Below are 135,349 nucleotides of genomic sequence, written 5' to 3'. Positions count from 1 at the left end.
AAAGCAGAAGTGCTCACTATCACACATTTAGGCAGATTTGTGAACAACATTAAGAGAAATGGTAATATTGTTTATCTTGAATGAATTTTAGATCTTTGAGTCCATCTCATGAAAATGGGAGCAAAAAAAACAGCGTTGCGTTTTTTTTTTCGTTGAGTGTAGATATCCAGTTATTGTTTCATGTATGTGTGTATACATACTTTTTTACTCTCTAAAAGCCTCCATTGTATTTGACTGCAGTTCTAGCTTTTTTACCACCAGATGTCATTCTCACTGAAGCTTTGAAGCTTCAAACCATTTTGAACCGATTGATTCAAGTGGTTCAGTGGTTCATGAAAGCTTAATTTTTCCATCACGAGTATTTACACAGCAGCTCTCAAGCACTTACTCAGGCAGCTATCCACGGTGTCACTGGGCCAAGCACCTCTCCTGAATGAGCAGAGCTTCCCTTATATACTCCCTTAGCCCCTCCCATGGCAAACCAAATAATAATTTCCAGGGGTTTAAGGCACGACTTAGTATTTTACAGCTGGAAATTAATAAATCAGGAAACAATTTTATCATAACAAAATGAGAAACCAAAATGCCCCTCATATGCCTGTTAATTCATTCATATAATCTAAATAAATTTTAAAAAAGACGAAAACCAACTCATAATGGTGCAGTCCATGGTCACATGGTTCTTTCAAGCGACACCAAGGGTGCTTCTCAAAGCTCCAAAGTTCCATCCACGCCTCCTCCACTTGCGTCTTCGTCCCGCCCACCAGAGATGCATGCCAGAGACGCGAGGAAACGAAGAGAGGAGAGAGGAGACGAGGAGGTTCATTTTATGAGCATTGAGATGTCCTCTCCTCCGGAGCGTCACATGAAGCGACGTATTTTAGTGATGACGGCGTCACAGCTGGATAAACCGGTCTGAACGCACGGGAGAAACTACATTAAGGAAAATAATGTAAACAACGACCGCGGAAAATTCATATTCACTTTTAGATCAGTTTAACATGAATATGTTCATGAATGAAAAAGAAAAATGTCACATTTTCCCAGGCCCAGATTGATAGTTTTTAATTCTTATGTTGGGGCCACTTTGTGTTCATAAATAATGTGTTTATTCTGCTGTAAGCACTGCTTAGCGCACTGGTGGGACAGGAGGAGAGAGAAGCGGAGCTGTCTGCAGCGGTGCCTTTCATCCATTACGCACACACAGAGGTGAAACTGTTACTGTATCAGCCAATAATGGCATGATCTCACACCGATCACTGATAAAACAACAGTTTGCTACTGTATGAAAATGGCGTGGTTATGTGTTATTTTTAAAGGCATTATTGAACTGGCTGGAGTGGGCCAGTGGAGCGCGCAGTCAGCTGACCCGGAGCCTTTCAGTTTCACTTTAAGCCTGCGTTTGTTGTCAGCTGTCCGGTCTCTGGGGCTCTTTCTAATTCTCTGTTGTCATCCTCAGTGAGAATGAATGTTGTAATCATCCAGATAAATATCAAACATGTTTGAAAATTATCGGGGCGGCTCCGACGAGTCTGTGAGACGATCGTGGGGCTAAAGATTCATCTGTCAACCGCTCACACAGCTTAGCTCTGCGGGAACGATGAAACATGCTCTGCTCCGCGCTCTCCCGGCCCCACGCTCTGCGGCCAGGAGAGAGATGTGAACTGAGTTGGGAAGAGGAGCGTTCAGAAACGCTCCTTCACACTCACCAGAGCAGGAAACATAAGTATATCGCCAAATACATGGCCTCAAATGAATACTAAATGAGGACATGTTATTGCGGGACAGCAGTGGTGAATGCTGCGTGTTTGGAGTCAAAGGTCAGCACCAAACTGTTTAACATGGACTCCATAATGATTGCTAATTACAAAACTGGAGGCATCCTCATTAAATGTTCTAAAACTCTAGGCCATGTTTTTAAATTTCCAGTTGTTGTTTTTTTCCAGTTGAACAGTTCTGTTTAAATTCAGACAGCCCAAGCTCTTTCTGAAAAGGTTTTACTCTGTGCATACTGTATCATCACCCATCTTGCAAAACGTGACTGTTTGGAAAGAAGGCGCTATCAGGACCATAAAAGTTTAATAGTTTGGGACCTCTGTGTCCCTTTTGCAGACCTGTGCATGGCTCTAATTCAATCATCAGGAAAGAGGTAGATCGTCTGAATAGTGCAACGAGAACTGACTGTTGTATGTGACACCTTTGATGTCTTGATGATTGCACTTGTCTCTATTTATTTAGCTTTTGTGAAGCACTTTGTGACTTTGAGATGGGAAAAGTGTTACAGTATCTCACAAAAGTACACCCCTCACATTTCTGCAGATATCTATTTATATCTTTTCATGAGACAACACTGGAGAAGTGACACTTTGACAGACAAATAGATAGTGTACAGCTTATATAACAGAGTAATTTTATTGTTCCCTCAAATGTATAGCCATTAATGTGTCAGGAGAACAGAGGAAGACCCAAATGCAGATTAACAAACAAAAGCTTTATATCTAAACTCAAAATCCAAAAATCAAACAAAAGAAACAAAATCAAAAGTACTAAGAAACTCACACAAAAGAAACCAAGAGGCACAAGAGACATGGGCCGAGAAGCACATACAGAGACAGCTATAGTCAACCAACAGAGAACAAATAAACAGAGACTTTATACACAGGGGAGTGATCAACACAGGTGTGAACCAAGACACAGGTGAAACACATGAGGAGCAATCAACAAGGAGGGAAACACAAGGAGAACCAAACCAAACAGGGAAAGTCAAGATAGATAGTGTGTCCCAAATCGCATACTTCCATACTGTGTACTCAAAATTTTCAAATTGAGTGTACTAAGCATACTACATACTCACTGGCTTAGTGCGCAAATTTTGAGGGTGTAGTGCTGTCCCAAATCGCATACTGCCGAGCGCTGTACTTACCGGACATGTTGACATGATGTCGACCTCTTCTTCTACCTCTAATTGTGACCGGCTTCCAGTGCGTTTCCGCCAAATACCGCCACTATTTGCCAGCAAATTTTCAAAGCCTTTTCAGTAGTATATTAAACACAGCTAATAACACGATCAGCGGTGTAGAGTTTATTAATGGGGGTCGGTGCAGCTGACTGAAGCTACCAAGAGAGCTACGCGGGGCACTGTGGCAGTTAAAATACATCCACAAATTAAATGTCTGAGTGGTGCTTCTGGTCATGTACTCACTGTGCAGGGTCTAACCCGCTTGTTATTATATTTACCTGGTTCACCGGGTAATGCTAGGGCCTCGGTAACTGTTAGCCCAATGAGCTTTGGCATTTGAGATAGCTGTTAGCTCAACTAGCATTAGCATAGCCCAGTGTTTCTCAATCCTGGTCTTGGGGACCCCCTGCCCTGCATGTTTTAGATGTTACCTCACTCCAGCACACCTGATTCAAATGAATGGCTCATTATCAGGCTCGAGCAGAGCTTGATGACGAGCTGATCATTTGAATCAGGTGTGTTGGAGTCGGGTAACATCTAAAACATGCAGGGCAGGGGGCCCCAGGACCAGATTTGAGAAACACTGGCATAGCCTATCATTCGCACAACAAAACAAAAACAAGTTACACCGCATACACAATGTCAACAGCTGATGGTGCTTGGTGGAAACAACATGTGTAAAAAACAATATCAATAAGTTACATTTATACATTGCTGCCAGAGGATGAAATGAGTGCGTTAAGTGTCCACAGCTGCATACTCAAAATCCGGGCCGATTTGAGTACATCATCCTGGTACTTTTGCACACTCATTTTTCGCATACTATGCATACTGTTTTTCATTTTGACGCAGTATACTCAAAATTTTGAGTATTTGAGTATGGAAGTATGCGATTTGGGACGCACTAAGAGACTTAGTACATCAAAGACACTCAAGAATAACTCAAATTAAAACCGGTGACACAGAAACACAGGACAAGCACAGAATTACAAAGAAACACAAGAAGACTAAAACACAAAAAACGTTAGGTTATTTACATAACCCTGGTCTGAGTAATATTTCGCTTGATGTCTCACTATGAGATGCACGCCCCTGCTGCAGCCCTCAGAAGCATTAATCTTATTATGCCAATCCTGATTGGCTGGTGAAACGTGTCCATCCGCCATAGGTAGTCTCACCTTCCTTAAATTAAAATTGAATTAAATTCTTCATGCGCACTGCACCACGTCATTCAAGATAAGCACCTCTTCTCACTCGCCCAAGCAAGAAGGGTTGTCTGGTCTCACTCATATTACTCAGAGAACTGGGGTTATGTAAATAACCTGAAGTTCTCTTTCATGATATTTCGCTCAATGTCTCACGATGGGATATGGTTGCTCCTGTATTGCCTGATAAGCTTATCTAGCGTCCACCAACCTACAGGGGAAATTACCCTGTTCAAATTAGGACAGGAAAACTGCTCGTGCAATTCAGGGAGCAGAGACATCAAGCATATAGAAACGAACAAAAGTGAGAGGCGAGGACCAACTCGCCGCAGCACAAATGTCCTGAACAGAGACCCCTCTGAATAAGGCCCAGGATGTAGCCATGCTCCGAGTCGAGTGTGCTCGCAGGCCCACAGGACGCTGCAAACCCTGACCTGTATAAGCCAAAGCAATCGCCTCCACCATCCAGTGGGATAGACTCTGCTTTGTGACAGGCTTTCCCTTGAGAGGATTGGCCCAGGAGTTGAACAGCTGATCGCTTCTCCTGACACTCCTTGTCCTATCCATATAAGTGCGCACCGCACCGACCGGACATGAAGCATGTGACCACTGCCCACCTGGTGAGGCAGTAAAAGCCACAAGGTCAATAGGGGAACATGAGCCCACCACCTTAGGCACAAAAGCCGAGTTGGGCTTCAAAATCATCCTCACATCCCCCGGGAAGAGCTGAGCGCATGAGGGATGAACTGAAAGCACATGAATGTCGCCAACTCGTTTAGCCGAAGCCAGAGCCAGCAACAACACTGTCTTGAGAAATATATGTTTCAGACTAGCTCCCTCCAGTGGCTCAAAAGGAGGGCCCTTGAGCCCCTCCAGAACCACAGCCAGATCCCATGATGGCACCAGCGGTCTGGACATGGGGAGAAGCCTGCGCGCTCCCTTCATAGAGCGGCAAACCAGCAGGTGCTGGCTCGCTGTTTGCTTCCCAAACCCCACGTGACAGGAAGCGATAGCTGCCAAATACACTTTAATCGTGCAGAAAGCTTTTCGTTTGTCAATCAGGCCCAGCAGGAGTGATAATATCACCCCACAGGACACTGAACAGGGATGTGGACGTTTCTGTAACACCACCCCTCAAACACTTTCCACTTACAGTCATATAGGCCCTCATTTATCAAACATACGTACGCCTGAAAAATGGGTGTACGCTCCTTTCCACACACAGATCAGCATTTATCAATCTGAACGTGGGCGTCGGGTACGCTCAAATCCCCCAGGTCTGAGTTCGTGTCCACATTTTCATGTCAGTGGAGAGCGGGGTGCAGCGAGAGAAATCTGTCTGTGAAGGAGAATGATTAGATCATATGAGCACAAAACATTTTCAGAAATAAAAACTGATGTTCTTAGATGAATATTTAGATCCTTGAATTAGATATGACATCAAGAATGCTTTTAACATTTCACTGTTATTCCGCCAATCTATAAAATACTTCACTATGAAAGAGCAGCTTGAGCGGTCAGCTGATTTCTACGTTTAATTTTTTTTTTCCCTATATCGGTTTACCTAAAATGTTTGTAAATAGAAAGGCTGTTATCAGTTTTTAAAACACTCCCATGTTCATGACAAAGTCTCCGCAGAGAACATTCAGAGGACGCTGGATCAAACTCTTAGAATGGATTTTATTTTTAAAGGAAGCTGTATATTAATCCCAATATTGTCTGAACGTGAACTGTGTGCGAAAACGTTTTATTTCAATTTCATAACAAAGGACGTTCATTTACATGAGATCACAACCTATGAGCTCATCTCGTGGTAAGAATTATCATTAAACTCCGGTCTACCCGTGTGTGATTGTGCACAATCGACACACTTCAGCTCCACTACTTCCTCAGTCTGTGACAGGTTCAGGCTGGAGTCTGCAGCTTCTTTCAGAGCTCAAACACATCTTTAAAAGACAATGTTCCACGTTTTTGGGCCTGAACAGAAACAATTAATAATACTGTGGCTTCTAATAGTCAGACATCACGGATGAATTAATCAAGGTGTAAACAAAGGCTGTGTAAATTAAATGTTTAACGCTCTGCTGTATTTTAGTTTGTCACAGCCACGCTGCTGACAGCTGCAGTGATTTCCTTGCAGGTGAGTTTTATCTGACTCGCTCTGACGCCACTTTTCCGACTGCTGAAAAACGGCGTATCATTTCTTCTCTACCTGTTGCTATGGCGCTGTCGATTACCAGCATGGAGAAGTTCCCTTTTTCCCGTAATGCGTCCCTCCATGTTGTAAATTCCGTGGGTACAGCCAGCTGAACCTTGCATATCTAGGGGCGTCTTATGTAAATTACGATCCTTTTCAGCCGCCGCATTTATCAACAGCTGATCAGGCGTACGCCGTGATTGGCCCTGATACTCATGTTTCATAAATTGCACGCTAACGTTGCCGTAAACTGTTTTTTACACCCAGATCTGCTCCGATTCCCATGCAAGATTGATAAATTAGGGCCATAAAGACCCTGTGGTGGGGGCCTGAGCACTTCGTATGGCGGAAATAGCCCGCTGTGAAAGACCCACAGCTGACAGATTTAGCCACTCAGGGGCCAGGCCCACAGTGCCAGACGCTCAAGGTGTGGAGACACAGGTCGGTGATGACCGATAATTCCTCCCAGCCCATGGGGTCCTGTGTTTCCACAAAATCCTCACCTAACTCTGCCTGATAAGCCGTGAGCAGGGAGAGGACAGTGAGCGCTCTGGCTGAGAGCGCTGTCGCTCTGTACACCTTCTCAGTCAGGTCTGACTGGCAACGGTCAGATTTGGACGGCAGGCTTGGGGCTCTTGGAGGATAATGCTGACAGATGCGGGTGGAGGTGCGCTGCAATGAGTGGCTCCATCGGAGGCGTACGGAGCAGACCCCGGCTCTCCATTGCTTCACAGGGAAGAGGCCCCGGGAATTGGGCTCCTGCTGCTGTAAAGGCCGTCTTTCCACGAGCGCACTATCTCATCCAGCAGCTCTGGGAAGACAGGGACAAGCTGCTTCATCAGGCTCTTGGCTGAGGGCAATTTCTTCCCTTCGTAGCTGGATCTGGAGGTCTCAGCTACAACAGAGGGCAAGGGGATGGCCAGCCGGGCCGGAGTGATGAAGATGTCGTCCTCTTCTTCCTCTGCAATGAGGCATTCCGAGGTGTCACCTACTTTGTCCCCATAGTCCAGTAACAGGACGTCTTCCTCCTGCGGGGGGTCTGCGGCTAGGTCGAGTTGGGAGCTCCAGCTGGTGCTAGCCTCCAGTGCCGACACCGCAACGGCCCCTTTCCTCTTCGTTTCTGTCGGCAGCGCCGTCAGAAGGGAGATAGGGGTCATTTCCAGATAGGCTAGCCTGGCAGGCTAGCCGTCTGCGGGGACTCTTGATCGTGAACACCGCACAGTGTTGACACGAGCCAGGGACATCGATAGCCAGCCAGGCTTGTTCCAGCCCTAGGCAGCTCGAGCAGACCTGGTGTGGATCCATGCTCGATATCTTATTCCCACAGCGACAGGGACAAGCCCCAGTCTCCTTGTCCTCTGGTGTGAGGGTTTTTAGCCTCCATTCCTCGCGAGCTGGTGTGCAGGCAGGGAGTCGAGGGAGTTAGCTGGTGTGCTAACGGTATAATGCAGTGGGGAACCTTCAGGGACTTCTAGGCCTTCAGAGAAGGCCTTAAAAAAATCTGGACCAAAAAATATACGTATCATATATTTATATATATATATATGTATATATATATATATATATATATATATATATATATATATATATATATATATATATATATATATATATATATATTCTCATTTAGTTGAATAAAATACATTTAATACATCATGTAAGTTTTAAAATTAAGTGTACTGCAAAGTTCACTTCAGTAATGAAAGGGTTACTGTCTTGAAACATGTTATCTCTGTCAGAGCCTGGTTTGCTGGCTCGTCAAGTGGTTAGGACTTCACGAAGGCCAGGCTGTGTGTTTTGGTTTGGAGAGAGACAGAAAAATTGACCAATCACGATTTGATTTTTTGGGGGGTGGGACAAAAACAGAGAAGCATAGGCCTTCGTGAAATCCGAACAGCGGGCAGAGTGGTGAGAGCGGTGGAAGGAATGGCAGAAGACGAGAGCGAAGTTGTGGCTAGCTTGTTAGCAATTTTTTCAGCGTGTGTGAGTAAAAATTTCATCTGGTCACGCTCGTGGGAGTGCTTATGTCTTAATACTTCATCTATCACGGGCACTGTGTAAGACATTGTGGATTGAATTCTCCCTCTCTTCCACTGGCTCAGTCAGTCTCCTCCACCTGAACTCTCCCCTGTTCTAAAGACAGAGCGCTGTCGCGTACACACGCAGCGCGTGTGTGCATCACACACCGAAGACAGACAGACAGAACAATGACACACGTTTCACTATTCCAGAGTCAGCCTTCTGACTATATGATTCACGCTGCTCTAAACTCTCCTGTTTGAAGAGGATGCTGCGTAAGAGCAGAGCTACATTAGTTTAACTCACGACATGTCAACACCAAAAAAGAAAGATAGAAAACAGCTAATGCTCTGATAAACTCTTTATCAACCAGTGCAGCACAGTTACCTGTCTCTGTCTCTGAGGTCTCCTGCAGCGTCTTTGGATCAAACCAACTAAGAGAGAGGGGGTCGATGGTTTTTAAGTTTTCGATATAACGTCCAAGTAGAGGACTTGATTCACTTTTCAAAATATATTATCGATCACAGGAGCATACTTAAAGTTGGGGGACAATCAGGAGAAATCACAAGCCAGTAGAACAGCCAGAGAAAGGGTTTAAAAAATGGGAGACTCCCTCCATATTCAGGAGTGTTAGCAGCCTGCCAGTACTCTCCATGGGTAAAAGTAACGAGTTTATGTTTGACACAGATTGACAAAGATAAAAACTAAAGATATTTTCTTCATCATTTAAGGTTATTTTAGTAAGTTTTGTAAACTCACTTAATAATGTTAGTCATTGTTTTATGTAAAGCCTCTTTTTTATTTTTATTTTTATTATTCAATGAAAATGTTTTTTTTGTTGACTACTTTTTCCCGCGATGATTTCTTTTCTGGGCTGTGAGGGCTGAGGTGAAGGCCCAGCTGCAGTACTCACGGTTCGCCACTGGTATAATGGGATATTAGCTGGTGTGCTAACCATAAACAGAGAGATTAGCTGGCGTGCTAATGCTCAGAACTCTGGGGCGTAGAGGAAAAAGTGCTAGCCAAGCCGTGGAGAGGCGAGAAAAGCTCAAAAATCGATCTGGTGTGACCGACGAATAGAGCAAGGTTGCGCACAGTGACTAAAACTAAATAAGATCCGTCTGTGGACAGTTAAGCTAGCTAGCCCAGGATGCGAGATATGCTCCGAGTGAGAAGAGGTGTTTGTATGATGTGGTGCAGTCTGCATGAAGTATTTAAGGCAGGTGAGACTACCTATGGCGGACGGACATGTTTCACCAGCCAATCAGGATAGGTGTAATGAGATTAATGCTTCTGAGAGCTGCAGTAGGGGCGTGCATCCCATAGTGAGACATGGAGCGAAATATTATGAAAGAGAACCCAGAAATACACAAACCAAAAACCCAAACCATGACATAATGTCTAAATCACTGGCAACAAAAGTGAGTGCACCCCTGAGTGAAAATGCCCCAACTGAGTTAGTCATTTCCCTCCCCAGTTTCATGTGACTTGTTAGTGTTACAAGTAGGGCTGTCATTTTAACGCGTTAATTAGATTAATTAATTACACCGCAAATTAACGCGTCATAAAAATTAAGGCAGATCAATCTGGATCCCAAACCCAAGAGGCGTTCAAAGTAAACAAAAGTCGTAAACAAAGTCTTCGTCAGTTCAGAGGTCAGTACAGCCACACAGCGCTGTCTGGAGTGACACAGACTGCAGCAGAGGACTATCTCGGAGCCGACCATGATGGAATATTGGTGAAAAACACGAGTTTTTGGACGATTAATGCCGTTTTAAGGAGCGGCACTGTTTATGCCCCGTTGGATCCCATCATACGGACGTCCGCTGCACGATTTTGGATCTAAATATCTCCCGAAGCACTGCTTGGATCAGGAAAACCTTCTTGGTGAGTATTTTGTTCTACTTCATTCTATAAACAATGTAAAAGCTGTATAAACCAATCCTCTAAGGGGACTGCCATCCACATCTCGTTTATTCACACGTCCTTTTTGAAAATCTACATAAAATCAACCGTTTGCTCTAACTCAATCCTGTAAAAAACAGGTAATTTTACACTCTCTACTGCATCAAACAAGCCCTGAATGATCGATATTTGTCCTGTATTTAAATCTAAAGAATTCTTTGAAAATTTCCTTCCATCTTCCTGGTGTCATGTTTCAGCTTGGGGCTGCTCTGCACCAATGAACAACAGTTTGTGTGTTCAAAGCGTGTTAAACTGAGAATACTTCACTTTTCTTTGATCCAATACTTGAAAAAAGTGTTTTGTACATAGTTCCTCACAGTTTTTAGCCTTTAGCCCTGGTTCTCCTGACCTCATAGAAGTATAGAAGTTCATATTGCAGTGAAAATTGAGTCCACATTGAGTAAAAATGTGAACAGAAGCAAAAAAACGTCCTGAAAATCAAATCAGCTCATCTTGGGTGCTGGACTGTGTAGATTTTGTAAAGATAGAACCATAAAACTTTTTTCATGTGTTCCTTATGCCACAGGGTACCTAAAAATGTGTTGTATATATTCCCACCTTATTTTAAAATGTCTTTTAATGTAATTTTAATGTCCTGGAATTCAAATTCTTTATTTTGGGACCTTAAGCAGATATGACATTAAAATGGGATTAATTAGATTAATTAATTCCAAATACTGTAATTAATTAGATTAATTTTTTTAATCGCCTGACAGCACTAGTTACAAGGTCTCAGGTATGTAACAAAGGTCAGGCTTTGGCCTGATCTCTCAGCTTTAACCCCCCTCCAAAAAAAAAAGGAAGGAGAGGTAAATCAAAGCAAGTTGTCCAAACATCAAGATTTTGCTAAAGTGGTTCCTCCCGAAGTTTGCCTCATCCCTTCCTCTGATGTTTGCGAAATCATAAAACATCGAGACATCGCTGTAACTTCAAAGACTTTTAGTTGACACCTAGCGGACATGTGAAATTGTATAGACATCCTTCTTTCTGGGAGAGTCTGTGGTTCCTGACATCCTGTATCTAGCATCCCGTGATCCTCGATCTTTCACTCTGGGAACCAGAGAGAAGGAATGCCAGTCAGTAGGACTCAGTAATGTGAAGCTCCACTGTTCTTGTTAATTACCTCAAAAATTCCTTTGGGCATGCTTGATGTGAGTGTTTCCAGGAAGCTTTTGGGAGCATTGCTCCAAGTGGTGAAGATAGCTTCACGAAGGGCATCAACTGTCTTGAACTTATGGGCATATTTATAAACCTCCCTTGCCAGCCGTCCCCAAATGTTCTCTCTTGGATTTAAATCAGGGGAACACGAGGGATGGTCCAAAGAGTGATGTTATTGTCTCTGAAGATTGCAACTCACAGACACCAGTTACACTGATATGGAAGTTCTTATTGAGTCAACAACTGGGAGAAGTTTGCTGAAAACATGCGGTTTACTAGGTTGCATATGTGTAAATTATAATTTTGAGTCAGCTGAATTAGAAGACATTTGTTCTCTCATAGTTGCTAATTAACATTTTTTACAGTGCACTGATTACGGGGATTACAGTAATGCTGCCTTTAGTATGTTAAGACTGAAAAAAGAAAGAGCAACATAAAGAAAAACTGTGTGCCCACTCATCACAGTGTTATAATCTTTAAATGTGTGATCTATGTGTCAGGAATGTTCAATGTTAATCCCTCACATGCAGCTGCAGAGCTTGTGGTTACTGAAGGTGTCTGGAGCTATTGGACTGTGTCTGCTTCTGATGGAGTATACAGGAAGTCTTGCATACAGTGAGATGAAGCAGAACACGTTCAGAGCTCAGCTAACTGTCAACACAGCACAGTCAAATTTTGAAATATAAAGCTTTTGTTGGTTTGCAAGCAGCCTGTCTGAGCCACTGTATGGCTGCAGGTTTCTAATCTTCTTTCTTAAAAAAAATAAATAAATAAAATAAATAAATACATAAATTAAATATTGAAAAACACAGAGCAAGTGATGGATACAGAATTATTATCCAATGGGATTTAAGACTGAGAAATTCATGATATGAATGAAATGACATGTCTTCTTACAGCAGCACGTCTTCTTTCTCATCTTGTAATCTGACAGATGACAACTTTGAGAGCAGACTCCACTTGAAATCTTAATGCGCATACCGTCAGTGCTTCAAGTGTTGATCAGAGATGAGGGACTGAAAGGTGTGCATTCAAAGATTATCCAATTATCAGAGCAGTACCTCTGCGTTGTTGCTCTCATGTCGTCCAGTTATTTATTAAAAAGTGACAATATGTAGCCTTAACATAGACTGTACAATTAATGGACTTAGTCTATGCAGGGCCACCTGTCTGTTTCTGAAATGGATTTTGAGGAAAATCAGCTGCACTGTAAAACACATGATTAACTTTAGCAAAAATATATAAATAAATATTAATAATATTAAGTGAACCTAATTCTCTTTTCATCAAAATGTTGTTAGCACTCATTTTAAACAAGTAATGGTAACTAGAAGTTGAAAGTTTGAGAAACTTAGTTTATCTGAGTTGGGGCAACATAAAAAAATAAAATTATCAGCAAGATGTTTGTTTGTTTGATCAATCCGCACACGCGCAATAAGCCCTGATCTTCCTGCTGCTTTGTTCACTTCTAGAAAATCAGTGGGCAAGTCTACATAAACTGAAACAAAAACAACCTACACGAAAAAACAGTTCAAGTTTTTTCAAATAACTATTTAAAGCTGGACTAACAAAAATAGAGAGAAGTCATGTGCTTAGTAATTCAGTTCATTAAAAAAAAAAAAAAAAACACCTTGTAATAATCCAACTCAAATAGTCAAACTAACCTAAAGTTTACATACTTTTCCATGCAATATTCTCTGTGACCAAACTTAAAAAACTGCTTCTTTATATTTTAAGAAAATGGTTTTAGCAAAGCAATTTTTTTTAATGTAATCACGTTTTATAAGCATGAATGAGGAGGGAACGGTGTGGACATAAGACCCAGCTGAACTTAAAAATGTTTTTTAACTTAGTTTTTCAGATCTGCTTCAGTTTTTTTTTTTTTCTTAATTAATGAGGCAAATATAAATGATTTCACAGCCCTACTCAGTAAAATGTTACACAGATTAAAGTGAAAATTGAGGTATCACGAAGCATGACCAAAAGAAAAAAAGAAAGCAAGGTTTTGCCAACTCAAACTAATCTGTGCTTGTTGCTCTTTTTTTTCTTCTTTTTTTGAGCTTACAAGTTTCCTGTCTTTTTTTTTGTGAGGTCAACTTATCATGTTTTTCAGTGTTTTTCAGTGTAGGGTGGCCATACTGGAAGTGACGCAGGCTTTGAGTCTCCACACCAACAGCGCCCATCAGTCATGAAAGCTAAACTGTGCCTCTGATTGGGCACTTAAATGAACTTAAATGAGACCCGGGGTCTGTCACTAATACAATCCTGCTTCATATAAGAGCCTGGTACCCTCTGTGGTAAAAGCATTTCAAAGAACTGTGTATTTCTAGGGAATCTTGGAATAGTTACAACCTTCTACCTTCACGTTGGCATTTGACCGTTTATGTTTAGCCACAGTTAAAAACAGACTCTTCCTTTTGAAATGTGGCACCGTAATGGATTGGTGTTCTTCAAAGACCTCTTTATAAATGGCACATTTGCTTCTTTTGATCTACTGCAAAAAGACAATAATATTCCTAAAAACCACTTCTTCAGATACCTGCAGGTACACAGTTTTGCCTAAAAACACTTCCCATGTCCTCATTTACCCCCCCGAGAACGATTTAGGTAATATGTTTGAGCTAGACCCAAAAGCAAAGAGAAAGGTAGTTAAGATTTATCAAATATTACAGGATATTAACCCACCATCGTGGGAAAATACACGGTTGGCATGGGAAAAAGACTTAAATATTACACTAACAGAGGAGACATGGCAGAAAAGTTTAAAACGCATACTCACCACTTCTCTCTGCATTCATCATGGTCTCATCCAATTCAAAGTAGTACACAGACTGCACTATTCAAATGAGAAACTAGCCAAAATATACCCAACATTGATCCTGAATGCCCAAGATGCAGCCATAATCCAGCAACAGTGGGTCACATGTTTTGGTCATGTAGATGTCTGAACAGCTGCTGGACAAAGGTTTTTGAAGGTATATCTTACATTCAAGGTGTTACAGTAGATCCTGATCCAGTAATAGCCATCTTTGGGATAGCACCCTCAGAAGAACATTTGACCACCATACAGATGAATGCTGTAGCGTTCCTAACACTGACTGCACGGTGATTGATTCTTATGCAGTGGAAATCAGTGAAACCCCCATCATTCAGACACTGGGTTAAGGAGGTCTTCTCCATGATTCCCTCGGAGAAGTTGAGATACAGTCGAAAATGTAGCAAAGACAGATTTATCAAAACCTGGGCTCACTTTATTGAGTTTGTTGAGAACCTATCTTTCACCTGACGTTGCTTTGGCGAGTCAGCCATTGCACATATAGAATGACCAGCTGGACTTTGCAATGGATTAAGGCGACCCCCTCATTTCATTGACACAGGTCTGGAAGGATTTATGATGTTTGCACACATAACACATGAATATAAATGAATCTATCTATCTATCTATCTATCTATCTATCTATCTATCTATCTATCTATCTATCTATCTATATCTATGTATGTATATATATATATATATATATATATATATATATATATATATATATATATATATATATATATATATATATATATACACACACACTTTATATATATATATATATATATATATATATATATATATACACACTTTATATATATATATATATATATAAATATATATATATATATATATATATATACACACTTTATATATATATATATATATATATATATATATATATATATATATATATATATATATATATACACACTTTACATGGTTATTTATTCGTTTATAGTATATTTATTTTCTTTGTTGGCCTTGTGTGAGAGGGTGGGTGGGGTTTATATGTTCAATATGTTTTGTACTTTTTACTGTGAAAAAGCTCATAAATAAAGTGCAGAAAAAAAAAAAAGACAACAAAAAACAGACTCTTCTAGAATCCATTTTCGATGCTCTCTTGCTCTCTTACAGCCCACATGCAGTACCTTCACAGCTCACTAGGGGGCCATCCATGCCCCACATTGAGGACCCACTGCGGCGGATGTTTGATGACAAATTTGGCAACCTCCATGTTTATTCCACTTCAAAAATCCAGGAGGCAAAGGACAATCTCAGCTTGTAGTAGTGTGTTCATCCTATCAGAGGTCAGTAAATTTGTTCTGATGCCTGATTGAAGGAACGGCACGTCAATCATCTGGTGTGCAGCTTACTTGAAATGACATCTGTCCAAAACAGATGTTTAATAAGCATTAGCAGAGCACACTGAGAGTGTGGCTCTGTGGAAAAAAAGAAAACAAGCAGGTTGAGTCCATCATATGAAGCTCAGTCTTCAGATTTCTTTTTGGAATTTGAGGGAATTTTCCTTTCGATCAAGGATAAACCAAAGTGTTTCTGCTGCTTCATCCGTCTGAGTTTCACAGAGGTGACTTCAGCCCTGTCACACGGTGTTGTGTGTGAGTACAGCAGAATAAACTGTGCGATGTGGAGTTGTAATCTCTGCCGGCTGATTCGCTGCTGCACTGAGGTTGAGGACGGGATCAGGTGGTTCAACTACAACCTCAATACCAGCCCTTTCCTGATGACATCCAGGCTCTATATGACTACAGTCTTACGTAATCACTGAGCACACAGGACAACAATCCGGACTGCAGATGCATGCATCAGTGAAATATCTGTAAACACATTATTCACAGACATTCTTCTGCGTATAACTTAATGCTTGTTCTGCAGGCTCCATGGATGCATTTTGTCTGAAATGCAGGCGAGTGATTCGCTGCAAGTGCAGGCTTGTGATTCGTTGCAAGTGCAGCGCAAGCAAGTGCATTTGGGTTTTTAATGAATGAATGAGTGCATGTCAGCTTCTGGGAGGTTGTCTAATCCTGTGTAATCCCTGCCTGATGAAACCAGATAGAGTGGGAATATTGGCAAAAGAGAGAGATTAGTGAGCATAGAGTCTGGCAAAACATGTGAACGCAGCACGAGCACATACTTTACTCACACATATGAAGCTCTGGGCTGGCACACAGGGACACACGCCACAGCGCAGGCTCCATTCATGCTTCTTTACCATGTTATGTAAAGGAATAGGAGCAGAGTGCGTCTTTTTGTGCTAAAACAAGGGCTGCGACAGAAAACCATGAATTCAACTCCAACTCAAGTCCTGTGGGAGAAACACAGAGCAAGGACAGAGAGGGTGGGGCGTGGAAATGATTAACTGGATGTGTGTGACCTGGCTGCAGCACACATGTACTCGTCCTGAGGACACGCTGTGAAGGACGAAGCGACCTAAATCACGCAAGCTTTGGGAAAACGCAAGATTAGATGTCCTCTCTGGCCGATATACATAAATTAAATAATCTGTGCATCAGACATAAACAGTTCAGAGCATGCTGGAAATGGAAAATGGTGCATAGGTGCAGCATCCCTGCAAAAGTGCTGCAAAGGGAGAGCTGCAGCCCTCCCTGAAAGCAGATACCAGCTTATAAAAGAATATATTATTTGTTGTTTGATATATTTTATATAGCCATAGAACATATTTTCCTCTTTAATCCCAATAGTATAATAAAATCTTTTAGGCAGAAGCATTTCCTCTGCTAGGGAACATATCTACGGATTTTGAAATCTCTTTTTTCTTTGATTTGTCCAACTGGAAACTTTGGTGCACATGTCAAAAGCTAACCAACTAAACAAAGGGTTTTTAACCTGCAGCTCTGGGGCCTCATGCACCTCTTTGACTCCTTTGCAGTGGCTCTTTGTAGCTTTGAAAAATATTATTGAAATAAAGACTTTTCATACTTCTTACAGAGGGTGTTGATGATTAAAGACATCGACCATAAATAAAATCTGTGTTTGTTGAACTGAATATTCATCACATCTGTCAATAAAGCCTGCCACCGCTCTACTTCACCTCCTGCATCAACAGCCCACCAACTTTTCATGCACCTGTGGCTAACCTTAAGTTTTACAGCCCTGGTAAGATTACTAAATCTACAAAAATGTGATATTTCATTTTACTTGTTGCAATGACAAATAAAGTTCTATTCTATTCTATTCTATTCTATTCTATTCTTAAAAGACAAATCCAGAAGGAAATACAGATTTTAATTCTGTGTGGATAGATTAATTTAAGTGCCAGAGTGCCAGCTAAATATACATGCCTGATACGAGGTGAGACAATATCAAGAAAAACAGATAATGATGTGTAGAGCAATATTATCAAGATATGGTATCAAATTAAAGAATTCTTAAAAAAAAAAAAAAAGCTTCTTTTTTTTCTGTCTTTCTTTCTTACTTTTTTTTTTTTTGCAATTTTTTTGCAATTTTTTAAATGTATTTATTTCTTTTGTGATTTTTGCATTTTTTTTATTTTAATCATTTTTTAAAAAGTAGAAATGCTTTGAAATTATTGCAACCTTAAAAAAAATCAATGTTTTGCACTTTTTAAAATTTAAACTTTAAAAAAGTTAAAATTTTTGCAATTTTTTTAAAGTCATAAACTATCGCATTACATGTAGAATTGCACAAATTCAGAAAACTTCTTGTTTAGATAATTATTCACTAAATTTTAACTAGTATAGAATTATATACACGTTATAGTCTTTGTTGTGAAGATGAAGTAAATTTTTCTGACTCTGGAATGACTTTAATCCAGCAGAATATTGTCAGCAGGTTTGCCTGTATTTAACTGTTATTTTACAGTATAAATGTTTACAGTGCTGTATTTAAACATAACAGGAAGGTGATTATGTAGGCATGTTTTATTCCCACTCCCACTCAGGTAGCTTCATTGTCAGGTTGACATGCATTTCTAAATTTATGTGGACATAGACTTTTTAAGGTCCCATATTCTGCTCCTTTTCTGCAGTTTAATATGGATCATTAATGTCTTCATGAAATGGTAGTAACATGTTTTGGTCCAAAAAGCCAATAAATCAAGCACAGCAGCATTGTTTCCAGGCTCTCATAGCCCCTCTGTTCAGAACGCTCTGTGGAGGTATCAACTGCGCTGATACCCCCACGCTCTTTCGCATCACTGATAGCGGCGCCACGAGCTCTGAGTGCACAACGTTTAGAAAACAGCAACGCTCGTTTATCGTAACAGGCTAAAACAACAGGCTAACTGCAGCTACATTTAGTATCCTGAAGCTAACACAGAAACAGGGGGGACACTGAGGAAAAGCTCTTCCATCTGCTCCACATCACACAGCATTTAAAATACTCACATTTCCAGGGTTCGAGGTTTGTTGGAGGATGGTTGGTAATGCACCTGGATTCAGGACCAGTCTATTCGCTGCCCTCTGTTGAACAGTTTTACTGAGTGTAGCTGGCACATTTCCTTCATAAATGAACTCTAGACACTTATGGCTCTAATTACGTAGACCAGGCGCAGGCGCACCTGCCCTGCACAGCTTCGCTGTGCGCACAGGGCGTGACCGGCGCACTTTGCAAGTTGCCTGCAGTGCCAAGAGAGGCACAGTCAAGGCGCAGAGGAGCGCAGAGCTGCGCGTCCACGCCTCCCTCCGCGCAAATGGCAGAGAGGGAGGAGAAAAGCCGTGAGTGGGTTTAACACAGCCGAGAGCTGTTTTCACCAATCAAATGAGCGCCTCTCTTCGCCTTTAAATGCCCTGCGGCTGAGGCGCAGCATCTGATTGGTCTGAGTGATCTCCAGCACCGCGGAAACAGTGCTGGTAGCGGAGACGGTCAGAGCCGCTGTCCCTGCAGCAGGAGAATGGATGGCGGGGCGCATCAGAGGACATGAAGCGCATCACCGTGTGGGCCAGCTCCCGGGACAGATGTAATCTGTTCCTTTGTCATTAATAGGAGAACAAAATGAAGAGACAGTTACACAGCTGGCTTATCCATTCAGAATACTTTTGATCCACCTGCACTCCTGGTTTGTCATCACCAAATAACAGAACCTTAGGTAATATATACTGTATACTCTCCTGGTGTCTCCGCCTCATCCTCCTTACAATAATGTACTCCATCTTTTTAGATCACATTAAAAATAAAGACTAAAACAGAGAAATATGGGAAATCACGGGTAAATCCTGAGTGACAAACACTTGTTTTGTCTCTTTTTTTTTCGTCTTTTCTCTCCCTCTTTTCTTTGAATTAAATGAAATGAGAGAACCAGATATATACTCAGTATCAGATGTTCAGGCTGTTTATTGTTTAATTGTAAGATGTGCATCAAACTTCCAGCTGCCGTCAGGTTCACTTTCCATTATGATAAACGGCTTTAATCTGACATCAGATGTGACGGGAAAATTAATATAGATATTAATGTATATGCTGGTTCAGACGGTTACATTAAATAGTGATTGCTGTGATTGTTTATTGCATTAAAATCTGCCTGACACTCTGGAAACCTGCCTCTGAGGCTTTGATGACATGTGCGCACATGTGCGCCTGTCACCAAATTACAGCCGCCGTGGGGTGCGCTCCGCCTTGCGCCAAGGATAGACCAGGTTGGAGCTGGCGAGTTTTCAGTGCACTTTTTTGGCACGAAATTGTCACTGTGCCAACATGAATCTTCTGACACCTCCCCCTGGTGCGCCGTCAACTCCCCCTGGCATGCAGTCACACCCATCTCTGCGCAGACGGTCTACCAAATTGTCAAATTGGCAGCGCACGGTGGTGCGCTGCACGGAATTAACACTGGGCAGGCTGCGCCAGGCTTGCGCCCCCTGCGCTGCGCCACGAAATTAGAGCCCAAAGTCTTGTCTTCTTCTAAGTTGGGAAGCTTGAGCATGGAACTATGTGCTTGTTTACAGCCAAAAACAGCGCAGCTCTGCAGCTTTGGCATTCTGAACAGCAGACTTAATAAAAGACTTAATAAAGTGATTTTTGCAATATGGGACCTTTAAGTTGAAACATATTTTGTAGATGAGATGATGCCAATTTATAATTATGAGTTATCACAACAACTTTATTAATCCTTTGTCATACTGACTTAAAATAATGTGCTAGAACAACAAATGTGCAAAATCACTTTCTAAAATCACTTTCAATATATGTTGCATAATTAGGTCTTTCAGCCATTGATGGATTTATGTCTTTTTGGCCAGTTGAGAGACAACCTAGTTCACCTTCTTGGAGGCTGTTTCTCTTCTTGTCTTTTTTTATGTGCCTTGGTCCCCTAGTTGTACACTAGAGGTTACTAGATACAAAATGCTACCTCTTAGCTTCCTGATCGAGTTGAGCAGGATTGATTTAAAGCTTGGATAAGTCTCTATGACAACCCAACCACAGTAGGGCAGAAGAAAGATAAACAGGAGAGTGACAAAGCATGAGCTCAATGCTAACACAGGGGCTAAACTGTTTGTGCTAATGTCTATTCCAACCCACAGTCGGCAGTTATTCTGCAGTGGTCTGTTCAAACTTGAGAGTCTATCAGTAAAATGAAGAGTGAGGTTACGTCAGCTCTCCTTGGTAGATGACTGGTAGAACATAAACAGGGAAACACGTACACAGGAGTGATTTGGTTCCTCCAAGGGCAAAAACTAAGCAATCAATCACAGATAAACAAAAATGAGTTGACCCTTTTCCTCCTATCTGTTACAACCAAATGGCCTGATAGTTAGATCACTTGTGTTTACATGTTAATAGTTTATGACTACTAGTGAGATGAGTGAGCAGCTGTTTGTTTCTGTTTGCTGGATTGATTATGTTCTCACTGCAAATGAACGGCTCCAGGGTTTAATGAAAACAGACCACCTCAGCTCGCTTATTTTGTCCTGCTTTGGGGTGTGATTGTTCACATAGGTCCAAGCCACGAGGGAGGCATCCTCTGTTTTGGAAAGTTCACTCTGAGAAATCGTCTCATATTGTTGTATGCTTATTAAACCCTGTTTTTATTAAGTGTAATAAAGTGAGTCGGAATTTGAAATCCCCCATTAATCCAGCCCTGCGTCCGGTCACAGTCACCTAGAGGACGACAGCTGTGTCAACAAATGAGAAAAATTGTCATGGATCTCACGTGACAGGCCTGGCTACTGTGCATCTACATGTTAAATGCATTTATACTAATCCCCCAGCTATTCAGAATGCATTATACATACATTACTGAATGAAATCCATCTGAACTGTAAAGCCCTGTGGCACGCCATTTCCCAGCATGCAGCAGAGGGATGTGGTCCCTGAAACTGTGATTGTTATTGGACTTAATCAGTTTCCTGCCTGCTGCAGTTCTTATAAATAAAAATTGTTTAGCGAGAGGGGGCCCTGTTCTCTCTGAGATAGAGCTCCTTACAGACCAAAAAACATAGTGACTCATTTAACTGCTTTTCTTGAACAGCAGTGATTAACTGGTTCCAATTTCTCTCCATGCCAGACGATAATTACCAAATCTATAGTCAGTGATAAACACTTGTTCACTCTGCTTCTGTTTTCATTCTACAGGTTTCTTAGTGTTCCTTATTTCTTTTTAACCAGAACTTTTTGCATATGCATCTAGAAATGGGAAATGGACCCAGAAATGCATATTGTTGCATATGCTGCCCTCTGTAATTCATGTTATATGTCCTGTTTTATGCTGTAGTTAAATTCATGCCTTTCACTGTAAACATTACTTCAGCTACAACATATTCATTACAAACACTGCCTCCCCACCCAGCATTAGCTTTAATAGCTGCCATAATGTTTATTTAAAGTCATTAACAACCATGTATTGATACTATGATACACTCAACAGACACTTCATGAGGTACACCCGGTAGTTCAGCTGCTTGTTAATACAAATATTAGATCAGCCAATCCCATGGCTTCAGTTCTGCAGCATTTGTTCATGGAGAAATGGTGAAGACAGGCTGCTAAGGTTCAAACTGAGCATCAGGATAAAGAAGAAAGGTGATTTAAGAAACTATGGAAACCACATAATTGTTGGTCTGAGTGTTTGACAAACAGCTGATCTACTGGGGTTTTAACCCACAACCATCTCCAGGGGTTTACAGAAAATAGCCCCAAAAATATGAAATATCCAGTGAGCAGCAGTCCTCGAGGATTAAATGTCTTGTTGATGCCAGAGGTAGTGATTAGAAAAGCAGTTCCCTTCAGTGTACTGAATCAGTATATTCAGTGAAGTGAAGTGATCCATTCAAAAGATTTGTTCAAGGAATTGTTCAGTACTTCTTCCCTTGCAAATCAGAATTTATCAAGCTGAAACATGGCAGAACCTGTAGTTCTGTGCCCCATCACACTAAGATAGTGGAATACAACTACAGTTTGAAAACTGAAAGCTGCTAAAGTAAGGATGGAACAGTTCACAAAATCCACGGTTCTGGTTCTTATCACAGTTTTGTGGTCACAGTATGCGGTTCGGTCCGGTGTACAATATTGTTATTTTTTACACCCCAGATTACCGTATATACTAATAATCCACTATTAACAGATTGTTTTTAACCAATTCTGTCATGTTAGGTCATGAAAAGCCTGAAAGAATGAGGCTGAATGTCCTCTCAGACAGATTTTCTCAGTGACACCCATTTTTTTTTTTACAATCTTTGTTCTGAACACAACACATCATACCTTGAGGCAGATAGACTACAGCCGGTGAAGTCCACACTGGGTGACACTTCTGTCAGCAGGCACCATTTGACACTAAGGGTGTGCTGCAAATTTGCCAATTTGGTGGTGCACCAGGGGGAGTTGACGGCGCACCAGGCGGAGGTGTCGGCACATTCATGTTGGCGCAGTGACAATTTTGTGACACAAACAGTGCTGAAAGTGCGCTGAAAGCTCGCCAGCTCCAACCTGGTCTATTCTCGGTGCAAGGCGGAGCACACCCTCCGCAGCTGTAATTTGGTGACAAGTGTACATGTGCGCGCATGTCAACAAAGCCTCAGAGGCAGGTTTCCAGAGTGTCAGGCACATTTTAATGCAATAAACAATCACAACAATCACTATTTAATGTAACTGTCTGAACCAGCATATACATTTATATCTATATTAACTGTCCTGTCACATCTGATGTCAGATTAAAGCTGTTTGTCATAATGGAAAGTTAACCTGACTGCAGCTGGAAGTTTGATGCACATCTTACAATTAAACAATAAACAGCCTTAACATCTGATACTGAGTATATATCTGGCTTCTCTCATTTAATTTGATTCAAAGAAAAGAGGGAGAGAAAAGAAGAAGAAAAAAGAGACAAAATAAATGTGTGTCACTCAGGATTTACCCGTGATTTCCCATATTTCTCTGTTTTAGTCTTTATTTTTAACGTGACACCGGGAGAGTATACAGTATATCACCAAAGGTTCTGCTATTTGGCGATGCTAAACCAGGAGTGCTGGTGGATCAAAAGTATTCTGAATGGATAAGCCAGCTGTGTAACTGTCTCTTCATTTTGTACTCCTATTAATGACAAAGGAACAGATTAAATCTGTCCCGGGAGCTGGCCCACACGGTGACGCTTCGTGTCCTCTGATGCGCCCCGCTGTCCGTTCTCCTGAAGCAGGGACAGCGGATCTGACCGTCTCCACTACCAGGTCTTTCCAGCACACTTTCCGCGGTGACGGGGATCACTCAGACCAATCAGACGCTGCACCTTGGCCGCAGGGCATTTAAAGGCAAGGAGAGGCGTTCATTTGATTGGTGAAAACAGCGCTTGGCTGTGTTAAACTCACTCACGGCTTTTCTGCTCCCTCTCTACTATTTGCGTGGAGGGAGGCGTGGATGTGCACCCCTGCGCTCCTCTGCACATTGACTGCGCCTCTCTTGGCACTGCAGGAAACTTGCAACTTGCCCTGTCTACGCGGTGCAGGGCAGGTGTGCCTGCGCTTGCACCTGGTCTACGAAATTAGAGCCCAAAGAATTGAGCCCCGTTACAGCCTTGGTTCAGTTTGATTCGTCTTGGCACGGCACACAGTTTATGGCATTTCCACTGACTAATCCCGGGGCACATCTCAAAATAACTGATGCGAGCCGTCCAACTTTTGGGATCCCCAGGGGTGCCAGACTAAACCAATCCCATCACAGGAGGTGGAGCTAAAACTCTGCTGACCGTTGACTGGTCAAAAGAAATGGAAGAAAGAATCATTCATTGTGTTATAAAACAGCGGCGCTCGCCGCTTAGTGTATCAGTCCACGCGCGTGGCGTGCCAGATATAAACAAACGCAGGTAGTCTGCCAAGACGAAGAGACACGTTGAGAACTAGAGCCTTTTTTAGCGGTGTTTTTGTGTGAAAGTAACGCGCTGAAAATTCTCTAAATAAAGTGTGAATGCAGACTGATATCAGATTTTTTTGGTGGGAGTCCGTTTATTTGTGTTTTTGGTCAAGTAAAATATGGCCCAGTCTGAGTGCAGAGGAAACCTGCAGAGGAGCAGGGAGGGGGTGTTTGGTGTGAGCGCCCTGGGCTTCTGCTGCACAAAAACACTGCTGTAGGGGAAATTTCTGCTCTAAACCTTGTGATTAGGGATGGGTACCTTTCACATCTGAAACGTTACAGGTACTGAAACCGATTGCCAGGTACCGGGCATCGGTACCGGTACTCAACGGTACCAAGTTTCGGTACTTTTTTGTGTATATGTGGTAAAATAAATCAATTTGTTTAATATTGAAATATAAAAAAAATTCAATTTAACAAATTTATTCTTCAATATATAACCTTGCTGTGTTCAGGTCCAGCATGGAAAATCACCTACTCTTCCACTCCCTTGCTGTCACAAGGATGCATTTAGGTACCTAAACATGGTACCTTTTGGTTTTACATGAATCGATACTTTTGACAGAATTCGGTCGGTACCTAAAAAGTACCTAATTCTGTACCCATCCCTACTTGTGATAGGACCCAACTTGTTCCATCCCGGAGTATCACTTTAAAAAGTGGCCAATAAGAGTACATATTCTATTATTTTGGCCTCACAATGTTTAAGGTGACCCATGCATAGACATCAAATGTACTTATTACAAATACACAGCCTAAACCCATAAATTCTCCAGAAATTATCAGGTGAAGGTAAGCAAAGCATATTTTTTGTCAAAGTCAACTTCAGAAAGAAAAGAGGTGTTCTAAAAGAAATCTTCATGATCTGTCTTTATCTCCTGTCCCCTACTCACACCCTCAAATCACACCCTCACATCTTTAATATTCTTGGGGGTCTGGCTCTGATGTGATGCTCAGAGTATCAATGATGAGAAAAACAGCGGTTCGTTGGTTATTTACCTCCACAGGAAGCAGATGAGGCTGATACAAGGTCAGTGCATTTGCATTATTTTGATGTTTGTATGCATTTTAAATGTTCTGTATGGTTTCCTCCCCTGGTTGGGATGTGTTTCATAAAAGCTGCAGAAACTGTAAATATGAGTTCAAAGCAGTAGTCGAAGCCCCCGTAGTTTAACCACACAGAAACAGTTTGAATACCAAAAGGCGGGGGATTGAACGTCGAGTGAAAATGACACAACAGTGAAACACTTATCTCTGTGTGTGACTGAAGCCTTTAACAGTGTTTGAAGTTAAGTCTGTGTAGGGCTCTCACATACTTTGGAGACATCAGCTGGATAGAAAGGCAGTAGAAAGTTATTGTTTGGAAACATCCATTCCTTTTATCTCTTTCCCAGCTGGTGCCATTCTTTAACAAAATGACTGTGAGCATATTTCACAAAAAGGGACAATGTCTCACGATACGCTCCATCATTTGTTGGTGCCTGGACTGAAAAATAAGACTGAGTTTTCAGAACTTTCGGGTCTGGGGTTGCAAACAGAAGGGAAAAGATTTAATAGCTTTAGGATTTTTTTGACCATAGAGGCGAAAGGACAACCTTTGAATGTTACTTTGCTCAGTGGGAGGGTACTTCCCATAAACATATAAACATTGTGGGCTCTAATTTCGTGGACCAGGCGCAAACGCAGGCACACCTGCCTTGCGCCGGCCTTCGCCACTTGGACAGGGTGTGACCGGCACACTTTGCAAGTTTCCTGCAGTGCCAAGAGAGGCGCACTGAAGGCGCAGAGAGGTGCAGATAAGCGCAGAGGAGCACGTCTACGCCTCCCTCCGTGCAAATGGCAGAGAGGGAGGAGAAAAGCCGTGAGTGGGTTTAACACAGCCAAGCGCTGTTTTCACCATTCGAATCAGCACCTCTCCTCACCTTTAAATGCCCTGCCCCGCAGAGGCGCAGCGTGTGATTGGTCTGACTGATCCCCAGCACCGCGGAAAGTGTGCTGGAAGACCCGGTAGCGGAGACGATCAGAGCTGCTGTCCCTGCAGCAGGAGAATGGACAGCGGGGCGCATCGGAGGACATGAAGCACGTCACCATGTGGGCCAGCTCCTGGGACAGATGTAATCTTTTCCTTTGTCATTAATAGGAGAACAAAATGAAGAGACAGTTACACAGCTGGCTTATCCATTCAGAATACTTTTGATCCACCTGCACTCCTGGTTTGTCATCACCAAATAGCAGAGCCTTTGGTGATATATTGTATACTCTCCCAGTGTCTCCACCTCATCCTCCTTACAATAATGTACTCCATCTTTTTAGATCACATTAAAAATAAAGACTAAAACAGAGAAATATGGGAAATCACGGGTAAATCCTGAGTGTCACACATTTATTTTGTCCCTTTTTTTTACGTCTTTTCTCTCCCTCTTTTCTTTGAATTAAATGAAATGAGAGAACCAGATATATACTCAGTATCAGATGTTAAGGCTGTTTATTGTTTAATTGTAAGATGTGCATCAAACTTCCAGCTGCTGTCAGGTTAACTTTCCATTATGACAAACGGCTTTAATCTGACATCAGATGTGACGGGACAGTTAATATAGATACAAATGTATATGCTGGTTCAGACGGTTACATTAAATAGTGATTGCTGTGATTGTTTATTGCATTAAAATGTGCCTGACACTCTGGAAACCTGCCTCTGAGGCTTTGTTGACCTGGTCTATTCCCGGCGCAAAGTGCCGAGAACAGACCAGTTTGGAGCTGGCGAGCTTCCAGTGCACTTTCTGCACTGTTTTTGGCACGAAATTGTCACTGCGCCAACATGAATCAGCCGACACCTCCCCCTGGTGCGCCGTCAACTCCCCCTGGCGGCAGTCACACCCATCTCTGCGCAGACGGTCTACCAAATTGTCAAGCTGGCAGCACATGGTGGTGCACCGCACAAAATTAACATTACGTGGGGTGCGCCAGGCTTGCGCCCCCTGCGCTGCGCCACGAAATTAGAGCCCTGTTTCTTATTTCTAGAGTTTCTGTTCGGCCTTATACTGCCAACTTCTACACACTGCACCTTTTAGAAGAATTTCTCTGGCTGAATGAAAGAAGACACGTCTTTGTTTGTCACTTGTAAGTATCCAAACCTTATGAGTGAGATATGAGACATTACACCTCTTAGTTACCTTTCAGTAAAGATGCTGTGAGGAAGATCTGTTTTAAATGGACTGCCTCACCACCTCCTGGCCCGGAGTCTCACACACACTGTCATAAAAATGTAACTTTTGACAAGGAATGTGTTTGTTTTGGAACAAATTTTCTTTGTTCAAGACACATTTATACTGGACACAACACAACAATGTACAGTCTTTTAAGAACAGTTACGTGGCGCTGTTGTAAGTTTGCACCATATGTCAGTAGCTGGCTCTATGTAGCACTAGCAGCCTGGTGCTACAACATACCAGTGGCCTAACGTGACAATAAGCAAACTGCCAGTTCATACTGTAGTTTAGTAGCAGTCCAGCGCTACTGGCAGCCTGGAGCTCTGAGACATGCCTGTAACCATTAGCATTAGTGAATCCTGGTTGTTTCCTACCAGTGCTCATCTACCACTCCGAGCTAACGTAACCTCACTCTTTATTTTATTGATAGACTCTCAAGTTTGAACAGACCACTGCTGAATAACTGCTGACTGTGGGTTGGAATGAACATTAGCACAAACAGTTAAGCGCCTGTATTTTAGCCTTTAGCTCGTGCTCTATCTCTCTCCTGTTTATCTTTCTTCAGCTCTTCTGTCCTTTTTCTGTCTGACAGTTAGGCTCCATTGTCCACCATCACTGCGAAATTACCAAATTGACCGGTGGAAGGGGGGGGGGGGGTTGTCTTATAATTGGGGTCTTCCTATATTCGGGTCGAGACAGTAATAATTAACCAAAATAATAATAATAAAAAAATTAGCAGAGAAAAACACAGATCGCACTAAGAAACTCTATCAGCTGGCGTGGTGTTGTCATGGAGACTTTGAGGTGCCGTAGATCAATCCCTGATCAGGAAACTAAGAAGCAGCATTTAGGAATAACCTTTAGTGGTACTTTAATCTTATTGTAAAGTGTGGATTAGGATCAGGCATAGGGAGACTTTTTTTAACATAATTTAGAAACTCCTGCCTCTTTAATGACTGTATTTTGGCTATTATAATAATAAGAGGAAGAACATTTACTTTCACTAACAAGTGCAACATGTTCAAAGGGGTTGAACATGTAATGAAGAAAACAATTCTTCAAGTATGAACTGTTACCTGACGTGTATGGATCAGCTTAGATTGTTTAAAATTTGCACATTAAAGGAAACGTTAACACATGCTCTGATTGAGCACACACACACACACACACACACACACAAAGAGAAAAAAAGAAAGAGCACATGTCGGGACACAATCCACCAGAGTCCAGCGATGAAGTACAGTGTTTCTGCACGGAGCACCCAGATTAAAGTTGTGATGAATGACAGATTGTTTTTCCATGCAAAAAAGATTTGGGTTTTAAAATTCAAATAAGCTGCTTTATTTTAGGGAAGAGCGAAGGCCGTTTGTGATCCGCAGGACAAGGGAAGTATATGAAACACAAAGACAACATACGGGTTGATACTTTGCTGCACTAACAGGATTGGGGATGTTTAACCTCCGGGCACGCGGCTGCCAGCTGTTCCACCCCCATGGCGGTGGGTCAGCACACACAGGGCGGCTGATGGGTGGAGCTGGATGGGAGGGGATGCCTGGAAAGTGAGAGGATCCTCTTGGCTTAGTGCAGATTGGCGCAGCGAGAGGACGAGGGGGATGCTGTGCCTGCAGGAGCTTTAAATCACTGCTGTGGATTTTATATTTTACACAGCGTCCCACCCAGCCCTGGAGTTTCTCCTCCTCCACTCTTTTTGGCTTTGGTTCTCATCCCCACACCTGGATTTGAGGCGGCAGATTGGCTTCCTTTATGGGTTGCTGGTAGGACGAAGGACAGGTGACCCAGGATGGCTGTGGCTTTGGACGCAGTGTGGGTGAGGGTGAAGAACGTCTGCAAGCAGAATGGACTCCTCATCATGTCGGTGCTGGCTGTGGTCATTGGGTGTCTTCTGGGGTTCTTCTTGAGGACGCGACGCCTCACAGAGCAGGTCAGTCCCTCTCCTTCCTGTGATGTCACAAGAGCAGAGGATGGATACTAGGAAGAAATGCCAGACATCTATGTGGCGTCACAATCTCCAATCCCCTTATCTGCCTTCCTACTTTTCTGCACGATCCCAGAGTTTTGCAGAGATTCTCTTGAGCTTTCTGAAACATTTACTCTATAGCTCTATGTGAGGTTCTTTACTTTAAAATTTATGGCTATCTTTACATTAATACCATATGACAGTTAAATTTAATTTTTTTTCAGCTTCTTCTTATCAGTACAAAATTAAAGCTCAAAGTCAAGTTCAAAAACCCATAGAGAGCAAAAAACCAATATGGCAGAATGATCCTTCCAGTAAATCAATCAATCTTTATTTCTATATAAAGAAACTGCAGACTCTGCTCCATCACCATCACAGCATGGTGTATCCTCGGCCTTCAGTGGTGTGCTGCTGTTCTACCCACAGGCTGAATGGTGTGAGCCTCCTCGTCGTCTCAGCCTGTAAATGCTTCACGGCTGCCTATTTTGAGCGAGCTTTTGTCCGTCTCTGAGGAGTCTGTCGTTGTGGCAACCTGCTGCACTTCTCTGTCTCGTTACTTTTCTCCATTTCTGTGTTTGACTTTGAACCTTTAACATGTGTTGGGTGTTGACAGGTTTTGGTCTGGCTCTCTGTGTTGTTGTCATTCTCATTCTGGATGGTCACCTGTTGGTTGTCATGGCTACTGTCAGTGATGGGCAGTAGCGCACTACAAGTAGCGGCGCTAGTAGCTTTAATTACATTTTTCTGTAGCGAGGCAGCAGCGCCGCTCCATTTGAGTCAAGTAGCTCTTTCTGTAACGAAGCTACTTTTAGAGCCAGCAGCGACGGAAGCTACACGTTACTGTCTTGTCGAGTGTCCAGAAGAAGTCGGCTGAATAAAGTTTTGTGTGGGGGGGGATTGTTTTTTTTACGGTGATTGGTTTGTTTGCATATGACGACTATGTCGACTCACAGTTGGGTAAGGTTACCCAATCAGAGGCAAGATAAGGCGGGTCATGCCACTCCAACCAAGAAGCTGAGTCCTACACCCATACCAAACGCACATGTGAAATGACGACGAGTAAAGGCAAAACAAGCAAAAGGGAGGGACGGAAGAACGACCGGATAATGACAGAGGCAGAAAGTAGTTATGAAGAAGATAACGCCCGAGGAGAGGTCAACAACAATTCTTCTCCATGGCTGTATCTTGACAAATTTATGACGAGAACAAACACAAATGATAAAATCTACGTCTTCACGTGTTTACTGTGTAAACCAAAAAAAACAAACAGCTCTCAACATCAAAGACTTTAAATACAAACCTGATAACGCACATTAAGGTGAGTTGATGAAAAGGAAAGTAGCTGCACTCTTACCTTGGAGCCATTAAATGGGCCTAAAACCACTTGTTTCAAATGCCTTTATCCTGCTATTATGTTTACTCTTAAATCAAATTCTTATAAAACTGCGATTGCCCCACACCTTAGAAAGGACTCTGGGAAAGTATAATTTACTGCCTTTTAAATGTATAGTCTTCAGAATTAAAAAAAAAAAAAAAGTGAGAGATTTTGTGTATTCAACAGAATCATGTGCAAAAAAATGAACAACATTGTGGGGGTAGTCAGGGAAAGAAACGGCAAACTGTGTATGTATGTAATTTCTCTGGGCTATGTATGAATATTATTTGCTTGAGAACCAAATCCCTAGAAAAAAGGAAAGACATCTAAGTCTAAATTATTACTTTTGCCTGAAATATGTAGAGATGATTTCATTCCTCAAGATCAGTGTTACCCAACCCTGGTCCTGGAGGACCCCCTGCCCTGCATGTTTTGGATGTTACCCCACTCCAGCACACCTGATTCAAATGAATGGCACATTATCAGGCTCGAGCAGAGCTTGATGACAAGCTGATCATTTGATAAACAATCAAACTGTATATTTTTTAACTGCCTATTTGTTTGGTTGTAAAAAAAAAAAAAAAGTAGTGGGACTGTAGCCAGCTACTTCTTCACAGTAGCTTGTAGCTTAACTTGCTACATTTCTCTGGGTTAGCTTTTGCTGTAGTGAAGCTATAGTTTATCAAAATGAACTTGTGGCTTAACTTGCTACATTTTCCCAGTAGCTTGCCCATCACTGGCTACTGTATTTTTTAACATGATGCCTTTGCACCCTGGAAAAAAATGCAGATGGCGAGGAAATTATGCTCCTCCTTTTTAATAAACACAAAAGCCCTCCATGGTCTGGTCAGGGATGTGTGGTGTGCTAAAGCTGATAGAGGTCAGATAGAAAATATGATGAAGCAGTCCAGCCTTTAGTGCAGCTGTAAGATGCTCCGTACAGCTCTCTCTGCTGTACGCTTTTTTTCATTTACCTGTTTTTTTTTTTTTTTTATAGCACTAGGACTTCAATAAAAACAGGTACACTGTAACAAATTACTGTAGATTTATGAGGAAATGTCAACAGTAAAATCCTGTTATGTTTAAATAGAGCGCTGTAGAAAATGTCACGGTAAAATTCTGGCTAGCCTGCTGCCAGTGCTTTACTGTCATTTCACAGCAAAGTTATTTTTGTTGTGACAGCGTTTTGTAACCATGACTGAAGAGGAAACACAGTGGATATGAGCACTCCACATGGCATGGGACATGTACCCAATGATTTTAACAGTGTGTTGGCCAATTCTAAAGTGGAGTAAAAGATAAACTGAGTTTTGGTTTGTTATTTTTTTTTTTTCAGTTGACTTAAAAATATCACTACTGGGACAGTAGTTTAATTGGACCACAGCCTGTGCCTTGCTGTAATTTGAGCAACAGCTCAAAGTACAGCAAGGCAAAGGGCACCCTGCTATAGGACAGCAGGGTCTTATATCCACTGTGTTCTCTCCTCACTCACTTTTACAAAACACCATCACAACAAAAATAACAGCTGTCACCAGGGTTGCCAGTAGTTCACCTTAATTTCACACTCATATACTGTAATCCAATACACAGTACACACTAAAAGCTCTTGGGTTAACAATAAGTCAGTTTAGGCTGTTTTATAACCCAACCACTGGGTCATTGTAGCAGCGGCTCAGCAGTAGGTAATCTCACCCAGCAGGATGGGTTGGTCTGTTTTAACCCAACAGGTGAGTTAAATATTCTACCCAAAATCTGGGTCAAATCACAATTAATTACAGTTCTGGGTTGTTTCAACTAGATGTATTTGAACTGTAATGTGACATACAGCAGGGTCTCATATCCACTGTGCTCCTCAGTCACTCAGAACGCCGTCACAACAAAAATTACTTTTCTAAAGTCGATGGTTTAAAATGTGAGGGCAGTTATTCTAATGAAAAGGCAGTTGTTTGATGTTTGGTTACATAGTAATATCATGTCAGTCTTATGCATACTCCTTCAAACAAAGTGTTACTGTTATTTTTAATGTCTGTAAACACTTTTAGGTACCACTCACTGTGAGGAATCATTTTCTTTTACTTCTTTCCATAAATTGATCTCTCTTCAAGCACCAATTCAGAACCAATACTGTTTCAAAGCAGATCTGTGCCATAATGTTTGTCATGTTATTCACAAAAACTCTACCCCTGAAAGAAAAAGCTTTAGCAAGTTACATTGGTGTAGAAAAAATAAGCAGCCAGTCTGGATTGATGTGAGTTTAGTCTGGGTCATAGCAGGACCTCCAGACAGCTGGAGTCACAGACCAAGGAGTTCCTGCACTTCCCACCCCGATAATCTCTTTGTTCATGTTGGGCTGTAAAACCTCAAACCTGTTGACTCTTGGTCTGGCTCCGCTCATATTGTCAGATTGTTGTAGTGTTTAAGCTAAATATGATCTTGAGTTATGACGGTCTATTTTTCTCTTTTTCTTATTTTTGGAAGTCATTGGAGGTTTTAATGTTGTTTCAGGACCTGACTTCCTGTCCCACTTGATCCGCTTCGTGCAGATCGAGTGGTGCGTTGTTATTGGGGATCTGGCAGATTAACAAGTCCTGCATATCTGACGGCCAAAACACAGGGATGTGTCACTGGTGTCATGTCTACTGGTTTTGTTTTCATTCATCCTTGTGTCTCTTGTCTTGTGCTTTTGTTACTTACTTTGTGTGTCGTTTCAGGTCACCTCCTCCTGTCTGTCTCCCGTGTCTGTGATTACCTCATCTGTTTCACCTGTGCCTTTTGTCTCCCTTTCCCTGGTGTATTTAGTCCTCCCCAGTTCCTTTCTTTCTTTGTCAGTTTGTCTTTTTGCCTATGTGCTCGCTAACTCCTGCGGCGTGAATAAGCCTTTTCAGTGTTTGATCCCATTTTGCTCCAAGTCCCAGTTTTGCCTACTGTTCTTTGGATTCTTCTGCCTGGGTTTTGAACAAGCAGGACAGGAAGTTGCACATGAAAAACACCTAAAAATGCCCATTGACTTTCAATACAAAACAAGCAGCATCAAAACCCGATGTTATTAATCTTGACTACAACAATAAATGGGCATATTGAGTGGAGCTAGACCAACAGATTTGAGGTTTTACAGCACAACATGTTAGAAGATAGGATCATTGTTAGGGTGGGAAGTGAAGGAACTTTTATTGCTTGGCAGTTCTGCTTTGTACTGGACAGAACACGCTGACAGATGTGAGAGAGAACGCAGTCAACTCGCAGCGTGGACTGGAGTGGATAAGAACAGGATAGATAGACAACATCAGTTTGCACACTTACTGCAGCACCTAACATCCACTTTTTTTGTGTTTCCATGACAGATTCAGGTTCTATTGACATTAGCAGAGTAACAGAGGGTTCGTTAAAAGTATTGTGTCTTTTTATTATAACAGTCAATTAAAAATTGAGAGGAACAAACTTAAATATACAGTTTGATTTTTCTTATTTTCAGTTGGGAATAAGAACTAAATTGTTTTCACTTCTTTCTTTCCCTGAAAAAAAATCCAAAAAAACAAACAAACAAACAAAAAAAGCAAGAACTTTTCTTTTTCAAAAACACCTGGTATGGTATTAGATAAAATTGCAGAGCAGTCCCCCTGAATCAATTTGCACTTACAGGCAACAGTAGAACACCCATTCTATAAAAGCAGTAACAATTTTATATTTAGAGTTCAGTACAAACCCCTGCTGGCTGACTTTATCTCACTAACCCAGCCCGCACAGAGCCATGCCATGAGTCCAAGAGGAGCAAAACCTGCAGGTGGCTGAAGCTGTAGTCACTGTCAGAACCCAAAGAAAAGAGCTTTTTCTCAGTTGGTGGATCCATTCATGGAACATGATGGATGGTTTCTCCCTCTGCTTTTTCATTATCACAGCCATCTCACATCAGAAGCCCTCACATAGATGAAGCTCCCAGTTCCAGATCATCATTCATGGGGATATTTTGACACACATACGTACATAAAACTAAACTAGGATGACTTCCCCAGAACTTCCTCTGTGTTTAAAGGGGACTTATCATGCTGATCCCTGATTTGATACTTACATATAATATAATAAATTTGAAAACAAGACCTTACACCCCCTGAATTTTCAAAAAATGAGATATTGTATTTTTTCTGATATCCTAGAACGAGATTTGATGCCTCTGAAAATAAGTCATTGCCATTTGGCCGCGAGATTTCAACCTTCGTGACAACACAAGGTACCTTTCTTTTTATTGGAGTAATCTGATAAAGCAGCTCCTCCTCTGTGATGTCAGTTAGTCACACAACCGCCACCAAGGGATACACCCACCAAGAGCCGACTGACTGAGTGCTGGATGCAGGGACTCTGCTCTGCTGAGCAGCTTGGCTTTACATGGTGAATTAGCAGTTAAAACACTGTAGTTTTAGCAGACGTCGTAATACTTGTGAGACTGTGATATTTGCATGCTTGTTCTGACATGCACTGTGAACCTGGACCACAATAATGCTGTGGTAATAACATAGTGAGGAACTGACGGTAGAGGTGATCTTTAGACTACACTTTCAGCATGATGGATAAAACAGACAGAGAAAAGTGAAGGAGCAGGATGGAGCCCTGTTATAGAAATAGTTTATTGGTGAAGTCTGCCTATATTTCCACGTATAAACTATACATGTTATAGTACCGCTTTGACTCACCACACTGAAGCGTCCTGAGATGATCTGTGTCCAGGTGGATTTTCTTCCTCCTGAGCTGCAGAACTGTCTGGGTCTGACTCGGGGTCCAATATAAAAGGACGTATCCTACACTCTGCCATTTTATTAGTGCTATCAATGCCTTACGGTGAAGTTTTGGCAAACAGCAAACTCGCTCGGTCTGCCCCATCCAATATGGCGATTTTGTAAATACTGCCATGCTGCAAAAACCGCCCCCTGGCTCTACCCCCTCCACCCCTCTGATAGAACTGACCAATCAGAGCACAAAGGGCTGTGACGTTGCGAGGTTACTGGAGGTCATTCTCCAAACGGAGCGTTTCAACGAGATCTTCAGAATGGCCTAAACTGAGGATATTGAGAACGCTATTGTGGGGCAATGAAGGAACTAAAGGACTTGTACTGAGGGCAGAAATGCTTTACAGGCATCCTAGTCTGGCATAGTGAAAAGGAGAAACAGGCATGTCCCCCTTGAACCAGATGTTGTAAACTAGATATCCACTGATGTGTTCAGCTGAAGGTCTCCAGTTTACAGAGTCACTCTTTAACCTGGAACATCGGGGGTTGAAAGAAACACATTCATCATATCAGGCAAGAGAAGACCATTGTTTAGGACAGATATGGACAGATATGGCCTTTTCTTTTCTGCTCTCCATGGAGGAGGATGCTTTTCTTTTAGCTCCCTCCTCCCTATCTGCCCTGCTTGCTTGTGGTCTGTCTAGACTATCAGAGCCTCTCAATACAACTGTGTTGCTTTTATTTTGGAAAAATGTGGCGCTTGCATTCAGTTTCCCATAAGGGGGGTGGTATATAGTTGTTAGTATTTATTACAATATTGCCTACTTACAAGCTAAAAATAAAATTAAACACAATTGCAATAATGATTTTTGTTTTTTTACTGTTTATTATTTCTATATGAGTATTTTCCCATTTGACCTACACCACAGTTTCACATATTTATAGAGTATCCTTAGTCAGAGTTGGGGGAAGTTACTCCAAAAAAGTAATTAGTTACTTATCACTCATTACTTCTGAAAAATGTAATGAAATTACTTTACTCATTACTTTATTTGAAAAGTAACTTCACTACTTATTTCTTTACTTTCCTGGTTTTCAACATACATCAGACATATGCACAAACTTCATAGCGCCATAATTTGGTGTTTATTGAATGAATGTATACAAAATGGCATCTAACACCATGGGAAAGAACAGTACCTTAAATGATCTACTAAAAGGGATGAAGGAAGCTATGGTGAGGTCACTCAGTTTCAAAATACATAGTTTATCAATACAAAAATCTTGATGAAAAAATAAATAAATAATAAAGCTCACTTTACCTCATAGACTTTAAAAAGGAATGCACTTTAACTCATGAATAGAATGCAAAAAGAAAAAAAAAAAAAAAAAAGCAATTACATAAACAGCAAAGTGACATTGTGCATTTACCAGTGGTGTCCCCTGTCACAAATTCGTGAACATATTAATGATATACTGTGTGTTGCAGCTAATCAAAAGGCAGAAATGCAACAAAAGTGCAACAGTGAAAAGTGCAATAAGAACTTTTCAAAAATGCTCTCTTTACTCTTCAAATGATCATTGTACTACATGTAAAATACCAAAAAAAAAAAAACTTTAGCCCAGGAATGTACTGACGCTCATAAGGTAACAATAAATGCAATTAAATAAACAAAAATGTCACACTGTGCTGCCAGTGATGTCCCCTGTCACAACTTCTTAAACATATTTATACTGATATACTGTGTTGCAATTAATCACAATGCAGTGCAAAAAGCTAGTCTTCAAAATATTGATTGTACTGCATTAGCAAAAGCCTTTCAAATCTTTCATCAGATAACCTGTTCCTCCTTGGGGTCAAAACAATGCTGCCCAGGCTGAAAAGCCTTTCGACGGGTGCACTTGACGGGATTGGAGTATTGTACTGATTTGACATCTCCTTAATCCTGGGCAACCTGGAGATAACTTCCCAGTGAGACCCGGGCAGTGCTAAGTACTTCATAAGTTCAGTCTCTGCTGTCTAGGAAAGCTACTCTTCAAAATCTTAAAAGCCATTGTGACTGGAGGTGGCGGTAGGGCCGTGGACTGCTGGTCTCATCAGTGGCGAGGGGTCTTGAGGAGTCCGGGCACGACACTCAGTAACGAGTAGGGCTTTGACCTCATCTCCCCCCCTCATCTTTGATCCAGTGAAGCTTGAATTTGGGCATTGTGGAAGCAGCCATCAGAGCATCCTTGCTGTCCAAGACAGGTGCAAATCTGTCTTTGATTGCCTATGAAATGTAGATGAAACAGGAGGCTACATTAGCCCTTTCATGCATGAATTATTAATAAACAAAGGTATACTTATTTAAATATTTGTTTTTACTTTCAAACAAGTTAAAAATCATGGTCATGTTTTTTGGTGTTTGACTTTGGGGGAGGTTTGCATCTGTTTCACCTTAATAAAGATCCACAAACACATGACTTTGACAAACATTTTTTAAGAGCAAATAAAAGGAAAGAAAACTAAAGTATATGTATTATTGCTGTTAAATCAAACTTTTCAATTGGGAATTCCACCAAAATTTAAAACAAAAAAATCAGAATTAAAGGGGACATATCATGCTTGTTTCTCCTTTTCACTATGCCAGATTAGGATGCCTGTAAAGCATTTCTGCCCTCAGTACAAGTCATTTAGTTCCTTCATTGCCCCACAATAGTGTTCTCAATATCCTCATTTTAGGCCATTCTGGAGATCTCGTTGAAACGCTTCGTTTGGAGAATGATCTCCAGTAACCTCGCAACATCACAGCCCTTTGTGCTCTGATTGGTTAGTTCTATCAGAAGGGCGGAGGGGGTAGAGCCAGGGGGTGGTTTTTGCAGCATGGCAGTATTTACAAAATCGCCACATTGGATGGGGCAGACCGAGTGAGTTTGCTGTTTGTCAAAATGTCACTGTAAGACATTGATAGCACTAATAAAATAGCAGAGTGTAGGATACGTCCTTTTATTGGACCCTGAGTCAGACCCAGACGGTTCTGCAGCTCAGGAGGAAGAAAATCCACCTGGACACAGATCATCTCAGGACGCTTCAGTGTGGTGAGTCAAAGCAGTACTGTAACATGTATAGTTTATACGTGGAAATATAGGCAGACTTCACCAATAAACTATTTCTATAACAGGGCTCCATCCTGCTCCTTCACTTTTCTCTGTCTGTTTTATCCATCATGCTGAAAGAGTAGTCTAAAGATCGCCTCTACCGTCAGTTCGTCACTATGTTATTACCGCAGCATTATTGTGGTCCAGGTTCACAGTGCATGTCAGAACAAGCATGCAAATATCACAGTCTCACAAGTATTACGACGTCTGCTAAAACTACAGTGTTTTAACTGCTAATTCACCATGTAAAGCCAAGCTGCTCAGCAGAGCAGAGTCCCTGCATCCAGCACTCAGTCAAGTTAGCCAGAGCCAGTAGGGAGCTGTATTTATACTCGGCTCTTGGTGGGTGTATCCCTCGGTGGCGGTTGTGTGACTAACTGACATCACAGAGGAGGAGCTGCTTTATCAGATTACTCCAGTAAAAAGAAAGGATCCTCGTGTCGTTACGAAGGTCAAAGTCAAAGTCTCGCGGCCAAATGGCAATGACCTATTTTCAGAGGCATCAAATCTCGTTCTAGGATATCAGAAAAAAATACAATATCTCACTTTTGAAAATTCAGGGGGTGAAAGGTCTTGTTTTCAAATTTATTATTTATATATATATATATATATATATATATATATATATATATATATATATATATATATATATATATATATATATATATATATATATATATATATATATTTATTTATTTATTTATTTATTTTTTTTGGAAAAAATGTGCAAAGACAATATTTTTATGAAACTTAAAATAAAGTTTTGGGGTAGTTTGACATGTTACTGCAGTGTACAGGGTTTAAAATCTATTCCAAATACCTGTCTACTGTAGCAGACACCATGCATGAAAGGGTAAGACAAACAGTTCAAAATAACAACATTTACAGCATCATAAATCTGGGCAAATTCAACCATATTAAATAGAAGGCTTATACTATTTACATAGAAAGGGGTAGAGCCTCTTCACTTTATCATTCAATGTGTTTACCTGTACAATAGCGTCAGGCATGCCAGCTGTCATCTGGGAAAGGCCATCCTTCAATGCAAGCAACTTTGACATGAGAATCTCCAAGGTTGGCAGGAGGGTGCCGTAGTAACAATCATCTTCTCCTTGGACATACTAGTCCAATAATGAGCTTTCTTTTCAGTATATCTTCAACCTGGTCTGAAGCCACAGTGGAGGGACCAGTTTTTGTTCAGAGAGCTGTACACTTAGTGAGAGAACTTCTGTAAACTGTTTTACAGTCACCGTTCCTGGTCAGCCATTTCTCCAGGTCATTTTTGGAGATGAGGTTCAGGGTATGTGATGTGCAGCGCAGATGAGGTGGAAGTGAAAATGTCTCGTCTGATCCTGCGGCTAGCGCTTCGGCAACATCTGTAAAAATTACCTCCTCATCATCAGATGGCTCGTCAGAGTCAGACTCGAGATCAGAGTGCGACTCAAACATTCTGAAGGCTTTTACAAAGTTGCTGCCATTATCAGTGACACACGTTGTTACCTCGTGTGACACCCCAAAGGATGAACGGATCTTGTCTATTTCACACGGTATTAAATCGTATGTGTGTCTTCCTCGCACCCTCTTACAAGCCAGAGCAGCCTTCTTACGCTTAAAAGTTACATTGTCTATCCAGTGCACTGTCATGCCGAGGTAACTTGTGTTATTGGCAGACCAAATGTCCACGGTGGTGGACACATAATCCAGTGACTCAAAAGTCCTTTTAAGATTCAGCTCCATGTCTGCGTAACATTTGTCCAAATATTCAGAAAATGTTTTGGGATCAGAGGTTGCCTTGCGAGTCATGGGTATTTTTTCAATTATCTTCCTAAACCTGGGTGATTCTATTGTGGACAGTGGAATCATTTCTTCAACGATGAACCCTGCAGCCAGTCTTGTTATTTCTTTATGTGTTATCTGCTTCTGTGCTCCGATGGTTGAGAAAAGCTTGGCTTGTTTGGGGGGGGGGTTGGCTGCTGCTCAACTTCTTCGGTTTGACGAAGAGCAGGCCACAAGTTTTGTACTGGCATGAACGTTTGTCAAATGTTTGTTGAGGTTGCTCACAGACTTTGCAGAAGTTGAAAGCTGTCTGTCGCCAGGACATATGGTGCATTTTACTCTAATATTTTTGTCGTTACTAGCAACAAATTCAAAATAGTGACTAAATGACCACTGAGCAAAGCTCCTCTCACTCTCCGTGCCCGTCTCCATTTTCCCTCTTCCCGCGCAGGCGCGCACCACCACCAGCTGCACCACACAACTCGATAACTATGGCAACGCTCTGGTGTTACACACACAGGCAGGCAGCCCATCCACATGCAGGCACCACTGACAGATCAAAGCGATTCACATTGGCAAACAGAGCTTGGGTAACGCAGGAAATCGCGTTCCTCTGGTCTAGTAAAGTAGTGTAGTTACTGATATTTTTAATGTAACGCCCTACTTTACTTAGTTACCCAAAAAAGTAATATCGTTATGCAATCTCAATTAATACAATTAATATTGAGTAGAGTTAAGTTCATGTTATTGCTGGTTCAGCCCTCAGACACAATTCAGGTTTCTCATGTGGCCCCTTGGTTGGTTTAGGAGGGACTAAACCAAGTCCATCACAGCTGGGGGTCAGCTTATTGTGGGCAGAGGTAGAGGAGATTAAGGCCCCGTTTACACGGAGACTCCCGCAACGATTCTTCCTTTGCGTTTTCAAAAGCCGCCCGCGTTTACATGAGGACGGCATGAAAACGATCCGCGTTCATACGACTCCAGGAGGAGAAGTCTCCTCTTCTGTTCTTTCTTTTTCTGCCGTTTTGTTGTGTGAGACGGTCGGCAATCCAACCATAACGCGCATTACTGCCAACTACTGGCTCAACTGGAAATGTGGCTGAGCGCGGAGCCTTCACATTAAACTGCGAGTGCGCATGCGGTGACGTCAGCGTTTCACCCTGAGACGCTCCGCTCTGTGTTTACACGAAGCTGGATGGAGGAGCGGATTCAGATCTTTCCACTCTGGGGAGCGTTTTCAAAAGTTTGCGTTTTCACTGAAAACGCAACGCGGTCTCGTCTAAACGGAAGGCCAAAACGCAACGAAATGTTTGGGGAATCGACCGTTTTCGGCGTCGTGTAAATGGGGCCTAAAACACTGTGGCTGCTCCACCAATCAGAAACATTCAGTGTGCAGGTCCCTGCAAACCATTACAGATATGAGTTGACTGACTAAAGTGAGTTCAGAAGACCCTTTGCAGATCCCCAAGTTTGTATTAAAAAGCATGAAATGTACAGTGTAGAGTAAAATACTCTTGAAGGGAAATGCTATGAGGACTAAAAAAATGGGTTTAGTACTATCAGCCTTGGATGAAAGGATGAATAAGATGAATCAAGTGAGCATATTTCAAAAACACATTTTTTTTCAGGAAAAAGAAATCCTCCTCTTTGTGTTTCTGTCCCTGAATGTCAGCCTGTTAAATCAACGAGAGAGAGTTTTATACGACTGGACCTTAACTTTTTCAGCTCTCCCCTAATGTGATTTATTGACTTTCTGTGGACTCTCTGCGGCTTCAGACACATGTTCAAACACAGATTTCTTCCCTTATCACTTGGATACAGGAGGAGGACGTCTTCATGGCAAATGTCAGAAATGATCACTGCCATAAAAAAAAAAAAAATAAAGAAAGAAAGAAAAGAAAAAAAACAGCTTAAGTATTCAAAAAGACTTGTTGGTACACTTTCATTTTTGCTTTGGGAAAAATGAAGCAGACTCTCATCGCTGCATGGGCCAAATAGTCCTGGATTAAGAATTTTCATTCTCAGTCCATAGAGGCCATGGCGGTGGAGTGCATTGCCTATTGTTTTCTCTGTAAAAATTGTACCTGCTGCCTCCAAGTCTTCTTCTAACTATCTTTCTGACTCCCTGGTCAGAAATCAATGCAAGGAGCTCCTGTGCGTGGCCTGTTGATGGTAAGGTGGTGCTTCTTCCACTTGTGAATAATGGCCCCAACGGTGCTGACTGGAATATTCAGGTGCTAAATCTGTAACCAGTTCCATTCTGATGCTGAGCAACAATCAGGTTGTGAATGTCTTCAGAGAGCTCTTTGCCTTTACCCATCATGAGGTGTGTGGTATTTAACTGCTTGGTGAAAAAACACCTTTTTTATAGGACCATCAATTTGCTCTAGCCCAGCTGATGTTGGTTTGCACTAATTAGAAGTTCAAGTAATAATTATTGACAGATTTCAGGTGGTATGGTGCATTGCTACTGATTTGTTTCTTTGTTGCATTGAAGTTTGTATGTAGAGGTTGTGTGGTGTTGATATATTACAGGATTCATCGGTGTTTCTCCAAACTACAAACGAAACAGTCTAGAAGCAATCATATGTCATGGCTTAAGTAAATTGCACCATTCACATCTCCTTGTACAAAATGCATCCTTTGTCCCATCATCCACCTGACTACAGCTCAGTCATATTCTAAAATAGACCTAAATATAGCTGTAATGCCCCAACTCCCACAATAGAGGATTACAATCCAATCAGGCAAATGCTTTTTCCTCCATGTGCATCAATGAGAGTGCCTGTGAGGGTGCTGCTGATGAAGTACACAGGAGGCACAGACCTTTATGTTTTCAGATGATTACAGAGGCACAGATTGCTCTTTGAGGGTTGGGAGCAGAAGGACGTGAGTGACAGTCATCTGGGGAGCAGAGACAGAGAGCAATGCACTGGGTTAAAACTTGAGCAGAATGCTTAGGGCTCACTCAGAGATAGATTTCACATCACCGGACTTTGGTGTGTTCCCCTTTGTCAGTGATCGAGAAAAAAAACCACCATTCACCCACTTCTAAGGGAGTTCATTTTTCAACTCTGCTTTTTTCTCCTGCTTATGGGCCATTTGATTGGCATCCTGGGACTGTGAAAATGTTTTTTTTTTCCATTTAAGTGTTTGTATTCTTCTCAAGGGATAAAAAAAACGTTTTTTTTTTCTTATTATTATTTTTTTAATTATTATTATTTATTTATTTATTTTTAAATATTTAATTTTTACAATAAAGTTACAGACATGCCCACTCCAGTGGACTGCATGGGGCTGAACAGTTAACATTCAACAGTTTGAACTTAGGGCAAAAAGTTTAATTGAGTCATATTTCATTACTGGATACTTATTCATTGCTAAGCTTTTCAGAAAATTTGAAAAAATTTCCACATATTTTAAAGTCCCTGTGAGGAGTTCCGAAGTGATCTTTAAAAAATCTCTTGTGCACCTAAAGTGCCGTGCTGCGCCGTGCGGCATAAGCTAAAAGTTAAAACATGGGCTAAAGGTTTAAACACAAGCTAAAGGCTAAAACACAGGTTAAAGGCTAACACACAGGATAAATTGTTTGTGATAATGTCCAACCCACAGTCAGCAGTTATTCTGCAGTGGACTGTTCAAACTTGAGAGTCTATCAATAAAATGAAGAGTGAGGTTACGTTAGCTCTGATTGGTAGATGACTGGCAGGACATAACCAGGATTTACTAATGTTACATGTTACAGACATACAGCTGGCAACATACAGTAGCCAGCTACTTTAGTAGGTACAAACTGACAAAGTTTGCTTGTTGTCCCATTTCCAAGTTTTGCACTACCTGACTGTTATTCCGTGGTTGGGATTAGTAAAAAATTGTCTTGAGCTAAGAAAAGTGGTGTTAAAAAGAAGATCTGATCTCCATTCATGTCCAAAACAAACAGGTCTTGTTGAGAATCATGTCTTTATGAGTGTATGTGTGTGACTCCAGCCAAAAGGATAGTTCTCACGATCCCTGTAACTTTGTTTATTTTATAGTTGATACGTTTTTCAACCTCTTGTGCATGAGTGTAACTTTCTGAAATAAATTAGATATCAAGAAAAAAAAGAAGAAAGAAAGAAAAGAAACGTTTCTTTTTTTCCTTCCTCTAAGTAGAATTTTAAAATGACTAAAGAATAGCTGACCACTGCAGGGACTACTCTGCGTCAGAGGGTTAAAATACAATTCAGACAAATAGGAGTTGGGATCAGGAAAAGTTAAAAACTTTTAAAGTCAGAGAATTTGCAGTTGAGAATCTCCTGTTAAGTAGCAGCTTCATATTGAACCAGGGAAACACACATATCAACCCCTTAAAAACATCACTACAGGTTTTTTTTTCTAACCACGTCACCAATCACATAGCCCTTTCCTCTGGGATTTACTCTCCCTCAGCTTGGCAGCTGAACAGCACAGTGTCTGTGGCCTGATCCACATATGCAGGTGTTATTAAAGAAGAACAAGGTTGCTGAGAGAGAAAGCCCTGTTGCTGCTCACTCTCTGATAACCCACAGCCTTTATTAGTATTAACCCAGTGTGATTGTGCGTGCACACACCCACGCACACACACACACAAACACACACACAGCTTACTAACAGCTGATCCTGCTGCTAACATCTGTCACTTTTAATGGCAGTGAGGAGAAAAAGCATCATCTCTTCTTTTTTGAAACACATCATCGTTCTTCTGACTTGTTTTCTGTTCATGTTCATTGTCTGCAGAAAAGACGCAAGACAAAGAAATGTAGTGCAATTACAGAGAACTGAGCTACACCAACACGATGTTTTTTTTAATCAAAACTCCAAAACACATTCACGATGTGTTTTTAAAATTAATCACTGCATAACCTTAGAATCCCCTGAAAACCACAGAGGGGCTTGTGAAGTGAAATATTCCTCCAGCAGAATCTATAGATCATTGCTGCAGAGATTATATCATTTCCAGACAGCATTCATGTTTCTAACAATGCTGAAGCCATTCTACAAAAAAGGTACGTGGTCTTCTAAAAAAAACCATACACTGCAGAAGTATAATAAGTCTTAGAAAAATAATAATTGAAAAAACATGGAGCTCTGTGAGAGATGTCTGAGAAAGAGAAGAATAGAAGCAACATCATAAAAAACACTGCAACCTGTGGTTGGTTTCAGATAAGATAATTATCCATCATAATCCTTGCCACATTTAAAGTGCAATATATTTTTTATGAGGTAGCTACTTTTACAAAGGCAAGCAGTTTACCAGTGCAAAAAAGTGCAAACAGCACAGAACAGGAGCTTAAAATAAACACAACTTGAAATAAATGGCCATCCATTTTAGGCATGTCAAAGTAGTGCCTCTATTACATACAGGACATTCACAGATTGTTGCATTTGAGAAACAAAAGGTTTGAGAGGGTGCTGCTCTTCATCCGAGAACGATGTGGTCTCAAAATGATGCCACCGTGGCTAAAGACTCTCTCGACTCGCGCAGTAGTTGCGGGCACTGCAAGTGCTCTAATGGCAATCTTATCAAGTGCAGGGAGGGAGTTTTTAATGTGCCTCCCAAAATGTGAGACAATTATGATCAGTATCAAGGCTAAGGTACTTATTCAGCTGAGCCTCTGGCGTCATTGTGTCTCTAGAGTCTCAGGTGTCTGGTCAGCTGGCAGCACCTCCCATAGGATCAGTTCTAATGGACAACAAATTATAACTTAACACAGTGTTTCTCAACCCTGGTCCTGGAGGACCCCCTGCCCTGCATGTTTTTTATGTTCCCGACCCCAGCACACCTGATTCAAATGATCAGCTCGTCATCAAGCTCTGCTGGAGCCTGATAACGAGCCATTCATTTGAATCAGGTGTGCTGGAGTGGGGTAACATCTAAAACATGCAGGGCAGGGGTCCTCCAGGACCAGGATTGGGAAACACTGACTTAACATAGCATAAAATATTCTTTACACTTGACTGATATTTGTAGTTTTGTGATTATAATTTGATCACCAGCACAGAAAAAAACACTGTGAACTATGTTTGTTTGAGAAGTGAATGAGTGGTGTGAGTTTATTTATAAAGTGTCATACTTGTGGTGTGGATTCCAGCACTTTATTGAAACAGATGTACATTCACTGACCTTTCACCATGTCACACACCTCCTTCCTGACGTCATCGTTGACAAGGACGTCTTGTTTCAGCCACATTATAGAGTATTCTGGGTCCAGGACAGCTGCTCTAATATACAGGGGGTCCGCAAAAGATAGAGGCTGTGGTTCGTCTGGCAGTTTCCATTTTCACATTGACAAGATTCCATGAAATCTTGTTTTGAGAGAGATCTGACCATGCCTCCCTGGAAGCAAACCTGATCAAATAAATCAATTAGTGTTTGTGTGGGTGTGTGTGTGTGTGTGTTTGTGTGTGTGTGTGTGTGTGTGTGTGTGTGTGTGTGTGTGTGTGTGGGTGGGTGGGTGGGGGGGGGGGGGGGGGGGGGGGGGGGGGTGTATGTGTGTGTAACAACAACCAACCTTCTGCTTGAGTTTCTCCAGGTGGTTGTTTAGGGACAACACTCTGGGAAGAACGGCGCTGATAACTGCACACTTCTCACCCTGTGTGAGATCAGTGGCTTCTGAAAAGGGCTTGAGGATATCACACAGTTCTTTTAGCAGATTCCAATTTCTGGTGGAGAAGATCAGCTCCTTGTGACCTAGAGAGAGAGAGAAAGAGAAAGAGCGAGAGAGAGACAGAGAGAAAGAAAGAAATGGGAATACAAAGGGAGATAAAGCATTTTCTTTATCAAAGTATTCTAAGGCTGGTCAGGATGCGCCAAAATGCCCTGTGTGTTTGATGACACAGGAATAGAATGTACACCTGTGATCAGACAACAGCAATTACAGCCAAGCACTAACCTGTGTCCTGCATAACCTCGCTCAGCTCCTGTTGGTCAAATGAGAGCACTGCTTTCAGTTGGCGGTAGGTTGAACCCCGTCGGGTGTTCACAGCAGCAGGGATCCCTTTCTCGCCAAACTTATTTTCAAATGCCTCTTGGAAGGAGGTAGATGAGTGCAGAAGAGAACTGAGTTTGCAGCATTTTGCCATAGCACCTCTTGCAACCTTAGCTTCCTTAGGGCCATCACCAATAGCCAACTGTAAGGTATGAGCAAAGCACTGTAGGCGTTTGGAGCTTCCTCTGGTTAGCAGTGGTGTGCGGTCAGGGGAGGCAGGGGAAGCAGTGCTGGTTAGTTTCTTTTCCTCCACTTAGTAATATGCTTAAATTCGGCGGGTGGTCTCGTCTGAGCTGAGGTTGTGGTCGAAAAAAAGCGGAAAGGGGGGACAAGAAAAGGCTAACAAGAAAAAAAAAAAAAAAAAAAAAAAAAAATATATATATATATATATATATATATATATATATATATATATATATATATATATATATATGTATTTTTCTGTTGTTCGTATGTTACGGTCCCCAAAACAGCTCGTATCAAGGAGACACAAACATAATTAAAACAGTCAAGAATTACCAAGTTACTTTTTTTATTAGCAAGACAAAAAAACAGGTTAGGTGACCAAATCAAATCTAAATAAACACCATAACTATTTCCCAGCCAAATACCCAAAAACAAAAACTAACAAAATACTGGTGGACCAGCTAAAATAAACAAAAGAAAGGGAGCCATCACTGTCCAGCCCATGTGAGGGCAGGCGGAACAGGATTCCCCCTTCTACCTGAAAGAAAACCCCTAAACACTTAACCAATAGAAATAAAACCGAAAACCAGACCACTGGACCCACCAGAAATAAAAGAAGAAAAGAAAACTACTTAAGGTCACACAGAACCGACTTCTGCTCTTTCAGCCGCTCCTGCAGCTGCTGCTGTGTTGGATGAATGGGATCAAGTCACCAGAGCTGCAGTAGCTTCCCCCTCTTCACAGCTACTAATTACTGCTCAGCCACACCTGTGTAGAAGGGCAGAGTAAGTGAGGCTGATCAGCCAGAGAGTAAAGGGGGAGAGCATGTAACAGTATAAAATTTGTCATAACTGAAAAATAAAAAAAGGTAATTGCTGATTTGTCAACAAGAGGGAGGCTAACAGAGGGGACGGACAGCGTTTTGCGCTGGCTTCATGCTTGTAATGTGCGTTGGAGGCAGAGACTCCGAGAGAGAGAGAGACCGTTTACTTGAAATCACAACGTTTTGCAGGTTGGTGCATGCGTACTAAGGTCTAACGCTGATTAACGTGGGCATCGATGAGGCACAGCGCTTCTCTGCCTCCGCAGGTTGTAATACTGCACCCTCTTTAAGGTCTCGCGATAGTTTGTTAGTTTGTTTGTTGTAAACCGGAGGTGCCTGGCCTGTGTTCTTGTGTTGTTGAGATATGGGTTAGTTTTGTTCGTATTTTGCTCTTGCTCCTGTGATGTAAATCCTGTAGAAATGCAGGTGAACGTATGTTTCGGGTTTTAATTGGCATTTCGTCATGTTAACTCCGGGACTTCAGTCTGTCTCTGAACCGTAGATGGGAAAGCTGATTAACATTTATTTACTTGGCTCGTTGCTGGTAACCGGTGTCTAGGAGTCCAGGCCAAAGTGAGGGAAAAGACTAAAGAGGAGGATAAAAAGGTGCACCCTGTGCACAACCACACATTTATTGAGGAAACAAAGACCAAAATAATGTGCTCCCGCCCCACACACACCATGCATGCACTCAGACCGCACTCTCTCCTTCTATGTCACACGCGTGCACACACACAGCACAGACTGTCACCGCGTTAAAGGGGCAGAGCTGGCCAGTAACAGTTTGTATTAGCAAATGTGAGCAGTGCACCGTATATATAACACACACATAGAAATTCCAACTTTAGCTGCCTGCCTCCCTCATCATGGACCTCACCGCACGTTACTGCTGGTTAGTGCCTGTTGAATTCAAACAATTCAATTTAGTTTAGTTTTTTTCATGTATCAGTATTGTCAGAGCACAAGACACAACTAGATGATGAGAAAACAAAGCTGACATTGAGATTACAAAACAGAAAATGTAACTACTAATACCACTTATTCATCTTGGTCGTTTGCACATAGAGCTTCCCACATATCTGGGTCGTCCAGGCTCTCTTCATCATCTACTTGGTCCTCTTCCTCTTGGGGGAAGCAGATGGAGAAGGCCGTTTTCATGTTGGCTGCGCAGCCACAGAGCACACAGTCAAATTTGTGTCTGATGTCATATTCATCACAGATAGCTTCAATCAGCAATCCTCTCCCCTGTATGTGATCCTCGGTACTAGTGTTGTGCTAATCATGAACAAATCGTTCAATACCCGAGAATCACTTTACTAACTCAAGAATCATGATTCTTCGCCCTAAATGACTCATTTACTGACTCAGTACAAAGCTCACGGTAGCCCAGCCCCTCACTCACATCACGGGAGAATGGCTGGTACGTAGAATGGCTCAACTCACAGTGTATACGGGTCATTAACTCACCCACAGTACAAACGGATCACTAACTCACTCACAGTATGATTCAAAGCACATACGAGTCACTCGCCAGCTCGAACATACGTAGCATGGCTCGACTCTTAGCACATACGGGTCACTCTTTTTTTCAAATTGGAGTGTATTAATTGTCCTTTTCAGTCATTTGGCTGGTATGAATCTCTCTGAATCATAGATTTCTATGCACTTTCTGGGTAACTGACTCGAGTGACTTAAATGACTCAAAAACACGATTCACTTTGGTGAGTGACTCATTTAAACTTGATTCAGTAAAACGAATCGAGTCACTACTCAGAACCTACTGCAGGCCAGCTAATAGGAATTAAGACACAGCTGTTTGTTTGTAGTCAGGACATGAGCAGTGACACCTAAGAAGCCCTGCATCCTATGATCTGACCAGATGTCTACAGTCAGAGAAACATGTTCTGCTTCTGCAAGGATCTCTTTGACCTTTGTACGGGTCACTGTAACAGAGGATTCTACTGTCTTGATGATACAGAGCCAGTGGTCTTGTACTTGAGGTCTGCTATGGAGAGAAACTTGCTGAACTTTTTGTTTTCTGTTATAGTCAGGGGAAGGTTGCACCCGACTATTAGGTCTGTAATGATGGACTCGGTCATTGCCCTCTGTTTCGAGTGATTCTGGCAGTAAAACTCTGGGAGAGAAAAGTAGAGAACTGTCCAATTCCTGGCTGCCTGGCATCAGGGACTGACTGCTGCTTGCATCTCTGATACTCTGCTTATCTGTGAAACAGAAGAACAAGAAAGGTTTTACAATTGTGTGGTATTTCTGTGTAGCAGAAATAACTGCATGCATGCACAGGACATACACACCATAAATGTAATGTCTAGTGCCTACTACAGGCCAATCGCTTTTAAAAAGAAAAAAAAAGAAAAGAAAATAATCTTGATGTACGGAAGCGTATTGCATTCACTTGAAGAAAAAAAAACACAACTCAGGTTTTTCAGTGTAATTTATTCTTTGGTTTGTTTTTTGTGGTAATTAATTTTGTTTTTCTGATTAATTTTTTTATTGGTTTGTTTTTTGTTATAATTATTTCTGTTTTTATGAGTAATTTTTTGTGGTAATTAATTTTGTTTTTTTTATTAATTTTTTTTAATTGGTATGTTTTTTTTTTTTCAAAAATAAATGACTCGGAAAAACCTGAGTTGTTTTTTTTTTTTCTTCAAGTGAATGCAATACGCTTCCGTATTGACATGCATGTTTTTATATTTGAGATTTTTACATGTCATTTATCATCAGGCACAAATTTAGCTGCCTATAGTGCCTGACCATGTGCATTTGTTCTGCTGGCATAGGGTCCTTTATCCCCGTTCTTAAAGAATAACAGTATGGACTTAATGCAGCTAAAGCTTGAGAAAAAACTTATAGGGCGCTAAATGAGAAGGAATGAAACTTTAGCGTGGGAGTTATTTTCTTTGCTGATGAGTCACCACTGGATGTTTGTTATGAAGAGTGATGAAGTGTTGGATGACAGAGGCTTTTTTCATGGATGGAGATTATTGATGTAGTCACACTGGCTACAGTAGCCCATATCAATGTTCGTAACAGTGATGAGTGTAATAGTTTATCTTATTATTAACATCAATGTTCAAAACACGATCAACAAACATATCACTGACACACACACACACACACACATACACACACTTTTAATAGTGTTTGCTTGGTTTCACTTACTTGGCTTCATGTGCAGTCTTTGAATGGCGTATAAAATTGGAGGTTGTTCCCTCTTTTTAATTTTAGCATTGCATATCCTGCTTTGCACGCTCCGTCTTTTTCCATTTGAGTGGAAGTTTTTAAATGCAAACTGCACTACTTTTGGAGCAACAGAAAACGCAACAGGCTCGCGGGTAGTTGCCATTTTTTGGTGTGTTTAATTTTTACTCGGGTGTCCCCAGAAGGGATGTCCAAGTTTAGGGGTAAACAGTAGTTAAGCTCCTGTAAGATTCTTTTTAATTTAGAATATATGACCAACGTTTGTCGCAATAAATCAGCTACATGCTACAAGTCGTCCAAGTCAGCTGGTCTCAAGTCCAGGCGAGTCTGAAGTCATTGTCTTTCAAGTCAAGTCGAGTCTCAAGTTTTTTACCCTCAAGTCAAGTTGCGAGTCCGACCCGAGTCGAGTCTTTATGACTCGAGTCCAATTGTCTAGTGTTTTTTTGGTGCCTATTTTGAGTTAGCGAGATCACAGCTGGCAGTTTGACCTGTGAATAAAAACACTAATGCTCATGAATTGTGGACAGACGTTACATCTTACTTTACTCAAGTTGTGCGTATTTTGTGAAAAGGTGTAATGGAAACACACAGAGGGAGAGGATAAGCTACGAGCTTTAATACTTATAAAGATGGCACATGTTCTGACCTGACACTGTATTCTTAACAATTCTTGAATTACCTTAGCCCGTGGGTCATGTCTGGCAAATTTCTTGGATTTACATTATTAGCGTCTTTAGCATCCCGGGTGTCCTCATGCTTTCAAAAGTCTGTCGACAGTTTTGTTTCAGGTGACTGATTAGGTTTAAAGTAGCTGCTCCCTTTTCCTCCTCATGGAACTTTCCTGGAATAACTGTTTTCTTCAGAAACTTTAAAGAAGTCCCACACAGTGGACTCCATGTTTTCTGTTTTGAAGTGTCAACATGCTGCGCTGTGTGATGCGTTTAGGGTGTGGCGGAAAATCCCACGTTTGCTAGTCCTTCTTTCGGCCTTTCTGAGTTTATATTTGTATTTTTTATGTGTAATGTGAAAAAAATACTGTAGATGCCAATTCAAGTTTGTAACTACCACAATATGACCGAGTTAACGAGTCTTTTCCGACGTGAGGGGGGACCTCTAGAATTTTCCTAGTAAGGAAGTGTTTTATTCCGGCGCCACTTGAACGCATCACTCACTGCATTCTGTTCATGTCTCACGGTGGGAGTGGGGCTATGCCCCGCTGACAAAGATACACATGTTATCGGGGCTAGCTGCTGTAATATCGAACCGATAGGAATGACATAATAATTTCCCGTTATTGGTTCGATAGCTATCAGTTCGATAGTTATCATGCACCCCTACCTAGGTAATGAGTGGTTATTTGAGTTACTGTTGCCTTTCTACCAGGTCGAACTAGTCTGGCCATTCTCCTCTGTCCCCTGGCATCAACAAGATATTTTCACCCACCGAACTGCCGCTCTCTGACCATTCTCTGTTAACCCTAGAGATGGTTGTGCATGGAAATCCTCAGTAGATCAGCAGTTTCTGAAATACTCAGACCAGCCCGTCTGGCACCAACAACCATGCAACGTTCAAACTTACCTAAATCACCTTTCCTTCCCATTCTGATGCTCGGTTTGAACTACAGCAGATTGTTTTGACCATGTCTACATGCCTAAATGCCTAAATGCATTGGGTTGCTGCTATGTGATTGGCTGATTAGAAATTTGCATCAGAGAGCAGTTGGAGAGGTGTGCCTAACAAAGCGGCCAGTGAGTGTTGTTCAGTCCCCCTTCTGAGTCTCTGCCATGGACAGCTTCATACTATGCTACATACGGCTGTTGTGTTTTCGCTGAAGAGTGGTGTGGTTTGTATCGTGTGCAGGTGCAATAGATTGCTTACAAACCAAAAGTGCATTGGAATGGTATTACATTTATACATCTCATCCATCCACAATCTAATTCACTCTTTCCAGATTGTGCAATTTCATAGATTTTAGGAAAACTTTTTACTTTATTTGTTGTTTGTCTTTTTGTACGATGACAAGCTGGAACAAAACAGGAGTAGCGAGGCTATTTTTAAAATGGAATGAGTAGAACAGTGTTACCCAATCCTGGTCCTGGGAGACCCCTGCCCTGCATGTTTTAGATGTGACCCCACTCCAGCACACCTGATTCAAATGAATGATGAATTACAGAATTAGGCATGTCAAATTACAGAATTAGGCATTCCTAGGATTCATTCATGAGAGATTCTTGAGACAGGGTTGATAATTTTGTGCTGCTATTGTGTGAAAAAGAAGAAGCTACGTAAGAGTTATGTTGAGTCACTGGCACCTCGGCTCATTCCTTTTCATAGTCAGTGGAGGTTCCCTTTTAGAGATAATAGAGATAATGCACATTTTTTTCCATGTGTGTCACCTTTCGGACCAAAAGCTAAGCCCACTTCTCCTGTACTACCACTCTGATCCACTCAGCCCTGACAGCTGAAGCGGCCCATCTGGCTGCCACAAGAAGACTGTTAATTACTGTGATATTTCTACCTTCAGTCTGCACTGGGGTCACATTTATTGTTCCTGCCTTTATGTATAACTTTAAAAGTCATGCTGAAGCTATCATAAAATGTGGCAGTCTGAAGCCTTAGACTTGGAAATGTTTAGATATTTAAATGTTTAAGAGGAAAGTGGGGAACAGCAGATCTAACAGTGACATGGTGCTGTGCTCTTTGCTGTGCAGTCTGGGAAGGGTGGAGTGTGTCTGAGGTTAGTAAACACAACTTACATAAGCAGTAACATCAGTATTAATGTTCTGACCTCCGAAAGAAATACACCATCGTCATCTGAGAGTAACACAAGTTTAAAAAGACAGAGAGAAGTAAGAACAATCTCTGTCTTTCTGTTTCAAAAGAATTCATGCCAATTTAATGAAATACTGTTAAATTCAGCGGATCCACAGGTTTGACGGGCTAAACCCCAGTTTTTCTTATATGAGCAGAAACAATTATCACCTGTGGTTTGATGACCAGAATAAGGCACAGGCCAAACTCTGAGGTAACCAGTCTGCTTTTTTTAGTTTTATTCTCTACTGTGTTGGCTTTCGTATGGCATCAGCTGATTTTCATTCTGTGACTTTAGTGAGGTTCTTGGTTTGATGTGGGGTTTGCATGTCCTCCATGTGCATGCTTGGATTCTCTCCTAACTCTTAAATTGTACAAAGGTGTGAATGTTTGTCAGTCTCTATCATGTACTGTGTAAAATATGGATGTCGTTTTTGTGATGTCACCCATCCGGTCCTGATACAGAGTAATGAAGCAGATCATCGGAGGGGGCAATATTGGAAATACTGACGCAAGGGGCTTTGAGCCTCCCAAGTAACAGCTAAAGGGTGCCCGTCAGTCACGTGAGCTAAGCTCATATGTGTGCCAATAGCAAATAAAGTGTTTCAGACCCAAGCCGTTTCTTGAACCAGACTGTAAACATGGTTTATGTTTTATATTTTTAATGCCGTCAAAGACTGTTTTTTTGGCTTGGTGTGTATGTGGTTTCTGGTCTTTCTGCTGCTAGTCTCAAGTGGAAACTTGGTGAGCTTTTGTAGTCCTGCATAGGCTTTATTGTTTTTAAAATCAGATGTTGGTCTCTACAAATTAGCCTTGGAGACCTTTCTGGGGTGAACCTTCACCTTGCTCCAAATGACAGCAGGGATAGGCTCCAGCACCTTGGACCCAACAAAAGAAAAACAGTTAAGAAAATGGACAGATTATTGAGCCTGTGTCTCTGCATCGGTAAGATTAAGAAATGGAAAAATGTGATTATCAGGATTCATCACATGTTATGAAAATGATTTAAGAGGGGGGAACCTCAAAAATATAGAAAAAAAACTTCCATTCTTCCTGTTAACTCTTTCACTGCCAGCCGTTTTAGTGCATTTTGACCTATCTTTCAAGACCCACAGAACATTGAGTTCTATGACTCTGTAAACGCAGAAACTACCGAAATAAGAGTAGACTCTCTTCTTTCATCAAAAAAAAAAGATTGTCTCTACCTTTTTCTGTTCTTTAGCGGGCAACATTCCGCACTGAAATGACGTCTATATACGTCAATGGCGGGGAAAGAGTTCACCATGACATGAATACAATTTTTTTAGGTCTTGGCATGGTGAATAGTCAACTCAGCCCTCCTTTCTGGCCATGCCCATTGAGTTATGAAAAAACTTTTAATAACTTTTCATTGTCAATGTGTTTAGTATACACAAGCCAAATCTAAAGTTGATCCAACAAAAACCAGAGACGAGTTTGTTCAAATATGTCATCTGTGAATTGTCAAAATATGACTTTTGACTCAACATTTCCTGGCGCGGACACCCCAAACGCGCGAATGCCCAGAACGCGCGGATGCCCCAAACGCGCGAATGCCCCAAACGCGCGGATGCCCAGAACGCGTGGACGCCCCAAACGCATCCAACGTGCCGTCCGGGGCGAATCGGCGTCCAAATGCGCCTTTGCATTGACTTTGTTTGTAACCTCATTGCAAATTCACTTTCAGTGTGGGGCATTTTTTGCTCCCGTCTGCTCACAAACTTTAGGGAAGTGCTGATTTAATTTTCCAGCAGGCCTCTGCTCCTGCCCACAGCGCCAAAACTACCAGATGCTTTCATGACCATGATGTTAATAAGCTTGATTGGCCAGCCATCTGGCCAAATTTTAACATTAACAGGTCTAGACCAATTAATGATTTTGTTAAGTGTCTTGAGATAAAGTTTGTTATGATTTGGCGCTATACAAATAAAGATTGATTGATTGATTGATTGATTGATTGATTGATTGATATTGAATATTTGCCAGAGGGGAACAAGATATATCTGACTTGTATTACCTCCAGTGATAAAAGCCTAGCATACTTCTCAGAAGTCAAGCACTTCTGTGCTTTAAATCCTTTTGAATTGGTTTTAGGAAATATTCTGTGAAAATTTAGGATCGTGGATTTGTTGTTTCACTTGTGGTGGGCAGTGGAAACAGTAGAACAGCAGTTGAAGTGGATGAGAGGGAAAGAATTAGCATAAAACACAGATGATGAGCAGAGCAGAGGCAGACCTCCTCTGCTGGCTGTGTGAGAGCTGATCCTGCTCTTATACAGCAAACTAAGCTCTTTCTGCTTAATGCCCAGCAGAAAAGCTCTTTAGCTGTCATTATGCAGCCGCCTCAATCCACCGTCCTGCCATCTCTGCTGATCTCCTCAACCTCACACTCACTGCATCCATACAGCACACACTTTGTTGATATTTGTTTATGGATGCTGTATCAGCCAAGCAGCCATGGTCAGTCTGTCTCCACCTGTCTCATCAATGAAGGTTTCTAAGATACCTGGATTTTGTGATCATTAAAACTCTTTATTTTGCTTTTATTAGATTTAAGATGCAAAACACTCCATCCCCTAAGGTTAAATCTAGTAGGTTTCTTGTGTGTCATTATATAGCATCTGTGAAGTCTTGGTGGCAGTTTTAATGGCTAAAAAAAAAATCAACTTGGACAGTACAGTCTCCCAGAAGAAGAGGGGAAAAATGTGTTTTTGCAGCACATTTTCTCTACAAAGGCTACTTCAGTACAAAAACAGAACCCAGGCAGGAACTATTCCAAAGGCACTCTGAGTGAGTGGTCTCTGTTTTTTTAAATAGTGTCTTTATTCCACTGATGCCTTTTCATGACCTACAAAAATAACTGAGGTTATCAGCCACAAAATTGGTCTTTAAACTGGATCTGAGTTCCTGTGTTGGGGTCAGATTTTCAGCTGAGTTCACATTAAACTCTCACCTTATAGGGGCTATATTTAGAGCTCTGCTGGCAGTAACAAGGCAGTTAGCAAGCTAAAGGGATTCATAGCTGATGCTGAAGCAATGTTCGCTGAAAGACCTCTATTTTTAAGTGTTCTTTAAAACAGAAGAACTCATCACCCCATATCCATGCAAAACTGATTTTGTATCAAGAGAAGAAAATTATAACACTAGGTTGGTGTTGTGTTTATTTGCTTACTCAGCAAATGCACAAGTGAGGGATGGGTTGGAGTCGAGTCATGAGAAGGGAATGCAGCATCCATGAAACCATACTGTACATTGATATGTTACATTGCAGGCACATTGCAAGCATGACAAACACACGCACACACACACACACACACACACACACACACACACACACACACACACACACACACACACAAAAAACTGTCTTTGCGCCGCATGACACAAAACAGCTGCCAGTGCTCCTACTGACATGACCTGGTTGTCTGTGCTCCACATGACACAAAACAGCTGTCTGTGCTCCGCATGGTACACAAAACACCTATTTGTGCTTCACATTACACAAAAACAGCTGTCTGTGCTCCACATGACATAAAAGAGCTATTAGTGCTCAACATGACATGAAACAGCTGTCTGTGCTCCACATGATACAAAACAGCTATCTGTGCCTCACATTACCCAAAACAGCTGTCTGCGCTCCACATGACAAAAAAAGCTGTCTGTGCTCCACATGACACAAAACAGCTGTCTGTGCCTTACATGACACAAAACAGCTGTCTGTGCTCCACATGACACACACTGGTTGTCTGTGCTCCACATGGCAAGAAATAGCTCTTGATGGGATACTGGAGCCAGGTCCAGGTGAGACTGACGTGGCTGCTGTCCCTTCAGACAACTGCAGCTTCACCGGCAGCAGCAGCCTCTAGCCTGGCTCCCAGTCACAGATGTAAGCAAGGATTTGTCAGAGATTCAGCCTGAGATTCGACCCGACGGACACCTGAGCTGAGCAAAGTAGCTAGGTCTTGCTTTTCTGACTCTAGATCAGTAGATAGACCTCTGATATACCTCTCTGATATGCTGAACACAGCATTAGGCCACACATCACTAGCTAACAATGCTCACTCATCGGGACAACCGCTTCGTTCTCCTCTGGTTCTCCTCACACCACAACCTCTGTTCCCAGTCTCCATCTTTCCTAACAGGCTCATAATTATAACCATAAGGACCATCATATGTGTAGGAATACAGATTTTCTTCCTCTTCACTGACAGGAGTGACTGTTTGACCCATCTTTATAAAACAGTTTGTTAAAAAGGGCAGAAGCAGCAGGACTCCCCTCTGTGACGTCACCTTCAAATGACAGTTTTTAATGAGGAAATAAAAATAAACTTATTGAAATGTCTCCAGGAGACTCGGTGGGTTATTAATTTAGGAACTTCTTTGAAAATATGACTTCAAGATTATTTTACTATGAATTAACTTAATTAATTACTCAATCAATTGACTTAACTGTTGTCTTTAGCCTGCTATATAGACAACAGTTGAAACAAAGAGTTTCAGACAGAGGCTGAAATAAGTGTTTTCTAAAACAACAAGAAGAGAAAAAACAGGGATTTTTATGAGCTGTGAATCACAGAAAGCTACTAGAGGTGTGTCAAAAGGGCAATAAAAAAGCCTAGAAAAATTCTTATTTCCATGTATCATCAGTTACCCTAAGTTTTTCTTCGGTACATCAGCCCCAGTGCATCTTTAAGATCAGCTTCAAAGCACCACAGACATCGATTCTTGATGCTCACATGTTCTTTACACGTGGAACTCCTGGGAGATATTCCTTCTTTTGATGTTCAGGGATGATTTTGAAGAGCTATGTCAGAAACAAAGATCAAAGAAGTCTCTCTGCGGTGTTTAGTTGGGTTGACAGGAGCCGTAGCTCAGATCACCCAGGAGAAGTACCCCTTACAAATCCAGATGTCCCAAATTGTGGCCAAAGAAAAGTCTGACACCATGATGAGAGTTTTTGCTGTTGTATGAATGCCACAGGTAGCTTATGTATTCACAGTATCAAAAAATGAGTGGGGAAAAACATTCTAGATGGCAGAAAAGAAGCGTGAAATGGTGTCATTTTCTACACTGAGACTGCAGTGATTGTGCACAGGTTGCATGATACCAATGTGATCACCCACTGGCTCGTGGTGGCTTCTCAAAGCTTTATCCAAACTTTACAGCTACAGTGTTAGCTTACATCATGAACTATTCAAGGGCAACTCAGAGGGGTTTCACAGGCTTGGAGGTGGAATGGTGGGTCAGTCATTATACTACTGAGCTGAGCTGAGCTAGCAATGGAGGAAGAGACATAAGTGAAGATGTAAAAAGGTAACTAACATCCACAGTTTGTGCTATCTGGAGCCACGTTGCGCAGCAGTTTACACACCTGATCAAGATTTTAAAGGGGACATATCATGCTTGTTTCTCCTTTTCATTATGTCAGACTAGGATGCCTGTAAAGCATTTCTGCCTTCAGTACAAGTCATTTAGGCAGAGGGGGTAGAGCCAGGGGGCGGTTTTTGCAGCATGCCAGTATTTACAAAATTGCCATATTGGATGGAGCAGACCGAGCGAGTTTGCTGTTTGCCAAAACTTCACCGTAAGGCATTGATAGCACTAATAAAATGGCAGAGTGTAGGATACGTCCTTTTGTATTGGACCCCGAGTCAGACCCGGACGGTTCTGCAGCTCAGGAGGAAGAAAATCCACCTCGGCACAGATCATCTCAGGACGCTTCAGTGTGGTGAGTCAAAGCGGTACTGTAACATGTATAGTTTATACGTGGAAATATAGGCAGACTTCACCAATAAACTATTTCTATAACAGGGCTCCATCCTGCTCCTTCACTTTTCTCTGTCTGTTTTATCCATCATGCTGAAAGTGTAGTCTAAAGATCGCCTCTACCATCAGTTCCTCACTATGTTATTACCGCAGCATTATTGTGGTCCAGGTTCACAGTGCATGTCAGAACAAGCATGCAAATATCACGGTCTCACAAGTATTACGACGTCTGCTATAACTACAGTGTTTTAACTGCTAATTCACCATGTAAAGCCAAGCTGCTCAGCAGAGCAGAGTCTCTGCATCCAGCACTCAGTCAAGTTAGCCAAAGCTGGTAGGGAGCTGTATTTATACTCTGCTCTTGGTGGGTGTATCCCTCAGTGGCGGTTGTGTGACTAACTGACACCACAGAGGAGGAGCTGCTTTATCAGATTACTCCAATAAAAAGAAAGGATCCTCGTGTCGTCACGAAGGTCGAAATCTCAAAGCCAAATGGCAGTGACCTCTTTTCAGAGGCATCAAATCTCGTTCTAGGATATCAGAAAAAATACAATATCTCATTTTTTGAAAATTCAGGGGGTGAAAGGTCTTGTTTTCAAATTTATTATATTATTTGTAAGTATTAAATCAGGCATCAGCATCATATGCCCCCTTTAAGACCAGAAAAATTACAAGAATTAAAATTTGCTGAATCTAAATCACATTGTTCTCATTGTGATTTAGATCAGGGGAACACTCAGGATGGTCCAAGAGAGTGAGTTTATTCCTCTGGAAGAAGTCTTTTGTCAGGCGCCCATTGAGAGCTGCAGCGTTGTTCTCTAACCCTCAGGATCTTTGAAGATCTCCGTCCAACCTCGGCAAAGATGGTGGGTTGTGAGAGGCCTTGCTGATGCAGCTTATCAGCACTCTTAACATGTAAAGTTATAATTACAGCATTTTAATACAAACGATCATGATATAAAGTGGGCCGGTCTGAGGTATGAAATTCCAGGGCTGAAAATGAGTCCCACTCAGTCTCTGCCTCGGAGCTTGTGGCAAAATCCAGGATCCAGATCTCTATGGGATCTGGACTCTTAAACACTGACTTCTGTGGCAGATATCCTACCCCACGGTGACCACAGAGATAACTTGAGAGGAAAGAAGCTTTTTCAAACTCTTGGTACGCGGCCAAGTTCATTTTGATGGAGTGAGGATACGAGGCCAGGCTGAATGTAACAGCCGGGCAGATAGGGAACAGCTGTCCCCTGCTGCTTTGGACGAGGGCCAGGGTTAAACCCAGGGAACACTGAAACAAACACACGTAAATCCTGTGAGATCTGCAGATCCCTGCCAAACTGTCAGCCAAAACTCCTGAGCCTTTGAAACGTGTCACTGTGTTTATTCTGTGATATTCTGTGGCTTTCCTCTCAGTCTTCTAAAACAGTGTTTCGCTTTTACACACATTTCTGCTGTCTCTGGCCTACTCTGAAAGCCATGCAGGATGACAGGACTGCTCTTTTGCTTAGACTGACAGGTGAATCACTTTAACCAGCAGCTGAACTGTAACAAATACTCAGCCTTTTAAAGCATCAAATGTTCTACTTTACTGTATTGACCATTAAACAGATCACATTCCATTAAAATAAATACAGGATCATGTTTCATGCTCCTGGGTGTATTTTCCTGTTATCTGAAGTTTTAACAGTTGCTGACCTGCCATCATTTTTGGCCAACCCATTTTCACAGCAGTTCATGAGATGAACATAAAAAAAACATAAGCCCCTCTGCACATACAATCCTCTCCTCAAAACACCCTCATATTGTCCTAGTGTGCTGCATGAGAAGGTAAACTGCAGATTTTGTTCACCCTGATTTTATCCAAATTTTTGTCTTTCATATAATTTTCCTGTTGGATGGCGACTGATGACACCAGGTGTGTCTACAGTCTATCTCCGCTACATCACAGCAACGGGTCAAATAGGTTTTCATTCAAGTCAGTCTGTCAACTTACACTGGATCTGTTCTGTTGTAGTCCATCTGCGTGGCTTCAATTAAAGATAAGCACAATTTGCATGCACATATTTTGGGAGCGAGCATGGAGTGAGTGTGAAATAGAGACTCAGGCTGTTTTCGAATTCGCCTACTACATACTGCTTATTAAAGTAGTATGTAGTAGGCACTGCCTACTACATACTACTTTCATAATCAGTATGTAGTAAGACTGTTCAGTTGGGTTAATTTTTGTAGTATGCTACAATGGTCTTCAGTTCGAAAAAAATGGAAGTTGGCTACGGCTGACTTTTTTTCCCAACAAAACTTTATTGAAAATGTAGAAAATAAACAAACCACGAGTAACTTATCTGCAAATATATTGCCAGAGAGAGCATTTTATATGAACTTTCAGTGGTGGAGATGATGAGGATTTAAAGATAAAAAAGAAATGGCTCTTATATTTATATTCCTCTGCTACTCCGGTTGTTGTTACTCCGCTCTCTGCCATTTTCACTTCTGATATGGGACCAGGCGCGTTGCATTGTGGGTAACAGTAAGCGAAGCAGACTGGTCAGATGCATACTGTGGATTTTTCCCGATTCAGTACGTCATCCGGGTGTTTTTCTCATACTACAACTCTGACATTTGTTCGCATACTGCATTTTGGTCGAATCAGTAGGCACTGCTAGTATAGTATGCGAATTCGAAAACAGCCACAGTCTCGGTTGAGCACTGAGCAGTATTGGGCGGAGCTGCATGGTGGGACTGTGAGCAGTGAGGAAAGGAGGCGGGCACCTCAGGTACCAAGGAGTGGAAATCTTGCTGCTCCACTCTGCTCACATGCCCTGGCAGCCATCCTATATCTGCCAGACATACGTAGCAGGACCTGAACCACAGGGCTATATCTCAAAATCATTCAGTGCTTTGGATAGAATTGCTTATAAGCAGGGCTTGACATTAACACCGGCCAACCCGACAAATGCGGGTGAATTTCCTCTATGGCTGGTAACACCACCACTCCTACCGGACACTTTGGCGGGTTGAACTATTTAATTTTAGTTTTCTGGAACGGCATCTGAAATACTTAACCCATTGCAATACGACACTACATCTCCCATGAGCCCTGCCTGTACGCAGTGTTTGCTTATTGGTCCATTCACAAAGTCTTTTGCTGACCTAACTGCTGACAGGCGCTCTGACTTTCATCTACAGCCCCGGCTCGCATACCGTGACAGCTCCCGGTGTTCAGTGCACCTGACATGATTTAGAAGTTCACTTGCTTCTTTTTTCCTCTCTGTTGTAAACAGATTCAGGGATCTAAGTCACAAACTAGCCCCAAAACTCCCATAGCTTTTTAAAAGTGAGGACATTTATTGGACGGAGCTCATTTAAGCTCACACTGCACTGATCTCACCAGCAACACTCCCCTAGAGCAGAGAAGAGGAGCGCACATAGAGAAGAGAAACTGGTCACAGATATGAGGAGCTGAAGGAACAATATTTAAAGCTCCTAATGTACAAACATTTATCAAAGTTATATTATATATTATATGTAAAAAGTTCACTCTGGAAATACTGTAAACAAACCAAATCATTCTAAATAAATACCACTTATGGTCCAGTGTGCATTATATATGTTGTTTTCCTCTTCATGATGCATTTTTTGACTGATATGATTTAAAAAAAAATGCATGATCATACTACAGAGTGAGTTATAGTCCAGAGAGTATGGTACTTACTTTATTACTGGAAAAATGACTCTTGTAAATTAATAATAATTATTTTTTCTGTTTAGTTTTTATCTTTTCAATTAATCTTTAACCTTTACAACTTTCTTTAAATGCAATAATAAACTCTTTCATTTATTACTTTGTCTCAATGGACATCATATTTTCATATTAAAGGAGCACAACCTTCCACACATCAGTTTCAAAACTAAATACCTGATGATTACCTGCCGTGTCAAACATTTATGTAGTCTTGATTTGAGTGTGTACAGGGGTCATTTACATTTCAAAAGATTGCAAATCCAGTTGAAGTACACTTTAGCATGTCATCGTCAGCTTTAATCATATTAAACATAATCATCCAACAGCAAAATTGTGGCTAGTAAAAATGCTGAGTGGCTAGTAACTCTGTGAAACCACTAGCCACAGTGGCTGGTGGGCAAAAAAGTTTATGTCAAGCCCTGATCATAAGAGGTCAGGTGCTGTCCCCTACCCATCTGATGAGACTAATAAAAAGAGGGAACCATTTGGGCCTATGGATCAGTGGTTTGTCTAAGGACAACATTCAAAAGAAGACCCTGCAAATTATGAAGCCTGGTGGTGTCTTTTGTGATGCTCTAGGGCTGCTCTGCTTCTTTCAGAAATGTTCAGGTTGTGGAAAGACTGAGTCGATCAAGTAAGACAGAACAGCAGCAGAGTTACAAGCAGCAAGGTGAATGGAAACTGTTGCATACAAAAATGAAAGTCAACATTCGGACAATCAGCTTTCTCTTTCAAAGGCTCTAAACTCTGGAATTCATTACCAACTGAAATCAAATAAATCACAGACTTAAAACTCTTCTCTACAAAGATCAAGTGCTGGCTAAAAGCAAATCAGAACTGTGATCATTCTTAGTTTGCCACTTTTTTTATTTATTTATCTATTTATTTTTATGTATTTTGAACTGGTTTGTGTAATTACTTGTTTTGATGTGAACGTGTATTTTAGTGTTGTTTTTTAAACCTTTTTATTATTTTATGCTGTTATATATTGTACATTTTCTGACTTTTAAAGGCCCAACTAGGGACAAGAGCTGGAAATTAGCATTTGCTATAAACTCTCTGTGCAGCACATCAGATTCATACTTAGTGATGGAACTATGTTAAACTGCATCGTCCCTATGAAGTAAATAAATTCAATTCAATTCAAATACAAGAACACATTAGAAAATCTTAGATGAAACCGAGAAACCAAAGGTTATTAGTGAATTGGAGGCCATTGTCCATGAGGAATGGACTCAGATTCCAAAGGAAGGCTGCTAGAATCTGCTTTCTGGCTTTGTGTCACATTTGCAGCAGTTCACAAAAGCAGAGGGGCGCTCTTTCTTCTTCTTCCCTTTTATAAAAGTTTGGAAAAACACTTGCATTTGTTCTCATTTGATGAGTTTTTTATTGCAACGGCTGAAGGTTTGCATATGGGTTGAATAATTTGGAGTGCAGCTATAGTGTACTTAAAATATTAGGTAAAATTATTTTAATTTCACAGTAATACGACTCCCTGTATCATAACATTTATCTTTGCATATCCACAGAAAGTGAGACTGTGGATGTCACAGGTGTAGAAGTCAGATCTGATCTGTGGTACATCGCAGTGACACTGGGAGCAGATGCAGTTAGTGACTCATTCAACATGCTACAGGAGCATTGAAAGCTGATAAGGCATGTTTTAAATACTTCCTGTCATTTAAACACCTTTCATGATATTTTTATTGCAGCTAACTGTCATGGTTAGTTAGCTTACAAAAGGCAGGGGTTAGGCTGGGTAAGGTTTGGGTTCACCAGGCACATCACTGCTAACACAAATTAGGACTAATACAGGAGTCGCGTTCATTTTCAGTGGCACTAACAACAACTAACTAACAGCGTTACTTTTTTCCAGTAACAGGTACTATCAATGTCTAACATAAAGTAACTCTGAAAGTTCACATCACATATTGATTGGGATGTGTTCTCAGAACCCTGCAGTGAAACACACAGCTGTTTGAACTCAAAATCTGTTCTATTTGTAAAAAACTCAGCACACTGGGAAAAGACCCCAATAACAGAGTATTTTGGTGCCATCGGTGAGTGATATACACACCCTTAAGCGCATACTGAAGGGGCACATACATGGCCTTTTACACTTAAGTATGAACCAGTCTAAGAATATGAGACTATGCTGAAAGTGCTAAAATCTGCTGTTTCTCTGGTGTCTGCTAAGGGCTGGTTCCTGGAGTAGCCAGCCAAAAAACACTGTTTTCCCAGTAGAAATAAACACATTTACAGCCTGGTTCAAAAAATGTCTCTTGTCTGAATCACTAAATTCACTGTCAGCACAAACTGTGTCACTGGGGGTGAAGTTTTACTAACTTCAAGTTAAGAAGATATTAAGATTGCCCAATCAGAGGCACGCCTCAGCTCATGTGACTGACAGGCGCCCTATAGCTGTTAGTGTAGAAGCTCAAAGCCTGCCCCACTTCCACTATGGCCGCCCCAGCCAACTTGTTTCAAAAACCTGTTTCAAAAACAGATGGGTGACGTCAGGGAGACTACGTCCATTTATTATACAGTCTGTAGTATAAATCAGACTTACAAGTTGTGTCTCATGTCCATCAACAAAAGTAATCTGTCAACTGGGATGTAGTGAAGGTTGAGAATACGTGTGTACAGTAGCAGTCTGTGCACCTGTGTGTGTGTGTGTGTGTGTGTGTGTGTGTATGAATAAATAAATAAATAAATAAATAAATAAATATATATATATATATATATATATATATATATATATATATATATATATATATATATATATATATATATATATATATATATTATAATGATTTTTACTGTGTAGTATTATAATCATGTATTTATTTATTAATTAATTACTATATTTTTTTAATGCCATTATAAATATAATTTCAGACCCATTTCACATCAACACTGGCAAAGAAGACAGAGGGCATGAAAGATACAGAGCAGGGATTGAAACTATGAGATTCTTTCTGAACATTTTAAACAGCTTTTCCCAGCTTTAGACCAGAAATAAGAGGTTTCAACAACATTCATCAGCTATTTTTTTTTTTTTTTTTCCGTCTTTTAATCTGACATTTAAATGCACTGGGAATTGGAAAGACAGCAGCATCATTATTATTGTTATGAATAAAATAATTAATTTTATTATTATTTAATTTTATTTTATCTATTGTGTTTACTCCTGTACTTTAATTATTCCATTATCTTTTTTAAATTAACTAAAAATTAAATTCATAAATTTATTCGTTGTATTTTTTATTTTATCTTTATTCTAAGAATCATATTTATTTATTTATGTATTTATGTTTTTATTTATTTATTCATTTATTTATTTTATTTATTTGACACACATCTGCTTGATGCACAGCTGCTTTAATTAGCACTATTTAAACTTTTTTACATCAAATCACTTATGAATTAAAGAATCCATTTATCTATTTATTTATTATTATTATTAATAATAATTATTATCATTCATTTTTTCCTTTCCTGAAACATGTTTGAGACCTCTGAGTATGAATTGTTTTGCTGTAAAATACTTTGAATTGCCCTGCTGCTAAAATGTGCTAAAATAAACTTGCCTTGCCTTCCATGTTTCAGTCACGTTAAGTGTTCTTTAAATCGAAACATTTATAAGTCAAACTGAAGTACATGCTTTGTTTGGATAAAGACAATGTAATAAATTTCAGCCCTTTAGAATTGGTATTCAGGCATTTCATGAGATTAAGAGGATTTAAGACATTTTAGACCTTAAACTGAAAATATTGGATTTTATGATTAAAGGCTTTAATACCTTGCAGATACTCTAGATTGAATTTCTGAATGTACATAACATCTTGGCTAAAAATATTGTGGTGTTTAAAGAGAGAGCCACCATAGGTGAGAATGATGTCTGATATCATGGCAAAGTGAGTAACAAATTCTGCATCGTGGATACACTTTGCATATTGGTTTTAAAACGCCTAAAGCCTCATAGATTCTGCCATGGTAAAATTTTACAGACTCGGATCACTATTCTTAAGAACCCACAGAATTTTATGCTATGCACAAATCTTTGGTCTGCAATTTCAGAACCACACAACAGAATCCTTAACAAAATAATGTAAAAGCCTGTCAAAATAAGAGCAGAGTTAATGAGAATATTAAATGATTAAGCAATTACATCTTCTACAATCCCCTATGTCTGCCCTGATAGGATAATAAATATATAAATAAATAAAAATGCATTATATAAGTAAGGAATAATTACAACACAGGCAGGGGTGTTGGCTCAGGGGCTTTGACCTGCATCCCTTTAAACAACAGCCCTGTTGCAGACTTTTAACTTAATCCGTTATGTAGGGAATTAAAGGCACAACGAGATTACCTGCAGGAATTATTCCTAAAAGAATCAGGAATAGCGGCAGCAGGGAGCAGAGATCAAAAGACAAGGCAGGGGCAGGAACTGCAGTTCCCAGGAACCTTTGGGGCTTGATGTCAGTGGGGAAGACCAGGGCAGGTACAGCAGATGCAGAAGAGCTTTAGCTTTTAACTAATCCCATATTTTTATCTGTTATTATTTATTTTTTATTTTATTTATTTATATAATCTCGCCTTTTTACTTGTTACTCTTATTCTATTACTATTTATTTCATTTACTAGTGTTTTATTTATTTATTTATTTTATTCATTGTATGATTCTTAGCATATGTAGTTTTATGTTTCTACTCCATATCTCCAGTGTTTCCTCAGTAGGGGGCTGCCTGCACTGGGGGCCGCTATTGGCTCTGGCTGGGATGTCTCTGTCTGTGGTGGGCATCATCTTGGCCAGGTGGGGGTCTGCAGCAGCGTTTTGCTGCAGTGGGCCCCTCGCTGGTCCTGTAGTGAGGCATGCCCGGATGGAGGCATCCTGGCTTTAGACTGTGGACGCCGCCCAGTGCAGTCGGCCACCTGGCGTTTCCTGACCTGGCTCCTCTGTACTCAGCCACACGATTTTAACATCACACATTTAAATTATGTATTGTGTGTGTATATGTATGTGTGTGTGTGTGTGTGTGTGTGTGTGTGTGTGTGTGTGTGTGTATGTGTGTGTGTGTGTGTGTGTGGGTGGGTGGGTGGGTGGTGCTTTGGGGTGGAGTTTGAATGGGGGGATGGGGACTGTTTTTAACATGTATAGCAATTTGTGCTGCATTTCTTTTTAATGTATGAAAAATGCTTTATAAATAAACTTGATTTGATTTGATTTGATTTGAGAAGAGCCAAGGGGCAACCTCCGGTCTAAGAATATGAGACAATGCTGAAGTGCTAAAATCTGCTGTTTCTGGAGTGTTTGCTTGAGGCTGGCTCCGGAAGTAGCGGAAGTCCCATACACACCAAGCAAAGAAAAGCCATTTTTAAAGCTGAAATTAACCTATTTACAGCCTGGTTCAAAAAATGTCTCCTGTCTGAGTCGCTGACTTTACTATCAGCACACACTGTATGTGGGGTGAATTTTTTTCTAACTCTGCTGTTCAGAGGATATTAAGATCGTGAGCTTGCCCAATCAGAGGCACAGCTCAGGGTCACATGACAGACAGGGGCCCTATAGCCGTGCGAGAAGCCCTTGCCACTACCAATATGGCCGTGATAGCCGATATGCTTCATTTTTTGTTTCAGAAACAGACAAGTGATGTTGGGGAGACTACGTCCATGTTTTGTACAGTCGATGGAAAGCCCAGGTAGCTCATGTCTGTTTATTCATGTGATGCAGTTCATCCTGGTGGTGTCTGTTTCCTGTGAGTTTGCTGCCCTAATCTGACATCAGTTTATCATCACTTTGTAAAAATGTGTTCGCTTTGGAAGAGAAGAAACAGTCTCTGCCTCCGACAGACAGCGAGCGTCTAGTGGTGATGATGTAGCGGGAATCAAGTGGTGTCTGGTTTCTTAGTGATGTATTTTTTAGCCTTCTCCTTGGCCTTCAAAACAGAGGTCTAAGGGAAAGCGACATGAATGACAAGTAAGATTGGCCTTAAGTTCTTATTTATTCCATCGAGAATCTCCTAGATCTTTCTGGTGCGGTAGAAGTCTCCATTTTTTCTCCATTTCAGAATCTCACAGTGCTACACCTGTTCACTGATAAGTGGCACTGATGCTTTCTTATCATGTGAAAAATGAAGGTCCTTTTATGTGTCATTTTTTGTATTTGGTGTTGTCCTCTCATGTTTTACTATGAAGCACTTTGTGACCTCTGCTCTTGGAAAATAGGATTTGTACTTTTATGTATTATTTGTCTCACAACCTGCGGACTGACCTGAAGGCAACCACTGATGACCATCATGGTCCCTGATTGCTCACAGCCAAAGATGATTAGTGAATAGCATGAGGAGCTAATGGGCTTCATTTAGCTCCATGTGAAAAGAAGAGTTGCAGTTTCATCAACACTCCAGAGTTTCAGAGTTTTTCCTTTTTAGTGCTGCATTTCCTGTCCTCACTGGATGGCAAAATGCAGGTAATATGAAGAAGTTTGGAGAAACAATTTATCTTTTGTTGTTGTTGTTGTTGCACATTTAGGCACATAGTGAGCTCAACATGTAGAATCAGACTGAACTGTGTGACAATGTACCAGGACTCAGAGTACAGGCAAGAGAGCAGAGTCCATCTAGTGAAAACAAGGTTTGATGCGGAGGTATCAAAAAAAGAAAACAAAATAAGGCAGAGATAAAGTCAAAAAACAACTAGAAGATCAAAAACAGGAGGGAACAAAGGCTCGATCACTGAGCAGGAAGCACAAGACAAACGGAAATACACACTGGGAGGGTTTATAATGGGGCACAGGTGAAAAACATAAGAGTAAAGTGAAGAGGAATCAGTAAATAAACCTTCTGCTTTTCCAGGACTACTCAGTGCTTTTGTCAAAATGTAGTGAGTAGTAAGTACACAAAAGCAGAACCTACAGTGTGCCACAAAATACCTGGATTTTGTATAAACTGGGAGAGTTCTCAGTAAGTAGCAGACCAGTGCTATGCACCCATCTAGGGGTGTAGGTTGTAACATTAAGAAAAAAAAGGAAAATACCTGAAATTAGTTACTTCTTTGGTCCCCAAACCAACAACAAAACTTAACCTGCAATTAAAACAACTATTTAATTAACCACACAATTTCAAACAATTATCAAACAAGAGACCATCTCTGAACCAACTCTCTACAAAGCCTTAACAGACCTAAAAAAAAATGAGCACAAAAGAAAATGGTGAATTAAGGGGACATATCATGCTGATCCCTGATTTAATACTTACATGTAATATAATAAATTTAAAAACAAGACCTTACACCCCCTGAATTTTCAAAAAATGAGAGATTGTATTTTTTCTGATATCCTAGAACGAGATTTGATGCCTCTGAAAATAGGTCATTGACATTTGGCAGCGAGATTTCAAACGTCGTGACGACACGAGGATCCTTTCTTTTTTTTGAGTAATCTGATAAAGCAGCTCCTCCTCTGTGATGTCAGTTAGTCACACAACCGCCACCGAGGGATACACCCACCAAGAGACGAGTATAAACATATAAACTATACATGTTACAGTACCGCTTTGACTCACCACACTGAAGCCTCCTGAGATGATCTGTGTCCAGGTGGATTTTCTTCCTCCTGAGCTGCAGAACCGTCCGGGTCTGACTCGGGGTCCAATACAAAAGGACGGATCCTACACTCTGCCATTTTATTACTGCTATCAATGCCTTACGGTGAAGTTTTGGTAAACAGCAAACTCGCTCAGTCTGCCCCATTCAATATGTTGATTTTGTAAATACTGCCATGCTGCAAAAACCACCCCCTGGCTCTACCCCCTCCGCCCCTCTGATAGAACTGACCAATCAGAGCACAAAGGGCTGTGATGTTGCAAGGTTACTGGAGGTCGTTCTCCAAACGGAGCGTTTCAACGAGATCTTCAGAATGGCCTAAAATGAGGATATTGAGAATGCTATTGTGGGGCAATGAAGGAACTAAATGACTTGTATTGAGGGCAGAAATGTTTTACAGGCATCCTAGTCTGGCATAGTGAAAAGGAGAAACAAGCATGATATGTCCCCTTTAACTGCCTCTCAGACACAAGACTTACTCAACAGGAAAAAACAAAATTTTCAAAAATAACAAACCGCTAATATTCAAAGTTTTTTATGCAATCTAGTAAAGATGGAGGCTAAGAGAGAAAATGTTCTTCTGCAGTCATTAAATGCTCACTGCCTTTGCTTCGCGCCTGCTTGGTCCCTGACACAGACCAATGATAGCATCCCCCTACAGCTGATCAGCTCCAGTCAATCCTTAATCTTCAACTGCAGCAACATCAAAGATCCTCACAGGCTCACAGACACACGTACACACAGATGTCTCACTCTTACACACCACACAGAAGACAAAGACAACACAGCCAAGGCTGCAACAGCAGTTTACCTAAACCAGTGTTTCTCAATCCTGGTCCTGGAGGACCCCTGCCCTGCATGTTTCAGATGTTACCCCACTCCAGCACACCTGATTCAAATGAATGGCTCGTTATCAGACTGGAGCAGAGCTTGATGACGAGCTGATCATTTGAATCAGGTGTGCTGGAGTCGGGAACATAAAAAACATGCAGGGCAGGGGGTCCCCAGGACCAGGATTGAGAAACACTGACCTAAACATCTCTTTTATGTGACTTACAAACCTGACTTTGAATGTAGTTGACTGCTCTGTTGGATCAATTTTATAGCTTTGCTGGTTTCTGGTTTTGGAAAATTAATGCAAAAAAAAAAAAAAAAAAGATTCTGAACCATAAACTTATGGTTTGAGCAAGCTAATTAGTGGTTTATACGGACTTAATATTGAAGTGAACAGTTAACTAGGAGATTGGTATCACCTGTGTACCGACTGCAGGCTGTATGCAGTCATAACACAAGTGGGAGACTCGTCTCTCAATCAGAAGGTCAAAAGTTTCATCCCAGCACCTGCAGACACATGCAGAAATTGTGTGGATGTGTATAAATGTGTTAAAGTGATGGACTCACTTCCATGCATCTCTGGTGGGAGGGACTAAGACGCAAGTGAACGACGCAAGTGAAGGAAGAAAGGATGGAACTTTGGAGCTTTAAAATGTACCCTCTGTTCCTCCCACCAGAGATGAAGGAGAGAAGTGAGGAAATGAAGAGAGGAGAGAGGATGGAGTAGATTCCTTTTTAGAGCAATGGGACATTCTCTCCTCCTGAGCGTCACATGAAGCGACGCGTTTCAGTGATGAGGCATCAGCTAATCGCCTCTGGATCATCTGTCAGTCAGCTCTAACAGCTGTTTGTTTGTCTGCACATGTGTGCTGTAATAACTGATCAAACACAAACAGTGACAGAGATTTGTCTGTTCCTTTAACCTGTTTATTAAACACGTTACAATAAAGAAAACCTGCTCTCTGTTCATTCTGTGTACTGTTTAGAAGCTCATTGATCACTTTACTGGTAAAATGCGTAATTTTAGATTATTTATGAATTATTTAGCTTTTTATCTAGAGCGCATCTGATCGTGAACTCTTAAACGTATTAATATAACCCAGTTAATTGTGTTTCAGGAAGATATTTCCTGATAGATTTCAGTTTTCAGTATTGATCCTCCGTTATATTGATTTTATGATGGCTGTGTTCAGTATTTTGTGCTTTAAACTTACAACAAACACTTTGTTACCAGTGAAAAGACTTCCTCAAAAGCAGCTCTTGTGTTTCCTCGATCACAGCTCCTCCGATCAGTCTCCTCCATCCTCTCTCCTCTCACCTCCGAGCACAATTATTGCTTTGGGACAGTCTTCAAAATGGCAACTGAGCAAGTACTTCTGGTAACGCGGAGGAGATAGGACAGAGGAGGCATGAAATTATTGCTTTGAGATGCACCCAGTACATGAGGCGTGGTGACCTGTTGCATACTGAGAATTCACCCACTACATTTGACCACATCAGCATGTACTGCCAGTGTAGCCGTTAAATCCCAGCCACATTGTTGGGATGAAAAGTCCTCTTGTTGTTGTTCCTCTAGTTCCTTTAATGTTTGTTGGAATTCAGTTGAGATGCATTATTGCCACCTACAGCAGGGGTTGTTATGGCCCCAGCTGTATAGGTTTTGTTGGCCTTCAGCTGTGGGCTGTCTTTAGAGACTGTTTCGGCTGAAAGAGTGGTTCATTGTTGGCCTTAGAATTCAGGACTTTTCTTGTTTATTGTATTTCATTTGAGATTGGTTCTGAGGTTTGGCCTCTATTATGTTACTGGTTCTACTTTAAATAAAAGTTTGTTTTAGGTTGAACTTTTTTTTTTGTAAATAAATCCTTCAGTGGACACTGATCCTCACTAGCATTGGGCTCTACCTTGTACCTCTCCACAGTGTTGTCTACCAGTGTCTCCTCATCAGACTCTGACTCTGATGGCAGGAGTAGCAGGGCTGTTTTCTTCTTAGGTGGCTAAGGGTTCTCTTTAGAAGGTTCTTCTCCCTTCACCAACTCCCTCAGCTTTGCCCACACTGGCTCTCTCTCTGCTTTAGGAAGGGACCTGAGGTCCTTAAATCATGGATCCAGAGCAGTTGCCACCTGATAAATGAAAATAATAAAAATAATAATAATAATAATTGATGTAGATTTATTTTCCAAATTTCTTCACAACTTTATCTATCCATTGACCCTTTGGTTATCCTCAGGTCAGTAAAACATACCTTCAGCCTTTCCAGGTTTGTCTTCTCCCTCCGCTGATTGAGGCCCTTGGTGAAGGCAGCCTTTACTTTCACAATATAGGCAGGATCATCATCTGAGATTTTCATAGCTTGCTGGAGGTGGCACAGGGCAGGTAGAACCACAGAGCAGGACACATACTTCTCCCCACCAAGGAGCTCAGTGACACACACACACACACACACACACACACACACACACACACACACACACACACACACACACACACACACACACAGACACACACAAACACACAGAGCATTATTAAATATTAATATATTAATAGCCAATTCATTTAACTCACATAACAGCTATTTTCAAGGGCATACGTTTTTTAAATACAAAGTGGCTTTTAAAAGAACTAATGCAATCCATCACCACTATCTTAGGCTAAATACTTGCATGGCTGTAGCAGTGTTTCCAGTTTTGCCAACTTACTTACTCAGCATCAGTTGGGAGAGCCAGATTATGCTTCTGCTTTGCTAGAGTGGCGTGCAGTGGTTCTCTGTTGCGCCTCATGCACTTAACCATCTTGAGGGTCAAGTTCCATCGTGTGGAGACATCTTGCTCGACTGACTCTTGGTTGAGATTAAACGAGGCTTGCTGGGCATTCAGCTCATTTGAGTTTGCTGGGCTGCGCTTGAAATGTTCAACCACTTTACAGGGTTCCTCAAGAGACCATCAAAATTCAAAACCACCATCCCGAAGTAACATTACAACAGCTCTCGGTACAAGATGTACAACACAGGGCATATGCTCGAATGGAAGAATCCTCCCTGCAACAATCACGTTGGGAGCGCTGTCTGTTCCTATAGTTGTGATTTTATTTACTATATTCCACTGACTTGGGACATTGAGGAACTGCTTGGTGCATGCATCTGCAAAGTGGCGCTCCTCCGTTTTGATCACACCTACAGGACAAAGTAGAGCAGAATAAGTTCGCTATAGTAACAGCAGGGCTCTCAAGTTTTGAATGCAGACTAGAGTGACACCCCTACCCTCCTCCTGCAGGTTATAGGAATGGGGGTCTTTCATAACTTTTCGCCTCAATCCACTGCTATTTTAGGATGTGACCGCCTTTGAATGCTACATAATAATAAAAAGAAACTCAGTAAATCTTCATGATCAACATTTTGCCTTGAAAAAGACGAATTTTCAGGTTAATATTTCAATAGCTTTCTTATTTTGAAATTTGTGTTGATTCTAAATCACCTCTCATGTGTTCTGGACATCCTCTCACAACTTTCACAGCTTTTAGTTAGTTTATAAAAGATCATTAAAAACACTGAGACCCTAATCAGGAGCCAGTCAATGAAAATGTGATTTTTTTTCAGGTTATAACTTCAACAGCTTTGTCATTTTTTAATTCATTGACATCAAATCATCCTTGTGTGTCCTGGACACCCTCTCACAACTTTCACAGAAAAAAGGCGAACGTTAAAAATGAAACTGTTTTCATCCTGGTATAAACAATACGTGATGCAGGATACTTCAGGTTGAATTTATCATTTCAGTGACTGACTAAAAACAGCAGCTTGGAGATGAAGTTTTCTGTCTTCGTCTTTACTCTCACCAGCAGAGGGCGCTGCCCCCAAAGACGCCGAACATTTCGGGAGGTATTTAGGTCAGATATTCACACGTACATCGGCTGCACTGTAAAGTGACATTACTGTCAGACAACAACAGTAACAGCCACAGTTTAAGTGGAAGATATCGAGCCTATAGTCCACAGAGCGGATTGTGGTGGCATCAGATATACTAATGTGCGGGACCGCCAGACATGCGCATCATATCTATGATGCGTCATATCTCATCAGATGTTTCAGAGTTTCCCTGATGTTTAGGCGCCAGGAAAAGAGAGATAATAACAATTGTTCACGAGTCCAAGACAAGTCTGAAGTCTCTCTGTGGACATTTTTTAATATACAATCAATGTGTGGCGGGAGTGCGTGACAAAAGACCAAAAAAGAGTGACTGTCATGCTCAATTCCTATCAGGCAACGACAGTAAGAAATCAATCAGTAAGCCATCATTATGGCAATCTGATGCAATCCCTAATAATAGCGTTAGCCAAAAGCAGTGGGTGTGATAGGCTACATTTGCTAAACTAAAAAAGCACTCAGTGAGTGCAGACCTCTGCCAGTGCCACAGTCCTGAGCCGTATTGTGATTTTGACCATAAATATTAGTCCTACCTTTATTTCATCTAAATATTTAGATTCTTTGACCATGAAAAGCTACCATTAGTGACTGGATTCATAATGATATCTATTTTAGTTCAGTAGTTATTCACAGAAATCACTTTTTTCACCATGGCGGCCAGACGCTGATCCAGATCAATGCCAAAGTCAAAGTAGTTTTTTCTTTTTCCCTGAGCATTTCCTGAAAATTTCATCAAAATCCATCCATCACTTTTGGAGTTATTTTGTTCACAGGCAGATGGACAGACAGACAAACAAACTCAAAAACATAACCTTCTTGGCGGAGGTTATTAGCCTATATCACTTCCCTAAAGCAATCGAGTGAAGTTCCCAACTGGCATCATTCAGGTGTACAGTAACGCTGAGGTAGTTTCCATTGGTGAGAGATGTCCAATGATCCCCAGTTAGTGCTACATGGTCATCTTCTCTTCTTACATGGCTTTCTCTGCGGCATGTTGGTCCACGATTCTCCTAGTGATAGTTCACCTGCAAGGCAGTTTGCCTGGAGAAGATGCTAAAGCCCCTCGTCTTCAACCACGCTGATAGGCTGACAGTTGATGGCAATCCAACAAGCTAGGAGGCTAGTTAGCTTTGCTGAGGGAGCCTTGTTGACCACCATTGATGGCCCAGCTATAATAAATAAATAAATAAATATATATATATATATATATATATATATATATATATATATATATATATATATATATATATATATATATATATATATATATATATATATATATATTAGTACTGTCAGGCAATTAAAAAAAAATCAATCTAATTAATTACAGGATTTGTAATTAATTAATCTAATTAATTGCATTTAATCTCATATTTGCTTAAGGTCCCAAAATAAAGAATTTGAATTCCAGGACATTAAAATTACATTAAAAGACATTTAAAAACATTTAAAAACAAGGTGAGAATATATACAATACATTTTTAGGTACCCTGAGGCATAAGGAACACATGAAAAAGTTGTATGGTTCTATCTTTACAAAATCTATACATTCTTGCACCCAAGATAAGCTGATTTGATTTTTAGGAGGGTTTTTGCTTCTGTCAAATTTTTACTCAATGTGGACTCAATTTTCACTGCAATATGAACTTCTATACTTCTATGAGGTCAGGAGAACCAGGGCTAAAGGCTAAATACTGTGAGGAACTTTGTACAATACACTTAATTTAAGTCTTGGATCAAAGAAAAGTGAAGTATTCTCAGTTTAACATGCTCTGAACACACAAACTGTTGCTCATTGATGCAGAGCAGCCCCAAGCTGAAACATGACACCAGGAAGATGGAAGGAAATTTTTAAAGAATTCTTTAGCTTTAAATACGAGACATATGTCGATCATTCAGGGCTTAATTAAAGCAGTACAGAGTGTAGAATTATCTGTTTTTAACAGAATTGAGCTAGAGCAAATGGTTGATTTTCTGCAGATTTTCAATAAGGACTAAATAAATAAATAAACGAGATGTGGACGGCAGTCCCCCAAAAATAATCTCTCGCTTCCCCCCCGGTTTAAAGCATGTTGGTCATGTGTGATATATTCAGGGACCATCGTAAATTTGAAAATCTGACAAAATCACAGCTTTTTCCAAGTAGGACAAATTGTTTGTAAATGCCAGACATTTTAAAATAGGTGCGTCTTTGAACGCCCCGTGGGTTTGGGATCCAGATTAATCAGGGTTAATTTTTATAACGCGTTAATTTGTGGTGTAATTAGTGAAAATCTAATTAACGTGTTAAAATGACAGCCCTAATATATATATATATATATACTTATATATATATATATATATATATATATATATATATATATATATATATATATATATATATATATATATATATTTATATAAACTGTAATGCAAGTGTAAAAAACTACACTTCCCCAAAGCCGTAAACCAAAAAGAATGAGGAGAAAATCAAATTCAATCGATGGCCTAAAAACAAAAAGAAGGGATAAAAATGGGAGTGGTACATGAGTGGGAGTCATTTTACTGGGAGTGCGATGGGACAGAGTTTTTTCCCTTCAGAGTGGGATGGGACAGGAGTGAAAATCCACTTCTGTGTCACTCTCTAATCCAGACAACAGGTGTACGAACAGAGGGATGTCCTGAAATGTCACATTTTGGACACAAATAAAACACAGAGATGAATATTTTGTTTTGAGGAACAGGACAGGATTAAAGTCCCACTGCATTTAAAGAAAACATTTTCTCTGCAAAGTGAAAAAAAAGTGGAAGAAAAGGTGATATTTTAAAATCAATCAATTTCCTCTTTTGTCTCTGCAGGAAGTGAAGTACTTCCAGTTTCCTGGAGAGCTGCTGATGAGGATGCTGAAGATGCTGATTCTGCCGCTCGTCGTGTCCAGGTATAGATTTCTGTCCTTTGCTCTTCCCTTCGACTTTTTCATAACATAACACTAATACCGCTTCCAAGCCAACAGCCTTTGTGTGTTCTTTGTTTAAGGGGAGTTTTGCACTATTTATGTCTTTGTGGATCATTTCCAGCTTGTGTTAGTCGTGTCTCCCGCCGTGCTGTCTCCGAGCAGACAAATGTTTTACCAACTGTGAACCTTTGACATTGACTTAGAAGCAGTGGCTGTAATCTAAAATACCACATAAAGAAGATCAATCTTGTTGCTGAAAGTCTTGTTTGCTTTTATAGGCCACACACACAGAAACCAGTATTAATTCTACACTGACCAGCCGCTTTATCAGGTCCACCTTGCTAATCGCAGGTTGGACTCTTTTCGCCTGCAGCCGTGTCTTAACTCTTGGTGCCATAGATACATGGAAATCTTCCTCAGAGATTTTGCTTCATATTGTCATGATAGCATCAAACAGCTGCTGCAGGTTTGTGGCTGAACATCCATGATGAGAATCTCCTGTTCCTCTAAATCCCAGAGGAGCTCTATTGGACTAAGATCTGGGGACTGTGGAGGCTGTAGGAGTCCAGGAAATTCATCCTTATGTTGAAGAAAGCAGTTTGAGATGATTTCAGCTTTGTGACATGGAGCATTATCCTTCGGGGTCTCCATCAGAAGATAAATACATTGGCCCTCATTTATCAAATGTGCGTACGCCCGAAAAATGGGTGTATGCGCTTTTCTACGCACAGATCCGCATTTATCAATCTGAACGTGGGCAATCTGAAATCCCACACCAGGTCTGAGTCACATGTCAGTGGGCAGCGCAGTGCAGTAAGGGAAATAAGTCTGTGGAGGAGAATTATTTGATCATGTGAGCACAAAACATTTTCAGACAGAAACAATGATGTTCTTAGATTAATATTAAGATTGCTAAATTAGATGTGACACAATAAATTGTTTCTAACATTTCACTCCTCTTCCACCAAACTATAAAATAGGTTGCTATGAAAGAGCAGCAGAGTGAGCTGTCAGCTGATTTCTCCGTATCAAAAAGAATTGTTTCCTTCCTTCATTCATTCATTCATTCATTTATTCATTCATTCATTTTCTGAACCACTTATCCTGTTCAGGGTTGCGGGTGGCTGGAGCATATCACAGCTGTGATTGGGCGAGAGGCGGGGTACACCCTGGACTGGTCACCTGTCAATCACAGGGCTGGCCATAGACTGTATATAGAGTGGACAGCGTGGTTTCGCCATTTATCATTGTACGGTTTTGAAGCCAAAATACCGCCGTCTCAGGCGCCACCATTGTAGCAGTTTGCAGCCAGAGTCTGCGCAGTAGAGACGATGCAGGATTCTGGGAGAATCTGAGTGGAGCCCGGTGACAAAAATAATATATATATATATTTTTTTTTTCAAGAGTCTAATCACCTCTTGACTCTACCTCCCGACATATTTTACAACCCTCGAAAAAAATACATGAGAATGGCATCACTGTTAAACGTTACGTAAAACCTTGTGTTTAACCTTGTATAACTAAAGAAAACGAAACTTTTCAGAACTCAAGACTTGATACAAGACAGCCAAATAATATCTTCAAATCACCACAACAATCGGATGTGAGAAACATTTCTACCAGGTGTAATAATTTTTTAAAGTTCGACCACAGCCCATCTGGAATGACTGGAAAGCCAGATTTTTTAACTTATACTGCAGCCAGTCACTAGGGGGAGCCGTTTTTGTGGTGACCTCACTTCACCACAAAGCCGAGCAAGTGGACATCCATTTTTTTTTTACAGTCTATGGGGCTGACACATAGACCTTCATCAGTTTACTTAAAAAAAAAAGACGGCTCCAAAATAAGAGCCCAATTTACAGAAGCGTTAAAGAACTTAAAGGAGATAATAAAAGATGCTTTTATTAAGAAAACAGGAAGTTTGCCAGTGGCTGATTTTTAGTTAAACACCGGTCTCAAGAGGAGCAAAACAGTCGCATAATTAAAGTGGTAATTTGAAGCCGGCACTCCTCATGTAGTTATGAGCAAGAATATGCAAACTGTTTCAATTGTAGCTAAAGGGCTGGAAGAGGTAGTTGCTGTTTCTTCTGTATGAAAAGCGAGCTGCTGTGACTAGCTGCTAGCAGGCAGTAGCACGTTGTGAGTCGTCTGACAAATTTAAGACGTTGGTCAGAAATCGCCTATTTCTCAAATCAGTGGGTGATAAGGACGACTATTTAACCACATAAACTTAGAAAACACCAGGTACTTACATTTAAATCTTCCCTCCAGAGTTTGGCTGGGCCCAGCAATCACTTTCATTTTCGCTTGCAATGCATTATGGGGTGTTTCAGTGCGACTAGTAGCCCACCTCCCATACTTACAATTTTTTCCGGCAGAGTATACACCCGGGTATTTCTCGCACACACAGTCTTTTCATACTATCTGATGTGAACGCACTACATACTCATTTTGACGTCACACTTAGTTTGAGTAGTATGCAAGTATGCCATTCCGGACACAGCCTCTGTCTTTTTCAGAGCCATCTAAAACTCCTAACAGGAGCTGTGATGCTGCTGTTAGTTCACTGCAGACTGAATTTCAATTACAGGCCAACACTTCAAGCAAAGGGATGACAAATGTGATTTTCAAAAAGTAAACTTTGAATTTTACCTCCCACTATAATCCAATTCCACTGTGAGTCACCGCCTGCTAAAGGTTACCCGACAGATGCAGAATGTTTTTCTGGAGGAAGGTTTTTTAACTGAACAGTTTTTGTCAGGGCTGCATTCTTTGCACGTCAGACAGACTCAAACATAATTTGCACAGATTGTCACCTTTAAACTTCAAACAAAGAAGATATCACAACCTTTTCATCTTTCTATGACTGAGAAGTCAAATAAGCAAAGACAACTTTCAGGGTTTGATTATTTCTCTTTGGTCTCTGTGATGACTGTCAGTGCTGTCAGTGGACCATGTCCATGTCCAAGGTTTGCAAATGTCCCATTTAAAAATGATCCCAGAGAAATTATTCATTAACAGCATCAGACCTCTTTAATACTTTTTAGTATCAACCAAACTCAGCGGGAGTGTTCAAAGTCTTTGGAAGAGGAGCTGAATTCAGAGGCTTATGAGACTCCTAACTATCAGTGCTCTCCTTTGGGTTCATTAAAGTACAGGAAATTTAAAGAGCAGTGATTGTGAACCAAGGGCTGCACAGTGACGCAATGGTTAGTGCTGCAGCCTCACAACAAGAAGGTCACTAGTATGATTCCCAGCTTGGCCGGTGGGCCTTTCTGTTTGGAGTATGCATGTTCTCCCTGTGCATGCGCCGGTTCTCTGCGGTACTCCCGCTTTCTCACATAGTCCAAAAACATGCTCATCAGGTTGATTGAACGCTCTAAATTGTCTGTAGGTGTGAGTGTGTGAGTGAATGGTTGTCTGTCTCTGTATCAGCCCTGTGATTGGCTGGTGACCAGTCCAGGGTGTACCCCTCCTCTCACCCAATGACAGCTGGGATAGGCTCCAGCCACCAACGACCCTGAACAGGATAAGCAGTATAGAAAATGAATCTGTTGAATGATTGTGAACCAGAGCTGTGACTCTGACACAGACACACAATGTTGAGTGTTGCATGCTTGTGAGATGTAAACATGAAAGTAACCATCTGTACTACTCTGAGTCGGACTCTGCTTACATATTTCTGGACTATGGGACAACTTGTGGAGCTGAATCGTGTCTGTTGATAGCTGGCAGAGGATAGACTTTAGAGATGCTGCATGTAAAGAGCAACATACACTTTGTGTTTTGCCTCAAGGATTAAACCTGACTGTGCTGAAGGGTTAATAACAGAGCTGGATGTAAATGAATGCCTCTCACTGAGAGAAAACGTTCTTTGGTCCCAGAGAAACAAGATGTGTAGATTCAACATCACTCTCTTTGTTAACCCAACCATTACTCTTCAGACCAGGGGTCCCCAAACTTTTTCCCGTCAGGACCAAACAACTTTTCCTTCTTTGATGGGGGGCCAGGGTCAGTTTGTAAAAAAACGTGTGACGATCACGGAGGTGTCCAAATGTAAATATTTGTTTCCCAGAAAGCCATGTATAACCAAATATTAATAACCCTTTCTGGGATCTTGACAATCAGAAAATAAATAATAACACTGTTAATGAAATATTTAACACTATTTATGAAATAACTAATCAATAAATAACCCTTTTTAGGTTTTTCAGAGAAAAAAAGACCATGGAGACACCACTGTTTGCAGCTCTCTCTCATTAACTTCACAGTGAAAACCAGAAAGCAAGCAGGCTAAGAAACCAAACTAAGTGATACAACACCTACCAGCACAACACATTTCACTACCAGTATGGTTGTATAACAGGATTTTTTTTTTTTTTAAGGGAGGAGTTTCAGATAGGGCATAAAGTGCAGAACGGTGGAATAGAAAGTTACATTCTATGCATGTGTAAGTCTCAATCACGTGACCAGACTGAAAAAAAACAACAACACACAACTTGCCTCTGGTATTGTTCAGGGGACCAGACAAAATGTGGAGACGGGCCGTATCCGGCCCCCGGGCCATAGTTTGGGGACCACTGCTTTAGACCAACATGGTTTAATCTAATTAGACTGTTTAAAGGAATCATGCTGAAACAACCTATTACTTTCAAGTTGCTATTGCTCCTAAGAGTTGTTTAATTTTATTGTAATTTCAATTACAATGTCCAGGATGTTTCCAGCACTTCTTTTATGTCTCTGCTATAAAAGTGAGGAATGTAGAGTATTCATTCATTCATTCATTTATCTTCTACCACTTATCCTGTCCAGGGTCATGGGTGGCTGGGGCCTGTTGCAGCTGTCTTTGGGTGAGAGACGGGCTACACACTGAACTTTTCAATAAAATATTCTCTGTAACCAAGCTTCAAATAGCTGCTCCTTTAAATTTTGTTTTGTTGCCATGAGTGAGGAGGCAACGCAGTGGGTATGAGAACCTGATGTACATTGTGATGTTGTGCACAGGCACAGGCCGGCTATGCAGTTGTAGCACAGACCTGTTGTCTGTACTCCACATGACATGGACCTGCTGTTTGTGCTTCACATAGTATGGACTGTAAGAGCTGCAGGGGAAATACAAACATTTGACCACAAGAACCTTGAAGATAAGCTCCTGTAACCTAAAGTTCTTTTTACTTCTGGTTCAAATGTTCTTCAAACTGATAAAATTCTGAACTCAACTCATTTGAATGAAATTTCTCCCTGATATTGGTTCATTTCGAGGTTCTTCATTTCACATAAAGCAATTAGTCCAGTGGATCAATCAATATAATGGCAACATGAGGGGCCAAAGGTCGTGTTCAGGTCACATAGTTAATGCGCAGAGTGACAGACCACACAAGACTCTTTCATTTGTTCTAGTTTGAAGCTTTAGTCATCAACTTGAAACGAGAAGAAAGTCACAGAAGCGTCAGGTGGAAATTAAAGTGGCTTCTTTTACCAAAAGGCAATTCAAAGTACAGCCATTGTGTTTTTAAAAACAGCAAACAGTGAGAGTTGCACAGTGTGTTCAGTTTAAAGGTAGGACCAGAGGTCACCTGCCACCTGTTTGTTCACAGAAGTGCAAATGAACTCACAGAAAGCTGATAAAAACAAACTAACTCCTCTGAAGAAATGCAATTTTCACAGTTTGTGAGGTCAGTTTTGATGTTTGTGTTCCTCTGTTTGACCTCAGACCTCTGACTTAATGAAGTCCAGAGAAACAAATGAAGACACAAACACATTAACCTGAAAAACAAAACAAAATGAGGAAAAACAAAAACTTTTTCGTATGAAAATGGACAAAGAGTTGATAAACAACACAAAGAAGTCAAAGTAGCATTTTAGATTAGATCCTGGGGTATTGACTTTCTCTTTCAGCCTGACTTGTCTTTCATTTGTTGGGCAACTCTGAAATGTCATTGGCAACGGCAACTTGAATCAGCTTGGTTTGGTGATCTTCTTAAAACTCCCAATTTGAAAAATTTATTATGGTATTATGACAATATTAAATTGCCTGTTGTAAAAGTGTGAGCTTATTTTGCTGTTTGCAGGTGTTACGTGTTCAGGTAATGATTTCACTGAATACCCAGGTGTCTGACTCCTCACTCTGCTCAGAATAAATGCAGCTTCTTGATGAGTGTGATGAGAAGCAGGTGTAGGGGAAAGGGTGTGTGACAGAGCGCCGCCCAAAGCCCTGCAGGGGAGACTGAGGACCAGTGCTGGACAAATGACACTAAAAAAATAAATAGTTATAGTAACCTGTTACTTTCCGTAAAAAAGTCTCATTTCTAACTGTATTTAGTTACTAGGCAAAGTAATAATTGTGTTACTTTTTTAATAAACCTTAAATTTTGCTTAAGAATTTAGCTTTTGAGCAGGTTTTTCTGGGACATAATGTTCATGTCTGTTCTTGTCTTTTCCATCTGTGTCATTGAAGTAGTGTCTGCTTACTTCCATCCAAAGAATGACATAAATGTAGAGCCTGTAGGCCTACTCCCATCCTGAAAACACCCGTTCTAACCCACAGACTGCTCGGCACTCGCACATATTAAACCTGCAGCTCCTGTCCTGCGTCTGGCTGAGGGAGCCATATCAGATAGACCTTCAAATTCTCCTGATTTAGGAGGAATTCTCCTGCTTTTTAACCGTCTCTTGCTCCACTCCCAACTTCCACTATCTATGAACACTATCCGGCATTACTAAAAGTGTGGTTCGTTGCTCTGAAAATGGATCCGAATACTGAAATAGAGGATTTGAAGCGGGCCAGTCACCGAGTCTGCTGTGCTCACTTCTCTCATGAGGACTTTATTCGCACAAAGCCAAAGAAGAAGGTCCAGGAACCACCGCGTCAGAACCTGAAAAGAAGTGACGTCCCGATTGTTTCAGAGGGGGCAACAAAAATATAGCCGAAATGAGCGATTTTGCAGTGATAATGTCCCACGCAAGCTCCCTTTCCGCTAAGTGCGGCTAAAATGGGTTGGATCTTAATAACTTCTGAAGGACTCTGAGCTGCACGATGTTTGTCTGAGTGAGTATATGAGCATGCACACACCTTTAAATAAGGTCCAGGTGTCAAAAAAACAGAGTTGCCCTTTAAGTCAAAACAAGTCGTCTACTTGTGCCTTACATTCAAACCTGGAAAAGCATCCCCCCCTCTCCCTGGAGTTGGTTAGATCCAAAGACGCTGCAGGAGATCCTCTCTGACTGCAGGTTACACAGACACACACAGGTAGCTGTGTGATATTTGTTGATGAAAAGTTGGCTGAAGCAACAGCTCCTTTTTAAAGACTTCTCAACATGATTGTTCTCATCATTTCTTGTATGTCTGCCTTTTTTCCCCCATATTTTATTTGCAGCTCCTCTCTTGTTCCTGGCTGAACGAGCGACCTCATTGCACTGTCAGTAACTAGGTTATAATCAGGGCTTGACATTAACACCGGCCAGCCCGCCAAATGCGGGTGAATTCCAGCTGTGGCGGGTAACACCGTCACTCGTACTAGCCACTTTGGCGGGTTGAATTATTTAATTGTAGTTTTCTGAAACAGCATCTGAAATACAAAACCCATTGCAATATGAGACTACGGCACTACAACTCCCATGAGCACTGCCTGCACACAGTGTTTGCTAACTGGACGCGCTCGTCTCGAGCCTCTGTCTGGGACAGCCTGACCGCTCCTGGTGTTAAGCTCCTGATAACGTGATTTAAAACTTCACTCACGTCTTTTTGGCTCGCTATTGTAAACAGATTCTGGGGTTTAAGTCACAAACTAGCGCCAAAACTCCTGTAACTTTTTAAAAGTGAGGACATTTATTGGATGGAGCTCATTTAAACTCACACTGCACCAATCTCACCAGCAACACTCACCTAGAGCAGAGGAGGAGAGGAGAAGAGAGGAGCACACGTAGAGAAGAGAAACTGGTCACAGATACGAGGAGCTGAAGGAACAATATTTAAAGCTCCTAATAAACAAACATTTATCACAGTTATATGTAAAAAGTTTACTCTCGAAATACTGAAAACAAACCAAATCATTCTAAATAAATGAAACTTATGGTCCAGTGTGACTTATAGCCTATCTGCTGTTTTCGTCTTCATGACGCATTTTTTTCTTTTGATCAATACGACTTTAAAAAAATGTATAATTATACTACGAAGTGACATAGTCCAGAAAGTATGGTACTTAGTTTATTACTGAAAAATTACTGTTGTAAAAAAAATCTAAGCAGACTTTTTTTCTTGCTTTTCAGTTTAGTTTTTATCTTTTCAACTAACCTTCAAGCATAACAAATTTCATTTAATGCAATAATAAACTTCTCCTTTAATTACTTTGTCTTAATTGTCTGCATATTTTCATATTAAAGGAGCACAACTGTTTTAGAACTGAATACCTTATAATGGGGTGAAACATTTATGTAGTCTTGATTTAAGTGTAAACAGAGGTCATTTACATTTAAAAAGGTTGTAAATCTAGTTCAAGTAAACTTTAGCATGTTTTTGTCTGCTTTAATGATATTTAACATAATTTTCCAACAACAAAACTGTGGCTAGTGAAAATGCTGAGTGGCTAGTAACTTTGGAAAACCACTAGCCACAGTGGCTGGTGACCAAAAATGTTAATGTCAAGCCCTGGTTATAATGTTTGAAATAGTAATTAGATTACCCATTAGGGTTAGGGTTAGGGTTAACAGGGTTAGTAACGCTGTTAGTTTTGATGCCATTATTCCCATTACTGCTGGGTACACAGGCAAAACACAGATCATCACACTAAGATGAATAAAAACATTTATGGAGAAAAATCTTGACACAGGCTTTTATTTTTCATGCATCAACAGGTGAAAACATGGGTCTGAAAAACAGCTGATTTGCTGAAAAAACGATCATTTCGGTGAATCTGTTATGCTCCGTTTAGTTGCCATAAACTCAGACTCAGAGTATCCACAGCCTGCAGACTGCAGCAGTTTCCTGATTTGTCTTAGAGATTATTACAGAGACATGCATGAGATCCACACAGAGCTGAAACACTCTGTTTGCAGAAAGAGCCCAAATCAGCAACATTCATTTTAAATTGCTCCTCATCATTTCAGAGTCATTAAAATCTCCAGCAGTTAAATGTGTGGAGCTTTACACCAAGGCTGCGTGTGTTCCTCAGTTTCTGGTTCTTTGTGTTGTTTTCTTCACATAACTGATGTCTTCTCGTGCACAAGAGAGGGGAATCACATTAGAGTTATTATTTTATTTCTTGTAAGTGTTAACTCAGAAAGGAAGGCAGAGCATTGCCTGAGGAAGCAGTGGGAAGCTGGTAACTGTCAGGTGCTTTTAGAGTCACACAGAAGCGTCAGTCATCGCTCAGGACTGTTTCACAACCAAGAGAAGAAAAACACGGAGGAGGTTTAACTGTTGGCTCAACAGGAAACTATCATTCATTCAGAACAGCTGCTTTAAGAATGTTCAGTATTCATCAGCCTGTGTGCGTGTGTGTGTGTGTGTGTGTGTGTGTGTGAGAGAGAGAGAGAGAGAGAGAGAGAGAGAGAGAGAGAGAGAGACATTGTGACCTGAATGGAAGCCATGGGGGGATTAAGCATTGATCCTTACATTCACAAGAGCGAAAGCTAACACCACTAACAGCGCTAACACTGCTGTTCCAGCTTGACTGTGATTAAAAAGCTGCTCTGGTGGTGACCGTAGATCCGCTGGTCCTGATTGATGGTTGATGAATGAATTTAACTCAGAGAAATAATTCAACTCTTCATTTATCATTCTTCTAATCTGCCCAACATGTTTCGGGTCAAGATCTAAAATCAAGAAATACAGAAGTTATGATGAGGCAGCAGCAGCAGTGTATAGTTTCATGAACGTCTGTACATACAGTCTACTGATTTCCATTCTACAGCAGCACAAAATTAAATCATTACCAGAGACAGAACAATGAAATCAGACAGGTCACATGCAAACAGTGGGTGTTCAGAGATTGGAGAATTTGTTGTAATGAAGTGAAAGCTCTAAGACACTTGGACATAGCTCAAATTTTAGTTTTAAAATAAACTGAATAAAAAAAGTTTAAAGGTCAGTCATATTAGATAGCTCAGAGTTTTCTGACTGGGGGATGTGTGATTGATTTTTGGCAAAGAAAAGTGTGATGGCCGAATAACTAATAATGTCGATACTAGATTCAGTAAAACCATGAAATACCTTTTATTGAGCTATAAATAAAAGCTCATTGAGCCACTAAGCAGTCTGATATGGATCAGTGCATTTTGGTATGGGTTGGATCAGTTAAGCTTGATCCTGTTTGCATTTCCACAGCCAACCGTGCCTGCTCTTAGTAGACAGGGGGCCTGTACTATGAAGCTGGATTAGCTCTAAGAGAGATAACTTCCAGGATAAGTTTCAGGTTTTCCGCACTAAGAATGTGGATCTCTTTTTATCCAGACACGTTGCCCCGGTAACTGATGCTGAACGCCAAACCTGGTCCGGAGCAGGTTAAGTTCCAGGATAAGAGCTCACAGGGTGTGACAGATCGCCCGCTGACCAATCAGTTCTCTTGGGCGGGCACAGTCACCAATTTGCTCAGCCGGAACGAAGTCGCCCTGTCATTTTGGCCCAACATTTTTTCTTATGGGCTGTGAACAAACAATATCTTACTGATCATCATAACTGAGACATCATCAGGGAAAAGTAGAAATGTGTGCAAATGGAATCTTTCATACTGACCACTTTGAAGGATGTTCTTATATTTATTTTTTATTTGCTCCAACGTCCTTTTTCCCCCACTGCTATTGCATCTGCAACACAAACTGCCTATGATGAGAGTTTTCCTTGGGATTTGTAGGAGAGTGGACTCTTTCTAATTATGAGGTCGGATATGATTCTGATCACACACACACTGACTGACAACATGAATGAATAAGGACCTAACTGCCCGCGTCGTCACATGATGAGATAGGTCTATTCATATCAGCATTTTGGAACAGCAGATCTGGATGGCGGAGATCCTGTGAAGTTCAGCGAGATGTTGCAGAGTTATCCTGGATGACTTAATCCAGCTTCGTAGCATAGGCCCAGGGTGTAAGCTGGGTGCCTATGGCCATGTCAGCTACACAGCACCACAAAACAGTGTACCCCGCTAATAAATCCAACAAAGGAGAAAGATGCAACACAGTAAACAAAGAGCAGCAATGGAAGACATCCAGCAATTTGTCTTCTTTGTGATTTTCATTTGGCTCTTTGCTACAAAGAACAATCAAACTTTATTTCAAAGAAGGCTGTGTGCCGCCAAGAGACATACAGCAGCTGCTGTCACACAGGAAGTGACTATTCTTTTGACCAATCAATAGTGTTGTAGCTCCACCTTCTGAGATTGGTTTAGTCTGGCACCCCAACAGAAAGAGTCCAAAAAAGTGGGACAGTTTGTCTTGTTTATTTGGGGTCCCAGGGTTAGTCAAAAGACAACCACAAAATGTGTGCCAAACCATGACGAACCAAACTGAACCACTTGGTGGGAACGGAGCTTTAGACAGACTGTGATGGGGTTAGAGAGCGCAATGATGATGATGATGATGGTTGTGGTGGTGAGACTGTTAATGCTCCTAGCAGTTGAAGTCTGGCAGGTTCACAGCAGCAACAGATCAAACAAAGGAATGTAGCAGACAAGAGAGCTCAGAGACTTCCAGAAAGATTCATGGTTAATGAATTTATGGGGCTTTAACATTAGAAGTTAGACTGACAGACAGAGAGAGAGAAACAGACACCCTTTGTGTCAGTCTTATTCTTTTTCTTCCTTGGCTTGGCACTGAAATAAAGAAAAGTCTAAAATCTCCTGATATGCTCTTCTTGAATCAAGCCACAGTTCTTAGGAACTGCCCTTGATTTAATGATAAACTACCTGGTTGGTGTAAAATCAGTCCTTTAGTAAAGTTAGGCTGTCAAAGAGTGAGTCTTTGTCTTATTTTATGAGGCTTAAAAAAGTTTTGTGCTGAAACACCACACTCTGTTCAAGATCGTTAAACTTTCTCTGATTTTACCTGATTGACTCACAGATAGCAGCTGTTCGTCTATGTGTATTCTTAAAACGTAATCTCTATTTCTCTGGCTAAAACATGTTTTCTTTATCATTTCTCAGTCACACTGTTACCACTCGCCAGGTTTACTGCTGTAATAACTGGAGGGCATGTGCAGTTTGAATTTTTGGATAGGGTTTTCCAGGGGTTCCCTTAAATTATGACATAATCTGCACCTGCATCTCTTTCAAGGTGTAATTAGTTAACTGGCCGATTATTTGCAGTCATGCATGCGGCTAACGCTGAAGCCAAATGGGCTGTTCCACAACAGAACATTAGGACTAATGGTCTCGTTTGTTTAATGACTTGTTGGACCCGGTTCTTTGATATTGGTACCCCTTAAAAGAAAACTGGAGAATCTTCAGGTCTTAGCTTAATCATTTATTGATCATCACATGCAAAAGATCAGCGCAGGATTCTCTCTGGCAGAAGCTCACTCTGGAGTCCCCGGACAGAAAGAGGGGTCAACAAAGATCAGGCTTCACACTTGTACTTTTGGGATACACACTCAATATCTAATACACACAGTGTTTGTCTTTTACACAACCGTCTACTATTGGCCAAAATAATGAACATGTGAGTGCCAACCTTCTCACATGTTCCCTCCCAGGTGTGTGGTAATATATGTGTTTGTTCGTGTATATGTGTCAGATGCGTACCTAAATTATCAGATGAGAAGGGAAAGGAGGATAGAGGGAAGGGGGGGGGGGGGGGGGGTCTGAGCTCATGGGTGATAAGGTCACCCACAGCTGTGAGGAGTGTTGCACTTCTGATCAGTGTGCTGGCCTTGACAACCCAGAGAAAGGCTTACACACATGGCTTTATAAGAAACTACTGTTCAACTCTTGTGAAGCTAATAAAGTATAAGATACATTATGCAAACTTTAAATCCATCATGATTACACAAAAACATTCAATATATAATGCAATATACCAAAAAATCTAGAAATCTAACAGACTGAATGTGCATACAAGCCCAGGGAGTTAAATTTTGCCATTTCAAATTTGCAGTAAACCGTAACTGAGGAGAGAACAACATTTACAGACTACCTTATGTTTCAGAAGCATTTCAAAGACAGGGTTTGTCCGTTCACATTTCTTATGTGAATTGTTGAAGAGAAAAAATAAAAGTTCTCAGTATCACTTCAATCTGTTTTTTGGGTGATTGTCATAGTGGTACCGATGGAAGAACAATGTACACCAGCTTAGAGTTAATTTGACACTATTGTGGTGTTATTTTACATTGTGAGAGTTGACTGGGTGACACTGTTATAGTGGTAAAGTCTTAACACTTTGAAAAGTGTTCATTCAACACTTTTTCAGAGATTTCCATGTAAACACCAGAACAGTGTTAAATTCAACACTAAGGGAGTTAAATATATCCTCTCAGATTTGCAGTGTACATAAAAACACAATTAAGTTACATCAACTTATAGCCATGGTTGTCCTGAATCTACAGAGGTGCTGCACTTCACTTTACAGAGAAGAATGAGACCACAGTGAGTAAAAATATGGACAGAAGCAAAAAACACTCAGTAAGTGCCTGGGATTCTGAGGGTTATCACTAATCTGGGGTGAAAGAGCAGCTTTATAAGCATTTTTACCAGATATTTGAAAAAACAAAAAACACAAAACAAACTGATCCTAACAGGAGAACTCTTCCAGACTCCTCCCAATTACTGTATCTGTGATTTTGGGGACAAAGAGGACTCCATGTGTTGTCAAGCTAGTATTTCTGCATCCAATGCAAACGCACTATGGAACCATCTGGATGAATGGTCAAATTAAATAGCCCTTTGCTACGTCACATGACGCCATGTTGGAAGAAAGACAGACAAAGACAAGCTTTAAACAGTTGAAAACAGCCACTTCTTCCTCTAAATGTGGGGAATCTCTGCGGTCATGTGAGTGTGTGGTATCATTTCCAGTTTTCCTTTACTCTGTGTACAGCACGGTCTGGTCGTTAGCTCTCAACTATCTTTGTAGTTTTCTCTGTAACGGACTTTCCCTCTTTTCAAACTCACCATCCCTGTAGTAGTTTTCACCAAGCAATCTGCCTTTTTCCACAAGGGTGTACACTTTTTTCGATGTTCTGACTACTGGTTTTTCTGTTAGCCTTTTAGCTCCCCAGCACTAGTGATGTCTTCTCACTCTAGCTCCAGCTCTCACTCTGACTCTCCTTCTGCGGCTCGTTTCTGCCCAATGTGTCAGATGTTTAGTTATTCCTCATCCTCCTTTATGGATAACGATAAATGAATTCAATGCAATATTTGTAGCTCTGGAGGCGAGAGTAACTGAATTGGAGACGCGGCTCCGCACCGTAGCAAGGCCATTTTTAGCTAATGCTAGCCAGCCCCCTGTAGCCGGTGCGGGCTGTCTTAGCTTAGCCTCCCTCCCGGCAGATCCCAAGCAGCCGGGATGGAGTGGCTGGGTGACCGTGAGAGGAAACATAGCCGCAAGCTTAAAAATCTAGGATAGAGTTTAAAATTCTTCTTCTTACTTACAAAGCGCTTAATGGCATCTGGCCATCCTATCTTAAAGACTTAATTGTTCCGTCTTATCCATCTAGGTCTTTGCCTTCTCAACATGCAGGTCTGCTCGTTGTACCTAGGGTCTCTAAAAGTAGTATGGGAGGTCGAGCCTTTAGTTATCAGGCTCCTCTTCTTTGGAATAACTTACTGGTTGAGGTCCGAGGAGCAGACACGGTCTCAACCTTTAAGAGTAGGCTTAAAACTTTCCTTTTTGATAAAGCTTACAGTTAGAGCTGGATCAGATCTGAACCAGCTCTTAGTCATGCTGCTATAGGTTTAGACTGCTGGGGGGAACTGACACACAGGACTCCTGTTTCCCTCTCTATCTGTCAGTCTAACTTCTAGTCTTACTGTCCTGTTATAATTACTGACCATAGACCTCTCTGGGAGGATCTGAGTTTGTCTTGTAGGTTCCTCGGGATCGGTGATGTGGATGGTCAGCTACTACGCCTTTGGATTATTACCAGGAACGGCCTGCTGGTTTTACCTTAACTGTCGCCACAGCGCCAAACTTCAGACTGCGTCTGTGTCTGTGTCTCTCTCTTTCTGTGTGTGTGTGTTTGTGTGTGTGTGTGTGTGTATATATCCCTCTCTCTCTGCCACCCCCACCCCCCACCCCCACTCTCTCTATACTTCTCTCTCCCACTCTCTCTCCTCTATCTGTCGCTCTCTAACCCCAACACAGTCTCCTCAGATGTCTGTCTAACATGAGTCTGGTTCTGTCTGAGGTTTCTGCCTGTTAAAGGGAAGTTGTTCCTTTCCATTGCAACTTGCTAAATGCTGCAAAGTCCTGTACTCATGGTGGATTAAGATGAGATAAGACTCCTTATCTTGTCTTGATGTTGGGTTTCTGCTAATAAAATTAACATTTACGGGTCTAGACCTGTTAATGTTTTTGTAAAGTGTCTTGAGACAACGTGTGTTATGATTTGGCGCTATATAAATAAAGATTGATTGATTGATTGAAATGTGTGTCTTTTTGTTGAATAACATATAAAATCAAAAATTGTCTTATCCCACAGTTATCAGACAATGTTAAGTGTTAATTTGCAGAAAATAAATAATAAATAACCTGCAGTATGCTCTTTAACAGTTATCCTGCATCTGAAGCCTGTTTAACCAAACCCTCATTGATGGATTAAACTAGAGTACATGGACTTTACTTGTGTGCTGTTTGAAATGACTCAGAGCTTTTTTAATGTTTTAACAAAACATGGCACACTGACCCGGTCACACACTCATTATTTCCCTGTTGGCAGGGGCTGTTTTGTGATGGGCCCGTCAGTTTGAACAAGGGCACAGTGGAGCTTCTGAAGCGGCTGATGGGTTGTTTATCGGGTTGTTAATTACCAGCTATTTATCCTTACAGAGCTGGTTGAGGCATGAGCGGAGTCTGCTGTCCTTTTAGTTTAACTCTATATTGCTGATGTTCAGAATAACTTGTTGCTTGATTCCAGGGATTATTCAATCTTTATATGAACAAAATCTAATCAACAAATCAAAGTTTTAGGTTTACTTTGAAGAAGAAAACAGCTGAAGCTCCATCACCCCCTGGAGCTTTATATTCCATCATCTGATGATCTTCAGAGGACAAAGTTTGTCAAAGTTTAAAGGTGAATTCAAACACTGGGATTACTCTGTCTTTGAGCTGTGAAAGTTGTGTAAACTCAATCTGCCAACAAAGCTCATGTAAAATTAAAGACAATCTCAGAACAGCCAGAAATCAATCTGAGGGTGAAATTGTTTTTGTAATAAAAATGTGGAGCAGATTGAAGGATTTCCTGCTCCTGTGTGAGGTAATAATAGGTTTAGCCTTCTAAAACGCTCTCTAAATGCATCATCCTCTCTTTGAAATCCATTATCACCGAGCTGCGGAGGAGCTGACTCATTGACTCCTTTCTCATTGCATGAAAACAAGAAAACCCTCCCTGAAGTTTGAAGCCAGTTTCTAACTAACTGGGATCCTTTCTTTTCCAGTTTGATGTCAGGACTGGCAGCCCTGGATGCCAAGTGTTCCAGCCGGCTAGGTCTGATCACAGTGTCCTATTACCTGTGGACCACCTTTGTGGCTGTGGTAGTGGGGATCATCATGGTGTCCATCATCCATCCGGGAGGGGCTGCTCAGAAAGAGGACTCTGAGGAAAGCGGCAAGGCCATCATGAGTTCTGCTGATGCTCTGCTGGACCTCATCCGGTAAGGCTGTCATCACCTCCAGCTTCATCATGACTTGACAGACTGCTTCTGTACACCTGTATTCTCAACCCACACTACATCCCAGCTGACAGATTACTATTGTTGATGCCCATGAGACACAACCTCAAAGCCTGATTTATACTACAGACTGTATAATAAATGGACGTAGTCTCCCTGACTTCACCCATCTGTTTCTGAAACAGGTTTTTGAAACAAGTTGGCTGGGGCGGCCATAGTGGAAGTGGAGCTGGCTTTGAGCTTCTACACTAACAGCTATAGGGCGCCTGTCAGTCACATGAGCTGAGGTGGGCCTCTGATTGGGCAATCTTAATATCTTCTTAACTTGAAGTTAGTAAAACTTCACCCCCAGTGATACAGTGTGTGCTGACAGTGAAATTAGTGATTCAGACAAGAGACATTCTTTGAACCAGGCTGTAAATGTGTTTATTTCTACTGTGAAAACAGTGTTTTTTGGCTGGCTACTCCAGGAACCAGCCCCAAGCAGACACCAGAGAAACAGCAGATTTTAAAACTTCAGCATAGTCTCATATTCTTAGACCGGAGGTTGGCGCCATGTATGAGACCCTTCAGTATGGGCTTAAAGTGATACCCTGGGATGGAACAAGTTGGGTCCTATCACAAGGTTTAGGGCAGAAATTACCCCTACAGCAGTGTTTTTGTGCAGCAGAAGCCCAGAGCGCTCGCACCAAACACCCCCTCCCTGCTCCTCTGCTGGTTTCCTCTGCACTCAGACAGGGCCATATTTTACTTGATCAAAAACACAAACAAACGGACTCCCACTGAAAAAATCTGATATCAGTCTGCATTCACGCTTTATTTAGAGAATTTTCACCACGTAACTTTCACACAAAAACACAGCTAAATAAGGCTCTAGTTCTCATCGTGTCGTCAAACGGCGCTACCTCCGCTGCAGAGCCACAGCTGGCTACAAGGCGCTCGCCACTAGGTGTATTAGTCTGCGCACGCGGCGTGCCAGATATAAACAAACACAGGTAGTCTGCCAGGACGAAGAGACACGATGAGAACTAGAGCCTTATTTAGCGGTGTTTTTGTGTGAAAGTAACGCGCTGAAAATTCTCTAAATGAAGCGTGAATGCAGACTGATATCAGATTTTTTCAGTGGGAGTCCGTTTATTTGTGTCTGTGGTCAAGTAAAATATGGCCCCGTCTGAGTGCAGAGGAAACCGGCAGAGGAGCAGGGAGGGGGTGTTTGGTGCGAGCGCTCTGGGCTTCTGCTGCACAAAAACACTGCTGTAGGGGTCATTTCTTCCCTAAACCTTGTGATAGGACCCAACTTGTTCCATCCAGGAGTATCACTTTAAGGGTGTGTATATCACTCACCGATGGCACCAAAATACTTCGACATTGGGGTTCTTTGCCAGCATGCTGAGTTTTTTTTACAAAAAGAACAGATTTTGAGTTCAAACAGCTGTATGTTGTACTGCAGGGTTCTGAGAGCACATCCCAATCAATATGTGATATGGACTTTTCAGAGGGACTTAATGTTAGAAATGGATTTTAAGAGGACAGAGATTTATTTGTTAATGTTGTAATAAAAAAAAATTAGTATGTTACACAACTACAACCCAAGGTTTTGATGCTGTGTAACATGTTTCAATGAACTAGATTTTTGTCATTAAAACTCTTTATTTGTTTGTAGACTCAGCAAAGAGAACATAAGAAGTGTTGAAACTGAAAATAATGTACGACTCCAAAAACACATCAGAGGATACAAGACTCGATTGAAGTGATGGAATGATGAAATGGAGCAGAAAAGAAAAAATGGAGCATAAGAATAGTTCAAAATGCAGGATCAGAAATATTTTGACCTAAGATGTTGTTTACAGGTTAAAATAGTCTGAATATATATATAAAAAAACAATCCTGATTAAATCCAGATCCTGATTCTGGCATAAAAACATCCGGACATATTTCCCCATATTGCACTCTAATGGAGAACATGTTTCTTGGTCAGAAACAGAGTTTGCTGATGTTTAGCACTCTCTTACAGCAGGTAACACTGCAGAAAACTGACTCTGAGGGGTTGATAGATATTTCAGAATGTAAAAATAATGTAAAAATCACATTTAGCAAACTGCAGATGCCTCCGTCATAGCTCCCTTTTTTTTTTTTTTTTTTCTTTTTTTTTTTTTTTACAGACTCATTTATATTTACTACAAACCCTGAGACAGGATTAAAGTTGTTGATTTTTAAAGCCTTTTAAGCTTTTCATCTTTTGGTGGTCTGAGCTGAGTTTTTAGTGACTCTAGACACAGTGACCAGTTGTGCTCTGCCTCTGTTAGTTTGTGTTTGTCTCATCCAGCCTTGTTTGTTGAGCTGTTGCTAGAGCAGTGAAGTGAAAGTCATTATTCAGCTGAGACAGAACTTTACAGGGAGACTAAATGGAACAACAGGTGTCCTTGAGAATGCAGAAACACCCACGCGTGTTTGACTCAGGGTAAACAAACACTGACGTGTTGTTATTTCACACAGCTGAAAACATGTCAGGAGGCTATCAGCATCCTGCAGACTGGAGAAACTTCTGCTCTCATTTGGAGACATCTGAACATTTTTAATCAATCTCAGTCCAGGTTTCCCTCTGGTACGTGTCTGTTTTGATAATTGGATTTTCTGCTTAGAAATGATATCAAATAACAAAAAACCAGTGGTTATTTCATTTTGGTTTTCAAATTAAGAAATGAAAATTGGTTATAAAGCTGCTTGCGCAGATTTTCTGCGCTAACACTTGGGTTCTTCCTCTTGGGCTGAGGGAATTTCTGCTCACAGATCTCTGGCTGCTCTCACTTTTTTGTGGATTAACCAATAGAAGGCTGACTAGTATTGAACAATCAGATAATCCTTGTTTGTAGACGGGCGTTCGCTTTTGTTCACGGAGCATTGCGTACGGGCGAGCGCACTCTTTCAACCTGGTTTATGACCCCCTGTCCTCCGGGGCTGTGACAGCCAAATTTCTTTAATGTCTGTCCTCTGTTGGAATCAAATATTATTCAATACAAACACAGGCACGCAGGTTTTTCACTGAAATAGCTAAATTGTATTACATAGCCACATGACACAATGCTATTTGCAGTGTGCTGCTGGAAAAAACAGTGTCAGCATCAGCATGAGTCACGACCCTCTGGATCCCAAACTCTCTGAGCTTTTTTTGCTTTGTGAAATATAATTTAACTCACTGTGGTCTCAGTTTTCTCCATAGAGTGAAGTGCAGCACCTCTCTAGACTCAGGACAACGATGGCCAAACACTGATGTAACTCAATTTTGTCTTTATGTAGTGTAACAAAATTAAAAAGCTGTAATTCTTTAGAAAAAGAAAAGAGAAACGAATAATGAATTTTTCTGTTTAAAAATAAATTAAAGAATAAGGTGGGGAAATATATAACACATTTTTAGGTACCCTGAGGCATAAGGAACACAAGAAAAAAGTGGTGTGGTTCTATCTTTAAAAAATCTTCACATTCCTGCACCTAAGATAAGCTGATTTGATTTTTTGGCCGGTTTTTGGTTCTTTCACATTTTTTACTCACTGTGGACTTGTTTTTCACTGCTATACAGGGCTGTCAAGTTTTGAGTGCAGACTAGAGAGACACCCCCACCCCACCCCACCCCCCACCCCCACCCCCCCTTATAGAAATAGGGGGGTCTTTCATAACTTTTCGCCTCAATCCACTGGTATTTTAGGATGTGACAGCCCTGAATATATCACAACAATAAATACTATGAAACTCAGCTAATCTTCATCATCAACAACATTTTGCCTTAAAAAGACAATTAACAGGTTAAAATTTCAGTAGTTTTCTCATTTTTTACTTTGTTGATCCTAAATCACCTCTCATGTGTTCTGGACATCCTCTCACAACTTTCACAGCTTTTAGTTAGTTTATAAAAGGTCATTAAAAACACTGAGACCCTAATCAGGAGCCAGTCGATGAAAATGTGATTTTGTTCAGGTTATAATTTCAACACCTTTGTCTTTTTTAAATTTATGATCAAGGAATCACCTCTAATGTGTCCTTGGACATCCTCCCACAACTTTCACAGAAAAAAAGGCGAACGTTAAAAATGAAACTGTCTTCACCTCGGTATAAACAATACGTGATGCAGGATTCCTCATGTTGAACTTATCATTTCAGTGAGTGACTAAAAACAGCAGCTTGGAGATGAAGTTTTCTGTCTGTCTACTCTCACCAGCCTCGGGCGCTGCCCCTAAAGACGCCGAGCATTTCGGGAGGTATTTAGGTCAGATATTCACACGTACATCGGCTGCACTGTAAAGTGACATTACTGTCAGACAACAACGATAACAGCCTTACTTCAAATGGAAGATATCGAGCCTGTCCACAGAGCGGATCGTGGCAGCATCAGATGTACTAATGTGCAGGACCGCCAGACGTGTGTAATATCTATGACGCGCCTTGCTGATCAGACATTTCATAGTTTTCCTAATGTTTATACTCCAGGAAAAGAGAGATCATAATAATTGTTCATGAGACCAAGTCAAGTCTGAAGTTTCTCTGTGGACATTTTTTCAGTGTGACAAATACAATGTGTAGCGGGAGTGTGTGACAAAAGAAAAGTGACTGTCACGCTCAACGCGTGACACTTGAGAGCCCTGGCAATATGAAGTTCTACACTTCTATGAGGTCAGGAGAAACAGGGCTACAGCCAGTTGTTACTGAAAAATTTGTCTCAGCAACATAACAAAACCAGAATGCAAGAAACGATTCAAAAAAGAAAGGCAGGAATTGAATATTTACTCTAAACCAATGAAAACTGTGAATAACTATGTACATAACACTTTATTCAAGCATCGGATCAAAGAAGAATGAATTATTTTCATTTTTACACACAAACTGTTGCTTATTGGTGCAGAGTAGTCCTGCAGACTGTATAAAACAAGGACAAAGCATCAGGGAAGTCACCCATCTGTTTCAGAAACTGTGAAATGGCACCAATCTGCGGACACAGCTACATTTGAAAAAATTCACGCACGGCACACTGTGTGTCGATACTGAAATCAGTGTTTTAGGCCTAAGCTGTTTTAGAACCAGGCTGTAAATATGCTTTTTATTATGCCGTAAAAGTCTGTTTTCATGGCTGGGTGTTTACGTGACTTCTGGGCTTTCTGCAGCCAGACTCAAGCTCTCGATGAACAGCGACTTTAAGCACTTCAGCCTAGGCTTCATTTTTACTTACCGGATTTTGCCCCTTGAGCAGCCCCAAGCTGAAACATGACACCAGGAAGATGGAGGGCAACTTTCAAAGAATCCGTTAGATTTAAATACAGAACATATATCAATCATCCAGGGCTTGTTTGAAGCAGTAAAGAGTGTGGAATTATTTGTTTTTGACAGAATTGAGCAAGAGCCAACGGTTTATTTTCTGCAGATCTCAAAGGAGACATGTGAATAAACAAGATGTGGATGACAGTCACAAAAATCATCGTTCTTTCCTGCTGGTTTTCAGCATGTTGCTGACTTCGCGTGTGATACATTCAGGGACTGTCAAAAACTTGACAATCTGATGAAAACGCCACTTTTTACAGCTTTTGACGAGGACAAACAGTTTGTAAATGCAAATCATTTGAGAATGGGTGCATTTTTGAATCTGCCCTCGGGTTGGGGATCCTAATTAAGTATCAAAACCTGGAGCCACAGTAGAAAAATCCAAGGTCACTCTTTTCATCTATTTATTTATTTGACTGTGAGTTATTAGGATATATGTCCATTTAAAAAAACCTATAAATCTTGATCTAACACCATGATGAAAGCTGCTCCTGCTCTGTGTGAAGCTGTGAGAGGTTATTTATTGATCCTTTTCATTCACACCACTTCAGAAACTCCTAAATAAACTCATTTTTCTTGACTTTTTTCAACCAGGAAGCCTCTGATCATCTAGATGACCAGTACAGTCATATAAAGTGTTATCTTTATGAAAGAAAACTCTGTAGACCCTCATGAACACTCACTAACCTTTTGATTGAATGTACCTCTGCCTCACAGCAACATGTTCCCCGCCAATCTGGTCCAGGCCACGTTCCAGCAGGTAAGACCTGTTATGTCACACACAACACTTTGAAAACCAAAGGCTCATCTCTGTCTGAGGACATCACTGCAGCTTTGTTGTTTTCTCTTTCTCTCTCTTCCCTGGAAACAGTATCGAACAAGCAGCGAGTACATTTTAAAACCTAAGCCCACGCTAAGTCAGGCCCAATCAGAATCCAGCACGAGGCGAGCGCTCATCTATGGCATCCAGGATGAAAATGGAACTGACATCCAGAACTTCGCCCTTGACCTGACTCCACCTCCGGATGTGCTCATACGCACTCGGGAAGGAACGAGCGATGGGATGAATGTCCTTGGAATTGTTATTTTCTCTGCCACCATGGGTAAAAAGCTGCTCTGTGTCACTCAGAGTTTTAGTGTGAACCTGGTGTCCCTAAGTGCACCTCATGGCTGCTTATTAAAATGCACTCAGCCCTGGTTTAAAAGCTTGTGCTGTGTGTTTTGACAGGTATTATGTTGGGGAGGATGGGGCCGAATGGCAGCGCCTTGGTGAACTTCTGCCAGAGCCTTAACGAAGCCGTGCTCCGGATTGTGGCCATCGTTATCTGGTAATGAGTTCCTTTAAACACTCCTTTACTGAAGGAAACTGAAAATGGGTTTCTCCTCCTCTGCAGATTACAGTTTCTCCTGATTGTTTACTCATATTTTCTGAAAGCATGCTTCATACACACACACACACACACACACACACCACACACACACACACACACACACACACACACACACACACACACACACACACACACACACACACACACAAACAACAGGCAAAACTCCTCAACTCTCCTGCAAAATGAAACTTAACATTTAAATTCTCCAAATGGCATTTTGTTTTCAAATGACACGCACAAACCACCATATGAACAGACATTTATAAGAACCAGTTGAACACTGATGTGCTCAATGTAAAACACTTCTCCATTCATCACAATTACTTAGGCCTTTTTATGTTCAGTGTTACACTCCCTACAGACAGTACATAAGGGAGACCAGGGACAGTTGTGACACTTGCAATCGACCTCTGGCTTAACCAGCCCCCTGCTGGTTGTTCGTCGTGGGACGAACAATAAACAGTCAGTGACAGGCGCTATGGCACGTGTCACAGTAGGAGACATTTCATAGGATGTTACTGATGAGTGTAGGAGACAGAAAGATCACAGCTCATGAAGAAGCCTCCAAAAAGCTCTAAATCCCACATTGGAAGGATATATGAATCATTTTATTGTTGAGAAGGTAGATTAAAAGCTTCAGTTACAGACTAAATTTACAGCTCCCAGTGCAAACCTGATGAACAGCATCTGGTTAGCATCAGCATCTCAGACAACAAGATCGAGGATCAGGACAAAAATATATCCTCCTTTTACCATCTTTATCAAGGATGAGTCTACAGTATTTACACTGAATCATTGAGCACAACATTTGACAACCTTTGTTATCTCAGCTATTCAGGGCTTCACATTAACACCCGCCAACCCACCAAATGGGGGTGAAATTCAGCTGTGGCGGGTAACACTGCCACTCCTACTAGCCACTTTAGCGGGTTGAATTATTTAATTGTAGTTTTCTGAAACAGCATCTGAAATACAAAACCCATTGCAGTATGAGACTACGGCACTACAACTCCCACGCAGCACACAGTGCTACCTCATTGGTCCATTCGCAAAGTCTTTTGCTGACCTAACTGCTGACAGGCGCCCAGACGCACTCGTCTCCAGCCTCTGTCTTGGACACTGTGACAGCTCCTGTTGCTTAGCGCCTGATAACACGATTTAAAACTTCACTCACGTCTTTTTGGCTCTCTATTGTAAACAGATTCCAGGGTTTAAGTCACAAACTAACGTCAAATCTCCCATAACTTTTTAAAAGTGAAGACATTTATCAGATGGAGCTCATTTAATCTCACCCTGCACTGATCTCACCAGGAACACTCACCTAGAGCAGGGGAGGGGAGGGGGTGGTCGTTGAGAAGCACACATAGAGAAGAAAAACTGGTCACGGATATGAGGAGCTGAAGGAACAATATTTAAACCTCCTAATGTACAAAAATTTATCACAGTTATATGTAAAAAGTTCACTCTGGAAATACTGTAAACAAACCAAATCATTCTAAATAAATGAAATTTATGACCCATTGTGACTTATATATGTTGCTTTCATCTTCAACTCATTTTTTGACTGATACGACCTTAAAAAAATGTATTACTATATTCCAGAGTGACTTATAGTCCAGAAAGTATGGTTCTTAGTTTATTACTGAAAAATAACTGTTGTAAATAAATATTTAAGCAGACATTGTTTCTAGCTGGATTTTTCAGTTTAGTTTTTATCTTTTCAATTAATCTCCAACCTTCCCAACTTTCATTAAATGGAATATTAAACTCCACCTTTTATTACTTTGTTTTAATAGTCTGCATATTTTCATATTAAAGGAGCACAACCGTTTCAGGGCTGAATACCTGATTTCTGTGGTCTTGATTTAAGTATGCACAGGGGTCATTTACATTTAAAAAGGTTGTAAATCTATTTCAAGTAAACTTTACCATGTCATCATCTGCTTTAATCATATTTAACATAATAATCCAACAACAAAATTGTGGCTAGTGAAAATGCTGAGTGGCTAATAACTCAGGGAAACTACTAGCCACAGTGGCTGGTGAGCAAAAAGGTTGATGTCAAGCCCTGCAGCTATTACAGATAAGCTAATAAAGCTAAGCTAACGTCAGTTTAACTAGAACCCTTTGGACAACAGCTAACAATGATGTACGACCACTAAAGAACAAAAAGTAGAACTAAACAGGCCAATGAACTCCCAACAAACAAAGAGACATGATGAACAACATAGCTAGGAGCTAATGTTAGGCTAACTTCTGCTAATGTTACAGAAATTCCCAAAGCGTCCGTCACACCACAATGGTGGTTCTAGTGTTAAAGATAACTTAATATTTCTTTACAGCAAAGTCACAATCTGCTGCCTCAGATACAATGTCAGCTTACCTTAGAGCAGATGGAGACATCCTTCTTCATTTTATTCACGCTGAGTTGATGTTGTGATCTGCTGCACAACTTTATCCAAAGAAGACACTTTTCTCTGTTCTGATGTGTGTTAGTAAAGGGTTACTTTGTGTTGGACTTACATGAACCCCATGAACACCATTTGACCATTTATTACCTTAAGATCTCAGATAAATCCTCATAAAACCAAACTAAACCAACCTTCTGACATGCATTTCAAAGGACATACAGGCAGAGACTGTCTGAGTGTATTGGAAGATTATATGCACTGTGATTGGCTCATTGTGTTTGCGGGTGGGACTTAGCCATATGTCAATTAGTCCAATCAGGAACAATGATAGGAATCACCTGATTCACTCTGAACATAAAGATAAGTTGTGCCCTTTAGCAGAAAGAGCTAATTTTGTGAGGGAAAACATAATTTTGAGGTGATAACATTTTTTGGGTTTTTTTTCTCAAATTTGATTGTGATCACACAGTCTGCTTTGTAGTTAAACTCATCAAATGTACATCATGCTAATCATGTGTCTGTTTAGTTTTTTCCCTTTCAGATTGTTTGTGATAAGATTTTAGGTGTTAGCTGTAAGCCAAGCTAGCTTATCGCTAATGCACTCAGGGACTTGTAACAAACTTGTTTGGGTAAGTTGCATAAGTTAAATATGGGTTAAGTGCCTGACATTTCATCTGAAGGCCCACAAAGCTGCACTCCAGGAGTGCCACAACCCCCACAATCCACAAAAACAGTGCTGTATCATTTTGTTTTTGATGTGTTATTTGTGTCACATTTGATAAATTGGGCTGTTTAGTTTAGTTCCCTTATGGTAAGGTTTGTAGTATGCAAAGAAGAAAATATGTATTTTATAAAATGAGTTACAATTTAGCTGTTATTCTTACCACAACTTCTTGAAATTATCAATGATTTTCCTGAAAAGAGTGTGGCTGGTTTCAGGACAGTGCTCATTTTGAAAAGAGACAAAGCACAACTTCAGTTGCCTGTCGCAGAATGATAATTGTCAAGGGGGGAAATACTTAATTTATAGTATTTTTTTCAACTGGTTTTCAAGGAAACTATCATGTTGATGAGATAGAGGCCTTTGTAACTAATGTGCCAGATATGATACGTTTGGCGTCATGGGGTCAAGTCCTGTACTCCGCAGAACCACAGCAAATTTGTTTTTAAAGTTTCGGAAAAAAAGAAAAAAATAATAACTTTCAGTAGCTTAGGTGATGGTCACGGTCCTTATTTCATCATGTTACATTTCACCCTGAGCTGTGTAACAACTGCCCCAGACTATGAGGTCATTGTTCACTCCTTGTGTCTTGTCTAAAATGAAGCCATGCATTTTCTGTTTGTGTTGCACAGAGTTTCTAGGTCATTTACTGGCAGACTCCTTGAAGCTTGTTTGTACAGCAGTTTGAAGATACAGACTAAAAGAGCTCAAAGTTGGAGACAGAAACATAAAAAAAATGTTACAACTTTCCCTGGTCAGTGAAAATCCCAAACAGCTCAAAAGTTACACATACAGACAACAGAAGAATTTACTGTAAACAGTTACAGTGAAAAACAAAACAAACAAAAACCTGTGCTGCATCCTCTCATGGTTTCAGTTTCCTGTTCAGGAGACAAAAGACACTCCTGACCACCTTGTTCTGTTTTATTTTTCAGTTCTGAAATAAAATCAGTAAAAAAAAATGTAAATACTGTGTATAAGCACAAAGTGGGGATTAATTTCCCAAATAAACAGACTTAATTTTACAGCTTACAGAACAGTCCACAGGTAATACTGTACTACCAGACTTAATGAGTACTTATTGATCTGCAGTCCTGCAGTTTTCTAGTAAGAGTGGATTTCTTACCTGTTCTCTTTGAGAAAGTCTAGATGATGGATGCTACCTACCTGCTACCTGCTCAAATCTGGCTCCAATCTTTACCCAGCCTGCCTCTTGGTTAGACCATGGTGGACCACATGGTCAACCAAAGTGACTGGATCTCATCAGATATTATGGTCCTTGTCTTTCCTGATCCTCCCCATCCTCCTCTAGTCTCACTCCTCTGGCTCCTTGTACCTGGCAATTAGTAGAAGTAATTAATAGAATCAACAGTTTCAGTGTCCATCAGACCCTCTTTAGAGCTGTTTTATATGCGTTTTTAATGAAGCTAATTTACTGTGACATGTCTGTCAGTAGGCTTGTTAAACAGCAGAGTGATTACTCTTCAACCTTTCATCCCATTGATGTGCGGCATAACAAGAGTCCCCTCACTAATGCACATATATTATCATCATGTTTCTGAACGTTAGCGTGTAAAATGAGTGGATGTGTATCTCCTGAGCAGTAAAGGCCAGAATAAGCTCCATCACTCTGGATATGAATCACATTAACTTATGTGAACAGCAGCACTAGAAAGGAGTAATAACAGTCAAAATGAAATTGCGGTGAACCCTGCTCTCTAAGGGTGCTGCAGACATTAAGACTGATTGGTTTGCATAACAGGTCAGGTTGACATATGAGAAACTCCACACAATTTATTCATCCGCACAGTGTGAGGTGTTTTTTTTAAATCTGGTTATGAAACAGGCTGAATTCATGTCACAATGTGACCCATAAAAACACACGAGTCCCTCAGGAACATGAGGGACTCTGTCACTGGCATGTCAAACACTGAGATCAACAGATCTCTGCAGAGACAGGGTTCAGTCTTTGCTTTATCCACAGAGACAAACCAACACAAACCTTCAAGATGAACACAACTTGTTCCCCCACCTGTGTCTCCTTAATTAAAGTGAAGCACACTAATTCATTCATAATTGACTCTATCTACAGCACTCACAGAGTTTTACAGTTTTTTCAAAAATGAAGCACTATATATATTTAGTATAAAACACCTATCATGGCACTGGATCAGATCACAGTCAACTGAATAAAAAACAATAAAAAATGCAAAGAGGTAGATAAGAAACCACAGTCATGTATAAAACAGTCAGAGATGTCTGTTTTTGCGTGAAGGTTTTAACATAAAGCTACGCCTCAAATGCACCAGATGTGTCTGCTCATTTAAGCCAATGTGGCAAATACACTGGATCCTATATCTGCTGGAGCTGTGACGCATCAGTTCAGCGTAGCAGGTCAAGCAGATCAAGCAGGACGGGTCATGCACAGAAGCTGCCTACACTGAAAAAAGAAAACAGTCAGACCAACTTACATTATTGCTTCAATTGGTAACACCTAAATAAATTAAGGTATTTGAAATGAAGTTAATAAATTCAATCAACACAATTGATTAAGTCAAATGAACTTAAAAATTTGATTGTTCTCAAATCAACATTTTGCAGGTTTTCAGTTGTTTCAACTCAATCATTTGCAAAACCTCAAAGTAAAATCTGACAAGGTGTTTTTATACTTTATTGCACAGTAGAAATGTGACAAGATGAGCTTACTTAAAAAATCTAGGAAAACAATTGCACTAAAAAGGTTAGTGTGACTAATAGTCTTAGGTTAAGTTTATTTTATGTCTACTTGTAAAGTTTATCTTACAGCCCATTAAATTGACTCATTCAAACCGTGAGTGAGGAGGGAATGAAGTAGATATTAGACCCCGCTGTACATTAAGATGTTGACCTCTTGAGAGCACAGGCTTTCTGTGCTCCACGTGGCATGGACCTGCCGTCTGTGCCCCGTGGCATGGACTGTGTTCTTTTAAGCGTGTTTAAAGTTTTATAAAATGAGATAAATGAGATGTGTTGATGGGTAAAAATTATGATCAGAAATGACTAACTGGGTTTTGTTTCCAGTTATATTCAAATTACCATTACTGAGAAAGAATTTAATTGGAGCCCTTACAGCTGTGGAGCACAGGAGGCCAGGACAAGCAGCCTATGCCATGGAGCACAGACAGCCAGCCAGCACAGTGGATCACAGACAGCCAGCTGGGCCATGCCATGGAGCACAGACACACTGACCGCGAGTGGTACCTTAAAGTGCATCAGGGTCTCATATCCACAGTGTTCCCTCCTCATCCATGGTTTGTCCTTTTGGGTTTTGTAGATTATTGAGGTGAAACAACTAAAAACTTTAAGTTGGATTGATGCAAAAATGTTCATTTGAGAAGAATTAAAAAATTTAGTTTATTTGACCTTTTACGTTGTGTTAAATGAACTTGTTAATTTTATTTCAAATTACTTAATTCATTCATGTGTGACCAATTAAAGCAATTAATTTAAGTTGGTCCAACTAATTCTTTTTATTAGTTGTAGCAACGCAGAATTTCAAGTCGATATGATCCACAAAAATACATTGGAAACCTTAACTTAAAATATTGAGTTGGATTAATTAAAAAAAAAAAAAAGTAAATCACTTCAACTGATCAAAGATTCCTTTTTTTACAGTGTATACACTCCCGGAAACTTTCAAAATGAAACAAACCCTGTCAAAACCAGAGCATATTTTTTATTCTACTTCAACTATAAACAGGTATAATGAGGAGTAAGTATCTCGGAAAAACAGGGTTTTTTATTTATTTTTGATTGTCCTGTTTTTATGAGATACTATCTCATAAAAACAGAAAACAATTATTTTTGATTTTACTGTTTTTATAAGATAATATCTCATAAAAACCAGGTATAACAAGACAACTTTTACTCAAAATAACACAAAACTACTTGATAAGATTTCAGTTTTTTGCAGTGTTCCAGCTTATGATTTATTATATACCTCCCTGCATTGCTTTAAATTCAGTTTATTGTAAGAAAAATCTATAACCCTTTAAATGTAGAGGTTATAATTGATACATTCTTCATTATATGGATTTTTTGCTGCCACAAGTCACTACAAAAAAGAGAACACAACAGATCAGAAAACACACTACCCATAAAAACAACTATACAATAAAAACAGATAACTGGACTCTGGACTTCCTGTCCTTCAGGTATTTCCCTTTTGGCATCGTGTTCCTGGTGGCCGGTAAAATCCTGGAGATGAGCGATCCATCAGCCATGGGGAAGAAGCTGGGCTTTTATGCTGTTACTGTGGTGTTTGGGCTGGTTCTACACGGCCTGTTCATCCTGCCTGCCATGTACTTCTTCATCACCAAAAAGAGCCCCATTGTTTACATACGAGGGATCCTGCAAGCTCTGCTCATCGCCCTGGCAACCTCTTCCAGGTAGAGTGAATGAAAGAGGTCAAGAGCCTCAATGACCTGCAAGCTAAGTGGTTTTTCATGTTCATTGTTCTCATACTGTGCATCAGAACTACGCCCACTCAGCCCTTTCAGCTCGTTTAATGACCTCTTCCTCTCATTATCTGAAGCCTGTGTATGAACAGTCTGAAAAGGACATAAGCAGGTCAGGAAAGCATCTGGTGTGTGCCAGAGGAGAAAGAAGCCCTCCATGCATCTAATTAGATTGACTGCCACTTATCCACTTGTGTGTGTTGGTGTGTTTTCAGTATTGTATGTGTGACAGTTTGAGATGCAGCTCATCTGGAATGATAATGTTGTTGCAAATGTTTTGCACATTGAAGAGTTTTTACATGAGCAGAAATCATGTATTCAAATCCATTTTAACCCATGCAGAAATAAATCAAACCCAGTGACAGCTTGAAGGTCGGAAAACAATAGTTTAACATTTTGAAGGCATCAGAACCCTCCTCAGCTTCTCAAAGCTGGTCTCAGTCAGAGGACGGGTTAAAACCACAGAGGAATCTGAAACCTATCCACACTCCGATCTTCAAACATGAAGAAGATCCCTGTGCCCAGCTCACTGCTGCATGTTTACTGTTCACTTCTGCCAAACCAGAGTGGGCTGCCACAACAAAACCCAGCCACATGTGTTTGGAGCCAAAACCAGTCAGGAATATGCTTAACTGCTGAGCCATGGAAATATTTTCTCTTTTGTTTTTAACATTTTATTGTTTGAGTTCATCATCGAAACATTTCCCCTTTGTTGGAAAAATCTTTACACATTTGGAAACTTCTCTCTGACACTCTCCACAAATACAGATGCCCCCATCAAAGTCCCACTCTGCTGCCAAAACTTTGCCTGGGTGTAGGGTATCTATCAATACCAACCCACTAAACATTAGACATCTAGTGGACGTGCAGTTCAAGCCCGTAACACATCTGTGGGTCCAAGCCCAATTCTGGATGTCTACACAACATTCAGATACCGTCCACTATCTGGACTTCCAACCATGACCCCACTTGGACGTCAGTATGCAGTTCAACATTTGAACATTGGCGTTTTGGATGTCGAGACGACATCTGAGCAGGAGAGAGTGAGTGAGCCCACTGAGTAAAGAGAAATTCATAAAACAAACCTTTCAGCATAATTTTTGAACGTCTTACTTTGAACGTCTTACTGTGAACATTAGTTTTGAATCAAAGTAGTTTATTTTTTTTCCATTTCCTGTTTCCATTCTAAAATGCTGATATGTTTTCCTGTAGAGGATAATTTTCCTGTAGCTTCATTTGGCTCAACAGCAGCTTTGAAGTGGAAATGTACAACACCTTTGTCTGTATTTAGAGCAGCGGCGATTGCTCTAAGTTTGCAAGGGAAGCTCAGCTTCACCTAAAATGCCCCCAAAAAACTAGTGATATGTTCTGCTGTGTGTACATTTAATTGACAAAATATGCGCTAGAATTCCTCCATCTTTTGTTCAGAATCAGCTACCTATAACAGGTAACTGGCTCCACCTCCTTCTCATTCATCCCCGCAGCGTCTCAGCATTTTGACACAGTTGGATGCTGGGCGTCTTCTGACTTCAGAGGGGAAGCGTAGAGTGGGTTGTTCCACTGTGGAAACTGGACAGTCACTGGATAAACACTGGGCTTTGTCCCACCCATCGGATGGAATGATCTGTCTGAGGCCGAATCCCCATTTTGATTGAAAGCGAAATGAGCCAGTCAGCGATCTTGAAGTCCACAGGAGCATCTTCTGAGTTTTACAGTCAGTTGTTTTGGACTGACCCGGAGGCTTTATCAATCCCCAGCAAGTTTACCTTTCTTAAAAACAACGGGTCAAATGTTCGTCAGAGTGACGGCCTGGGAGAAGAAACTGTTCCTGTGTCTGGACGTCTTGACGCACAGAACTCTGTAACGCCTGCCAGAGGGGAGCAGTTTAAACAGTTTGTGTCCAGGGTGTGAAGGGTCTGCAGAGATGTTACCAGCCCGCTTCCTGGTCCTGGACTGGTATAAGTCCTGGATGGACGGCAGGCTGGCTCCAATTACTATTTCTGCAGCCCTGACAGTTCTCTGTAGTCTGTGCCTGTCGTGTTTGGAGGCTGAGGAAAACCAAACTGAGATGGAGGTGCACAGGACAGACTGGATGATGGAGGTGTAGAAGATGATGAGCAGGTCCTGGGGCAGGTTGAACTTCCTGAGCTGTCTGAGGAAGAACAACCTCTGCTGTGCCTTCTTCCTGATAGAGTCTATGTTGGAGGTCCACTTCAGATCCCAGGAGATGATGGATCCCAGGAACTGGGAGGACCAACTGTTCCACCTCCTGTCTGTAAGTGGCCTCGTCACCATCCTGGATGAGACCGATGATGAAGTGTCATCTGCAAACTTCAGGAGTTTCACAGAGGGGTCCCCTGAGGTGCAGTCATTAGTGTAGAGGGAGAAGAGCAGTGGGGAGAGCACACACCCCTGGGGGGCACCGGTATTGACGGTCTGTGTGCTGGATGTGATGGACCCCAGCCTCACCTGCTGGGTCCTGCCAGTCAGGAAGCTGGAGATCCACTGACGGGTGGGGGCTGGCACAGACAGGTGGGACAGCTTGTGGTGGAGGATGTCAGGGATGATGGTGTTGAACGCCGAGCTGAAGTCCACAAACAGGATCCTCACGTACCTCCCTGCAAAGTCCAGGTGCTGTAGGATGTAATGCAGTCCCATGTTGACTGCATCCTCAGCTGACCTGTTTGCCCGGTAGGCAAACTGCAGGGGGTCCAGCAGGGGTCCTGTGATGTCCTTCAAGTAGCTTAGCACCAGACGTTCAAAAGACTTCATGACTACAGATGTCAGGGCGACAGGCCTGTAGTCATTCAGTCCTGTTATGGAGGGTTTCTTTGGGACTGGGACTGGGATGATGGTGGAGCGTTTGAAGCAGGAGGGCACCTCACACAGCTGCAGAGATCTGGTGAAGATCCGAGTGAAGATGGGGGCCAGCTGGTCCGCCCAGGCCCTTAGACATGAGGGGGAGACACCATCAGGTCCTGGAGCCTTCTTGGTCTTTTGTCTCTGGAATTGCTGGCACACATCCTCTTCACGGATCGTCAGTACGGGTGGGGTTGCAGACAAAAAAAGGACAGAGGAGCAGACGGAAGCTAAACAGGAGAGAGATAGAGCACGAGCTAAAGGCTGAAACACAAGCTAAAGGCAAAAAAACGGGCTAAATACCAGGAGACACGCTAAAGGCCAAAACATGGGCTATCACAGAAACTAACTGTGCTAAAGGCTAAGACACAAGCCAAAGGCTGGAACATGGCTAAAGGCAAAAATACGGCTAAAGGCTTAAGTACAGGCTGAAGGCTAAAACATGGTCAAGAGGTTAAAAAATGTCTTAGGGCCAAAACACAAGCTAAAGGCTGAAGCGTCCAAGTTGTTTGTGCTCACGTTCATTCCAACCCACAGTCAGCAGTTATTCTGCAGTGGTCTGTTCAAACTTGAGAGTCTATCTTTAAAATGAAGAGTGAGGTTATGTTAGCTCTGGTTGGTAGATGAGCACTGGCATGACCAGGATTCACCAACGTTGCACGTTTCGTCTCAGAGCACCAGGCTGTGAGTAGAGCTAACGTAACCTCACTCTTCTTTTTATTGATAGACTCACATGTTTGTTTTAGCCTGTAGCTCATGCTCTATCTCTCTGCTGTTTATCTTTCTTCTGCTCTTCTGTCCTTTTTCTGTCTGACAGTTAGGCTTCAGTGTCAACCATCACTACAAAATTAATCACAGAAATCATTTTTAGTGAAGACAAACACAGACCTTTGTGATTTAGCTCGTCTCACTACTCACCTTCTTCAGCCGGCTTGGTGTTATCATAGAGACCTAGACGTGCTGTAAATCAATCTGGTCCTGATCGACCCAAACTGCTGAGAAGCAGCAATTTAAAACAACCTGTTACCAGCAATATTAGAGCTAATAATTTCATTTTAAAGTATGGATTACGGCATATCTAGAAGGGAGACTTCTTCAAGATCACTTTCAAACTCCTCACAGCCCCTTTAAGAGAGAGTTAACCTTAAAAATATGAACATGGTGGCAAACTGAACTTTGTAGGATCATTGGACTTCTGCCTCACTGAGCTCTGTATGTCAGTTTTGGGCTGTTTTATGATTTCAGGATCAAATTATTGCAACATTTATTCTGATGTGTACCAATGTAAAAAGATAAAAGCAGATAAAAACAGCACAAAAAAATCAGATCCAAAAAGCTTCAAAGAAGAGACAAAACATATCAGCTTCGACTCACACTGTCTAATTTTCAATCTCATTCCCATGTTCGTTTTAATTCTACACGTGCTTCTCAGCTTCTTCTGTCATCACAAAAAGTATGCATTAGACTCTACTTCCTGACACACGTTGGAGAAGTTTAGACTGATTATCTGATAAATGTTTGTTTCTGATAATCCTGTGATTGCTCTGCACTGTGCGTCTTGTCCTTTCTTCCTCAGCTCCGCCACGTTGCCTATAACCTTCAAGTGCCTCCTGGAGAACAACCACATAGACCGCCGCATCATCCGTTTCGTGCTCCCCGTGGGCGCCACCATCAACATGGACGGCACTGCTCTCTATGAGGCCGTGGCAGCGATATTCATCGCCCAAGTTAATAATTATGAGCTGGACTTCGGCCAGATCATCACCATCAGGTCAGTGGAGCGTGCTATATGCCATCTGTGCCTTTAAGCTCATTATGGTGGTGAAGATCTGGGTTTTGGAGCAGTAACACCAACAATAATGAATCCTTTTCACAGATGACAGAAAGGCATTGAGGCAAATTTAACTTCACATTAATTCAGTTTAGGTACACATCTGTTTGGTTCTGGTGCTTTTAGGGATTTTCAGGCATTGTTGATGGGTTAATACCGTCCAGCTGAACAAAGAATTAATCAGCTGGAAGAAAGAGAGGCAGCAGCTGATGCAGCTTTAAAATATCTGCTGCAAGAAAATAAAAGATGAACGAAAAGTTAGAATATCTGGAGAATAATCTATGGATCTATCAGGTGAAAGAAGGCGTAGAGGGGAATGATGCAGTGGACTTTATTAAAACGCTCCTGGTGGAAAAGTTGGGAATCCCTGCTGATGAACTACAAATCACCAACCACCCAGGAGCTGACTGGGGACAACGTGACCCCTCCCTTTTCTGTTGTCCGCTTCTTGCCGTGGAACACAAAGCAGAACGTTCTAAAAGCAGCCTGGTCAAGAAGAGAAGTCAAAATTGGAGATAACCAAGTTTTTTCGCCCAGGATTACTCAACCAAGATACAGGAGAGGAGCAGGTATGCCCAGATAAGAAACCTGCTGTTGTCTGGGTGGTGGGCACAAAAAAAGAGAAGGGAAAAATGGGTCAATATTGTAACATTAAGATATGCATCATCGGGTTAATGATACCAACTGACACAATAAACTATTAAAAAGAAATTAAAGAGAGGTCTAAACTAGGATTCAGAGAGTGCTGACAACTACAACTGGTGAAAGTTGATCTGGCAAGAGGTGATAGACACCACAAAAAATAAAGAGCAGGGAGTGTTGAAGATAAGACACAGGTGAAATGCATTAGGGAGGGGTTAGGTCAGGGGTGGCCAACCTGTGGCCTGAGAGCAGCATGTGGCTCTTTGCCTTTCGGTGTGCAGCTCCTCAATCCATTCGTAAAATAAATAAATAAATAAATATAAATATTGATATATTGATGCTTAGTGCTTCTGTGCTTGTGACTCCGTCCCAGTACGTGCGCACTGTACTGTGTAGCAGGAGACTACCCCCGAGTGTAGAGAGGGTGTGATGTGGCTCTTTGTAGGAGGCTACCACAGTCATTTTTGTGTCTCTTGGTCTTGGTTGGCCACCCCTGGGTTAGGTGATCACACAGGAGGGAGACTGGACTGGAACTGAAAGAAAAGGAAACAAGTGTTTGCAGGAAAGAGACAGAAAGCTTTTACACACCTTATGAGAGCGTGAAAGCTTTGTATCAAAATTTAAGAGTTTTTTGGTAATATTAGTGTTTCCATTACTATTTTTTATTGTAATTGTCACACTCTAACCACAAGTGAGGGTAGTAGGTTGAAGGGCTGACTGGTAAAGTGGGTAAGGTTTACCTCAAAATGTAAAAAAAAAAAAAAAAAAGAATCATATCCTTCAGTTGAAAAAAAAAAAGAAGATTTTTATTGCTCTTCAAATATAGGTCAGGTTTACAAGAGCAATTGAGGCAAAACAAGGCAACAGAAAAAATATTTACAAAGTCATCAGATCTGCTCAGCATCACAGCCCTTCTCTGACTGACTGGGCAGTGGAGATCCCCTCCATTTTAAAGGCTAAGCCCTTCCCATTGGACCATACCATCTTCAAATTAAATCAATCAAATGAGCAAACACATTTTATGTCAACCTAAATACCTTGAAAGCCTCTATTTACATTTACCACACATTATAAATCAAGCACTCTCATAATTCTCAAGCCTGGAGTGACTTTTCAACTCATTTTACACTTCCATCCGTTGGTATGGTTCAGTGAGATGGACTGAGCATGCTCCCTTCTTTCTACTCAGGCACAATAAAAGGCAGCCTGAAACCATACTTGGGTCCTTTAACACTGCCCAGCACCAGGAAGTACTGTGGTAAAAAAGACAAAAGACAAAAGCTGTGTCCCAATTCAGGGGCTGCAGCCTACGGAGGCTGTAGCCTTCGGAGGACCCAGCCTTTATAGCCTGCGTAGACCGCAAAGGCCGAACTGAATTGAGACAGTCTGGTCTACGAAGCATTTCCTGTTTGTCACCCTCGACGTCACACAGCGCCGCCCTCACCTGTCAGGCTTTCATTACTTTTAAACACACGAAAACCAAAACCTCACATTTAAACAGGATGATTTCTACTATCTTTTTATTACTTTGCGTTGTTATTATTATTATCATTATCATTATCATCATTTTTATTATGATTATCCCTATTGATAGAGTATAGATCTACCATTTACATGAGAGTAATTGAAAATGTACGTTTTTGCCTTAAGGCAAAAACGTACATTTTCAACATTTGATCAAGTGCTGGGGTGATGATAAATAAATAAGTATAAAATAAAAGCTGCTGAAATGAATTAATGTCTTTTGTGAATTCCCTGTAAAAAATACATAAATAAATAAAAAAACTCCAAGTAAGTTTTTTTCCCAAGAGAATTTACATTTATGGACATATTTTTATATAATAATGAGAATATTCATAAAGAACTGTTTTTCCACAGTATATTAATTGAAAAGAGCCCAAACAACACATTTTCTTACACAGAGAAACAAAATATTCTTTCACGTTTTAGAAACACAATCACATAGTTGTTGCCAGAAATCCTTCATATCTGGATAAAACAGGACTCCTTTAGGAGTTCGGCTGTGTCCATCATGTTCGGCATTCATACGCAATGAATCTTGGGATATGTGATGCTATGAAGGATTCACCGAACCCGTCCTTCGCGGCCCCCGAAACGGAGGACGGATTCGTCGGCCGCATTTGGAGGAGCCTCCGTATTGGAACCCTCCGACGCACCGCTGTGACGTAATCGGTCTTCAAATCTAGGCTCCGTAGGCTGCAGTCCCTGAATTGGGACACAGCTAAATTCTTGATGAGCAAACTTGCACCTCAAAATCACCATATTCTGTGTATATGTATATACAGCTGCGGTTCCACCAAGCAGTCCGGGTCGGTTTGTCTCGGTACGGTGCGCTTTTAGCGGCGTTTCCACTGACCCATCCCGGGACGGATCCCTAAAAACCGAGACGAGCCGTCCCACTTTTTTGGGACCCTTTCCTATGGGTGCCAGACTGAACCGATCCGCTCTCGGGAGGTGGAGCAACACACTGCAGACGGTTGATTGGTCAAAAGAATCGTCACTTACCCCGACAGCGGCTGCATTTCTCCTGGCAGCTCACAGACTTCTCTGAAACGAAGCTTGATTGTTCTTTGTAACAGAGAGTTACATGAAAATCACAGAGAGGACGACATGCTGCATGTCTTCCATCCGTGCTCTTTGTTTACTGTGTCGCGTTTTCTTCTTTGTTGGATTTAATAGCGGGGTAAGCTTCTACGGCTTCGCGCTATTGTTTACCAGCTGCGGCTTCTGGCATCCAGCTTACACGCCGCCCACCACGAGAGGGCAGTTTGCTGTGGAAACGCAAATGGGATGAGATTTAACTGTCCCAAACCGTCCCAAACCGTACTGAACCGACCCGTACTGCTTGGTGGAAACGCAGCTTATGTGTATTTGTGAAACTTTTTGTAGTAATAGCACAGGCAAGTTACTACAATTTTAAATGCAGCTTGGTGTGTGCACCCACCAAACTAGCAGTAGCATGCTAACTGGCTAACATGTGGTCTGTGAAATTGGTGATGGAGTGGTGTGTTGGTGTGGTGTTTTGCCAGTGGCAGGGGCAACTGCCACAGTAATATTTAGGGTTGGTGCAATTCTAGGTTTAATGGAAATGCAACTATTGACAAGGAACCAAGCCCACCTTTCAGATAGTTCAGGGATGTGAAGCCAATGAAAGAATCTGGTGTTGGAGAAAGCCCCTAAACATATCAGCATGGAAATGTGATTGACAAAAAGCGCACAGGGATGCCTGATCATAGAGTTTATTTCACACCAGGGACAGCAGAAACATGACATTAGTGAATGTCTCACTGCAGGCAGCCTGGCTGCTCTCAGCTTGGGCCTTTAAATACAGGGACACTTTTCTTTCAGAGAAAACCCAGAGAAAGCTCCACAGGCATGTGTGACAACTGTGACAGGTCATTTCTGATTCCGGCACACTTAAATGAAGGGAGAGGGGAGAAAAGCAGCACCCACAGAGACACCTCTGCTTGAATCAGTCCCTGCAGGCCTTACATGAGGCTGGTGAATGCCTTTTAATGAAATAATTTGTTTTCAAGCTCATCTCCCGCATGGAAATAATGTCAGAGTGGATTTTAATCAGCTCTCCATTCAAGTGTCCAACAAATAAATGCCAAGTTTTACATTTCCATCCATTACAGCTTTCACATACAAGCAGCTGAAGGTGCACATTTCCTCCCCATGGGTTGTTAAATCACTGAAGTAGGAGAAGATTCCTTTTGCTAAAAACGAAAGTTGTCCAGAGTTTCAGACACATGTTGGGCTTCAGGCTGCAGAATCCAGGATGTAACATTATTAACACTGTAATCAAAGGAGCAGACGAGACCTTTGCAGCGATGACAGCAGCTGAGTTTACAATAACGCTTCATGTGAATAGGGAACATGAGGACATCTTCGATAATGCTCATTTTGACGATGACAGATATCCTTGGCATTTCAGGAAATGTCATATCCAATTCAGGCTGAGGGGTAAACAAACCACAGGGCCCAAAGAGCTGCTTCATGCAATTATGCAATACAAATCAACTCACAGATCCACAGCCTAACACAGGGTCTGACACCTGTCTGCACACCTGAAATAATCCTAGAGATATGACTCATCTTTGTGCTGATAATGGTCTTTTTTCTTTGTGTAACCCAGAGACAGCATGTTTTCTAACCTGCTGAAAACTTTTCATGGAAATTTAAATTCAGAAAGAAATGTGCTGAGAAAAACAAAACAGTTTCATCATATATAACAAAGCCTGAGGAGGTTGAACAAAGACAGAAAATTTAAACCCAGCCTTCTTTTTTTCCAAGGGGCCAGGGTTGTTTTACTGAGGGTTTCTGAATGTGACAGAAATGTTTCACAGAGCTCTGCCAGATCTGGTAGAAAGGTGTTTTCACTGTGTTCCAAATTATTGTGAAGCTGTGATGTTGAAGGCAGCTGTGAAAAGAAAGAAATATTGTTTTAATGTGATGTATTCAAGGCCTGTGCTTTAACAAAGACCCTCTCTTTTTGAATCTACAAAGATTTCTAATCTCCTCTACCATAGATCATGTGTTTTTAAGGGTGTATTCAGACCTGGACTGTTTGGTCCACTTTAAACAGACTAGGGTTTGTTTCCCACGCTGGTGCGGACTTTTCCTGCAGGTGTGAATAGACACAAACGAACCCTGGTGCGGACCAAACAACCGGACCGAGACCCACTTTTTGAGGTGGTCTCGGTCCGCTTCCAAACAAACTCTGGTGCTGTTCGTGGTTCTCTGGTGCAGGTCTGAATACAAACCAAGGTCCATCCGAACTAACTACAGGATACATGCGCCTTTTGGGCCTGTAAAGCCATCGTAACCTAACCGTCTTTGGTTCATACCTGATCCGCGGTGTTGTTAAGCCTGCTTTGAAGGAGCTGCTCTTGAAACTGAAAATGATTTTGCAGCTCTAATAAGAGCACAAACACATGTTTACCTCCATTTCCAGGTCTGTATTCTGTGTGCTGCCTTTGTCAGTGCTGTCCAATGAGAGCACCGATCGTCACACACGTGGATGTGTTTACAGACTATAGTCCACTTGTAAAAAGTACAATCTGAATATGAACTGCACCAAATGAAAAAAATAAAGTCCCCTTTTGTCCGGACCAAACAAGTGGACCAAAGGACTTTTCTTGTTGTCTGTGGTCCTGCAAGTTAAATAAAGTAAATCAAGACAAACCAATCTGCCAGTTATCAGCATCTGCAACGATTTACATGATCAGTCAGTTCTGTTCTTACTGCTCATGGTGGAGCGTTAAGCCTCTTCATAGATGTGCAGCTGACAAATCTGCAATTTAAGATGACAGATTACAAAAGTTCACACAGACGATAGAAAAGAAATGACCGCTGCATTGGCATGATTGGCACACGGTGCTCTGCAGTCTCCTACGATGCTTGGGCAGAATCTGCGTCTATGTCCATGACTCTATCCTGCAGCAGTAAAAGCTCTGAGAGAAACCCTCTGAGAGGGAAAAGTGGAGGCATGCATGACAGAACAGTCATGTAGTGTGGTTCAGAAAGCAGCAAATGAGCTGCAGGAAGAAAATAAACAGTCTGAATAAATCTCTTTAAATCAGTTCAATCACATGTTTTCTGTTTCAACCTCATTAAAAAACATCCTCTAGAAAATATCTGACAGATCATTCAACTGATCTAGAACAAAGTCTAGTTTTTCTTTTTTTTCTGATTTGAAACACTTTAACTTATCTAGCAATGCTCTCACTGAGTGTGGTTATATGACCCACAGAGAACACCAACCATCACTGAATCACCATCACTGAAACGACAGATACTGGCCAAACCACAACAATGTCTTTCTCTGTAGCTTCACACAGCGGCTGCAGACCAAAGCGTCTGCTCCTCTCCCTGATAAGAGCCATTTGGCGCTGATAGAGCACCACGTCTAAGTCCCACACATCATCAGACCCCCACCCTCACGCAGAATCCTGCTGTGCTGAGTGGTGGGGTCATCCCATCCTCAACCTCTGGATCTGCCCCAGATATCAGATGTACATAAACATGTGGCTGGCTCTCCACAGAGTCTCCTCTGAAGTGCACTTGTCTCATCTGATGTTTAATCAGTCTGCAGTCAGGCGGCTGCTAGGGACACGTTATGAGTTCACTCTGCTGTAAACAAACTTCACCCTGAGCAGTCGGGACAGACTTATCTGATTCAATCAGAATGAAACAAAGATTGAATTTCTTTATAAAGTCTTAAGTAAATGTGCTCAGCCTCTCTTTCAGTTTCTCAATTTCAATAATTGCTGTATGGATTAAAACAGCCTCCTTCCTGTCTGCCACCAGAGAGAGGAGCAGATCAGGGATTGACTGAGTCTGTGAGAGCGCCATGTTGTTGCACATTTGAGGCCAATTATAAATGACCAGTGGGAAGTTATAAAAAGTTTTATCCTCCTCTGAACAATGTGGACTTTAACCAGAACAGATGTTTTCAAAGACCAACAGTCCTTGGTGTTAACACTCAATCATATCTATAAATTACATTCACTGAAAGCTTTGAAAATCAAACATCTAAAACAGCCCATGCCCCTCATCATGGATGTTATCCCAATCTTGGCATGGGGGACACTTTTCATTTCATGAAGAGTGTCTTGTTTCAAAATTTTGTAACTTAAGGGAGCGAAACTAAGCCATTGGATCAGGAGTGTTCCACATTTAATTTTGTATAAAAGATCAAAATCCAGCAGTACTTACTGGCGGATATATTAAAGCTATGGTCTACGATCTGAAACCCAGTTTGGCTGATGAGACACATTTGAAAAACGCAGACTCACTAACCCCTCCCCTCCGTGTTTCAAGATCCCGCCCCCCAGCTCGTATGGCCCTTCTTCGCCTCCTAACAACACGCCCCCTCCAACAGAGCAAGAAGCGGCCGGCAGAAAATGTCTTAAATCAATGATATTTTTACCTTCTTTACCTGCTAATGCTCCTTATAGTCATTACTTCAGCTATGTCAATTATTTCTCCCTTTGTTGATCAACTTTTTTTCTTCTTCTCTGTAATCCAAACTTACTTCCTGCCCTTCAGTATCACAGCCACAGCAGCCAGTATTGGTGCTGCAGGGATCCCACAGGCTGGACTGGTCACCATGGTGATAGTGCTAACGTCTGTTGGGTTACCGACTGATGACATCACTCTCATCATCGCAGTGGATTGGGCGTTGTAAGTAGCCTAGAACAAACTGACACACCTGAGCCCAGTCCTCATTTTTACATGGTCAGATTTTTTTTCTGACCCAGTCACGCTTCCTTCTCTCCGTCTGCAGGGACAGGTTCCGCACCATGGTGAACGTGATGGGCGACGCTTTGGCCACAGGGATCATGGCCCACATCTGCAGGAAAGACTTCATGAAAGAGGGAGACGGGGTGAGTTCTCGGGTAGTTTCCTTCCTGAAAAAGTCTCATTCTGTGCAGAGGGGAAGAAAAGTGTGACTTCAGAGAAACATCATTCCAAAGAAGGTTGTGAGGTCTATCCCTGAGTGAGCTGATGGATCAGAGGTTGGCTCCCTGGGGTGCCGTCAACACTTTGAGCATCTTTGGTATTGTGTTCCTTTGAACATCTCAGCTCTGATATTAAAAAAGAAAAAAAAAGAAACTCAACAGAGGCAGATTTTCAGGGGAAAAAGACGTTTGACTGAAATCACTGCAGTTACTTTGGGGCATAGAAGTACATATACAGCCACTAATTTTGCAAGTTCTCCTACTTCAAAAGATGAGAGAGATCTGTTATTTTCATCAGAGGTTCACTTCAACTGTGAGAGACAACATGAGAAAAAAAATCCAGGATATCACATTGTAGGATTTTTAAGGATTTTTTTGTAAATTATGGTTGAAAATAAGAATTTGGTCACCAACAAACAAGCAAGCAAGATTTGGTGATTTGAAGATGTCATTTGGCTGCCTTGTATCCAAGTCCTCTTTTTTCTGAAAGTTTCATTTTCATTAGTTATACGAGGTTAAAAACAAGGCTTTCTGTAATGTATAACGATGATTGACAGCTGCCGTTTTTGTGTATTTTTTCGGGGATTGTAAAATATGTCGGGAGGTAGAGTCAGGAAGTGATTAGACTCTCAAAAGAAAAAAAATAAATATTATTTTGTCACCCAGCACCACTCAGATTCTCCCAGAATCCCTCTTCGTCTCTACTGCGCAGAATCTGGCTCCAAACTGCTACAATGGTGGCGCCTGTGACAGCGGATTTTGGCTTCTAAACCCTGCAATGATAAATGGCGGCGCCACGCTCTCCACTCTATATACACTCTATGGTTTGAACTGGTTATCTGTATAGAAGACACCTGTCCACAGCCTCAAACAGTCAGACCCCAAACTCAACCATGGCCTAGACCAGGGGTGGGCAATTAATTTTTACCAGGGGCCACATGAGGAACCTGAATTGTGTCAGAGGGCCACCAACTGTCTTCCATGTAAAATGCTCTAAATTAAATATTTTGAATAGCTGGAACTGATAATCAGAAGAATAAAGCACTCTGTAAATATTTAAATTAGGTTATGTAAAATTGTGGTGTATAGGCCAGGTAGAAAAAAAAAAACAATTATTGAATCCCAAAATGAAAGAGAAAATGTCTTAAGTTTTTGTCTTTGTCAATAACTGTCATACATGAACTCACTTTTACCGATTGAGAGTGCTGGCAGGCTGCCAACATCCCTAAATATGGAGGGAGTCTCCCACCGTTCTCCTGGCTTGTGATTTCTCCTGATAGTCCCCAAAATTTAAGTATGCTTCTGTGGGCTCTTATATTTTACTAAGTCAAATCAAGTCCCGTACTTGGGCGTTATATTGAAAACTCAAAAACCACCCACCCCCCTCTCTCTTAGTTGGTTTGATCCAAAGACGCTGCAGGAGACCTCAGAGACAGAGACAGGTAACGGTGCAGCACTTGTTGATGAAGAGTCGATCAGAGCCTTAGCTGTTTCCTTTCTTTCTTTTTTGGAGTTGTCATGACATGTCGTGAGTTAAACTAACGTAGCTCTGCTCTAACGTAGCATCATCTTCAATCAGGAAAGTTTAGAGCAGCGCGAATTTTATAGTGAGAAGGCTGACTCTAAAATAGTGAAACGCGTATCATTGTAAAGTTCTGTCCATCTCTGGTGTGTGATGCGCATACGCGCTGCGAGTGTACGCGACGGCACTCTGTCTTCAGAACAGGAGAGAGTTCAGGTGGAGGAGACTGACTGAGCCAGTGAAAGAGAGGAAGAATTCAATCCACAATGTCTTGTTCAGTGCCTGTGATAGATGGAGTATTAAGACATATGCACCCGCACAAGTTTTATGTTTATGATTGGCCTCACGCGGGCCGGACAGGAATGTACAAAGGGCCGGATGTGGCCCGCGGGCTGTAGTTTGCCCAGGTCTGGCCTAGACCAAAGAGCTGTACAAGGACACCAGGGAGAAAACTGTAGACCTGCACCAGGCTGGGAAGAGTGAATCTACAACAGACAAGTAGGTTGGTATGAATAAACCAACTGTGGTAGCAAATGGCAGAAAATGGAAGACATACAAGACCATTGATAATATCACTCCAACTGGGGCCCCATGCAAGAACTCATCCCGTGGGGTCAAAATCATCATGAGAAGGGTGAGCACAAACCCCAGAGCTATGCGGAGGGACCTGATGAATGACCTACAGAGAGCTAGGACCAAAGTAACAAAGGCAGTGAGAGCATTGAAGATGGGACGTGGCTGGGTCTTCCAGCAGGACAATGTTCCCAAATACACCGCTGAGCATTTCAAGGTCCTGGAGTGGCATAGCCAGTTTCCAGACCTGAACCCCATCAGAAACTTGTGGAGGGAGTTGAAAGTCTGTGTTTCCTGGCGACAACCCCCAAAACATCACTGCTCTAGAGGAGAACTGCAAGGAAGAATGGGCCAAAATACCAGCTACGGTTTGAGCAAACCTTGTGAAGACTTACAGGAAACGTTTCACTTCTGTCATTGCCAACAAAGGTTATGTAACTAAGTATTGAGTTAAACTTTTCTTTCTGATTAAATACTTATTTTCCACCATAATTTACAAACAAGTTCTTTAAAAATCTTACAATAATTTTGTATCTCATAGTTGAAATGTACCTCTGATGAAAATTACAGACCTCTTTCATCTTTCTAAGTAGGAGAACTTAAAAAATCAGTGGCTGACTAAATAGTTTTTTGCCCCCCCTTGACACGAAACTGTCTGTTTCTTGGCCCTCATCTGTCAACCCTTTTGTCCTCAGGTGCCTTTAATCTGTGAGCCCAAACCCGTGATGAACAGCCCACCCCTGATGAACTGTCACAACAACGGAAACTTCCGGCCCCCATCCTCGGGAGTCAAACACGAGCTGATCCCCTCTGACGTGGCGCGGCTGATGCAGCTGGAGGAGGGTGTGCGACCCCAGAACGAGAGGAGGAAGCCTCCAATTCCCCCCCGGTACCTGAAGAAGAGCAAAGAACACTGTGCCATTGATATGAATGGCCTCGAGACCAATGTATAGCCTCCGCCTGGACGAATGAAGAGCAGGTCAGACTCTGGAGCACTGGTAGGAGAGAGGAAGCATGGCCAGCCTCATTTCCAGCTCTTTGTGGGGTCAGAGGTCAGGGATGAGTCCTGAAAACTGAGAGGAAAGCCTCAGAGTGTGTAAACTCAGACCTTAAAAAGATTGTGAAGGCAGCAGTGGGAAAAGACACCGACAGGACAGGAAGACATCTTGGTAAAACTCGTCCTTGGTGTTAGCTTACGCCTGAACTCAAAGATTCTGGACACAGATGTTGGTTCCTGCATCACTGAACTGATTTCTATTTGATATTCATGTTTTTTAAGACTTCTTTCTGCTTTTAGTCAGTGTGCAATAAGTGGTTATTATGTTTTTTACTATTAAAAGCAACCAGTTGTTTGTGTAATATACACTGACTGTGTGTAAAGATGGACAACATGGCAGCGCCCCAAAAGTGAAGCTCTGCCTACTAAAAGGCCGCAGTGAGACCTTAAAGCACACTGCAAAAACTGAAATCTTATCAAGTGTTTTTGTCTTTTTTTCAGTAGAAAATTCCTTTTTAGACTCAATATGAGCCAAATTCACATGACCAATCCAGAAAAATGTCTTGTTTAAAGTTATTTAAGGACAAAAATGAGGTCTGAATTGCTTGTAACCAGTAAAAAAATCTGACAATGGAACAAGAAAAAAGTTACTTGTATTAAGACATTGTTCTAGTCTCAAGGAAATTTTCAAGCAATTTTTTCTTGTGCCATTGGCAGATTTTATTTACTGTTTACCAGCGATTCAAACCTCATTTTTGTACTCTGATAACTTGAAACAAGACATTTTTCTGGATTGATAAGTTGAAAGTGGCTCATATTGAGTATAATAAGACAATTTTTACTTAAGAGAGACAAAACCCTTGATAACATTTCAGTTTTTTTGCAGTGCAGGCCGTCAACACAGTGGCTCCATGAACCAATGCTGAGCAGACTGAGGTTTAAAATATGCCAGACAGCAGGCTGGGCCATTTTGACATCACTTTTGTGCAGTGAGAGGATTTCGCAATGTGTTGTCCATTTTTGTTCACAGTCAGTAGTCATATATGAGACAGGACATGACTAAAATTGTCTGGTTAAAGCGACATGATCAGGAGGCAAATTGAAATGCCCTAATGTTTAATTCTGCCTTAACAAGCTGCTGGTGCTAGGCTGATGGTGGTGAGAGGAAAAAGAGGACTGCAGATCACAAACTGCACAGGAAGTCACACCAGGACCGTCTCCGTCATAGCACTAGATCTGATGGGTTCAGTTCAAGTTGTTGCGTCAACTCACTCCGGCTGCACTCCATTGCGTACCGGCTGTGTCTCAGTTCTTGCTAGAGGTCAGAGTTCTCTAGATCAGATAAGACTTCTCCTTTTGTCAGATGCTGCAGCAGTGATGCATCAATTTACACAGAGCAGATTGAGCAGGACAGGAGGTCTGGCCCTGAAAGCACATTAAAACAAGATTTCAGACTACTTTTAAACTGCGACTTTCAAAAGAAAACAAATAGTGTTGAACAGCGTTGTTTCAGCTTAATGACTTGGTCTGTCAATCAAAGCACGTAAAGCAGAGCCAGTTAGGTGATCTGCTGATCCTCTACAGACATCACAGCAGCACTTGCAGTATCCACTCAAACTTCGAGACTTATCACTAACGCTGAGAAGAATGAAAAAGCTGAAAACAGAAGTGCACGACACATTTGAGACAGAATGGCTGCAGGAGAAAAGTCAGTTTCAGAGTTGCTCCTCAAGCAGCTGAGAGCAGAGGTCTGCAGCTCGACCCCTCCCAAATCAATGGATCCTAAAGGATCAAGCAGAGGTCCCACCCTCTAGCTTTGATTGACAAACCAAGTCATTCTGATGAAAAACGACATTATGAAATAAAAAGGCCATTGTGGAAAAGAACGTTACGAAATAAAAATGGACTTTGTAAAAAACTTTTTGGTAACGCTTTATATTAAGGTGCTGTAATAAGCATCAATAAGACCTTTGTAAGTACTTATAAGATGCTTATAAACATTATTTGTTTATAAGACTATATAACTGCTAAATAAGTGTTTAATAAGGTCATTGTAATAGTTAATAAAAGACATCTTAATCTATAAGGTATATGGAACCTAACCCTCTTTGTTTTTTGTTTTCTGCTTTTGTCTCTCATGAGCCCTACCCCAGCCCTTCCCCTAAACCTAACCATTCAGGGCCCCATGCCTAAGCCTAACCCTTATAATGACCTTATTAAACACTTATTAAGCAGTTATATAGTCTTATAAACAAATAATAATGTCAATAAGGGTCTTATAAGTACTTACAAAGGTCTTATTGATGCTTGTTACATGACCTTAATATGAAGCGATACCAACTTTTTTTAAAGTAAATTTTATAAAAGCTTGGAAAATAAAGAAAATTCATTATTTTAAAAATTATGAAATTGTAAAATAATCATTATGAAATAGTTTATCAAAATAATTCAATATTAAAGAATAATCAAAAAATAATGATAATATTGCCATATTTTACGATTTAATGGCCGTACTATGCATCTGTTTGTTATTTATCAAAATGTTGTTTTTACTTATTTAATAATGCATTTTTTGGGGTTCCATACAAGTGGGGCAGGAAGTTGTGCATTAAAACTACCTAAAAAAAAACACACACAAACACAGTGACTTTCAAATTAACAAACAAAATCAAAACCAGACTGCCAAAGGTGGCCAATTTGAGAACTTCACCACATTAGTGAGGCAGATGTGGAAGTGCCATGAGTTAACCTGCCTCATGTATGCAGCTAATCCATTTGTCTTTCACAATTAGGAAAAACAATGGGTTTTTATCACTAACAGCTGGACTTACAAGTGAGCCAGGGAGTCAATAGGTTATAGGTTTTACAGCCCAACATGAATGAGAGAGGTTCATCATTCCAGTTGGTATGGTGAGTATGGGAACTCCTTGGCTTCACAAGAAAAGGAGACGGATCTGGTGTGAGTCCGGCGTTTCTTTAAACAGACCGGAAGAATGGGAAATCTGAGTGTGATTTTGTGGCATTTCAATCAAACCCAGAAGGACTTGATTTAATTCAAATGGTTTTTAATGAGACTAAACTTGCTCTTATACTTATTCTTAAATAAAAGTCGAGGAAATTCCTTCAATATGATCCATACTGATGCACCACCATGGATTTATCATCGCTGGAGCATCAGGACTACTGAGAGAGAGGTCATCTATCATTGAGAGCTTACCACACCAGGGACGTGCAGACAGATGGAGCGTGGATACATAAGGGACGTGACTGTATTTTTCCAGTGAGAGATTTTTTAAATTTTAAGATATTTTCAGAGATCAAAATAAATCTGCAGTAAAAACTGTTAGCATACCGTGTATGGATTCTTGTGATCAATTATCATTCTTATTACAGCTTGCTTGCAGTGAGTCATGGAAAGTTTCCCAATTTTAAATGTAGCTGGTTGAGTGGTTGCATAAAGAGTTCATTTTATGAGTATGAACAGGGAAACTATTAGTGGAATGTTCTTATTGTATTCAGAGGTGTTGGAAATTATCAATAGAATTTATGATTGAAATATTTTGTGACATTACATCAATGTTTCATTGAATTACAAACTTTGTAGATGTTTTTTTTTATTATATACGATTTGAAAACCCATATTTTATCAAAGTGTAACCCCTATATCATGATATATATTAAGATGCGTGCTAAATGTCAGAAATCTCGCCAACACAGAGCTCTAATGAGGTATATGAAAGTAATAAAACAGATGTGAAAATCTCCAATTCTTATGTGCATTTTACTCTGCACAGTTTCTATGTGAAGGATCGACTCAAACAGGTAAAAAAAAGAGATTACACATGTGTTTGTAACAGAGAACTCTATACTCTGAACTGTGTTGAATTAAGCAGTACCTGTCTGATGTTAGGATTTGAAAATATGATCAGATTAATGTCTGTAAACTGTGGTAATAAAAAAAAGAGAGAAATGGGCAGTGACTGGGGGAGTGGTCAGATGTGCTGACGAATGTCCAAAAACGCACAATCTCCTTCATCCTTTTGGAATAATTTATCTCTGTCCAATGACTGTACATGTGGAAATACCTGTGTTCAGCGCAGTATGGTGATGGAACTGAATGAGTATTTTATTGTCACATTGTGATATTTGTAAAAAGAAAGACAGAAGTGGACTGAAGGAGCTGCAGCTGTGGAGTGAAGCCTCAGAAACATTAAAAATGCTTGTAGGTTTGAATTATTTCATTCACAAACAAGATAAATATAAAGATGATTATAACGTTCACAACCATCTACACCCTGTGTCTGTTTGTGTGTGTTAGTATGTGTGTGTTACTGCTTTCTAAAGTTGTCTGTTCAGTACCTCACAGAACGAACAACCACCTGAGGAAGAGCTCATCATGAACTTCATTCATATCTGCAGAGAAATGAAGCCCGATCAAACTAGCACAGGCTAAGTATACTCCAGGCTAACTGTGGTGCTACATGCTGTGATCCGAGCCTGTCTTCTTCTGTGGTGTGTTTTGGTCTGAATGACCTTTGCGTTGTCTCACTGCAGTCTGCTGGTCAGACAGTGTTTTTCAATTACTTTTACATTTTGATCTCTACATCACACGCCTGATTTGCAGTTTGTTGGAATGTTTTACGAGAAATAGTCTCACTTTGTAAGTTTGACTTTCAGTTATCCATGTTATACAGAGATTCTCAGCCCCTGAATGGACTTTTTTCTAAATGCTATTTATCAGTGAGCTGAAAAACACAAATTCAATTATGGGACAAAGACCAAAAGTCACTTTGATGACTCTTTGCTAATCGTCAAAGTTAAGTAGAAAGAAGTGAGTTGACCAAGTAAGAAGAAAGATTTGTGTTCTTCTCTGCTGAAAACGACTTCTGTGATTAATTTTGTAGTGATGGTGGACACTGGAGTCTAACTGTTGGACAGATAAGGGACAGAAGATCAGAAGAAAGATAAGCAGGAGAGTGACAGAACATGGGCTAAAGGCCAAAACACTGGTCATAAGCTAACACACTAGTTAAAGGCTAAAGCATGAGCTACAAGCTAAAGCAGATAGACAGATGGGATGCATATTTAGTTCAACATAATGTTAACACATAATTTTATTTAGTGTCAGTGCCTTTAGTCATCAATACCCTCTGTAAGAAAAATAAAAATTCTCTACTCAGATATTTTTTAAAGCAACAAATAGCCACTACAAAGGAGTCAAAGAGCCGCATGAGGCTTCAGAGCCGCAGGTTGCAGACCCCAGATCGAGAGAGACTTTACAGATACTGTCCAGGTGTCACTGCAATCAATGCCAGGCAGTAGTCCTAATAGAGCCTTTGAATAGTTTTACTTGTTTGAGGCAGTGGCACAAAAAGTGGGTATGCACTATATGTGATGCATAGGGGCGCTGAGCTAGAGGGGGCGCCAGAGAGATGGGGGAGAAATTACTTTGAGTCTGCATCTTCTGTATTTGACAGCTGTTTGTGTAAATGATTGATAACAGAGGCACGTCAGCACATCACTGATTAGCGCCCTTCCACTCTTTCAACCACTCCCATGCGCCCCGTTCGTGCACGTGTGTGGGGGGCAGGACAATAGGCGCGAGCATTTTCTTTTCGTAGGCAGTCAAAGATGGACAGACAGAGAAGAAAGCTCTTGGGGCAACAGAACAGAAAATAGAAGAGAATAAAAATAGAATAGAAAATACTTTATTTATCCCCGAGGGGAAATTCAGGAGTCACCGCAGCATTTAAGAAAACAAAAGTAAGAGAGAGTATAGAAAGTTCAAAAAGGTCCTTCAGAAATTAGATGACGACAGCCCGTCCACCACTCGTCCACCACTCTCCAGCCCAGCCAGTCTCCACCTCCACAGGGTCCAGGACTGAGCCTCCCCACCACTCTGTTCAGTCTCTGTCTCCTGGATCTTGTCTGCTCACAGCAGGCGTACAATGTCAGCTCCGTCAGCCATGTCCGTGAACAGCACGATGCCGCTGGGCTAGCACGGCTAGCTTGTCTATCCCCCGGAGCTAGATACCACGTTCCCAACAACGATGGATGGAAGGACAGGTTCACGTCATCACCTCCCAGCTCACTTCCGAGAACCAGCACGTCGTCCTCACCTCCTCCTCCTCAGCTCGAGGGGGATCATCAAGCCCTACACTAGTTAGCATTGACATGCTACAGGCTGCTAACAGCTAATTTCACATGTAAACAATGCAGCCATGGTTACATGTAGGATCTCCAGACAAACACAGGAGAAAAGTAGTAAAAAATATCGCTGAAGCCACAAAAAGTTTGGTGTCCGTGACCAACAATGAACCATACAAAGTAATGATCCACTCCAAATACAAAGATGACGAAAAAGAGACGAAAAAAATTACAAGAAATGGACAAAGACGAGAGAGCTGCTGCAACAGGCAGCTACTTGGGCAGCGCCTAGCAACGGAAAGGGAGGGAGGGAGATGGAAAAAGATTCAGTACCGATAAAAAAAAGTTTTTTAAAATGGTTGAAAGACAGTCAATAAGTTCTGTCAGTGTATGAAGAGGAGGCTTGTAAATATTAAGGCTAGCTAAAGCTGCTACGAGCTAAACTGTACTGTACTGTACTGTACTGCACTGTACATGTCCGCTAATAGACATGCAGACGTGATTAGATGCAAGAAAATTACTATTTAATTACTATTACAACTAATATTACTTTACAATAAAATAGATCATGACAAGAAAAATAAAGGAACTTGTGGTTATTTTGATCAGGAAGTTTTTTATATGTGGTTTGACTGCTGCATTTACAAACATTCTTAACATAGACACAAAAATTTCAGATATACCTGTGGACTTGCACTAATGTCCTCTTCACTCCAATTTGTGTTCTACACTAGAGCCTGACACGGGCATGGTCATAGCCAGGTATGAGGTCAGTGAGGTCTGGACATCACATATTGTTTCTGAGTTTTTTTTTTTTTTTTGGCCAAATGTGCCCTACTAAATAAAACATTAACTCATAAAAACGTGAAACCTTTCAGTGAAACGTGCTTGTAAGTTGTAAATTGTGGTAAACATCCATGGGCTTTGTGTTCTGTTTGTGCCTGTGTGTGTGTGTTGCAGTGAACAGATGTTGGATCAGCTGATGCACTACCTGCAAATGTGCCCTGTAACGCGCTGGGCAGCAGGCCAAACCCCATTCAAAAACAAGAGTGTTTTTATTATTAGCACTTTGTAGACCACATCCCTGTCTGTCTACACCTAGGTGACCACAATATATATATATTTTTTAGATAATTCAGCACTAGTTCAGCCTGTCAAATCATCTGAACAAACCCAGTTTATTTTCTTTTATCCACAGCGGAGAGTGCGCCCAGCACTATTTTAAAAATTTTTTTGAGCGCCTGGCTCATCAGCTGGCCAGGAACACGTCACGATGATGCGACTACTCGAGGACCTCGAGTCACGTAACGCGTGTTTTGTTTTCAGCTCAAATTAATCATAATATACCCATTCCACAGAAAACAAGTTAACGAGAGCAGGGCAAACATGTCCAAGAGATTACAACAGAATTCACTGGAATCCAGCTAGCTTTTGGTGTAAAAAGTTGATTTTTTTTTTTTAATATACATTTTTGTTTGGAAAATGCTGATTTCACCTCATTAAAAGATAGTCAAACAATAAACATCTTGTGTGACTTGTAGCCTAAAAAAAGTAAATAAACATCAACATTTTTTCAGCGCGCGCAAAGCGCCTTACCTGTTCCAAAATCCTGGCTACAGCCCTGTACCAGATATGCTCTAACTGCCACTGATGTGTCCAGAGATATCATTCAATCATCTGCAGAGAGATCCTTCAGTAAGAAGTATGAAGCTTATTAAAACTTACCTTCCATTGAGTATGAGCAATGATCGCTTGACCCAGTAAGCAGTGATCTCTATTGAAAACAGTGTGGTGCAGTCTATTTCGTTTGATGCCATTCTTGATAAATAGGCGGGTGCAAAGGCACAACATGTAGCAATTAAGTGTAGGCATTGTGACATAGTACAAATTGACGTTCAGATGTCATAATTTCATACGTCCACTACAGTGAATGATGTTATTACATCATTAAATTATTTGGTTGTTGTCGATTAACCTGGTCACCTACTATAATGTGAAAGTTAAGACAAAAGTCTGTCATAAAATCGTTATACTTTGTGAGTCCTTGAATAAATAAGATTAATACATACTTACATTATATATATATATACATATATATATATATATATATATATATATATATATATATATATATATATATATATATATATATATATATATATATATATATATATATAAATATATATATATATATATATATATATATATATATATATATATATAATTGCTTGGCGCTGCCCAAGTAGCTGCCTGTTGCAGCAGCTCTCTCTTCTTTGTCTGTTTCTTGTAGTTTTTTTCGTCTCTTTTTTGTCATCTTTGTATTTGGAGTGGATCATTACTTTGTATGGTTCATTGTTGGTCATGGACACCAAACTTTTTGTGGCTTCAGTGATATTTTTACTACTTTTCTCCTGTGTTTGTCTGGAGAGC

General features: G+C 41.1%; 1 protein-coding gene across 1 annotated transcript; it reads left to right on the top strand.

The window, feature by feature from the left end:
- Positions 1 to 29,666: 29,666 nt before the first annotated feature.
- Positions 29,667 to 126,906, top strand: slc1a7b (solute carrier family 1 member 7b). Its single transcript, XM_074668116.1, has 11 exons — positions 29,667 to 29,807; positions 79,618 to 79,697; positions 96,302 to 96,517; positions 102,560 to 102,602; positions 102,714 to 102,945; positions 103,071 to 103,170; positions 110,559 to 110,792; positions 115,297 to 115,491; positions 123,268 to 123,402; positions 123,506 to 123,605; positions 126,471 to 126,906. Exons 1-11 carry the CDS (start codon positions 29,667 to 29,669, stop codon positions 126,726 to 126,728), a joined length of 1,734 nt encoding a protein of 577 aa, XP_074524217.1. The 3' UTR covers positions 126,729 to 126,906.
- The last annotated feature ends 8,443 nt before the right edge of the window (positions 126,907 to 135,349 follow it).

This window comes from Halichoeres trimaculatus, unplaced genomic scaffold (genome assembly GCF_033239565.1).
Source record: "Halichoeres trimaculatus isolate MK-OKI-2021-1 unplaced genomic scaffold, fHalTri1.1 fHalTri1_scaffold_4, whole genome shotgun sequence".
Classification (NCBI taxonomy): domain Eukaryota; kingdom Metazoa; phylum Chordata; class Actinopteri; order Labriformes; family Labridae; genus Halichoeres; species Halichoeres trimaculatus.
Note: the sequence above shows the minus strand (reverse complement) of the source record. Positions and strands in the feature narration are given on the sequence as shown.

What these genes read in the sequence shown, in the direction of transcription:
- slc1a7b (XM_074668116.1), top strand. Translation starts at nt 29,667, where the DNA reads ATGGCTGTGGCTTTGGACGCAGTGTGGGTGAGGGTGAAGAACGTCTGC. An exon ending in CGCGACGCCTCACAGAGCAG is followed by an intron (nt 29,808 to 79,617) that starts GTCAGTCCCTCT and finishes TTGTCTCTGCAG; the next exon opens with GAAGTGAAGTACTTCCAGTT. An exon ending in CTGCCGCTCGTCGTGTCCAG is followed by an intron (nt 79,698 to 96,301) that starts GTATAGATTTCT and finishes TTTCTTTTCCAG; the next exon opens with TTTGATGTCAGGACTGGCAG.